The sequence below is a fragment of the Miniopterus natalensis genome, chromosome 3 (genome assembly GCF_054644295.1).
Source record: "Miniopterus natalensis isolate mMinNat1 chromosome 3, mMinNat1.hap1, whole genome shotgun sequence".
In the NCBI taxonomy this organism is placed as follows: Eukaryota; Metazoa; Chordata; class Mammalia; order Chiroptera; family Miniopteridae; genus Miniopterus; species Miniopterus natalensis.
This window is the reverse complement of record NC_142083.1, coordinates 100,606,459-100,750,237: the sequence shown is the minus strand read 5'-3', so window position 1 is coordinate 100,750,237 and position 143,779 is coordinate 100,606,459. Positions and strand designations below refer to the sequence as shown.

The 143,779-nt window shown below is 50.1% G+C and overlaps 1 protein-coding gene across 1 annotated transcript; it reads right to left on the bottom strand.

Moving 5' to 3' along the window:
* Nucleotides 1-36,966: 36,966 nt before the first annotated feature.
* On the bottom strand, nucleotides 36,967-118,651 carry HS3ST2 (heparan sulfate-glucosamine 3-sulfotransferase 2). The gene is made up of 2 exons (XM_016222735.2): nucleotides 118,140-118,651; nucleotides 36,967-38,321 (listed from the first exon to the last, which is right to left on the bottom strand). Exons 1-2 carry the CDS (start codon nucleotides 118,604-118,606, stop codon nucleotides 37,703-37,705), a joined length of 1,086 nt encoding a protein of 361 aa, XP_016078221.2. The 5' UTR covers nucleotides 118,607-118,651; the 3' UTR covers nucleotides 36,967-37,702.
* Between the last annotated feature and the right edge of the window lie 25,128 nt (nucleotides 118,652-143,779).

Genomic DNA, 143,779 nt, shown 5'->3' with positions numbered 1-143,779 from the left:
GTGTGACTTCTAAGTAGAACTCCTTAATGCTACTACATGTTTCACCAAGTCTCAGTAGCATTCCCAGTAGAGGCTATCCTATCAGCCTGTGTCCTGGTTTGAACGTAACATGGAGAGAACCTCACCCAGCCTGTGCTGGAACTGTGGAGAGAGTAAGAAACAACCTTCAATTCTCTGGCCTGAGAATTGAAGGTCGTTACTGCGGCAGCACCTAACCCATTCTGGCTGATAACAGCTAAGCTATCTAACGCTAATTCACCTAGTGGCCTGTGCACATAACTACAAGGATATTTTCTTCAAGTTGCCTAAGGGAATTTTTTACTTAATTTAATTTCTTTGAAACATTTTCTAAATGTGTACTATTTTTATTCTTGTGGGTGTCTTTTTTCTCTTCTGTCTGCTGAATAACCTTTCTTTAATGTGTATGTTTCTCCCAATAAATATTTTCAGACCTACAGCATTTTGTACAGGATTTACCAAATTCATCCCTTTTGATTACTTTAGCTTCTTGATTTTGTTTTGTCCTGTACTGTGAATGCCTGAGTGTACTTCATGAGCTCAACCTAATTAATATGTAGCCAGCATTCCCTCCTGTTTAAGGAGGCGCTAGCATTTTGACAGGAAGGAGGGGGTTCAGAATTGTATTGAATTCCACTCTATTTTATTTTTCAAGATACTTAATTCATAAAGGTGTCCTGGGATTGTGAGACACAATGACACACATAACATTACTACCAGATATATTTATTACTAAATTATGAACGTTTGCAGAAAAGATCTCTAGAGAAGCTGGCAAAAAGTCATTACAGTGTTTGAACATTCATTCATTCACTCAACGCATGTCTATCGAGTGCCTCCATCTACCAGGGCGACAGCAGGGAATGGCAGGTGGCTGCCCTAGTGGAGGGCTCAATAAGACTGGATGGTTCGAGACAGGGTCAGGGCCAGTGGCATGACTGAGCAAGTTACTTCACTGCCCTCCAGGAGCCTCAGTTTCCCCATCTGTAAGATGCAGATGGCCATAACTCACATGGTTATATGAGAAATGAATGAGCTCGTGTAGGTAAAGGGACGCAAAGCTGGGCAGCAGCAAGTGGTAGCCTTGCTGACCTGAGACAAATACCCTCGAGTGAGGACTCAAGATTGTGAGCGAGGACTCAAGATTGTGAGCAGAGGAGGAAAGTGTAACAGTGGAGAAAGTAAGACAGCGGCAGAGCCGAGGGGAAAGGTGGTTTGTTAACTTGGGGCACTTATGCTTATTGGCAGAGGGAGAGTGCAAACACTGACACCTCCAGAGGGGTGGGACATAGGCGGAACCAAGCCTTGGACAGCCCAGGCCGGCTGGAATCTGGGGCAGAGAAGTTAGCTCAACCCAGAGAGGCCTGCCCACTCTCCGAGGCAGCGACGCCCCTAAGAGGAGAGCAAGGAGGTGCCCAGACTCCTGGGGGACAGGCGGGTTGAGGGACTTCAGCTGGAGGGCTTGGGCGGGGGGCGACACTGATGTAGCAGCTTGAAGCCCCTGGGAAAGGTTGGCAGAGAAGGGGCGGCTCTGGCCTGGACCCTTCCTCGGGGCCTGCGGGGGCTCAGCAGGTGCGGGGACCGACGGGATGACCCTGGGAGGCAGCACCCCTTCCCCGTTCCTCTGCAGACGTGAGGAGCTCGCAAGGTTTGCGGTCTGAGGAGCACCACTGCTTTGCCCCGGGCTCCCTAGGAACCTGAGGGCAGTCAGGCTGTCCCTCTGTCCTCCGGGACGGTGTGAGGAGAAGCTGGCCAGGTCCCCGTCACCGAGTCCTCTGTGAACTTGCCCTTTGCCCTTTTCCTGAGAAGGGCGAGGGAGTTCACCCCGCTCACCAGGCCCCGTGACCTGCCCGCTTCTCTCACCCGCCACCCTGCCCCCTCCCTGTCCCCGGGGGTGCCACGCGTGTCCCGTGTAGAAGGCCACACGAGCTTATAGTGGCATAAAACCTTGTAACAGCTTCCTAAGGCGGCGACCGCCTCCACTGTCCGTCTCAGAGAGGGAGCGGTGGGGGGAAAGCTGACGGCGGAGGTCCCACGCTGGGCCCGCGCCCCCTCTTCCCGCACCCGCACCGCTGTGCCTCTGCCCGCAACGCAGCTGCAGGGTCGACTCCTCCTCCAGATGGCGCTTCGCTGGCCCCTCGGGCGGCCTCCCGCACTTCTCTCCCTGTCCGTCTGTCCTGGGGAAGGGCCTGTCTCCTCCGTGGGACTGCAGGTGCCGTGTGTCAGCCCAGCTCCTGCCCCTGCTCCTGGCACAGACCAGGAATCACTCAGTGTCTGCGCGGTGGGCACCGAGTGAATGAACTCAGCGGGGCCCCAGAGGAGCAGCGGCCAAGGCTCCTGCGGGTGGCGGGAGCTGAACAGGCAGCCAGGAGGTGGCACTGAGGGGCCGGCAGACAAGTCGGGGAAAGAAGAGCCTGGAATGTGGTGGCTGAGGGCTGTTAGCGGCTCCCTGCTTAGGGCCAAGTCCTTTGCCCTGTGTGGCTGCAAAACCACGTCACAGGTACGCAGCCCGGCCTGCGGCTGAAGGGAGGGCCTCGCCTCTTCCCGAATGTGGGCGCCGTGGCGTTGGAGTGTCCTCAGTTTCAGTCCTGGCTTTGCTACTTACCAGCTTGAAATTCATTGGAACAAGTCGCTTAACTTCCCCTGAGCCTCCGAGAAATGGGCAGGATGATAATCGTAGCCACCCCCGGAGAGGCGCCGCGAAGGTGGGAGGGAAGTGGGGCACAGGGGTGCCTGGCACAGGGAGGGCACAGGCTGTCAGTGGTGATCAGTATGAGAGTTGGGAGTGGGCTTTATGAACAGACTTAAACAGATTATGGGGGCGTCTTAACCCCCCAAACACAAGCCTGGATGCACCGGGCAAGGCTCCTGCAAGGAGAGGAGGGTCAGTAGAGGTTCAGGGGTTTCCAGCCTCACTGGGGGCTGGAAAGGAGGCTCCAGGGCTCCCGGCCCCTAGGCTGCAGCCATTTCCCTCCCCCTCTGGTGAAAGCAGGGCTGTGACTCACAAAGTGGCCCTTTTAAAAATGGTTTCAGCCCGGCCGGGCGTGGCTCAGCGGCTGAGCATCGGCCTGGGACCGAGGCGTTCGGGGTTCGATTTCCGGTCAGGGCACATGCCCCGGTTGCGGGCTGCAGCAGATCAATGACTCTCTCATCATTGATGTTTCTATCTCTCTCTCCCTCTCTCTGAAATCAATAAAGATATATTTAAAAAAATAAATAAATAAATAAAATAAAAATGGTTTCAGCAGCGTCATAAAAGCGTTGGTGGGGGGGGGGGGCTCCTGCGACCTCTGACCTGGTGGTAAATTGTAGCTCTGGGCAAAGGCCACTGCAGGGAGCGCCCCCCCCCAATCGATAGCGGAGCCCTCCCTGGTGCTGCTTGCTGCTCCAGCCCTGCGGTGGGGTGGGCGGTCAGGGGGTGGGCCCCGGGAGTGGGTCAAAGCCAAGGTGGGTTCAGCACTGCTGGACGGGGCAGGCAGGGCCAAGCCAGGCCACCACCGGGCATCGTCCTACAGGAGGCTGCAGTCCTTGAGTCCTAGGAATCCGGAGGTTGGCAGGAGTGTATAGCGGGTGGGGTTGGCAGGGATGGAATCGGACCCAGGATCTGAAGCGAGGCTGTAGCCCAAGCAGCCTCCACTAGGCCCTTTCTGCCTGGTGTCCCACTGGGTGGCTGTCATAACAAGATAGTGACTGCCAGCTTCAGCCCTGAACTCAAGAAGCTTAGGTGTGTGATTCTAGCTTTGCCTCATACTAACTGTGACTTTGGGGGAATGACTTCTTTGGGCCTCAGTTTCCTCACCTGCAAAATGGAATTGTTAAAGTGGCTTCTGCAAGTTGATGTGCTGTTATGGGTTTGGTATATTCAGTTCACCCTCAGCTTGCTGTGGTTTGAATTTTTGTGCCCCCTCCCCATCTACCCCCCCATATGTTGATACCTAATGCCCAGTGTGATGACATTAGGACGTGAGGCCTTTGGGTAATGCTTAGGTCATGAGAGTGGGGCCCTGATGAATGGGATCGCTGACCTTTTAAGGACCACAGAGAGTTCACCCTCTGCCCTGTGAGAGATCACTTCCTCTGCCCTGTGAGGACACAGCTAGAAGAGGGCTGTCTATGAACCATGCAGCAGACCCTCACCAGACATCCTTACCGGACACCAAATTTGCTGGTGCCTGGATCCTGGACTTCCCAGCTTCTAGAACTATGAGAAATAATTGTTTATAAGTCACCCCTTTTATGATTATTTTATTGCAGCTGAAGAACTATAACACAGTCCTACAGCCCCACAGACATGACTAAAGGATGACAGTGTCTTTCCTGCTGAGCCCAGAGAGCCCCACTATTGCCCCAAGTGCCCGCTAATCAATGAGGGCTGGCGTTCAGGACCAAGTCTACAGGCATCACTGGCCGGGGCCTTGCCAGACCTAGGGCTTCAGGCTACATCACAGTGACACCCTTTCACCTCGCTTAAGACTGAAAAAACTGCCTTTATTGCAGGTAAGCACATTCTAGCTTTCATTGCAGAGGGAAGTTTACATCAGCCAATATATTCACAGGTCAATGTGCACATCTTCCTGTCATTATTTAGAGGAAGATAATATATCTGAAGATAAATTTTGGCATATCATTTGCGTGATATGACCTATTATGATGATGTGATAGCTCACCAGGTTTTGACAATTAGATGAAATAATGTACATAAATCACTTGGCACAGTAGCGAGAACATGGCACTGCTCAGGAAAAGTTAGCCCCACTATAATAAGATACCAGTAGCTGCAGCCCAGGGGTGTGGGCGGCGATCATTGTTTAGTTAGGATTAGGTTTTGCTGCATAAACTCTGCTTGATGTTACACCCATGCTTGCCCCTTCCTGTCCCAGTCCTACCTTATTGGGAGAACATCTAATAAATGACTCTCATGTGAATGCTTGTTTTGAGGCTGGCAGACCAGCCAGATTCCAAGCCAGTTCAACCAAGCAGAACTCAGCAGCACCTTTTTCGCAGCTGGCCTCCTCATATCACCAGCAGCTAACACTTGCTCTGGGCATAGATTAATTGGTTCAGTCCTCACAGTAACTCTATGAAGTAGATACTCCTTCATCTGCATTCTAGATGAAGAAACTGAGAGCCAGAGAGGCCAGTGACTTGCCCAAGGGCTCACAGCTAGTAAGTGGCAGAGGCTGAATGAAAACCTAGGCAATTTGGATCGTCGTGTCTGGGTCTTAATAGTTCTCTCTGTAGCCGGTCACTAAAAGGCACCCAGGAGGACTCCGTAACTGAGTGGCAGGAGTTGTTGATGTAAGCAGCAGATCAGTTGGGAAGTCAGTTATCCATGGCTAATAAAATAATTTGGTTGGAAAAGCAACCAAAATGTCCATGAGAAGAAATTTTGAATAAAACTAAGCAAAATAAATTTTAAATAGTGAGTGATTTTGGAAAAAAATACGAGTTTGTGTATAATGTTTCCCTGGGGCCTTGCTGGTGCTTGATTGGGGTCACTCTGTCTCTGGACATGCTGAGTTTGGGTCCTGTAATAGTTCCTGTAGGCCTCCTGCCTGAAGAGCTAGGTGGCAGGTGAGCACATGTAACTCCCCCCCCCCCCCCCACACACACACACACCTGGAGGCTGGAGGTGTCATCTTTTCATTAATTAAATAATTAATTATTTTTTATTGAATTTATTGGGGTGACAATGGTTCACAAACCCTACAGATTTTAAGTGTACAACTCAATGAAACGTCATCTTCACACTGCATCCTGTGCCCATCACCCCAAGCAGTCTCTTTCTGTCCCCATTTATCCCCCCTTTGCCCACTTCCACCTACCCCTCACCCCTTTTCCCTCCTGCTATCACCACACTGTTTGTGCCTATGTGTCATACATATACATATACATATACATATATATTTAATCCCTTCACTTTCTTTGATCCAGTGCCCAACTCCCTCCCCTCTGACAGCTGACTGTTCCATGCATCCATGCCTCTGTTTCTATTTTGTTCATCAATTTATTTTGTTCATTAGATTCCACATGTAAATGAGATCATATGGTATTTGTTTTTCTCTGACTGGCTTATTTCACTTGGCATCATACTCTCCAGGTTCATCCATGCTGTCCCAAAGGGTAAGACTTCCTTCTTTTTTATGGCTGCGTAGTATTCCACAGTGTGAATGTTCCACAGCTTTTTTATCCACTCATCTACTGATGGGCACTTGGGCTGTTTCTAGATCTTAGCTATTGTAAACTGTGCTGCTATGAAAACACAGGGGTGCACATATTCTTTCAAATGAGTGTTTCAGATTTCTTAAGATATATTCCCAGAAGTGGAATAGGTAGGTCAAAAGGCAGTTCCAGTTTTAATTTTTGAGGACACTCCGTACTGATTTCCACTGCCCCAATCTGCATTCCCACCAGCAGTGCACTACGGCTCCCCTTTCTCCACACCCTCGCCAGCGCTTGTCCTTTGTTGATTTGCTAATGGAGCCATCCTGACAGGTGTGAGGGGACACCTCATTGTCGTTTTAATTTGTGTCCCTCTGATGATTAGTGACATTGAGCATCTTTTCATATGTCTATTGGCCCTCTGTATGGCCTCTTTGGAGAAGTGTCTATTCAGGTCCTTTGCCCATTTTTTACTTGTCTTCTTTTTTTATTATTAATTTTCTTAGAGAGAGAGGAAGGGAGAGGGCGACAGAGGAAGAAACAATCAATGTGCAAAACAACAACAACAACAACAACAAAAACAATCAATGTGCAAGTGAACACTGATCTGCTCCCTACTGCATGCCCCCAACCAGGGATAGAGTCCACAACCCAGGCATGTGCCCTGACAGGGAATTGAACTGGCAAACTTCTGGTGCACAGGATGACGCCCAACCAACTGAGCCACACCGGCCAGGGTGGGTTGTTTGTCTTCTTGGTGTTGAGTTGTATAAATTCTTTATATATGTTTGAAATTAACCCTTTAACCAGCTGTATCATTGGCCAATATGTTCTCGCATATAGTGGGGTCCCTTTTCATTTTATTGATGGTTTCTTTTGCTGTGCAATATCTTTTTAGTTAGATGTAGTCTCATTTGTTTATTTTTTTCCTTTGTTTCCCTTGCCTGAGGATATATATCAGAAAAAAAATATTGCTAAGGGAAATGTCTGAGATTTTACTGCTTATGTTTTCTTCTAGGATTTCTATGGTCTCACGACTTGCATTTAAGTCTGCAATCCATATTGAATTTATTCTTGTGTCTAGTGTAAGTTGGTGGTCTAGTTTCATATTTTTGGTCATATCTGTCCCAACACCTTTTATTGAAGGGACTGTCTTTACCCCATTGTATATTCTTCCTCCTTTGTCAGATATTAATCAACCATAAAGGCATGGGCATATTTTTGTGCTCTTTATTCTGTTCCATTGATATATATGCCTGTTCTTGTGCCAATTCCATACTGGGGGAGTTTTGTTAATCCTCCCAGAGAGGATATTTTTTTCATTGATTTTTTAGAGGGAGTGAAAGGGAGGAGGGTGGGAGAGAGAGAAACATTGATGTGAGAGAGACACATTGATTGGTTGCCTACTGCATGTGCCCTGACTGGGCTGGGGATGAAACTTGCAACCCAGATATGTGCCCTTGACCAGGAATTGAACCCATAACCCTTCAGTGTGCCAGTCAAAGCTCTAACCACTGAGCAACACAGGCCATGGCACCATGCTGTTTTGTTTACTATGGCCTTGTAGTATAGTTTGATATCAGGTAGTGTGACACGTCCAACTTTGTTTTTCTGTCTCAAAATTGCTGAGGTTATTCGCATCTTTTTTGGTTCCATACAAACTTTTGGAGTATTTGTTCTATATCTGTGAGATACGCCATTAGTATTATAATAGAAATTATGTTGAATCTGTAGATTGCTTTGGGTAGTATAGACACTTTAATGATGCTTCCACTTACTTGTATTTTCCTCAATTTTTTCTTTAGTATCTTATAATTTTCCAAGTACAGGTCTTTTGCCTCCTTTGTTAAATTTATTCCTAGGTACCTTATATTTTTGTTGCAATAGTAAATGGGATTGTTTTCTTAAGTTCTCTTTCTGATAGTTCATTATTGATGTATAAAAATGCAATCAATTTCTGAATATTTATTTTGTATCCTGTTACTTTGCCAAATTCATTTATTAGATCTAGTAGTTTTTTGTGGAGTTTTTAGGGTTTTCTGTGTACACTATCATCTCATCTGTGAATAATGACAGTTTTACCTCCTCCTTTCCAACTTGCATGCCTTTTATTTCTTCTTCTTGTCTGATTGCTGTGGCTAGGACTTCCAGTACTATGTTGAATAAGAGTGGTGAAAGCAGATATCCCTGTCTTGTTCCTGTTCTTAATGGAAATGCTTTTAGTTTTTGCCCATTGAGTATAATGCTGACTGTGAGTTTGTCATACATGGCCTTTATTATTTTGAGATATGTTCCCTCTATTCCCACTTTGCTGAGAGTTTTTATCATAAATGGGTGCTGGATTTTATCAAGTGCTTTTTCTGCATCTATTAATATAATCATGTGGTTTGTATCCTTCATTTTGTTTATGTGATGTATCACATTAATTGATTTGCAATTATTGTACCAACTTTGCCTCTTCAGAATAAACCCCTTTTGATCATGACATATGATTTTTTTTAATGTATTGCTGGATCTGGTTGGAGGTGTTATCATAAAAAAACTGAAAAGGCCCAAGCAGCTCCCATGAGGTCCCTGTTGTCCAGATTCCTCCTCACAGAAGCTGGGGTCATCTCATCAAGGTGATGGCCAAGAGGGATGGTGCTGGGGCTGTCACTGAAAGCCAAGGTGAAGGAGGCACGAAGTGTAAGGCAGGGGGCTGGAATGTTCAAGATGGGGTCTTCATTCACATGTTGGCTGTATGGTTGACAGAGCTGGATGCTGGCCAGCACCTCTCTCTGTCTGTCTTTCTGTCTGTCTCTCTTTTCATGTGACCTTTTCTCATGGTTAGCTTGGACTTCCTCACAGCATGGAAGTTTCAAAGTAGTCTGACTTCTGAAATGGTGGCAGGCTTCCACCCAAGAGTGCAAGCTAAGGCTATGCCTCTTAAAGGCCAAGCCTGGACCTGGCACATTGTTACTTCTCCCAAACTCCACTGACCAAGCCAGTCATAGGGACCAACCCAGCTTTGAGGGGAGGGGAAAAAGACCCTGCCTTTCAGATGGAGGATTGGCCAAGATTTACTCTGCCACAGAATATATGACATAAGCAAAATATGAAGTTTTATTGTTGAGCTACTAGGATGTTGGGGTTGCTTGTTATAGCAACTGGCCCATGCTGACTAGTATACCCTGTCATAACTCATGTGGAGGGCTCATTGCACCTTCCCTCCAAAGGAGTCCCTTCCACAAGGAGTATCTAGTAAGTGAAGCAAAAGCTAGAGAGAATGGAAGGCACTGTACAGAGAACTACCTCTGGCTCTTATAAAGATTTCAGTTTTCTGATTTTCCAACTCTTTTTGCATTAAAGGAAATTAAGTTCCAGCAGGAGATATATGGACTCATATTTTGTTCAAAGAACAGCTGTTATTAGGGAAATCAAGCTGATAATAAAAATGATCTATAGTCAAAATGGGCCATCTTGGAAGTAATGAGCTTCCCATCACCGGGAGCATAGGCTGGTGTCACTGGGATGAGGGTTGAGGATTCCAGATCATCACTTCCATCCCCAAGACTAGTTCTACTCAAACCCAGTGAGATCCCAGTTTGGTGGGAAACTTTCCCATCCCAGGAGACCACCTGGTTAGAAACCTAAGCTCTGTATCATACCAAGCAGGCAACTAGGGAGCATGAATATTTATCTTTCTAGAATCATCCATTCTGCACACTTGAGCCTGAGAAATGGTTTTGACATGAATCGCATGCTTGCCTGATTAGGCTCTCCAATGGTTCCTCATAGTACTTGGAACAAAGTTAAAATTCCTGCTATGACGAGTGGCTCCATGGGTCTGGCCCTTTCATGTCTTACTGACTTCATCTCCAACCCTCTTGTCCTCACCACTCATGCTCGGCCACACTGGAAGACCCAGCACAACCCCACTGCTTCTCCTTCTGCACGCACACTGTTGTCCCCATCATTTCGCCATTCTTATCTTTGCTCAAGGTGGCCTCATTAGGGGACCTTCCCTGATCAGCCTATGTACAATAGAGATCCCCATCATTCGCCATCCCCCTGCTATAGTTCACTTTCTGTGAAAATTTATTTGCTTACTTGTTTATCTTTATGTCTTCCCCCATAAAGTGTGATTTCCAGGAGATATCTTAGCTATCTCACATTTGCTTTTGTGTCCCTAAGGTCCTGAAAACTGCCTGGCACAGAGCAAGCATTGGAGAAGATCAGTGAAACACATGGGGAAATGAATGGATATTTGGAGCTCTCCTGGCTTCTGGCACAGAGCAGGCAACCACTGACTTTGTGGAGTACTGAATGGACGCCAAGATTGACTGTGGCTTCACTGACATCGTGGGTACATGAAGCCTGGTGATTTTATTCTTCAGAGGGGTCGCTGAAATTCAAGAGAGAATGATGTGGAAAACTGCAGAATGGGGTCGGCCCAGGAGGGATCTTGACAGCTCTATCCTCAGCTTCCAAAAACTCTTCTGCCTCCCTCCTCCTTCACACACTCTAGCATGGATGGCTGATCCAGCAAAGAGTGCGTAGGCAAGTGAGGTTCTTCAAGGCTTGGTTCAACAGACCATCAACTCTCTGGGTGTACAGGTGCGCTCCTGAAAGGACAGGCCATCTGGATGGGTATAACATGTAGTCAGGCTTTTTTAAAGGCTAATGTTTGATAGTATTGTGAAATGTTAATTTATACTTTCTCCTTTTTCCTTCCTTCCATGCAGGCAGGTGGCAGGCTTGGCGTTGGATTGCCTCGGGGGAGGAATGTGTCAGGGCTGAAGACAGAACTATTCCCCGAGATTTCTGTTGTTGCTAAAAACCTAAAGATATTGAGGGTAGGTTTGTGGGAGGAGCAGAGTGACTTGGAAGACTCAGGAAGGAGGGAGAGGCGCTTCTCTCAGATGCAGGAAAAGAGGTGTCCCCCTGGGCTAGGGAAGAGGCCAGAGGCCAGTGGGTCCCCAGAACAGTGGGAAAGCAGAAAAACCCCAGGGAAAAATGGACAAAGACTGTAAGGACCTGTGTTCCAAACCTTGCCGCATTCTACAGGGGTGGAAGCATCAGAGAGAACTCAGAGCTGAAGACAGCACACAGATGGAATGAAAGAACTCTTGAAAAGCTAATGATTGAAGATCCTGTGCCCCAGGCTTTGGCTGTGTAAGACCCCTTGACACTATAGCCTGGGTTGAGTGGAAGGAGCCCCTAAGAAACTGAAGTAGAGGTTCCTGCTAACACCATGATGCTCTAATGGGAAATTTGGCTGCTTATGGAAAATAGAGAGATGTGACCTTTTATTTTTAATTTAAATCATTTTTTATTTTTAAATTACACCAAAGATCAATTTGTACTTCTTAATCCCTTCATCTTTTTGATCTATCTCCCCAACCCCCCTCCCATCTGGCAACCATCATAATGTTCTCTGTATCTATTAGTCTGTTTCTGTTCTGCTTCTTCATTTGTTTTTTTAGATTCAATTGTTAATAGATATGTATTTATTGCCATTTTATTGTTCATATTTTTTATCTTTTGCTTTCTTCTTTGTAAAGAAGACCCTTCAACATTTCATGTAATACTGGTTTGGTGGTGATGAACTCCTTTAGCTTTTTCTTGTCTGGGAAGTTCTTTATCTGACCTTCAGTTCTAAATGATAGTCTTACTGGGTAGAATAATCTTGGTTTCAGGTCCTTGCTTTTCATCACTTTAATATTTCCTGCTACTCCCTCTGACCTGCAAAGTTTCTGTTGAGAAATCAGCTGACAATCTTATGGGATCTCCCTTGTAGGTAACTGACTGCTTTTCTCTTGCTGCTTTTAAGATTCTCTCTTTGTCTTTAAAATTTTTGAGTTTTAATTATGATGTGTCTTGCTGTGGGCCTCTTTGGGTTCATCTTGTTTGGAACTCTCTGTGTTTCCTGGATGTGTATTTCCTTCACCAGGTAGAAGTTTTCATTATTTTTTCAAAAGGTTTTCAATACCCTGTTCTCTCTCTTCTTTTTTCGGCACCTCCATAATGCAAATGTTGGGATGCTTTAAGTTGTCCCAGAGGCTCCTGACACTATCCTCATTTTTTGAATTATTTTTTCTTTTTATTGTTCTGATTGGGTGGTTTTTGCTTCCTTATCTTCCCAATCACTGATTTGATTCTCAGCTTCATCTGCTCTACTGTTGATTCCATGTAACTTCTTGAGCATTATAGTTAGTGTAGCCTTCATTTCTGACAGGTTCTTTTTATGGTTTCCATGTCCTTTTTTATGCTGTTTAAGTTCTCACTAAGTTCAACTACTCTTTCCCTAAGTTCATTGAGCATCTTTATAACCAGTCTTTTTAACTCTGCATCGAGTAGTTTGCTTGTCTCCATTTTTAGTTGTTTGTTGTTTTTGTGGGTTTTTTTTCCCTGGAGTTTTATTCTGTTCTTTCGTCTGGGACATATTTCTTTGTCTTCTCATTTTGGCAGCCTCCCTGTGTATTAGGTAGAGTTGCTATGTCTCCTGGACTTGATAGAGTCTCCTAATGTAGTGGGTGTCCTGTAGGGTCCAGTGGCACAGCCTCCCTGATAACCCAAACAGGGCACTCCAGTTGTGTCCCACCCATCTTGTGGGCTGTGTACACCCTCCTCTTATAGTTGAGCCTTGATTGCGTTGGCACTTCAATAGGAGGGATTTACCCCCAGGCCAATTGACTGCAAGGACTGCCTGAGACCACTGATAACTGTGAAGGATCAACTGTGCAGGGGCCCACCCCACAGAGCAGGACTTACTTTAGAGGGCTCTGGTGCCCACTGAGTCTGCCCCTCGAGTGTGCCCCTCGAGGTGGTTGAGTGTTGTTTCGACGTAGTCTAAAGCTGTCCACTGGATGCTCTGGCTCTGGGGCCTCCCAGGAGGTGCAAGCTAAGGTCAGCCACTGATTGTGTTCTGCCCAGGGCCACTTGGCTTGAGCTACAGAGTATTCTGCAGCTGCCTGGTACTTGTGCTGGGTTTAGAGGTGCCCAGGAGAGGCCTACCTGTGAACCAAGGCTGCTTGGGGCTACTTAGCAAGAGGTACAGGGCACACGGAGGCCAGATTCTGCTTATTTGAGAGATTTTAGGAAAGTCTAAAGTGTGAACTGAGATGTGACCATTCTTGACTTTTGAGACAAGGATTCATATCCACTCTATCTTTATTTTTGGTGGGCTAAGAACTGAGTGAGAGAGATAATTGATGGGTGAGATGGCAGCTTTTCTGGTTGACTAAGGGGTAGCAGAGTCTGCGCTTGGTTTCCAGGATGTCCTTGAGGAGTTCCAGAGAGTTTGCACCCTCTGAGTGTCTGTATTTACAGTTAAGGAGGTAATCCATGCTTAATGGTGCCGTAAGCACCATCACACCTTCCTTTGTGTAAACAATGTCTGATAAAAACGAGCTGTGAGCCGGATATTGCAAAGAACACTTCGCTGTTAAAATGCTTTCTTCTCCATACCATTGACTTTCCCTATTTATAGCTATTCCAGCAAAGCATTTGTATCATATTTGTCTCCTGCCAGCTGCTGGTTTCCTTATCTTAATTCTGAAGGGAGACCCATAGGTGCCCCTCCAGGACCACTCACTCCCCATGGCACCTGCTTCTGCTTGGGTCAGAAGCCAACACAGAAAATGCTTCTCTCTTCTTCCCTGAAGCTGACCCAGAAGCTTCTTTGCCAACTGACACAGTAACAGTTCCCTGACCTGGGTTTACTTGCTGGTGTAGAAACCTGCAGAGGTGAGGGGCAAATCCTGAGATGAGAGGACTAGAGAACCTGGGATGGGAGGATGCTTCTTGCCTTGAAAAGAAGTAGGATGTGGAAATAACTAACGTAAGGACTGTGGTGGCTTCTAAGGTGGCTGGTGACAGACTTGTACTGACACTAACATTAATACTAATAGCAGGACTGGTTGTTAATCTTTACTGAGTTGTTTGCAATGCACTGAGCACTGTACTAAGAACTGAAATGCATCATCCATTTAACCTCATCGCAGCCCCACGAGGTAGGTCTTGAGTAGGCGGTATTGATCGGGGAGCAATTCGCTTAGAGGAGGAGATAGATACTGTGGCTGCTGAGTAGAGGTAAAATGAATTATGGGAGTACACTCCCGGGGGAGACATGGAGCTCAGCTAAGTCTTGTCTGGAGAAAGACAAAGTGAGGAATTAAGGCATGTGGAACTGTGGGATGATTTTTGTCCTGTGACCCTAGAGCGGATTTTCACCATGTGAATTTAGCTGTCAGTAAGCACTGATCCTACATAGGCACTGTTTCTGGTCGCCTGAGTAAGAGGACTCACACTTTAGGATAATAACACTATAATGGGAAAATGCAAATGAAATAAACAGTAATGAGAGGAAGAGCTGTGTGGCTCATTAGCACTGCTTTGGGGGAAGGGAGACAGCAGGTGAGGGCGGGAGGGAAAACACTTGTGTCACGCACAAGTTACCTTGAGTGAACTTGGCATGGCACGAATGTACCTGGGGTTTGTCCCACGGACCTTGGTAGGAAATGGAATGGTGACTGAATCGTGCAGTTGCTTATCCACATTGACTTCCTTTTCTACCACTGGCAGAGCTGCCTGGAGAAACGTTTTCCTGGGAGATGGTGGAAGACCAGCCTCCTGGTGACCCGTGGCTTTGTACTTGGCTTTGAACCCTGGGGTGTCCCAGGTCATGGGTGACGTGGGATCTGAGATGGACAGCACAGAGTCAGCCCTTGCCTCTGGAGGGCGGGGAGGCTCGGGGCCAACCCCAGGGATTTCGACAATCTGCTTATGTTCTCTTCTTGTACTTACTACCAGAGGGTTGGGCATGTCCCAACAGAGTCATGGGAACAGATGAAGGCGTCAGAGGTCCTTTCTATTGACATCAGTGTATAGATGAGGACACTGAGGTCCACAGAGGCTAAGTCACACTGGAGCTGATGCTAGGACCCCAGTGTTTCTGACTCCAGTTCCTTCCAGCTCCTTAAGATGCCTTCTCAAAACCAGGAGACTGAGGAGGACAGAGAGGGAATAATGAATTGATCACAGAAAGTGGCCACAGTCCTTCTCTTCTCTGAACCCCTTTCTCTTGCAAGGTGACGCTGAAGCTCTTCCTCTCAAGTGGCCCTTCGCCCTGGAACCTGAGCTGCCCTTGTCACTCTCTCGCTGTGTCAAGTCTGAGCCCACACCTCACAGGCTCGTGTCAGCTTCCACTCATCCCTTGGGACCCTGCCACTGCCCCGGGAAGTAGCCCAGGTTGCCCGTCGGGGGCTGAAAGCCCCGCGGAGCAGAGCTGAGGACCCCCGCTGACTGCAGACACGAGCTCAGGATCCAAACAGCCCAGCCAACCCAGGGCCCGGGAGCAGCAGTCACTGTCTGTCGCACACCCCTGGAGCTCCGAGACTGGTCGTTACAGCTCTCTTGTGGCAACCGATAACCATACGAAACAGAATATAGACTCGGCAGCGGGCTGCTCACAAGGACTCTAGGAATCGGAAACCCTCTGAGGACTCTGCACCCAGAGATGGATTAAAAAAAAAAAGATATTATTTAATACCATCCTCAGATATGTTGCCGTTGGAGAAAGAAAAAGGGAACGGGAGCTCTCTGCCAGCAGCCGAGCAGCCCCGTTCTCTCCTCGCGGGGCCCCTGGACGCCGCTCCACGGCTGACGGGGGGGATGCTCCAGGTCGCACAGCTAAGCAGTGGCCGAGTGGCGCTTCTGCTCCCGGGCCCACGGACTCGCATGACCACCTTCTCAGTCGACTCTGCGTTTCCACCTAGTCATGGAGCGAGCATTTATTATCCTGGGCCTTGTGCCAGCCTCGGGGTCTCCTAGTTGAATGGAAGACAATCTCTTTCCCCAGAGAACGGGAAGTCCACGTAAAATAGGTGTTTGGGGTGCTATGAGACACGTCTATCAGAGTTCATTTCCTTCCAGTAAGAAATACTGGGCCAGAGGTCCTGGATTTAGATAATGAATGATTTTGGATGATGGTTCCCAATAGCCTGACGCTTTTGACTCCCCCCTTATGCTGTATCCTGCCATGGGCTGGGGGTTTGAGCCTTGGCTATGGGTTTTAGGCAAGGCTGAATTCAGGGCTTCTGAGTTCTGGATTTGGCTGTGTTCTAGGATGGGTTATGGAGGGGGCTCTAGGGTTATACTTAGATTAGACTTTGGCTTGTGTCTGAATTTCCTGGGAATTGCTGGGTCCATGCCTAGCTAAGTTTTGTGCTCCTTTAGGTTCCCTACTTGGCTTTGGGCACTAGGGTCTTGGCTGAGCTGGGATTTGAGATGGATAAGGCAGGTGGGCTCAGGGCCACCACCTTTCTTTCTCTCGCTCAGCCAGCCCCTAACATCTCATCTTCTAGGTCTTCCTCACTTCCATTAGAAGGCCATGCTTTCTCTTTCACCCAGGGGTGGACATATAAAAGCATGCTTAGTACGCTGCCTCAATCTATTTGCCATTTCCCCAAACAACTATCCCACTTCCCTGACACTTACTATTGGTGAACCTTGCATTAATTTATGTCCTAGAATTTAGAGCAGGAGAACTCTAAGGACAGATTCTGAGTGCAAAGTGCTAAGGTAGACCTTCCCAGGACCCTGTAGCCACTGGGTTGAAGGAGCCAGGTACTCCCTGTGGTCACCATCTCAATGGACTGTGCTTGTCAGGCCAAATGCTCTGGGGTTCAGTTTGTGCAAAGTGAGCTGAGCAAGCCTAGGGACCTGAGATGCTTTCTTGGCCGGGTTTTGGGGCAGGGTTGCCAGTCATCAAAATTGGCAATTGCTCTATTTCTGCAGGGTCCAGGCCAGTGGGTGGCTAGACCCATGCTCAATAAAAAGCTATAGGACCAGAAACTGGTTTGGAGAGGCTAATGCCTAGATTCTGGGCTGGAGAAGACAGTACTGAGATGGGGCCACAGCTGGAAGCCACACTAAGGGAAGATAGGGGAGAAAGGAGATGGGAAATTTAATAATCACATTAAAAAACTGCACACCAGGCCCCGGTGGTTGTTGCTTTCCATCCGCTGAGATGCACTCCACTTGACATGCAATTATAATTGTGGGTCCCTATAAAACAGCCCATTAACTGCAACTCTAAATGATCATTGCTCGTGTGCAGTAGCCTGCTGGCTTAGTAGCTGATCCGAGGACTACAGAGATTATCAACAAGCAGCAGTGCCTCTCCGAGTCCTCTCTGCTCTGGGGAAGATGTATGGGCCCTGGAGGAATGGGGACAGCTGCCAGAGAGTCTGGGACTACATGTTCCGCCCACAGACAGCTGCCTCTGTATTTGATGGAGGGAAGGCTCCTCTCCCCAGTGCTCCTCAAGTGTCCATCTGGTCACCCTCCGTAGACAGGAGCTACATGCTGTGCCTGAGGACCTGGAACACACGCACGCACATTGTGTAACTCCTGCCAACTGCTCCTACCTTCTGAAGGAAAAACCAACACACACCATTGGACTCAAGGAAACATTTAAAAAATTCTTGAAGAGCTTACTCCATCCTTTATCCGGCCCCAATCGGCTTCCTCTCTCAGCCCCCAGCTTCCTGGAGGGGGGCCGGTTGCACCCCTCACCCACAGAGCCAGAGCCGAGTGCTCGGCTTCCTGGAGTTTTCTGTCCGTCTGTCTGCGTCCATTTCATGTCTCCCAGGAAGTGCCCAGAGTTTCGCATCTATTGGTATTAGCGTTTTCTCTCTTTTAGAGTCACAAAGATTTTTGTTTTTATCATGTCAGTGGTATTTGGAGAGAATAGAGGTAAACATGGGAGGTAAATTCCCCCTCAGGAAACCAGAAGCTGGGCGTTGCATTTTAAATTTTGGTGTTTTTTTTTTTTCTCTTTTAAACAAGCCAAAAGTATAAGTAAGGTCAGTGGCTGCTTTGCCAACCATTTGATATATATCATCACGGTCACATCTTGAGAATGAGTGACACAGGGACCATCATGATCAGCTCTCTTTACAGTGGAAGAAACCAAGGGACAGAGCTCCCACCGCTCACAAAGGGCGAGTCTGGTTTGAACTGGGCTGTCTAAATGCAAGGCCGGTCCCTTTAACCCACCCTGTAGCCTGCTTTAGGCTAAAGACAGTATTTCTTAATTCCTGCCTTTTTATAAAATGTGATGCGTTTTCACATCTCAAGAAAGCAGGAAATAGGATTTATTATCAAATGCGGTCTCGCTTTCCTTGGCCAAGTCTAAGAAGAGCCCCCTTGCACACTCTTAAGTTTCTGAATCTGCGCTTAGCTCCCACCCTCTCCTCCGGGCATTTCTCTCCCCTTGGGCATCTTTACAGAGGGCATCTCCCTGTCCGTTCCTGGGTTTAACAAAATAGGCCAGAGATCCTGCGCGTCCTGGTTCAAGCTTTTTGCCTGGGACAAAGGGAACATGGAAAAATTGTATTTTTGTAGTTTTCTTTGCTGGATTGGGCGTTGGTTAGAGGGGGTGGGGAGCAAGTGAGTTTCTGGAGAGTCAGCACCCCCGGAGAGGAGCTCCTGCTGGGCAAAGTGGGGGGGGGCGGGGGGGGGCTGTGGTCCCCAGGGTACTTTGGCAGCCAGAGCTCGCAGGGCACTGCCCTCTCCTCTAAGTGCCCTGTCATTGGGCGCTGGCTCGGAAGCTGAAGCGCCTCTGTGTGGCTTGGTGCTGCCTGGGGGATGCACCAGGGCCGGCAGCTCCCTGTGTCCTGCCCTGTCCCCACTACAGGGAGTCAGGGTTCTTTGCGGAAATCCTGCGTCAGGCTTATTGCTTGGCAAGCTTCCCTGCTTCTCAATGCGGACAAAGGTCTCTCCCCACCTACCCATTTTCATTTCTTTTCCTGTGAGCATTTCAATTGGCATTTATGAAAGAGAAAAATTAAAAGTATATACTTCAATAATTGTAATACAAATGCAAAATTTAAATTTCCTTTATAGCAAGAAAAGGCTGAAAGGATAAATACCCAAAGGTATATCTGCCAGGTAGGAAAATTATGGATCATTTGCATCCTTTCCTTAGTAATTTTTCTCATCTCAGTTGGGCAACTATTATTTATCCTTTAATTTCAAAATTTGCACCATATAGGAAGTAATATGACAGTGTTAAACTTTTTTTAAGCATCTATTCCTTTTATGATCAAAGGCTGCAATGCTCAAAGAAACTTAACTCAGGGACTCTCTAAAGTTCCCTGGGAAGAACTCATTTCCTGACAGTGGAGCAGGAAGCTGGCGCTGACAATGGGAGGCCAGACTTTGGGACCCTGATGCTATTGCCACCACCCTCGAGAGGGAGGGTGCATGCCCAGCGTCCATGCCTGAAGCTGTCTCTCAGTCCCAGAGTCTAGTGACATCCATGCCTTTGCTACTCAAAGTGGGTGGGGCCTGTAGTATCCACTGGTAGGCTTTTTTGGGGAGGAATCTTTGAATACTGTCTTTTTTTATGATTTCATTGAGGTATAATTGCACATGTTCACTGTATACACCTCGATGTGTTTAGAATATGTGCACAGCCATGACACTATCACCACAATCAGAGTAATAAATACACCCATCACCTCCAAAAGTTCCAGTCCCTTTGTGATTTTAAAGGAAGTTATTATTGTAGGGTATTTCAAAGATGGTAGAGCAGGTGGAAGTTGCACTCACCTCCTCCCATGGCCATATCAAAAGGACAACTAAATTACAGAGCAATCACCTTGGGAACCATCTGAAAACTCCCTGGAGAGAAGTTTTACAACCTATAAGGATATACAGAGGAAGCTACATGGAGACTGGAGAAGGGGCAGAGATGTGAAAAGGGCTGGCCTTGCACCCCCCCACCCCGACCCCCACCCCGGTTTGGTCGTGTGGTCATGTGGTCGTGTGGTGGTGGGGAATGTGGAAGGGTATCTCAGTGCAAAGGTGCCCCCTGAGGAGCAAGGAGTCTCAGCCCCACACTGGGCTCCCCAGCCCAGAGCACCAGTGCTGGGAAGAGGAGCCCACATAACACCTGGCTGTGAAACTCAGCAGGGATTCCACCTGCCAGGTGAGATGAAAGGCAGCTGGAAACTCAGGTGTCTTCTTAAAGGGACAGCACACAAAATCTTGCTCAAGGGCACTTACCCTGGGCTCCAGCTGAGGGACAGTGGCTTAGAGTGGACTATAGTCATACAGGAAGAAGTCTCTTTGTGGCTTTGGGGAGAAGGCTGGAGGGACAGTTGCTAATGTCTCTGTGCTTGGTCCCTCTCCCATACCACCCATGGATGCCATCTCTCCTGGGTAGAGCACTCCCCTCATACAGCATTAGCTTAGGAAGCTATACTAGTGCCACTAACCCTGATGACTCCCAAGGCCCCGCCCTACCCAACTCATACTCGGTTGTAAGCTCTGTCTGGGTTAACCAGCCTGGGCCCATGTTGCAGTCTTTCTTAAAAAGCTGTTGAGGAATTCTGGGAAAGTTCGGTGATGCCAGAGACACACAGGGAGTGACTGAGTTGTGTGGCTGTAGGGCGAAGGCCATCTTCCCTGACCGGTGCCACTATTCCTGTGTTGCCCTTTCCACATCACAGCATTAAACTGGGGATCGAGACTGCCTCTACCTTGGTGACTCCCTGAGGCCAAACCCTACCCAACTTGCATACAGCTCTGAGATCTGCTGGTGGCAGCCAGCCTGGGCCCACATTACAATCTTTCTCAAAAAGTCTGGAGGAATTCTGGGAAAGCTCGTGAAGGGCAGGTCCCAAAGACACAGAGGGAAAGACAGAGTTGTATTGTTTTAGAGTGAGGGCCATTTTACCACATGCCCAAACAGCACCATTGTTCCTGCTCTGGGCCCTCCTGCCACACAACAAAATCTTAATTGACTTTAATCTAATGACCTCTACTGGCTCCATCTTGGTGACTCTCTGAGATCCTGCCCCAACACAAAGGTCCATGGGCCCCAGAAAGGTGGCGGCTGGCCTTAGTATACCCTGGGACTTTCCCTGATTGGCCTCAAACCCTGCACTGGCACCAAGTTTTAATCTGTATTAACCTGGTGAGCATCACTCACCCTTACCTGGTGACTCCCTATGAACCTGCCTTATCCAACTTGTGTACCACCTGAGGCTCTTTCAGTGGTTGAATCTAATGGGCAGTGGTGGTTCTCAGGGTGCCTTGGGCCTTGTGTTGACTTGCTCCAGGCCCAGTATTGGTAGCAGCCGGTATTGGTATACAGCTAGGCCCCTTCCATGTGCAACCAGGCCCAGCATAGTCAGCTACCAAATAGACTGCTTTGTAGTTCCTAACATGTAGCCCAGGGCCAGTCACAGGCAGGGTCTGACATTGATCAGCACTAGAGTCCCTCCCAAGAGGCCCAAGGCCCAACACACCTAGTTGTTGGCTTTAAACCACAACAAACCATGACCTAATTAGCTTCATAAGTGGCACACCCAGATGGAAGTCTCAGCAGGCACCCAAACCTGCTGGGGCAAATTCTACTTCATGGGGTCAGCTCACAAACAACAGCTCAAACACTGTGGTCATAGCCATTCCTCACAGAGAGCCAGCCTAAGAGTCAATCCCACCCATAGTCAGGCCAACAACAATCAAGGCTCAACTGTAACAAGAAGGCACACATAATCCACACAACGTACACTCCTGGAGCACCCAACTCAGGTGATCCAGAAGACTATGCCACTGGGCCCCACATGACACCTGCTACATAAGGCCACACTACCAAGACAGGAAGTCAGAGCAGATCTACCTAATGCACAGATAGAAACACAGAGAGGCAGCCCAAATGGGAGACAAGGAAACATGCCTCAAATGCAAGAACCAGAGAAATCTGCAGAAACTGAGCTAAATGAAATGGAGGAATGCAATCTATTCGATACAGAGTTCAAAACAATGTTTTTGATGCTCGAGAACTTCAACAGCATAAAAAAGAACACATAGACCATAAAACAGATCCAGTCAGAAATGAAGAAAACAATAATTGAAATGAAGACTACTCTGGAAGGAATCACCAGCAGAGTAGATGAAGCAGAGGGTCACATCAGCATGTGAAAGACAAGGTAGCAGAAAAAAGAAAAAAGAACTTTTAAAAAGGAGAATAGTTTAAGGGGCCTCTGGGACAACATCAAGCATAACAGTATCTGCCTCATAGGTGTACCAGAAGGAGAAGATAGAGAGCAAGGGATTGTGAGTCTATTTGAAGAAATAATGACTGAAAACTTCCCTAGCCTGATGAAGAAAAAAGATGTACAAGTCCAGGAAATGGAGAGAGTCCCAAACAAGAGGAACCCAAAGAGGCCCACGCAAATACACATCATAATTAAAATGCAAAAGTTAGAGACAGAGAGAGAATCTTAAGAGCAGCGAGCAAAAAGCAGTTAGTTATCTATAAGGGAGCTCCCATAAGACTGTCAGCCAATTTCTCAACAGAAACTTTTCAGGCCAGAAGGGATTGCCACAAAATATTCAAAGTGATGAAAAGCAAGGACCTATGCCCACGACTACTACTCAACAAAGCTGTCATTTAAAATTAAAGGAGAAATCAAGAGCTTCCCAGACAAGAAAAAGCTAAAGGAGTTCATCACAATCAAACCAGTAACATAAGAAATGTTAAAGGGACTTCTTTAAGAAGAAGAAAAAAAAGAGGGATACAAATATGAATAATCAAGTGACAGTAATGATATGCCTATCAATAATCACTTTACATGTAAATGAATTAAACGTTCCATTTAATCAGATGACAAAAACAATAAATCAAAAGACACAGGGGGGCTGAGTGGATAAGAAAATAAGACCCATATATAAGATATCAACAAGAGACTCACTGCTGATAAAAAGTCACACATAGACTAAAGTAAAGGGACGGAAAAGACATTACATGCAAATGGAAATGCAAAAAAGCTGAGGTAATAATACTTATATCAGACATAAAAAACTTTAAAACAAAGGCTATAATAAGAAGCAAAGAAGGACACTACAAAATGATTAAAGGATCAATCCAACAGGAGGATATAACCCTTGTAAACATTTATGCACCTAACATAGTTTGGCTCAGTGGTTAGAAAAAATATAGAGAACCCTGAAGAGCCCTTGGACTGAAGGGTCTCAGGTTCGATTCCAGCCAAGGGCACACACATCAGTTGTAGGTTCCATTCCTGGCTCCGGTCAGGGTGTTTGCAGGAGACAACCAATCAATGTGTCTCTCTCACATCGATGTTTCTCTCTCTCTCCCTCTCTCTCTCTTTCTCTCTCTCTCCCCCCCTCCACTCTCTCTGAAAAGCAAGGGAAAAATATCCTCGGGGGAGGATTAAAAATAATAAAATAAAATAAAATAAAATAAAATAAAATAAAATAAAATAAAATAAAATAAAATAAAATAAAATAAAATAAAATAAAATAAAATAAAATAAAAAAATAAAGAAGATCATATACCACGACCAAGTAGACTTTATTTCTGAGATGCAAGGTTGGTACAGCATCTGCAAATCAATTAATATGATACACCACATAAGCAAAATGAAAGATAAAAATCATATGATCGCATCAATAGATGCAGAAAAAGCATTTGATAAAATCCAACACCCATTTATGATAAAAACTCTGAGCAAAGTGAGACTAGAGGGAACATACCTCAACATAATAAAGGCCATATTTGACAAACCTACAGCCAACATCATACTCAACTGGGGAAAAATAAAAGTGTTTCCCTCAAGATCAGACACAAGAGAGGAATGTCCCCTTTCACCACTCTTATTCCACATAGTACTGGAAGTCTTAGCCAAAGCAATCAGACAAGAAGATATAAAAGGCACCCAAATTGGAAAGGAGGAAGTAAAACTGTCATTCTTTGAAGATGATGTGATACTGTACATAGAGAACCCTAAAGATTCCACCTAAAAACTTCTAGAATTGATAAAGAAATTCAGTAAAATAGCAGGATACAAAATAAATATTCAGAAATCAGTTGCATTTTTATACACCAATAATAAACTATCAGAAAGAGAAACTAAGAAAACAATCCCATTTACAACTGCATTAAAAAATCCTAAAAAGAAATTTAACCAAGGAGGTAAAAAAAACTTGACTTGGAAAATGATAAGAAGCCATCCGGGCGTGGCTCAGCGTTTAAGCGTCGGCCTAGGATCCAGGCGATCAGGGTTCGATTCCCAGTCAGGGCACATGCCCAGTTGCGGGCTTGATCAATGACTCTTTCCTCATTGATGTTTCTGTCTCTGTCTCCCTCTCCTTTCCTCTCTCTGAAATCAATAAAGATATATTTTGAAAAAAAGAAAGAAAGAAAGAAAGAAAGAAAGAAAGAAAGAAAGAAAGAAAGAAAGAAAGAAAGAAAGAAAGAAAGAAAGAAAGAAAGAAAGAAAGAAAGAAAGAAAGAAAGAAAGAAAGAAAGAAAGAGAAAGAAAGAAAGAAAGAAAGGAAATGATAAGATACTGAAGGAAGAAATGGAAGGAGATACAAATAAGTGGAAGCATACACTGTGTTCACAGATAGTAAGAATAACATTATTAAAAGCCCATACTGTCCAATGCAATCTATGAAGTCAATGCAATTTCTATCAAAATACCAATGCTGTGTTTCACAGAACTAGAAAAAAAAAATCCAAAACTTTATATGGAACCAAAAAAGACCCCGAACAGCAACAGCAACCTTGAGAAAGAACAAAGTTGGAGGCATCAGACTACCTGACATCAAATCGAACTACAAGGTCATAGTAATCAAAACAGCATGATATTGGCATAAAAAGAGACATCTAGATCAACAGGACAGTAGAGAGCCCAGAAATAAATCTACACCTATATGGTCAATTAATATGAAAAAGGAGGCAAGAACATACAATGGGGTAATGACAGTCTATTCAATAAATGGTGCTGGGAAAATTGGACAAATACATGCAAAAAATGAAACTAGACCACCCTCATACAGCATATACAATAATAAACTAAATAGATTAAAGACCTAAATGTAAAAGTAAAATCCGTAAAACTCCTAGAAGAAAACAGGTGGTACAATCTCAGATATTTCTGTAGTAATTTTTTTTTTCTAATATTATGTCCTTGGGCAAGGGAAACAAAAGGAAAAATAAACAAATGAGACCACATCACACTAAGATGTTTTTGCACAGCAAAGGAAACCATCAACAAAATCATAAGACAACCTACTGGACGGGAGAAGAGATTCACCAATGATACATCTGATAAGTGGTTAATATACAAAATGTATAAAGATCTCAACAGCAGAAAAACATAGAATCCAATTAAAAGTGGGCAGAGGATCTGAATAGACACCTCTCCACAGAGGGCAAACAGATGGGCAATAGACGTATGTAAAGATGCTCAACGTCACTAATTGTCAGAAGAATGCAAATTAAAACCACAACGAGATATCACCTCACAGCTGTCAGAATGGCTATGACCAATAAATCAACAAACTAATGGTTGAGAGATGGGAGGGGCATTAGGGGGCTGGGTGAAAAAGTTTAAGGGATTAAGAAGTACAAATTGGCAGTTACAAAATAGTCACGCGGATGTAAAGTTTAGCATGGAGAATATAATCAGTAATACTGTAACAACCATGTATAGTGCCAGGGCAGGGTCACTGGCAGTCGGGAGGGTAGGGCTAGTGGATCTCCCATTGTGGGGGGTAGCACCAATGAATGGCACCCTTCTGGTGTGCAGTGCCCACTCTGGCCTGCATGGGGCTGATGGGGGAGAAATGGCCCTCAGTCCAGAACCACACAACTCAATCCCTGACACCCCCTGAGTTTGCCCTCAAGAGCCCTCCAAGAAAATCTACACCATGGCCCAGGCAGCTGACTTGTCCGTAGGGCTTGAGATCAACAGGGTGAGGTGATGGGGAGTCAGGAGGGTGAGGCTACTGCATTTCCCTAGGCTTGATGCATTTTGGAGGGGAGTGCTCCACTCAGGAAAGATGGCATCTGTGGGCTGTGCAGGAGAGGGACTCAGCACAGGGACCCTGCCAGCTGTCCTTTCAGCCCTTGCAGTCGAGCTACACAACCCAGTGTGTCCTCACATGACTCCAGTTGATCTGATCTGCCCGCCCTCTGCTGGAGCCCAGGGTGAGTGAGTGGGAACAAGACTTTGCGTTCTGGACCTTTAGGAGAGTGCCTGGTTTCTAGCAGATCCCGTCTCTCCCCGAGGGACAGAATTCTCACTGGTTTTCACAGCCAGATATCATGTGGGTGTCTCTTCTCACTCTGGTGCTCCAGGCTGGGGAGCCCAGCATGGGGGTGAGAGTCCCTGCTCCTCAGGGAGGACCTTTGCCACTGAGATGTCCCTGTGGATTCTCAGCCACCTCCTGTGGGGGTGGGGCCAGCCTTTTCGAGTCTCTGCTCTTCCTACCAGTCTCCATGCAGCTTCTTCTGTGAATCCTTGGTTATAAGACTTCTCTTCAGCTGGCCTTCAGTTGGTTATTCAGGCTGACTGTTCTGTAATTCAGTTGTAATTCCAGTTTGGACCTGGGAGGAGGTGCAGGTAACTGCCACCTGCTCCACTGCCATCTCGGATGCCCTGTTTACTGGTTTTGAAATCTGAATATTACCCTGCTCCTGGAGGAAACATTTGGGCCCCAGAAAGCTTTAGATTTTGGTCTCAGTTTTGATCGCCCCAATATTACAAATTGTTAGCATGAACTCTTTGGATAGACTCCATCAGGGTAAACTCAAAATGTAATCTATTCTAGCGAGGAAAAAAAAGTTCTACAAGTTCCCAAATCATTATCCAATATTTCAAAGTGGGAGGAATGTCTCATTGCTGCTACATGAGAGGATTTTAAGTAGCATACTGATGATTAATTTTTTTTTCATATTTGATATTTTTTTTTCATATTTGCTAGTACCAGTAAAGTAGTAGTATTCTTTTCGTCTGAATTCTGAACTCACTGAGAAAAAGACAAAGCGCAGATGGGAGACTGCAGTGGTCTTCTTATGATAAAGGCTAGGATGGGTCCTGGCTTTGTGAGCGTCAAGGGGCCCTGCCGATGTGCTCCCTACCTCGATCCGCCCTGCCCCTTGGGCAGCCCACCTGAAGGGCCTGACTCTGAGGAGCAGACCCTTTACCCAGAGCACTGCCTGACTCCAGTCTGGGTGGAGGGAGGAGAAAGAGACTGAAACTAAGATTTCTGATAAATTGGCTCCAGCCAATCAGGAAATGTGGACCAATGACTGCACCCACCAACCAGGTAAATTCTTGCCACCTCTGGGAAGAGGAGAGAAGGTAGACAAGAATCTCAGACCGTTTTATAAAACCCCCTTCTCTTGGAAACCAAAGGAATGGGGCAAAGACACCCCATAGTTAGGCTTTTATATTTTAATTAATCAGGGTTAGTGAGGCTGATTTTCCAGGAAGGATAGAAACACGAGGTTTCCTTTTTAAATTAAGGTAAGTAAATAAGAAGGAGGTGATGAAAAGGAAAAGATTAAGGTAGTAATAGCACAGGTGATGAAAATTGTAAAGATGACGCTCAACTGTCTAAAGTTTGGGTAACACCGGTCCAGTTAATAGTCCCTGAAATCTCGGTGCCTCATTTAATCTTCGCAGACATTAGGGGCTCTCGTTCTACTGTGCTCCATGAGGACAGCAACTGCAGTTCATTTATCTGACCACTGCTCATGGCTTGACTCTGTTTTGCTCAATAGAGAGTGTTTAGAGCAAATACCCTAAGATCCTTGGTATATTATTGGCTTTGATTTCATATGTATAAATCATTTATGGGTCCAGTCATATGATCTTAACAGTATTGATCCAAAGCTTTTAATACCCTCTCTCTCCCTCTCTCTCCTCATTTTTCTAAATTCACTGCAAGAATCTGAGTGGGTAGGAAAGCAATTTTTTTTTAATAGCATAAAATGAGACTGTGCCTTTTAATAATTTGGTGCCGTTTCCAGATGAATTGGAAATGTGTTCTTTCGCCACATCGAACGGGTAGACCAGGGCTCTTTTAGCCACTGGATGTCAAGGTTGTAGTCACAGGTTCCAGGGGACAGTGTGAAGCAGCCAAACCCACTGGCTACATGGAATTAGCTGAATGGGAATTGTGCCAAAAAGAAAACCTGCATTTGGGAAAGAAAAAAAAATCTTGGCCTCCAAATGGGAAGCATTAAGTTATCCTACTCAAAAGGCTCATTCACTCGGTTACCTGGGGGACATTTTGTTGCCAAATTTTTCCAAAAGGTTAATGGCCGTGCACTTGGGTTCAAAACTGAAAAGTCGTCTACAAATATGCATTTATAAGAGGTGACAGCTCCCCTCAGGAAAAAGTCCCTGAGAAAAGATAGTCTAATGTTGGAGTCCTTACAGTCTCTGCATTGAAGAGCAGGCTCTACAGTACTTTCCTTTGAGCCACGGAGGGTGGCTGGGAGCAGACTCGGTGCTCGTGCCGGTTGGATTTGGTGACAACGAAGGTGAAGAGAGTGAACTCGAACCCAGTCCTTATCTTTGTCACGTGAGCTCACAGTGCACATGCCGGGTGGGGACAGGCCACTGCAAGGTCGTCCTAGCAGCTGAGATGCTGCTGAACCGTGACCCCACCCCTTCCCAACCAGCGGCCAAAAAGGTCAACTGTCCTCACGTCCTGGGACCAGGGCCAGGGAACTGGAAGAGCAGCTGGGGGGAGAACTGTCAGACTCATTCAAAACAAGACCCCAGGGTGTCCTGTGAAAATAACCACCAAGGACGCCTGCTGACCAGCAGCTGGGTGGAAGGAGCCTCCCCAGAGACCGGCCCTCGCTCCTCCGCGCTCACAGCCTCGGGCTGCGCGAGGCACGCTGCTCACGCCTCTCGCCTCCGCCTGGCCTCTCAGGAAGCCCAGAGCAGGGTTTGACCTCGGTGGCCTTGCCACAGTCGCCATCTACATTTCTTGGCACGGTTCTATCTCTGTCTTGAGGATTTAAGTTCGGTCTGGGATTTCATGTTGATCTGTGCGGACACTCTGCTCTCCAAAGTCAGTTTAATTTCTGAGACGTGCTTGGGTCAAACCCCCACTGCCCTCTGCCTCCTTTTTTGCCACAAACAAAACACCAGGATTTATGCCCAATTTCCTCTTATTCCATCCATTTCTCAGATATTAACATGTGGGCCTAAAAGACAACACACATCTGCTCTTCATTCCCAGGCCGAACAGCCTTCATTGATGTCAAATTCTTCCCAAAAGGCAGCTTGAGTTTTAGTCTCTTCCTAGTGAATATACAGAATTTGAAGTTAGAGTTACAGATTTGAGTCCTGGCATTGCTAAGTGGGTTTTAAAAAAATCTCTGGGTTTCAATTTCTTCCCTCTGCAAAATGGGACTGAAAATCCTAGTTATTACCAAGAGAAAATGATGTAAGTGTGTGAAAAGCCCCTGTCCCCTTAAGCCAGTTTAAAAGCCATGTAATCATTACTGAAATCAGAAGAAAGACCGGAGTCCTGTATAAACACCCTTGTCTCCTGAACACTTGGTCTCTGCCAGTTTATCACTGTGTCTCTGTGTCACCCAGAGTCCCCTCGCTCAGCCTCTGCCCACAGGCCCTGCACAGCTGCAGCCTCTGGAGAGAGGGTCCTGGACTCTGAAGATGGCATGAGATGCCTTTAAAGCCTCTAGGAACCGGGAACTGAGCCCATGAAACCAGGCTCACCTGGGTAGACGGAACTGCAGGGCCCGTGCTGGGCTCCAGTTCAGCCAAATGCCCGGCAGGGAAGGAAGGCCCGGGCTGGTGGGCAGCTGCGGCCACACTGCAAATGCACCCTTTGCTCCAGGCCTAGAAAGGATCAGAGCCCCTTCCCAGAGGGGCAAGACTGCAGACCCGTGGCAGGGCCAAGATGCCAGCCCCACTGCAAGACTGGGCATGTGTCACTCAGACTGATGCTCCTCAGAGGAGCTCCAGGCCCAGGTGCTGGGTCTGCCATTCCCACGAGGCAGGAGGCAGGCGGCAGGGGGCAGGGGGCAGGAGGCAGGAGGCAGGAGGAGGAGGCAGGGGGCAGGGGGCAGGAGGCAGGGGGCAGGGGGCAAGAGGCAGGGGGCAGGGGGCAGGAGGCAGGAGGCAGGAGGCAGGAGGCAGGAGGCAGGAGGCAGGAGGCAGGGGGCAGGGGGCAGGGGGCAGGAGGCAGGGGGCAGGGGGCAGGAGGCAGGAGGCAGGAGGCAGGAGGCAAGAGGCAGGAGGGGGAGGCAGGAGGCAGGAGGCAGGAGGCAGGGGGCAGGGGGCAGGGGGCAGGGGGCAGGAGGCAGGGGGCAGGGGGCAGGAGGCAGGAGGCAGGAGGCAGGAGGCAGGGGGCAGGGGGCAGGGGGCAGGGGGAGGAGGCAAGAGGAGGAGGCAGGAGGCAGGAGGCAGGAGGCAGGGGGCAGGGGGCAGGGGGCAGGAGTCAGGAGGAGGAGTCAGGAGGAGGAGGCAGGAGGCAGGAGGCAGGGGGCAGGGGGCAGGGGGCAGGGGGCAGGGGGCAGGAGGCAGGAGGCAGGAGGCAGGAGGCAGGGGGCAGGAGGCAGGGGGCAGGGGGAGGAGGCAAGAGGAGGAGGCAGGAGGCAGGAGGCAAGAGGCAGGAGGCAGGAGGCAGGGGGCAGGGGGCAGGGGGCAGGAGGAGGAGTCAGGAGGAGGAGGCAGGAGGAGGAGGCAGGAGGCAGGAGGCAGGGGGCAGGGGGCAGGGGGCAGGGGGCAGGGGGCAGGGGGCAGGAGGCAGGAGGAGGAGTCAGGAGGAGGAGGCAGGAGGCAGGAGGCAGGGGGCAGGGGGCAGGGGGCAGGGGGCAGGGGGCAGGGGGCAGGAGGCAGGAGGCAGGAGGAGGAGGCAGGAGGCAGGAGGCAAGAGGCAGGAGGCAGGAGGCAGGGGGCAGGGGGCAGGGGGCAGGAGGAGGAGTCAGGAGGAGGAGGCAGGAGGAGGAGGCAGGAGGCAGGAGGCAGGGGGCAGGGGGCAGGGGGCAGGGGGCAGGGGGCAGGGGGCAGGGGGCAGGGGGCAGGAGGCAGGAGGAGGAGTCAGGAGGAGGAGGCAGGAGGCAGGAGGCAGGGGGCAGGGGGCAGGGGGCAGGGGGCAGGGGGCAGGGGGCAGGAGGCAGGAGGCAGGAGGAGGAGGCAGGAGGCAGGAGGCAGGAGGCAGGCATCGGCGATCCAATTAGTCACATGCGGTCAATTATCTCTGACCGGAGGTGGACCAGCCAGACACACGTCAGTCACAGGCCCCCCTCCAGTCCTGGGTGGCACAGGGGAGCATGTGAATGCCAGTGGCACACGAGCATTTCAATGAGGCCCGGCTGAGGGAGGAGGCACAGGCCGTGTGCCACGGGAGCAGGCGGGCACACGGGGAAGGCAGGAACTAAGGAGCCGCCGGAAAGTCTGCCATCCGCCCCTGCTTTTCTCTCGCCACTTTGCATAGTGTCTGTCCCTTCTGCTGCGTTCTAAGTGTGTGTGTACGCAGGATGCAGAGGCCACGTGAAGGGACAAATAAAGTGGCCATGCCTCTCACTCAGGCACGGGGCTATAGAGTCCACAGGCCCCATGCCAAAGGCAGAATGGCCTTGAGAAATCCCCGGGATCCAGCACTACCCTTTTCACCAGCCATGGCTACGGATTCGTTTATTTACCCAGTTGGGCATCTGAGGAAGGAGCTGGCTTTTGCTTAGGGGCCGTGGAGTGTGTAAAATAAGTGATACTCAACATTGGAATCACAACTGAAGCAAAATGCTCACACTGTGACAAGCAGCCGGGGTGGAGGGGACAAACGGTCCGTGGGGCCTTGTCTTGGTCACTGGGGTATACGTTCACAGGGCAAGATGTCAGATAAAACTACTCACATGATTTAAATCACCTCCCTCCTCCCTCTAACATATAATTGACTTTAGGTGAATTAAATGCAGTGACACAACCCCTTCACACTGTCATGCGAGGTGCGTCTGACTCGCTGTAGAGGTGTGCAAAGCCCTCTGTCCCGAGCCCAGACCGCAGGTGCAATCCCAGCACCAGGGGCAAGTGCACCCCAAGGCCCAGGTCTCTGACTCACGCCCTGGGAGGAGTGCAAGCTCTGGGATGTGTGTGGGCTCGGGGGCAGGGAGGTGGGAGATGGCGTAGGGTGTGCCTAGCAGCTCCAGCCGACTCCTGAGAGCTGGCGGTGCAGCTGCTGGGGAGAGCGTTCAGGACTCTGCAGGCGTCCTGACTGCACTCGGGGACACAGCATTGGGGTAGCCTGACATGGTCCCCATTCAGATGCGCAGGAAGAACCTCCTGCTGGGGCATCTGTCTTGAGGAGTCAGGTGGAAGGGGCAGGGAGAGGAGTTGGAGGTCTCACGTTATGGGAGGTACTGGAGACGTTTTGAAGATCGATTGGGAGATATTGGTCATCTAAGACAGCTTTTTCAAACTGCTGGAGCTCCATTGTAACAGAGACTGTTAATTGCCTTCTCAATATCCACTCTCTCCTTCTTCCTGAGCATTGAAATCCTGGGTTGTCAGGGAGACAATGTGCTCAGCTAAGAGACTGGATTTTTCTGGCCTCCCTTTCAGGCAGGAGTGGTGAGTGAGATGGAAGTATAAATTACTGGGCAGAATTTCTGGAAAATCTCCTCAAATGCGTTGACTTGTTCAAGAGGGATATTTTCCTGACTTCTTTCTTTCCCTCCTGTTTCTGACTGAAGCACAGGTGTGGTGGCTGGAGCACCAGCATCTGTCTTGAACCATGAGGATGAAAGCCAGGGACTAGGGTTGATGTGTCAGGAAGACAAAGGGAGCCCGAGTCCCTGCTGGCGTAACAGAATGGAGCTGCCACTGTACCGGCCCGGGCTGTCCAGCTCAAGGCTTCTTTAACTGACCTCTTCCATTTGAGACAATAAATCCCTAATTTTTTTAAGACACGACTGTCAGTAAAAAGCAGTCAGAAATACAGTTCCTAAGCGGCACACTCGTATTTCACTTCTCACTAGAAAAACGGAATAAAACTTTTCCTAAGTTTGTTTTGGGGGTTGAGCTATATATGCTTTCTTTTTTTAAGTGATAAAAGCAGTATGTTCTCCTTATTTCCAGGAAGCTAAGTTTACCAAGAGGCAGGCTCACTGTCACGGTGTGAGGAGCCCACTGGGGCGCCTGCTTAACCACCTGAATTGTTTCCTCACTCAGCTCTTGGGTGCTGGGTGCTAGGAGCTGGGTGCTGCGAGGCGGGTGGGAGGGTGAGGAAATTACATCCGTCCCAGGAGTCTAAGTGGGCTGGTGGCTCATCTTTCCTTGAAGAAGAGCGAGTCTGCATTTCTGCCCTTAGCACCAGGTAGGCAGGTGTGAGGTACACTCGGAAGCTGGGGAAAAGCTGGGTGTGGTGTAGGTGGGCTCAGGGCCCAATCCAGTGACCAGAATTTAGCCCAGTGCCCTAACCCTTGGTCCCAATTGACCCCACCTAGAAAAACTGTGCCCCAGGGGCATCTCAGACTGCCATATACCACCCTTCTCTAAAAGGGGGTCTCCTCACCCTCTGAGACACGGGGCCCCTGTCGCTTCCTCCAGGACAGCCCCTGCTGTCCTCCCTGTGCCCCGTACCACGTGACTGCAGTTTGTCACCTTGTAGAGTAAGTATTCGTAAGTAAGGAGGCGTGGCTCTTACGCTCATTAGTCCGGGAGCAGGAACCAAGACTAACACCATCGTGCATCCCGGCTTCCCTTGCAACTGAGGCAGCCAAGCACCTGAGTTCTACCCAAGGGCAATGTGAGCAAAAGGAACCCCACAGCCTTGCCCGAACCTAGGAGGCACCATTCAGCATACAAAGGTGCGAGCTCAAGGGAGAGGCCGGTGCTGCCCCAGGCCCCACTTGCTCTCCAGAGACGGAGGGTTTGAATGGACAGCAGCGAGGCCGAACACGACAGCAGAACCCCGGCCCGCAACCTCCGCAGCAGCTGCCCCAGAGCGGGCAGGACTGGTCAACGATGCCAGCGCTCCTATTTTTATGTCTCTGCGTCCAACTCGGGACCAACCGCAGGAGGTCAAATGTGCCCGCACACCAAGCACATAGGGTGTCCTGCTTCCAGTTAGCCCGCCTCGAGCTTGCCCTGCCCACAGCCTCCCATCAGGCCGCCCCAGAAGCCCCTCAGCGCAGGGTCCTCGCTACAGCAAGCTCGGAGCCCATGGGCTCCGCTTGTTCTTTTTGGGTGGCGCTCGCCCATCCCTGCGCTCCCTTCCTGCTGAGCGCAAGGCAGAGTGGGATCGGCACCAGGACGGAGGGGGCCAGAACCTCTGGTGTTAACGGGGCTGTCAAGCAGTCCTTGCCCGAGCTTTTCAGGTTAGTATTGGGTCCCTTTTCATTCATAGATTTCCCTTTTGGTCATAAATTCAATCTGTTGAGGTTTTGCTCCCTGGTACATGTCGACAATTTGGCTCAAATAATCTCACAAAAATTCTTCACAGGTTTGAATGTTTTCGTACGTTCAGTCTCAATAGAATAAAGATCCTTCTAATAACAGGGCTGTCTATGCCCGGAGTGTGCTGGGCACAGGAGGAGAGGCACCGGTGGGTGTAGGCTCGCACCCGAGGCAGCTCCCATACAGGCTTGGTGCCATCTGTCAGGGTGGGCCGGGCAGGGGCCTCTTTGCCTTCTACTAGTTGGATTAGATGCCTCTGACTCTGCCTCCAACCCCTCTGGACTTTAGGGAGGCCCGTATTTTTTGCCTGCCTCTTGGGCTACTGGCCAGCTCTCGCGAGCCCGGGAGCCTCTCGCGATAGCGCGAGCCCACCTCTGGAAACTGGCGCCTCGGGACGGTGAAGGCCTCTCAGCGGTGCTGCCTCTCACGGTGCACTGCCTCTCCAGGCTGCGCCCGGCTACGAAGCTGCCTGCGGATAGAGCTGCCATTCCCATAGCAGCTGCCTCTTGTGACAGTGCCTATGACCTCTGACCTTGGGCCCTTGACCTCTGACCTATGCACTTTGACCTATGACCCTGGATCGGTAGTGAGAAAGAACACACTTCACACTTCACACACACACACACGCAGGCACGCAGGAATATTTGGAACTTGTGCACGTTTGCCCTGGGGAGGCCTGCACTGGATGAAGAATCAGTTTGCTGAGCAGATTCACGTACACCAGGCGTCACTCGTTTAAACTGGGATTTTCAGGGTACCTGAGCATCTTTCATTTGAATGCAATTATCTCTATGCTAAATACAAGGGCCTGACCTAGTCATTAATATTAAGACGCTGCTTGGTCTGGGTGGTCTGAGAGTGCTTGTAATGCAAAGGAGTGAAGCTGCCTCCTTGCACACGGAATTCAGAATTTTTACCCATTCTGACTGGATTCTTTCCTGTCAGGATAAACAAGCAAATCTCACCAACTCGTTTTGGGGGTTTCCTTTGTGTCCCAATGTCATTCTGTCTTCCTTTGTATACGGCTTTGGCCAGCATGTGGCCTGGGATCACAGGACACCAAGAACTTCTGGATGAAGAGTATAGGTGCAGTTCATTAACGTTCACTGCAACCCACCCTTCTTCTGGTCACCAGGTTCAGGGCCCCAGCTTCTGGGAGGCAGTGGCTCCCACTGGCCTGGGTGTCCTTTTGCCATGCCTTCGGGGGATGCATAGAGGGGGCAAACGCCCAGAGCTGGCTTCTGGGTACCCTGGTCTCAGTTATTTATCTTCTGTAAAATGCGTGGGGCAGGAAGATGGGCCAAGACACAGAGCTAATGCCTTAGGCCTCTCTCCTCCAGCCTCTCATTTTCAGGAAATTTCCATGATGCCTGATGGAGCAACAAAGACAAAGTGGCCCTGGAGGTCCGGCAATCTTTCCTGGCCACCTGTGGGGCCTATGGAGCTATCTGGGAAGTGCCCCGAAGTGCAGTTCCCTGGGATATCCCTGTCCATGCCTCCACATCCATCCACCTGTTCACACATCCATCCATCAAACATTTGTGTGCGCCTGCTCTGTGTTAGCCAGGGGCCAGCTGGACCCTTGAGAAGTTCACGGTGTGTGGTCAAGACAAGCATCTGAACAATGATTATCCAGTGTGATAAAAGCTGTAACTGCAATGTGTGCAAACTTCCAAGTGAACACAAAACAGCGAGCAGAGAACTCAGCTTGGTTAGGAAGGCTCCACAAATACCCAGCAAGGGTCATGAGACTTCACGGGAGCATGGGGTTTCCATTGTCTGGAGATGTGGGGTGAGGGGGAACATTCCAGGCAAAGGCATGAAAGAGCCAAGAAAAGGCCCATAGTTCTGTGAGGTTGGAGCAGAGGGGGAGGGAGAGAAGCAGGAGATGATCTGGAAACTGTCAGCAGGGGATGTCTTGGCACCATCTGAACTTTATTCTGGGGTCACAGTGCATGCCCAAAACAGAGCTGTGAACTCAGCTGCCTACAGGGCCAGGCAGAGGGTTAAATCAGTGAGGAGGGCTTCGTGGGACTGGAAAACGGGGCCTGCAGGCCCACCCAGAGGTGCCAGCCCTTCGCTGCCATGCTGGAGCGCAGGCTCTGTGTAGCCAAGGTTCCATTAACAAGAAAATCTGGATACCTATATTTTCATATGAACCCTCCCAAGTTTTAAATGTTGGAAATTATTTCAAAATATCCTGCTGGACTAGCAAATGCACATCTGATGTCCTCTCAGCACCTGGGCCTCTCGTTTGGCCCTTGAGAAGCAAGGCTTAAGCAGAACAATACGTTCAGACTCATGATTCAGATAGAAGATGTCCCTACAGGTCTCCCTGTGATCTGCCCCATCACCCGCCAGCAAGAACTTCTTTTCCCCATCTCCACACTTGCCGATACCCACGCAGGCCTGGCACCTCTCACAGCCCTCCTACCACGTCCCAGCCCCAGCCCCTCCTTGCATGGAGGACCTGAACGAACGAGTCGGGTTCCAGCCCAGCTTACAGAGAAGAGCCCAGTGTCCAGGACACGAGAGAGCCGTATTTATTTCACATGGACAAGCATGATTCTGTCGCATGCTGAACACGAAAGCTTGGTGAGGCAAGTACCCGTAACAGCGGAACTATGTGCTTTTGTCCACAGGGAGCAGGGAGAGTCACCAGGGGGACTTTGAAGACAGTCACCCTTCAAGTAGAGCCAAGACCACAGCCTTAGGAAGCTCCGGTTTATCCCATCATCAAAGGGTCTGTCTCCGAGGGGTGGCCCGGGGGCGCTTCGGCTCTGCACGTCTGGATGAGCAGCTGAGGCCAGGGAGAGGAGGATGGTCCCCACGCCACCCCAGGGCCATTCAGGAGGTTTCAGCTCAGAGGGAAGCACAGGACACTCGGAATTAACAAGCTCACTCTGGGGTGGACGGTGACAGGGACAGACAGCTGTGTTCACTGCAACAGAACCATCACCACTTGCACTGGCTACCAAAACGGGGAGGCCGCTCCTTAAAGCAGTTTCCCGGGCAGCTTATGGGCTGAGGGGAAACGATTTGGAATTGACTGGACGCGCCACAAGCAGATGGCTTTGCCTGGGCAGACTGGGGGGCGCTAGCGGCAGCACCCCCGTCTCTCGGCCTTGGCCGGGCTCCCGGGTTCCAGGACGAGGGAGCCCAAGGTGGGGGTGGGGCTGGAGCATGGCTCTGCTGGGGCGAGGGGATCATAGGCCCTAAGAACACAGCTTGTGGCAGAGTCCAAGAGCAGAGCCTCGCACGTCGGAGGCTTATTCCCACCTGAAGTCCTGCCCGACGGTTTCATAGAACTTAATGTTGTAAGGTCTGTAAAACTCCCGGAGCTGGTCTATGACCTCGGGGTCGATCTGCACGTGAGTTCTGCCCTTGGATTTGCCCAGACAGCGGGGCAGGAGGCTCGACTCCGCCCGTTTGAGGCAGGGGAAGCCCTTGGTCTTGTTGAAGTAGAAGTGCTTGTCGGTGAGGAACCTCCTGATGCCCAGGAAGTCCTGCACGCGCCCCATCTCGCCCGCGGGGTCGGTGATGAGCCGCTCGCCGCTCACGAAGTGGATCTGCGCCAGGGGGAAGTAGCGCAGCCAGCTCTGCAGGTGCAGCGCGTACAGGCCGATGCGGATCGCGTTCCACGACGCGTCCACCAGGCCCAGCGTGCGGTTCCGGAAGGACAGGCCCTCGAACGTGGGGATGTCCGGCTTCTTGGACAGCGTCTGCGTGTAGTCGGAGATGGCGCGGGTCACGGGGTTCCGCACCACCACGATCAGCTTGGTGTCTCGGGACATGTTGAAGATCCGACGGGGCGCCTCCTGAGTGACGAAGTAGCTGGGCGTCTTCTCCAGCGTGATCTGGCTCTCCAGGGTCCTGGGCATGAGGCTCCTGCGGGCAGAAGCAGCACAGGTCAGGAGGGCTGCCCAGCTCCCGGGGCCCTCCCCTCCTCTGCGACACCCGGGGCTCCCCTGCTCTCGCCTGGAGAGGAACCCGCTTTCTCTCTTGTTGACTTTATGGTTTAGTCTTGAACGAGTTTGCTTTAAGACAGGAAGCGTCCATCAGCACGGGCTCAATAAATGATGGACTAGCCAACAGAGTGAGGTAGGCACGTGTGTGCCAACAGAGAACGATGGCCGGGGTAAAGCATTAAATGAAATGAGGGGAGACAGCATCTTCACCCGGGAAGGGCCCGAGGAACAGGCAGGCAGGGGGTCCTGGGGCGGGGCCGGGGCAGAGCGGGGGTGAGGAGTGAACGAGAGTGACTTTTTAGTGTATAACCTTTTACACTACTGGAAATTGTTCATGCGGTTGTTACTTATTCAAAAGATGCAAAGGAAGGCGCCGAATACTGTTCTGGCAAAAAGAGACTTCTCCAATATACTAGAAAACCTGCTTTGGGGAAAAGATTCGTTTTGTAGGAACAGCAAGTGTTTTAGAAATGAGTTCTAACCACTACACTGTACACCTGAGACTAAGATAATATTGAATGTCAACTGTAATTGAAAAATAAATAAATAAAATAAAAGTATCCCTCATCACTAAATTAAAAGAACAAAACAGAAATTCTTAGCACTTTCTGTTTTGAAAAAAAAGGAAGGAAAATAAAAGGAAAGAAAAAAAGAAAGAAAGGAGTTCTGATGTCTTTCCCTGCAGAACTACCTCCTTGGGATGAGCTTGAAGAAGCACAGAAGTGCCAGCCAGCGGGGCCTCATGCAGAAGCCAGGAACTGCAACTTCTCGCTCCCCTACTTCTAATTTCTTGGCTCTGCTTGAGCTTCTCGGAGATGATGGTGGGAGCTCCTTCCCAGATGTGTCTCTTTCAGACCTTGATGGAGGGTCACCCTTGACTCCGAGTCATTGCTTCTTTCTGAATGTCATGTTTTACCCTAAACTAGTTTTTCTAATGCTGGCTACACATTAGACCACCTGAGGAATTTTTTTAAAATACAGATATCTGAGCCCCATCCTGCACCAACTGATTAAAACTCTCTGGGGTCGGATACTTTTTTAAAGCTCCTCAGATGATTCCAATGGAAGGCAGAGTCGAGGATGACCAATAGAGGGTTCTCACTCCTAACACTATGATTGACCAACGCCCAGAGCCCTGGGCTTCACATTCCTCTGGACTATGGACTCCTGGTTCCTGGTCTTCTTCATCCCAGACCCTACCATCATGCCTAGTCAATAACCTGGCCTCACAGTCCTTTGACCAAGTATCTCTATTTTCTCTTTTTTAGCAACTCTTACTCCTGGCCACCCCTTGGGTCTTGTCATTGGAATTGCCCCAATTCTGAAATGGTTCACTCTGAAATCCCATTCTAGGACCACGTAGAGGGTTGAATGGTGACCCTTCAAGAGATGTATCCACCCAGAACCTATGAACAGGACCTTATTTGGAAAAAGAGTCTTTGTGGATGCAAGTTAAGGATCTTGAGATGAAATCATCCTGGATTAGGTTGGGCCTAAGGAGTATGCTTATGAGACAACAGAAGGGGAGAAGAGACACAGAGAAGAAGGCGATGTGAGGACAAAGGCAGAGCCTGGAGCGATGTATCCACCAGCCAACAAAGGCCACGGCAACGAAGGCAGGCTGCACCTTACTTCTCTGTACATTCACCACAGCCGCAAATCATTACCCCTGACCTTCAGATCCGCCTGTGATCCTCCTGATTTCATGTTCTCGCACAGCCTCTCTGGACCAGTGAGCAGTCATTTCCATTCCTTCCTCCTCTTCTTCTTCATCATCATCATCAGTTTCCTTGTCTCGTTGCTCTTCTAGCCCCTAATAGTACATCCTCTCAACCTTCCATCATTTCTAATTCTGTCTCTGGGTTGCCAAATAGCAGGAGAGAAAATTGCTGAACCTGGCAACTGGATCCTTCCTCTATTTATTTATAATTATTTATTATTTCTATCTTCAACTGAGCCTCAACACTGCTTAGTAATCTGTTATTTTTGATTTTACAGGCCCCTTATGATTTTTCACAGTCCAAATTCTCACCATAAGCTCCCAACTGTACTCCTATCACCCACCCTTAACACACTAGTCTCCCGCTGCATGAGGAAGACGGCTGTCACACCTTCAACTTTTCTCTCCTCCATCCTGAAATGGACTATTACCTGCTCCCCTCCTGCACCCCTCCTGCCGGCCTCAGAGGAAAAGGTAGGCAGGGCTCACCTGTCCACCTGTACTCTCAGATCTCTTCCCCTATTGCCTTTCCTGGGAACCCGCCCTCAGCCCCTCGAGCTTTCAAAGCCACTGTGCAGCTGATAGGCTGGTACAACTGGTGTTTTCTTCCAGGCCCAACGTTTATAATGAACCCATGTGAGTTGGAAGTCTTAATATATTTATTAATACTGAATAGCCACTTTTAAATATATATATATATATACACACACATATATATATATATATATATATATATATATATATATATCTTTATTGATTTCAGAGAGAGGAAGGGAGAGGGGGAGAGAGATGGAAACATCAATGATGAGAGAGTCATTGATCGGCTGCCTCCTGCACGCCCCTGGCTGGGCATTGAGCCTGCAACCCAGGCATGTGCCCTGACCGGGAATTGAACCTCAGTCTCCTGGATCCTAGGTCGATGCTCAACAGTTGAGCCATGCCCAGCAGGGCAGTAGGCCACTTTTTAAATGGATATTATTATTAGAAAACATTCACAAAACACTTGAACAGAGTTCTTTGGTCAGCTTTACTTTGAAATCTGGCTATATTAGACTATAGCCCTGGCATACATTGTAATTAGATGTTGGCCTTTACGATGAAAGTAGAATTACATAAATGTGACAGTGCATTTAAACTTAAGGACTTCTCAAACTCTATGGGATTATTGATATAAAGGTCTCCCCCCCACACAAAGAAGTTGACTTGACAAGCCCTGAAACAGATTTCTCTGCAATACCCTTTAATACACTAAAGAGTAGCCAAGAGAGGAAGTGATGACCAGCATTTCCCAAGCTTATTTGACTAAAGAGCTTTGAACTTTGCCAGGAGCACCAATGAAAATCTCTCTGTTACCAGTTTGGAAAATTCTGACCAGTCCCAGTGGTCTTCAGAGTATCACACCATCCCCTGGCTATGACCTGGAGTGAAGCTCCATCTTCGAATTCCTAATTGGCATGTCAGCTGTGAAACCAAATTACAAATACTGAGGAAGGTACAGACACCAGACTGTAAACAACACGTGCCACGGGTTAAATGGCTCCTGCGTGCTTCAGATTTTCCCTCTCCCCGCAAAGAATACCCTACATATGCATGTCTCTGGAGGTCACTGGAATAGAGCGCTGAGGCCTGCGAGAGGAAAATGTGCTCGGAGACTGGACATGCACCTCCCTGCTCTGTGCACACGTGGGGGCGGGATTAGACTTTCCTTAAGGCTCGCTTTTCCTCTTCATGCCTTTGTTTAAATTTTGCCTACTTGTTTCCAGCTGCTAACACACAGCTGAATTTTTCTGTCACCCCGTAACCCTCTTAAGCTTCAGCCTCCTTTATTTTCCATGTAGCTTTGCAAAAATTACTAAAATAGTCTGACAATCACTGTTTGGACTTACCTGCCATCTGTTATTTTAACCTGCTCAGCAACCATTGCCCTAGATCTGATAAGAGCCCCCCCCCCCCCCCCGATTTTCCTTTGAGGAACTACCAGTCCTGCTTTGGATAAAATCTTGATGGGCCATGGGGTGGGTACATGACCCAAGTTAGACCAATCAGTGCCAATTGTGTCATAAAGGCTAATAATGTATCACCAAGACTGAAATGGTTGGACTGAACCTTCCCACCAGATATAGGAGCTGGGAAAACCTCCCCATCATCTTCTCTTACCAAGTCCCTTTGGCTATCTTGGTTCTTGCCCTGAGACCTGGCTCTTCTGCTTTTATCTGTATTCTGTGAGTTACTACACATCCTTCCAATAAATTATCACTCCTTTAAGTTAGTCATAGGTTGCTGTTGCTTGCAACCCAAGAACCCTAACTTAGCTCCTACAACCTGGCCCCCTCCACGTGGGAGCTACACTCACCCCACTCGAACATACACTGCATGCGGGCAGGGTGCACTTTACCTATATCTCTATCTCCAGGGTCGTCCATAGTCCATGGCATCGATATTGTTGAGTTACAATGGAACCAACAACCTGTCTAACCCAGTTATGCCTTGAAGCCCTCACCCCTTTTCGAATTCTCCACGCTCTGCAGGCCATTCTGGATCTGCCCACCGGTGTGTCTCTCACTTGTCTCCTTGTATGTGATCTTTCTGGAGGGCCTCATTCCTTCTTCTGGGAGCTGCCGACTCGCGTGTCTGTAACTGCAGCCCCAACTTCCCATGCTCCAGGCTGGAATGCCCAGCTGAGTGGGCTGGGCACCGTGCCTCAGCAAGTGAACTTGCCACTTTCCTCCCTCACTTACTTCTCTCCTTTGCCTGTTTTTAGAGATATCATCAGAATCCACTCACAGAGCAGAAAAACCTAGGTCATTCGTGACCCTTCTCACACCTGTCTTTCATTCTCATAGGCTTTCCCCCCCAAACTTTTCAAGTCTCCCCCTCAGGCTCTTGTCATCTACTCCTCGGACGATAGATTTCTCTCTAACCTCCATGCTTCCGTTCTCTCCTCCCTTTCAATCCATTTGAATTCTGTGTCCACCAGAGAAATCTTTCTAAAGCAAATCTAATCTTGTCAACCATCAATTATCCTTTCTGGTAAAGTCCATACTCCTTGACTCGGTACCAGGACCACTGCCTACCTTTCCAGAATGAATCTCTTGCTGTTTCCTGGGAACCCAGTGCCCAGGCCATGCTGAACAGAAAGTCATGCTCTTTCATGCAGTTGGTCCTTTTTTGTTTTTATCTTTCAAGACTTGGGATCATCTTTCTTGTCTCCCTCACTGTGGTGAACCTTAACTAACCTTTCCAAGTCTAAACCAGAAGTCACATCTCCGTGAAACTTCCTTGTAGTTTCATGGCCCTCTGTGCCTCCAACTCCTAGGGCCCTCATCCCGTTATGGGGAACTTATTAGCTACGCATCCATTTATATCAATGGATCCTCAGCAACTTGGGCGTGTTGCTTCTCATTTTTGCCTTCCTAACACAATGCCTGGCACACCATAGATACTCAATAAAGTGATCAGAGATTCAGCGTCTAAGGTATTGAGAGGTCACCCTGAGCCTTCAGAAATTGCCAGTGTCAGTTTATGCAGCCCAGCCTTTCCTTGGCATTCTGACCATGGGCAGAGGAAAGATTCAGCAGAGTCCTGGGGAGGTGGAATCATTGTGCCATTGTTAAGATTTCATCATGGCCACAGGTGCTCAGGCTCACAGACTGAGGGGAGCCCAAACTCCAAATATAAGAAGGTCAAATGAGACTTAAAAGAACACTCTCTGGCCATTTCTGCAGTTTATCTGCACACTGTCCTTTGCCCAAGGTGTCCCCGGGTGTTCAGGACAGGGCTGTGGTCGCTCTGCAGTGTGGCTGGGAGGGAGGAGGTGGGCAAGTCCGCTGCACCTGGAGGGCTTCTGAAGATATGTAAGTACCTAGGGCCCACCTGACTCATTAACTCAGAAGCTCCAGCACAGCGTGAGTGCTGAGCACCTGCAGTTTTAAAGCTCCCCGGATGATCCGAGTGGGCCACCGGAGCTAAGGACCTGGGCTGCAGACTGTTCCTTTAGCCACTCAGCCTTTAAAACAGTTGTTTGAGTATCAACCCGGAGCCTTAGAGAAAAAGTCACAGACCCCTTCCCTGTACCTTCTGATTCGATGGCTTTGGGTGCAGTCCAGGACCTTCCATTTTTAACACTCCCCCCCTCACCCCCCGCCCTGCCCATGATCCTTAAGATCTGAGCTTGGGAAGCGCAGCCTTGGTCAAATGCACTCTCATGGGTGACGCGATGGCGCTCACTACTATCTACCGTATGATAAACTATTTCTATGTTTCTTTCTCTGCCCAGCCCCGGACTGCAAGCTCCAAGAGAACAGGGTTGGTCTGCCGTGGACACGGCTGTGTTCTCAGCACCCAGGGGATGATGGGCACTTAGTAGGGCTGCAGTTGAAGGGAACACACAAAGGCAAGGCTTCCTTTCACCTGGCGCAGTGAAGCAGCTGCGGTCAGCGTGTGCCAGTGGGGCCGCGCGCCCCATCCCCCCGCCACAGAGCCCGCAGCCCATCTGCTCCCTGAGGGAAAACCACGGGCTTCTTGCGGCCCCACCAAAAAAAGCACACACCCTAAATACTTTCTTGTCAGCTTGGAAATGCTAGTTTTGCCCCACTGTGTGGGGCAGAGACGGCCCCGGTGGCCACCCCTCCACACAGGGCCATCCTGTGCGCGGGAGCCCGCGGGGGCCTGGAGCAGGGCCGCCCGGGAGCTGGCAGGCCTGGCACACCCCTGACGGCCGCCGAGGGTTCTCGGGAAGATTTCCTGCTAGATCTGCACACCCGTGGATGTGTCTGGAAGACCTGGCTGCCTGGGGGCTCTTTAGTGCCTTATTAGCGCTAACTGGGCAAACAGCCTCCTTGAAAACCAGGCAGTCTCCAGAGGGGTAATTAGGAGCAGGAGAGGAGGGAGAAGCTTATTGCAAGAAGCTGGTGCTGCAACGAACCCGGCTGACCCCCAGGCGCTCAGCCCGTGCAGGCAGAGCTCCGAGGCCTCCACCCTCCTTAGCCCCAAATCCTTTCACTTACGTGACCCGGGAGCAAAACGCTGGGGCCCGGCTTGCACTACAGCTGTACTTCTTCACTGCTCACTGGTAAAGGCCTTCACAGGACTTAGGTGGCTGTTCTTAACCTGGCCCATGGCTGCCCGGGCTCTGGCCATACTCAACTACTCCAAGTTCCCCCAATTCTGCACATTTCATGCTAAGAGACCTTGGACCTGTTGTGTTTTGGGGGGCGAAGACCTCTGTAGCCTGTCAGGCAAAACTTCTCTCGGCTCTTATCTCATTACCACCTCCTCCAGGGAGCCTTTCCTGACTGCATCTTAATTATCCACCCCCTTCCCTGAAGAGTTAGTATTTGTCAGCCCTGGGATTCCATGGCACCCACTGCAGACATCTCCCTTTTTGGCACATTACCTGCATCTATTATCATCCAGAACCCACCACTCCTCCATGTTGACAATGCCTGTCTGTGCCTGGTGTACATTCACTGAACAGCATTTATTGAGGATAGAAAGCTAAGCCAGGTATAGTTTCTGCTCTCGAGGAATTAATGGCATGCAAACCACAGGGCGGAGTGGGTCCCCTTTCCCAGTGTGAGCGGCCACACCTGCACTCAGCTCCCATAGGGCTGGTGGTGTCCCTCCTCTGGCAACAGGGGCTATGCCTGAACCCAGTTCCTGACAGGTCCCCATGGTCCCCGGTGCTGGAAAGCTGGCTTTTCCAGAGAACGCCTGGAACAGCTGGCCCCATGCCCAGCCTGCCTGGCATCCCACCTGACAAGGCTGCCCCAGCCCTGTCCTGTAAGAGGGGAGCTGCTGGAGGTGTGCGGGCAGAGTCCCTTTCCTGGAGTGTCAACCCAGTTTGTCCAGGCACCGGCATGTCCCTCAGGGTGACAGTGAGAAGACAATAACCCCATGCCTGCCTCCACAACGAGACCCTGGGCTTGCATGTTCCCTCCGGGCAGGCCTATTATTTCTCTCTCCCACACCTGAGTCGGTCCTGTGACAGATGGAGACTAGAAAGGGATCCTCTTTGCATGGCAGAGACACAGAAACAGTCAGGGGGTAGTGGGCTACTTCAGTGGCCGGAGGCGAGGAAGGGATTTAGAATCAGAGAGACCTGTGTTCGAGTTCTGTCGCTCAGTAACCATAAGAAATGGGCACACGGTTACTTCACTGAGCACGGTGTCCTCCACGCTGTCACAAAGGGCAGGAGCTCCCTCTCATGTGGCCGAGTGAAACAAGCCAGGCACAGAAAGACACCTGCTGCACGATCTCATTTATGGGTGGAATCTATATGTTGAACTCAAAACTAGAAAGCAGAATGGCAGCCACCAAGGGCTGGGGCGTGGGGGAAAGGGGCAGACACTGGTCAAAGGACCCAAACTTTCAGTTATAAGAGGAGCAATCTTATAACTGGGTCTAGTGTCTAGCATGGGTGACTGTCGTTAGGAAGACTGTCTTACACACTGGGAGGCTGCTGAGACACTGGGTTTGACATGGTAACTATGGGAGGCGATGCTGACCTTGACTACCTGTGAGACGTGCGGTGTATCACATCACACGGCGTGTGTCTCTAAGGGGCGGCGCACGGCCCGTCAGCCATCCGCACAGTCCGCCGCGACTGAACCCTTGTGTCCTCCGATCACGTCAGTGCCCAGCCCCCAGGTGCTGGCATCCGGAGGGGTCCTGAGAGCGGAGCCTCAGGAATGGGCTGGGTGCCCTTCTAGGGAGAGACGGGAGGAGACGACCCCTCCCTGCCGCCCTGCGAGGGCCAGGACTCAGCTCTCCCAGGAACCAAATCGGCCGGCATTTGGATCCTGGACTTCCAGCCTCCAGACTGTGAGAAATAAATTTCTCTTGTTCAAGCCACTCAGTCGGTGGCATTTTTGTTACAGCAGCCCAGGCTGACCGAGACATGGCCTTGGAGCCCCGGACATAAACAAGCGACCAGCTACATCTGTGCAGTGGCTGGGCCAGATGTGCGGCTCAGCTCTGCCACGAGCCACCTCCTCAGTCTCCACCCTGACCCAGCACAGCCGCCACTGTCCCCAGGCCCGTCTGCAGGCTCCGGAAACTGGGGAGTGCAGAATGAAAGCCAGTCCCCAAAGCAACACAGCAAGTCACACAATCTGGATTTGAGTGTGACTCTCACTAGAAGGAAACATGAGAATGTGAAATCAGTCTTGGCACCAGGACAGCCTTTCTAAGCATGAGGCAAAATCCTGGGGAAAAAGACTGAAAAGAAGGTTGCATAACAAACGTTGAGTCTCTGGGATGGAAAAATATGGTAAATAAAATAAACAGAAAATGACTCCCTGGAAAAGTATTTGAGAGACAAAAGATAATTTAACATATATGTGTATATTAAATATGTTTTTCAAAGTTCTTGCAAATCAATAAAAAACAAGAACCAGCTGGTAGAATTGTAACACAAGCCACGAGAAGAGTTAATAGAAAAGGAACTCTGAGTGGAAAATAAATATATGAAACCTACTCCATCTCTCTTAAAACTGAAGAAATGCAAATTCAAACCTATCATGAATAATATTATTCACCTGTAATAATGGAAAATATATTTTGAAATATAAGGTGTCCCCAAAAATGTATACACACACTTTGAATAATTATAACGGTGGTGTTTATTAACATACATTTCATTTTCAAAATTGAGCTATCGCTGTTGAAGTGTATACATTTCTTGGGACGCCCTGTATTATGACAGTTATTGCTGGCAGGAGTGTGTAGAACCTGCCCTTCCGTATCAGTAGCCGCATACAGCCAGGCGGCCTCTAGGAGGGAAATTCGATATTATCTACCCAAATGTAAAATGCAGGTGCCCTTTAAGCCAGCGGTCCCGCTTCTGGAAGTGGATTTGTACAGGCACATACAGGCTGTGCGAGGACGTTTGTTGCAGCCTTTGCGGCAGAGGTGGGGAGACGTCCACCAAAGATTCCTGCTCCTCCCTGCCAGGTGTAGCTCTGTTTCTAGAAGGGCAGCTGCCCAGCCAAGGCCTACATTTCCCAGCAACCCCTGAATCGCGGGGGCGTCATCTGGGGGGCTGGTGCCATGGACAGTGGATAGCACAGGGTGTTACCTCCAGGCCTAGTTGCTCGCAAAGTAGCTGTGCCCTCTTCACCATCTTTTCTGTCCACTGGCTCAGCGATTTTCAACCATTTTCATCTCCTGGCACGCATAAACCAATTACTCAAATTCTGCAGCACACACACAAAAATATTTTTGCCGATCTGACAAAAAAATAGGTATGATTTTGATTCATTCATACCTGACGGCTATTGTTGTGTTGGCTGTTGTCATATTTTTATTTGACAACCTAAGGGAAAGGGGTCATCCCTGAGTAAACAGTCAGGCACTTTAGGCTTTAAAGATTCTGTGGCTCACGGCTGAAAATCGCTGCACTAGCTGAGTGCTCAGAGCCCTGTGGGCCTAGAAGGGGCCTAAAGGCCACTTACCACCGGGAAACGCCCCTGGGACTATGGTGAGCAAGAGACACACTTTTAGCTGGAATTTGTTTGTTACAGCAGCGGGCAGTAACCTAACTCTGAAACGACGTTTGTATCAGAAAGAGGCCAGAAACAACCCACGTGTCTGTTCGTAGGAGGCCGGCTAAGTAAACGACAGTGCGGCCAGGCGGCAGGTCATTCCCTAAGGAGGTGGATCTACAGATACTGACCCAGAAAGGACCCTAGAGGGGGTATTCGGTGAAAAAGGCAAGTTGCATAACTGCCAGCGCCACATGTGCAACATACGTTCAAAACACACCCCCACGTGCCAGTCTAGATACGCAGGAACCACCGCTAACAGGATGCACAGTAAACTGCGACTGTGATTTCCTCTGCAGAGTGACCTCGGGGGACCGGAACGGATGGCGGGGTAGAGTGGAATTTAATTTCTACCTTTTTCTTCCTGCATTCATTATACATATATTTTTGTTATGAGCATGTATTCTTTGTAGTTAAAAAAATGAGCTAATGAGAAACGATGTTTAACAGTCTGTTGACGCTGTTTGGGAGGATAGCCTCGGCGGAAGCAGCTTTGTGGAGCGAGGGGGAGGCACGCGTCTGGGGGGCCGCGGAGCGGGTGGGAGGGGGAGGGGGCGCCCAGAGCACAGCTCCTTCCTCAGCTCGCTGGGCTGGGGGGGGGGGGAGGCGGCCGTGGGTGTTGAGTGAATGGTTTTCGCTGCCGCACTTACAGCTCTGATAAACGTCCAGGCAACTGGAGCTCAGTTTCTCGGGCGCCATCTGCAGCTAGCCTGGCTGACATGGGGACACCATCAGGGCATCTTCTGGGGGTAACTATCACCCGCCTTCCCTCCCAGCCTGGGCTGAGCTCCTTCCCCACACCTAAGCTACCTCCCTCTGGAGTGGGTCCCTGCAGTCCCGGCTCACACCTGGACGTGCATTCGGTGCCCGGGGTCTTCCTGAAATACAGATGCCGCACTTGTAGGCAGGAGGCCGAGGCTCTGCCTTCCCAACAGGCTCGCGGCGAGGCTCACCTGCTGGTCCCTCACCACACTCGGAGCAGCAAGGGCTCCGGGCAGTCCTGGCCACACTGGCACAAGTTGCCTCCTCAGCGGAGGTTTGTTGCATTAAATGGAATTGGTTAATTGATGTCGGGTGAGGAACTGTGGATGGTTTGAATTCAGAAAACCCAGATCTGAGTCCAGTTTCTTCCATTTCCTGGCCTTGTAGCTTTCAGAGTTGTTTCCTCGTTGCAACGTGTGGGTGATGATTAGGCGACGTTACCGGGCTGCTGGGGGTCTGAGCTGGACAAACACAAGTCCCATGTGAGCCAGTAAGCACCGCACGCAGCCATTCATGGGCTCCTCTTCCCCAACTCAATTTAGTTTTTCTTTTTCTTATTAGTTTAGATATTTACTAAGATATAATGGACACATAACATATTAATTTCAGGTGTATAATGTGATTTGATGTTTGAATATATTGCAAAATAATCACTCAATAAGTTTAGGTAACATCTATCACTACACAGTTAAAATTTTTCCTTGTGATCAGACCTTTGAAGGTCTCCTAGCAACTTTCAAATATATACTATAGAATTATTGATTACAGTCTGGCTGAACAGTTGAAGTCTTTTTGATTTTCAAAAAGCCACTCATCCTTCCCTTCGCCCTCTCCTGCTATAGCCCTATATACCTCCTTTTCTTCCCAAAGTTCTTGAGATAAAGCTCAAAGGCTCCACTTCCTCTCCTTACATTCATCCTCAGCTTGTCACACCTGCCTGCCACCCCAGCGCCCTCTGGGCAGCTCTCTGAGTGTACCCCCAAATACCTCACCCTGCTGTTGCCTCTGAGCATTAGCTCACTTTCAACTTATCTCCTCATGTGCCAACTAATAGCCCTACCCGCCATCCACCAGCAACACCCACATCTAGTCTATAACCAAATCCAACTGGTAGCCTCCTCCCCAGCCTCATCTGACATCTGTCCCAGCCAGCTCAGGACCCATCGGGTCCCTCACCCATGCTCAGCTGCAGGGAGCAACTCCGTGCTTTTCTCTAGCTAAGCTCGGCTTTCTGCATCCATCCTAAGCCCCTCTGGCTCTTGGGTCCATTCCCCAGAGACATTCATCCAAGAAGCAAGATGGTACCTGGGGACTACCACGTGGTACCAAGGCTACAGTGACGTACCAAGTGGCGCCTCAGGGGCTCCAGTGCAGCTGGAGAACATGTGAGATTGCCAACACCGGGGGGCCTTGCACAGCCAGCACCCCGCCATGCTCCCCCCGCCAGCTCCCTCTTCCACTCCGCTCACTATTTCAGACCTTCTCCCCTCTGCAAACGAGCAAAGCCTGCCGTCTCCCGCCCCTCTGGGCAGAGGCGCTCACGTCACACCTCGTAGAGAAAATAACACCGTTAGAACGGACCGTCTTCACTATGGTACTATCAACACACACAGCTTTCCACGCAGACCAGCCCCAGGCGGGGGCGGAACTGGGGAGCCAGCGGCCTTCTGAGGCCAGTCTCCCAGCCTTGCACGGCCCCCACGGCCCAGTGTCCCCTGCCGGCTGTGCCCCCTGCACCAGAATCTATAAGGACCTGTTGGCCCCCGCCAGTTCCGAATGCTTTCCAGGCACCTGCAAACGCCCCAGCCAATGATTGGATGAGTTCAGTCTGAACCCCAAGCTTTACCGTCTTACACTCCAGAGTCCCCAGTGCTGACAGGTTGTGCAGGGGGTGGTCTGCAGCCTGCCCACTTCCTGCAGCACAACAGTGCCCCCTAGTGGGGGTGATCCAGCTGCAGCCGTAGGCAATTCCCCACGGCCTCCTGGGAGAAAGTAGCCACTGACAGGAGTCCTTTCCTTTTTTTTTTTTTCTTTTAAAAAAAATATATCTTTATTGATTTCAGAGAGAAGAAAGGAGAGGGGGAGAGAGAGAGATAAACATCAATGATGAGAGAGTCATTGATCGAGCCCGCACCCCCGGCATGTGCCCTGACTGGGACTCGAACCCCGATCGCCTGGATCCTAGATCGACACTCAACCGCTGAGCCACGCCCGGCCGGGCTGGAGTCCTTTCCTCAGTGTGTCCCCTGGATGCAGGGTAGCAGAATATATTCAGCTCCGTGGGGGCAAAGGGCCGGCAGGGGGTGGCCTGCTGGTCGTGCCAGGAGCAAGAAGAGCAGTGGGCTGTGCCGCCGGCCAAAGCCCCGGGAAGTCAGCTGCTCACACACCATCCAGGCCTCCGCTGTGCCAAAGCCGCATGTATGCTGTTGAGTGTACGATGCTTGTTCAGGGTCCGAGGCCCGCTTAAACCATACAAACCTGGACTCCTGTCCAGGCTGTGCTGCGGCCCAGGCACGGTCCTGCCTTTCAGCTCGGGAGGGCATTCAGGACGCCCGCAAGATGAGCAGACACTCACGGTCTCCCAGCCCTGCCCTCTGTCTTCAGGCTTTTGCTATTCCCTCTGCCTGAAAACTCTCCCCTGGCCCTTCCCACAGCCCAGCCCTTCTCATCCTCAGGTCTGTTCCATGTCACCACTCTCACATGTCACCCTCTCAACCCCATGGTTTATTTCCTCACGGCTCTAAGCACAGTCTGGGATTATCTTGCGTATCTGCTTATTAATCTCCTGGCTTTCTCCCTGTGCGTGTGCAAACCCCATCAGGAAGGGGCGGTGTCTTCCTCGCCGACTGCGGTGCCTCAGTCCGCGTCACTGAGCCGTCCCATCACAGGCACCGGTGACCAACATGGGAGGCGCCAGAGCCTCACACTGGAGGACCTGGGCTCCTCGAACCGCGGCGGCCGGCGAGCTTCGGAAAGGGTTTCTCCAAGTGCGGCCACACGTCACCTGCAGCGTCCAGTGCTTCGTGGGTGAAATTTACACTTTTTACAGTTATGTGTTTATTTCAATGCATTTTAGAAAAAGGAACTAAGACCTCATCTTTATTTGTAGATTTTGTTGCTTAGGGCGTGAACCGATCTAAAGACAAATATCAAGTAAATAACAGTGCAAACAGTACCTGAAAGTGGTACGAAGGTGATCCTTCAATGAGGGAAGTTTGGGAACCGCCGGCTCGAAACAGTGAGAGTACAGCCAACGGGAACCCCAGCCAGAGCGAGGTGAACATGTACCCATCCAACACAGAATTATTAAGCACCTACTGTCTGTCAGCCGTTGTGCGAGGGCTGAAGGTGTGTCTCTGAATAAAATAGATGAAGTCCTTGCTCTCATGGAGACTCTCACCTGGTAACGGACAAATCAAGAAATTACAAGTACAACGTGGGCTGAAGGAAGAAGAGAGCAGGTAAAACAAGGGAGCTGAGTGGTTAGAGAAACCCCAGGGGGGACATTCAAGCAGCAGGTCACGGGGTGGGCACAGGCTGGCATGAAAAGACAACAGGCTGAGACATAACCAGGTATGGATGGGGTAAGATGCCACTGCAGAGAATCTAAAAATGCATTAGCAAACTACCCCGAGAGCAGCAAAGGCAAGAACCAGTGATGTAGAAAATAGAAATCAGAAAAACGTGAGCTTGATCTTGGACTTCTCACGTAAAAGTCTCCAGGACTGAACTGATGGCAGTGAAGGTGACTTGGAAGACAGAGGGTCACAAGCGATGTGCAGTTTGAAGTGTTATTGAAGAAAAAAACCTTAAACAAATTGAACAGAGCTATAGGCAAAGATTTCATTAAAAAGACATCTCCAGAGACAGAAAGTGGCTATTGGGCAGACCGAAAAACCAGCTTAGTCTGAACAAAATAAAACCCACATCCATGAATCCATCCATCCATCCATCCATCCATCCATCCATCCACCCATCATCTATCTCTACAAACACACACCGGGCATTTTATATTATATGTAAAATACAAAAGTTCTGTAAGTATTATAGGTACCAGGATGGGTAAAGAAAACAAAATAGTTTTTCTACAAATACAAGACGAGAACTTTGTAGCATAATTAAGTGCTAGAAAAACACAAATTATCCATAGGGTTTTGGAGACAAACATTTGTGATTCCCAAAAATTAGTGCTTAGCTGATTTGCTTGTGAAGGCAAAAGCAAAGCATTACAACACATATGACAGCTTGAAAAGCCCCCCACATTCCCCTCCACAAAGTCCTTTGAAAATAAAAGCAGCGACACAGGAGATGATGTTGAAGAACCCGAGAATGAGCTAGTCGTGCATAACAGGGTAATGACTGGGACGGAAGAACGCCCTGGGTCTAGATGACTCATAAATTTAGTTTCTAACATCAAGATTTTCCTTTAAAAAGAAGATACAAAAGTTGACAATTTACACCTCAACAGAGCTGAAAAGATCAATAATTTGATCAAATCCAAAATCGCACTGACTTCACAAAGACGGACAGATTGGCGGCAGAGACACCGGGGTGGGAAGGGGCAGAGTGAAGGACAGGAGATTCTTTACCAAAGGAGGCGTGTTTTTGCCACCAGAAAAATGTAGAATTAAGAATTAAAAGCAGGTCTGGCCAGGTGTGGCTCAGCGGTTGAGCGTCGACCTAGGATCCAGGTGATCTGGGTTCGATTCCTGGTCAGGGCACATGCCCGGGTTGCAGGCTCGATCCCCAGCAGGGGGCGCACAGAAGGCAGCCGATCAATGACTCTCTCATCACTGATGTTTCTATCTCTCTCTCCCTCTCTTTTCCTCTCTCTGAAATCAATAAAGATATATTTTTAAAAAAGAATTAGAAGCAGGACATGTACCTTACAAGACTGGAAAAGCAAAAAGCAAAAAAAAAAAAAAAATGCAGCTCATGTCACAGAAGAGACAGGGAAAGGAAAGCAAGAAAAAATAGCAGACACTGTAGATAAAGCATAGTAGTGGGGCCGATTGTGTTAATATTAAAAATGATTGGAAATGGGCCCAACACCATTATTTTTAAATAACAAGAAAGGTTTCTCCTTCTAACATAAAACCTGGCCATATTTGTGTTTACAAGGCCATCCCGGAATGTTAGTAAAATGCAAGAATCAACCCTGCTGCGTGTTCTCAGCACTGGAAACGCCCCCTTGCCCGCGCTGCTGTGCGTGGTGTGATTTCCTGAAAGGTGTGGGGCAGAACATTGTACACGAGAAGGGAGAAGCTCAGATATGTCGGGAAAACACGTCTAAAGAGAGCTGAAGTCACACTATTAGCAGCAGAAGAAGCCAAGTGCAAGCAAAAGACATTAAATGTGACAAAGAGAACCGTTTACGGCTGATGGAGGGCCCGGTTCGCAGCAGTGCCTCCTACCACACGCTGGATCGGTGCTCACGGCGACTCAACAGGGCCAGCAAAATACCGAGAGGAAGCGCAGAGTGGGTGGCAGACCACACGTGGAGGCCTGTTTTGGGGAGAAGGCAGGTGACACACGAAGGGTATTGGACTTGGAATGCGGAGCCGTAAGTGGCTGGGGGGGAAGGGGGGTCACTCAGGAGGAGGAGGTGGATTCTGGCCACAGAACCTTCCAGTAGCTCTGGAATTGAGGCCCCAGGGACCCTGGCGGAGAGGGGTGCGGGCGGAGCTCGGTCAGTGTCGGAGGCCTCGGGAAAGAGCGCTGGGTCTGCAGAGCTGCCCCCCGCAGCCAGCTGGAGGGGCGGAGGGGCCTTGCGGCTGGGGGGCGGCGAGGCACCTGCCAGCTGCTGCCCGGCAGGCCTGCCCGCCTCCAGCTGGCAAGCGGACGACCCCTCACCAGAGAAACTGCCCCGTCAAGATTTCGAGTAGTACCTACCAAAGCGCAGTTTATTGAAAGAAACGCTGCCAGGTCCCACTGCAACTCACATCATTTCATCTAACACAGAATCATAATTCAGCACAGACACGGGGCTAAGGAAAGCGGCCATCCTCGGCAGATTCTGAAAAGGCTCCTGGTAGATTCGACAGTCCTCGCTAATCAAAAAATAACCCGAAGCCCTCCTTTAACCTCGCGACAGTGGCTGGCACCAGGTAGGTATTTGTATTAGCCTTATTAGTCACAGAGGGCATCTTGGCACAGCGGAGTAGCTGCCCAAAGACCACAGAACTGACTGGGAAGTCAGGACGAAAGCCCGTTGTTTTGACTCCAGCACCTGAGCCGGTAGCCTCCAGGCTGAGCCTCATTAAAGTTCGGCAAGACAAAGATGCCTGCTAACACGATGAATATTTAACATTGTTCTATAATTTATAGACAGTTCAATTAAAACTTTAATAAGTGGGGGATGGATGGAAGTGTCGTACTATTAGAAAGAAATCTATTCTTCTTGAATTAATCTATAAATCAAATGTAATTCCAACCCAATCCCAAGAGGATTTAAAAAATCGAATTTGACGTTACAATGATAAAGTTTCTTTTGGGCGAATAAATTAAAGATAAGATTGTGCTAGAAGGAAGAGTCATGGGCAGCAAACGGCGATGCAGTGGTTTAAACGGTGTGGCTCAGGAACAGGCGGAGGGATTAACGGAGAATACGAGGCCCGAAATAAGCACAACTACCGACAAAACGCATGATAAGGCGGCACTGCGATCATCTGGGAAACTGTGGATTATTGGGACACTATTGGGACAATAGGTAAATCAGCTGGGAGGAAATGGAGCCCGGTGTCCTCGGTCACACCCATGCCAGGATCAAGTCAAGGTGAGAGAGCGTCCTTCGGCGTTAACACCGGGGGCACAGAGCCCAGTGTGAGTGAACGGCGCCCGCTGCTGAGCCCGGGGTACAAGCTCAGTGCCCAGGGAGGACAGCAGGGCCTTCACCGGCCACCACACGGACGTTTACAAGTGTGCGAAGATACGAAACCACCGCGGGGGAGACAAAGTGCAAAGCCCCACAACTCTGCTCATGTGTAACTCTGTGCGTATTTAATACCTTTAATAAGTAGAGTTTTTATAATCAATAAGAAAAACAGCCCCCTAGAAAACTGAAGAAAAGACAAACCGTTCCTGAATGGAGATACAAAATTGGCCACATACCCACGCTCACCACGTTTCAAAGAAGCACAAGTTAAATCCAAGTGAGACAGCACTTTGGCCTGTCACGGAGTCGAGTCGTTCAAATTCTCCACGGCTCAGAACACGCGCTCCTACAACGCCAGCACTGCAGAGAAGTTTAAGTTTTGTGGAAGGTGCTCTTTAGAATTTATCCTGTCGAAATGTTAAGATATTTGCAGATATATATATAATAAAAGGTTGATCAGCACAGTATTTGTTATTGAAAGTATTCTTTATTGAACTAACAGAAACCACCTGAATGTACACAATACCACATCGATCACACGATGGCTGGTGCAGTTAGTGGAATGCCAATGCTGTGATAATAAACACATTTTAGAGGATGTTTAAGGCCTGGGGAGACGCTGGTATTGAACTGCAGGCAGAAATGCCATGCACACGTGATGGCCGGTCTCCGTGTGACAAGTGCGCCTGTCGCTGGCTCTCAAAGGGAAGGACGTGGTTACCCCAGCGTACTCTAGAATCTTCTCACGCTCCTTTTACACAGGGTGGCCAAAAGGAGGTTTCCCGCTGTTCATACGGAAAACAGTGCAGTAGTTAACAGCAATACAAGAAGAAACTGTGCTGCGGGCACTCACGGCTGCAAACCTTCCCTTGCCCCGGCGTGCGGTGACTTGTCCTGAAGGTGGAGAGCAGCCTGGGCTGTTTCGCAGCCCCGCAACCCTCCCGCATTGCTCCTCAGGCACCCACACGCTGCAAACCGGCAGCTTCAGCACAGGGCACGGCCTTCAGCCAACCGCTCAGCACGGCAGCTTCAGAGCGGAAGCGGGCCACCGCGGCACCCAGCGAAGGCGCGGGAGGCGAGGCGGCGGGGAGGCCCGGAGGGCTGGGAGGCAGCGCCCTTCATGGCAGAGCCTTTCTCACCCCCGGGCTTTTGTCAGGTGTGGTTTTTCCTTTTGGCTAATCCTCACCTGAGGATATTTTTTCCATTGATTTTCAGAGTGGAAGGGGGTGAGGGAGGGGGAGAGAGAGAAACATCGATGTGAGAGAGACACGTCGACTGGTGGCCTTCTGCAGGCACCCGACTGGGGCCGGGGATCAAACCTGCAACCCAGGCTCGAACCCGAGACCCTCCGGTGGGTGGGCCGACGCTCTAACCACTGAACCACACCAGCCAGAGCATTTTTTGTTTGTTTTTTTAATGAGAGTGCAGAAGAGGGAAAATAAACAGGCTTTGGAGCCAGACGCGTCTAAGGCTGAACCCCTGTTTTGTCACCAGCGTAGCTTTGGGAAAGTCACTACCTCTCTGAGCCTCAGTTTCCGTGGTCAGGAAGGTAAAACTTACTTGCAGGATTGCGGGGAGCACTGGAGATGAAGCATGGTAATTCCCGTGCGGTGGCTGGCGCAGTGGGCACTCACGAGCCGGGTGCCTGCCGAGCTGCACCTGCCCGCCCGGGGGGCCCGGGGCGGAGGCAGCGTCCCTGCTGGAGCAGCGCAGCGCACCTGAGTCTTGCAAAACGCGCCGGGAATGTTCCCTCAAGATCTGTAAGTGCCCACGGCCGACGCTCAGAGCTTCCCCCAGGGCGTGGGAAGTAAAATGCATTTACCGAGGCACATCTGCTTGTTTGTAAAAATTCCACAACTAATTAACCAGAATCCTCATCAGCAGTCTCCATGCGGGTTAACTAACCTGTCAGAAGACCCCGCCTTCTTCTGTCCAACTCAGGCGGTTTCTTCCACCCACCGAGCCGCCGGCAAGATGCTGGATGCTGGGGAGTTGACCAGCAAAGTCTCCCTTTACTCGCTGGAAGGCTTTTCTCATGCAATCAGCCAATTTCATAGTTCTTTAAAATTAGCAAAGCACGATAACTTAGGGATTAAACCGATAAACTCCAGAGTTGGCCTGACCTGGCTTCTAATTCTAATTGATCCCGTTAACTGAGAAGTCGCGGATAAGTTATTCAGCCTCCTGAAACCTCAGTTTTCTCATCTGTTAAATGGGACCATTTATGGTGCCTACTTCACAGGATTATTGTAATAATGAGGGGTGAGGGTGAGAATTAAATGTACTTTGCACAGTGTCCTGTGCTCCACAAGGCCTCAAAAATTTGTTAACAAAACAAAGACATTGCTTTTTCATTAGAAGATGCAACGGGAGGATGGTATCTTCATGAAGGTAGCGAACAGGTCGCTCATTACACAGCCATGTAAGTGGCTGAGCCCTGTGACAACCAGAACAAAGAGCCACAGAGAGCATTCCCATTGTCCTCTGTGTTAGGCTTACAATTTGCTTATTAAATATCCTCAAAAGGAGACTGTGTGGAATATGGTTTAAAAGTATGACTGCACTATGGTAAGAAACATTTCAATGGTTTAAAAAAATCAGCAATGCTCTGTTAATAAAACGCCTCGAGAAAACCCCAAGTCCATCTGTTACTGTGATTATGTAATGGGATCTCTCATGTCAACATGTTTCGAAGATGCGGGGCTGGCCTATAAGTGCAATTAATTATTATTTAACTCTCTGCACTTATTAGAAAGGTAATCTTCTGATTGCCAAGGAGGCCAAAGGCGAGATGTCAGGGCCTTCTTTTTCTGATTGCACAAGATAATGGAGGAGACGCGGTGTTTCCTTGTTATGCCAAGAACGGTGACGTGGAAGGAGGTGGGCACCATTTAACTGCTCTCTCTTGAAACCAAACCTAGGAACAGCCACTGCTCCAAAGACATCTCTGTAGTCTGTTTTATTGATGTTTTTAAAGAAATATTCTTGTACCGCATCTTCTTTACCCAATCATCTACCGAAGGACACTTTGGTTGTTTCCATGTCTTGGCCACTATGAATAATGCCGCAGTGAACACAGGGGTGCACATATCTTTACAAACGAATGTTTTCAAATGTTCCTGGTAGATAGATATGAACTACTCCTCAGCCATAAGATGAAATACTGCCACTTGTGACAAAATGGATGGATCTTGAGAATATCATGTTAAGAAAAATAAGGCAGACAGAAAAAGCTAAGGACCATGTGATTCCACTCAGATATGGGATATGAAACTGAAACTCATAGACACAGACAACAGAGGCAAGGGGGTGGGGGCACTAACTGGGTATGTGGTGAAAGAAGATTTGACTTTGGGTGGTGGGCACAGTGCAATATACAGGGAATATATCATAGAAATGTTCACTTGAAAACTATAATCTCATTAACCAATGTCACCCCAATAAATTTAATAAAAATGTTTTAAAAGAGAAATATTTTGGGGAAGAATCTCAGGTCTTATCCTGCCTCTCCGTTGTGGTAAAAGCCTGTTGCATGTGTGAAGCACAACCCACGACGGGCAGTGAGCACTCAGGCCTGAGTGGTGACCGCGGGGGGGCAGAGGGAGGGCGCCCTGAGTGGTCACTGGCTGAGTCAGTTTCCGCACGTATGCCATGGAGAAAGTGATACACTTCTGCAACGGATAACTTTTTATATCCTCGCTCGAGGGCATGCTTAGAGAGAGGGAGGGAGAGAGACAGAGAAACACTGGTCAGTTGCTTTCTGTACGCGCCCGACTGGGGATGGAACCAGCAACCGGGGCATGTGTCCTGACCGGGAATCAAACCCGAGACCTTTCAGTGCATAAGAGGACACCCAACCAAGCCACACAGGCCGGGTGCAGTGGGTAATTCCATGTGTTAACTTGACCAGGCGAAGGGATGCCAAGGTAGCTGATAAAACATCGTTTCTGGGTGTGTCTGTGAAGGTGCTTTTGGAAGAGATGAGTGTTTGAGTCCGTGGACTGAGTAAGGAAGACCCCTCACCACCTCGGGGGCACCATCCCATCCACTGAGGACCCCAATGGAATAAAAGGCGAAGGAAGGGTGAATTCGCTCTCTCTTCCTGAGCTGGGATGTCCATCTTTTCCTGCCACCGGGCATCAGGTATCCTGGAACTTACACCATCCGCTCCCTTGGTTCTCAGGCCTCAGACTTGGACTGAATTCAGCCTCCCCTCTCCCGGCCTCCAGCTCTCCTGGCCTCCAGCTCTCCTGGCCTCCAGCTCTCCTGGCCTCCCACTCTCCCGGCCTCCCGCTCTCCTGGCCTCCAGCTCTCCTGGGTGTCATCCAGCTCTCCTGGGTGTCATCCAGCTCTCCTGGCCTCCAGCTCTCCTGGGTGTCATCCAGCTCTCCTGGCCTCCAGCTGTCCTGGGTGTCATCCAGCTCTCCTGGTGTCGTCCAGCTCTCCTGGGTGTCATCCAGCTCTCCCGGCCTCCCACTCTCCTGGGTGTCGTCCAGCTTGCAGACAGTGGGCTGTGAGACCTCTCGACCTTCGTGACCACACAAGCCACTTCCTGCCTCCTGCCGTTTCTCTCTGACATGCGTCTCTCGCTGTAGCCTTGGTTCTGTTTCTCCGGTGAACGCTCGAATGCAACTTCTCACAGGGCTTCTGCGAGGATTAAATAAATGTATACAAGGTGTAAGCTCAGCGGCGGCACGCGAGCAATGGAAGGAGCGCAGGGAGCGAGCTCCGCGCAGAAGGGCTGGCGAGGGCCGGCCAAGACCCAGAGCGGGCTGGAAGGTTTGAAATGGCCACCAAGCGGGGGAGAGGTCTCAAGGCAGGCACAGGAACTCGCTCAGAGATGCTGGGGACTTGGATGAAGCTTGTGCCTCACAATTCAAAGTGGAATCACCTTTAAAATGTGAGGCATAAATCAGAAAGGAAGCAGATGTCTCCTCAGGTCTAGGAATTTGTCTCGGGTTTTGAAACCTGTGTGACAGGGGGTACTGTGCAGGCGGTGAACACACACCTACTTCAGGCCACCACTGAAAGTTCGTGTTTCCTGCCAGGGGTGCCCAGCCAGGGGAGAAATGGGGGGCGACCCTGTGTCCACCTGGTTTACCAGGCCATCTTCCAAGCAGCTGGGTTTACTAGCAGTAGCACCTTTGTCTCTTTTGCACAGGGTTGGAGGAGGTCCTGGGCCTCGAACAAGGAATCCCTTCAGCAGAGTTTGGGCCGAATATGGATTTCCAACCATGGGCCATCTAAGCTCTGTGTCCAGGGAGCAATGCAAACATACCCTCACCTTCCAGCACCCTTCCCTTGTACCTCCCAAGAAAGGTTTTCTGCCTATTGGTATCAGAGAGAAAAGAAAAGCTATATTTCAGTTTGTTTATTGCTCTAAACCATCTGTTACTTGGCTGTGTTTTGCTGGGAGACTTGGCATCTCTATTCAGAGATGGGCTGTTTTGGGTGTAATTGTGCAGCTAACTCAAGCTACAAAGTGGGGTCCATAGCAGCCTGGATAGGTTTTTGAGAGAGAAGCAAGTGAGCCTCCAGGGCTCCTTTGCTTAGACGATGATCGTGTAGTAACTGCTCCCTATAAGCGATGCACACTTAGCTCCGAGCCTTGGGTGTGAGGGAGCCGGGGCCCCACACGAGCCAGAGCTGTAAGGGTGCGTCCTGATGGCCTGACCCTTGAAGACAGCTGGGCTAGGCCAGGGACGGGCCATCGAAACCTCCGACTCCCAGCCTTTGGCCACCGAGTACTGGAGGGGGCAACCTGGGCACCGTGTGCCAGGCCTCCCTTGTGGTGTTGTGCCCAGCCCTCCTTTCTCTCTGGGACACCGAGGTGAGCACGTGCTGCTCCTCCAGGAAGTGTCCCCCTTTATCCCCAGTGGAGGGGCGTCTCTGGACTGAGCTGGCACCTGGGAGACTGTCCTGAATTGGAGGCTTTGCAGAACAGGGTGGGACGGGGGCTTTCCTCTTCCCAGCCACCTCTCAGGGAACCCATGGTGAGACGGGAACAGGGGTGGTGCCGCAGAACAGGGAAAGCACATGGCTTAGGGCTGATAATGTACCTGGCAGAAGGAATCAAGGGGGATGTCTCGATGCGATCAGACTTTGCCTGACTTTTCACAGGAGAGAAAGCTGACTGTGGATGCTTTGCCTCCATTTTACTGATGGAAAAACTGAGCTCAGGGCAGTGATCGAACATCACCAGGCGTCAGCCTGACCAGAGCCTGGGGGTGGGGTTAATCTGTGGACTCCGCCCCTCGGGTCCAGGGGACCGGACGCAGGACGTGAAGCTCCTATTATGAGTCCTGTGCCAGGGCTGTGGGGACTCCTCCGAAACGTGTGCCCTCTCGTTGAAGCCCCGTGAGCGAAGCTCTGCTGTCCTGTCAGCAGGAGCTCCCATTAGGAGGCAGATGGACCTGGGTTTGAAGCTCAGCTCAACCTCTTACCGGTGTATTTTTAGGCAGTTGCTTAATGTCTTTGTTCCTGGAATTTCTTATCTGTTAAATGGAGACAGTACTAGTAACACTCCATAGAGTTGGACAAGGATTAAATAAGATAACACAGTGACATAAATCAGATCAGGCGAAGCCTTCAGAATGGTCCCCAAGACTTAATACGTGCCTTGTTAGACGTCAGAATTGACATTCAGATGGTGACATTTGGATCAAGTATGGCTCGGCCTCTTTGTCCCTCCTCCGGCCCTCGCTGCCTAGAAAGGGAGCCTTATGCCACACGGGCAGGCTCCGCCAGGCCTGGTTTCGGGAGCCAGGTCCGGGAGCCACCCCGGCTCTTCCTGCGGGCTGGCCCCAAGGTCAGGTGTAAGGGATGCGGCCAGTTGCAGAATGCCTGCTCTTGGTCTGGACCAGGACTACAAGTAGAAACCATGTTTTCATCTCCACCTACACCCACTCTTCATGTTTTGGAACCAGGGAGTGTGTGTGTGGGGGTGACTGATTGCTGACTTCAAATCACAACAGAAGGAAGGATCCAGCTCAGCCAGAATCTAATATTTTATCGTCAAGCCCAAAAGCAAAACAGAAATACCCCCGAGAACCAGTTAAGTGGTTATTCCAGCCACGCTAATGACTTCCCAAGACAGCTCACTTCATTTTTTTTTTTTTTGATAGTGGCAACTGTCTCCTTGAACTCCCCCCCCCCCCCCCCCAGCATGGGCAGGCCTTCCATGAACAGGCCTCCGTGGAACAGCTTTTCAAATACTTCCGTTGTAGAACTCCGCTGTCCTGGCAAAACTGCTCCTAGTCCTTCCATTCTTGCCCGTTGGACCAGCTTTTTGCCTGTCTGTTTTCTCTGGCCTCTCCAATTTTCTGGCTCACTCTTGAAGGGCGTGGAACCCGGAGCGGCTGGGCTGCTGCTCCCACCAGCACCTGCCTTACACAGCTTGGCTGGAAACCTGCCCGAGCGCCCGAGCTCTCCCTTTCACCCCTCGGCTCTCAGAGCGGGAAGCACGAGTGGTCGAGGTGCCCCGGGACTGGCAGCTGTCTGCAGATTAGGGTTTGCTGCAGGCGCTGGAAGCGATCCGGATCTGCCCCGCGCAGCACCTGCGGCAGGAACGCTGCTGCGGGCGAGAGTCTGCACGGTTCCCCCGGGCGCTCATCCCCAAGGCGCTCTTTGGAAATCTCACATGCTACTTAAAAAGTGAAGTCAGAAATAAAAATTTTCATGGAAATTTCCCAATTATAAAAGTTTGGCCAGTGGCTTTACACAATCAACGGCTACAGAAAACACCGTAAGAACCAACTCAAAGGTGTCCCGACGCTACAACCTACTGGCTGCGGGTTCGCAAGCTGCGCGCCACGGCCACTGGGCGTTCTCCCTCCTCCTACCAGACGGTTATTAAGCACCAATCAAACGCTGAGAACTCGAGGGTCTTGCAAACAATTAAGCAAAGAACCTCTGGCACCAGTTTCTGAGGTGCCATGAAGTTCCTCTCCAGCTTCCCAAGGTCCCTGAAAACCTTCCTGTCGTCCTCTTGGTGAGAGGTCAGAATTCTGCCGTGGGTCACCTTGTCCCTAAGTAAACCTTTGTCCCCCTGCCCGTCAGCTTCCTACCTGCTCTGCTTCCTCTCCACATGGTTGCCTTGATTCTTGCTGTTGGACATGGCTGGACGTGCCCTGCTGCCGTTAGAGCGTGGAAGGGCTGGGGACTGAGGGGAGGTGGGGAAACAGAGGACGCGAGAGAGACCGTGCAAGAGGCAGGCCCCGGAGCAGCTCTGAGGGCTTCACTTTGCAGACCACCCTCTGAATGCACCTGGTAAAGATGTCCATTGGCACAGCTTGAGATCCCATAGGAACAGAGACATTTCTATCAGAGTCCACAGAGCACCTCAGGAAAACTCTGATCGGCTCATTTCGAGGCACATGCCACCCCTGAACAAATCACAGTGGCCAAGGGGTGGGGTTCCCTGATTGGCCAGCTTAGGTCCTGTGTCCATCTCAGTGGATGGGGTGCTGTCTTATAACCTCAGCCAGCACCATATGGCACCAAGGAGGTTCCCCAAAGGAAAATCAAGGGCCGGTACCAGCCAGAGAGGGGAATGGATGCTGGGTGGCAAAACTGACAGATGGTCTACCCTTTCTGACACTAAAGCTTTTCCCATACCTTTATTGGACAGAAGATAAATTGAGATGGAGACTCAGCCAATCTGAGCCTTTGCTCCTTCACTTGGTTACTTCCTAATACCTAGGCGGGCAGAATGTCCCTAGACAGTCCCTGAGGCCGGGCTCTGGGCTGCATTGAGCTTTGTGGGGCAGGGAAGTTCCCCATTTCTCTCACCAGACTCGCCCAGTACATGGCTGGCATCATGGTCTCCCTCCCAGGCCAGTGGCCCCTGAGCCCAGTATGAGGCTCTTGGCCATGGAAAAATCCCTGCTCTGGTGTCAGAAGATGAAGGTGACTGCTCACCCGCTGTGGGAGCCAAGGAAAAGATTTCAGACTCGTGCGTAGTTGGAGAATTCGGCAGTGGAGTTGCTACCTCCAGATTAATTTACACTCCAGCTGACAGACTGATGGATGCAATGCCCGCTGGGCGTGCAGCCGCACTAATGCTGCCAGGAGCTCAGCTCATTAGCTCCGAGTGCCTCTCCTTCCCTTGCCGCACCTTAGACACCGTTAATCTCATGTGAAATGGGGCCAGCTCACTAGAGCCATGTGCACTCATGGTTCATCCCTGGGGCGGAATCCCAACTGGGCTACCAACACAGCGAAGGGCTCTCACCCCCCTTACCCCCCACGTGGCACATGGCGCAGGACACACAGACGCTGGGCAAGAACACACTCCACAGAGGACCTCAGTTCCCTTCCCTCAGGGAGGTCAGTAACAGTTCAGAGGACAGGAGCGCGCCTGACACCACAGTCCCATTCTGCAGGGCTTGACGCATTGAGGCTCCTGAGCTGGTCTATAAGATGCTAAACTTTTGGCGGCTTCTGTTGGAATCCCCAAAATAATCAGTCAGTCTGCTTACTTGCTCAGAAAGCAGAGACTGAGCTGAGTTTGGGGCTGTCTAGACACAGACGCCAGGTTGGTGATGACATTGTACTAATGAGTCTGTAGCCAGAGCCCAGACCATCTGCATAGATGATCCTGGCATGGGCTGGTGAAGGCTGGGCCTCATCTTGTGAAATGAAGTACAAAATGGTTGACTGAATTTTTCACCCCCTTCCCCGCCAAACTGTTGCAACAATATGTAGATAGGGCTTTGGGCAAATGCCAGCAGACCAGCTGTACCCTCCCCCTTGGTTCTCTGACTTCATCTCCAATCATGTCCCACCTCCCTCACTCCTCTGCAGCCTCATTGGCTATTTTGCAGTTGAACACACCAGGCACATTCCTACCGCAGGGCCTTTGCGCTTGCTGTTCTCTCTGGGTGGAAAGCTCTTCCCTCAGATCTCCATGCCTCCCTCCCCTTCTTTAAGTCTGAACTCAAATGCACCTTCTCAGGGAAGACATCCCTGACCAACATATTTAAGACTGCAATGCCCCATCCCACCTCTCCTTGCCCTTTTTTTTCTGCATCACTTATCAACTTTTAGAATACTCTAGAATTTCTGTTGTTTGGACCATGTCATGCTTAATATCCCTCAGTGATTCACCATGGCTTATGGGTCTCCCAAGGGTGGGGTGATTTGGGTGGTCCTTGGGCTCAGCATTGACCAACACTGATTCACAGACCAGAAAGTCCTCTCCTGTTGCTCCTGCTTAGTCAAGGACAAAGTCTCAGTTTCATGTTACTGTGTCTCTAACGTATTCTCCATTTTTAACAAGAGCGCGCAGGTTCAGGCTCTGAGCCATCGGCAGGCAGCGGCGTCCAATCAGAACTGGATAGCTTCATTTTGCTTTCGTTGTATTTATTTCTTTGACAAAAGATACCAGTTTTCCATTTACCATGGTGATAAAATTTTACTTTTCTAATTTAAGTAAAAAAAAAAAAAAATCATGAAGGGGCTACAAGAATGACAGAAGTTTAAGAAATTGTAATGTTTAAACAAATTCTAGAACACCTGCAGCGACGCGTGGGCCTTTCACAGTCTCTCAGTTCTGTTCCTGCGCCGTGACTGTGGACACCAAGAGGATGAGGGTCCCAGCCCTTCGTGCGGTCTCCCAGGGCCCTGCCCAGGGGGGTGTCAGAAGCCAGCGTCAGCGTCACGCCACCTCCTCTGGGAAGCCCCTCGAAGCGCAGTCTTTGCTCCTCTCTGCCACCGGACCGCCTTGTCTCCGGCTCCGTCGGTGCACTAATCCCACGGCACTGCCCCGTTTGGACAGCAGCTCCTGAGGGCAGCCTGCCCCTCCCTCTCAGGTCCACCATGCGAGCGCCAGGCCTGCACATATCAGGCGCTGAATCATGTGGAGACACTAGCTCATGGGCCCACTCCAGGACAATCTAATTGCCTGTGGTTTGGGGTGTGGGACAGGACTGGGGTGAAATCCTAGCTGACGCTGGCCTGAACCCTCCTCGGGGTATGTCAGGACCCTAGGCCTCCCTGGGATTTTCAGGCCCTCTCCTCTGTCCATGTGAGGAATCCCAGCCCTTCCCAAAGGGACATGTCTTCCCCTGTAACTGAGTCACCTGGCCAACTGGGCATGTTAGAAAGGATCCCATTTTCCTGCCTGCTTATAACCATGTGGAAAGGCTTCAGCTCCATAATACTCCTGTTCTCTCTCCCCACCCTCGGTCACTCCTCGCGTGCACCTTAACTGGCTGACAAGTTTGGGAAAAGTAATCAACCACGCTGCGGTCGGACACCCTCCCCGAGCCCTGCTGCACCAGCTGTCCTCAAAGGTCTCCTCCGTTCCTCTGGGCCATCTACACAGAGGGGCAGCCTGTGGGGGAGGCCCGCAGCCCCCCAGCTCTGCGGTGAGCAGAGATGATTAGCGGACTCTGACTAGTCTGCAGCCACCTCCATCAGTGGCAGAGCTGACATTTGATCCCCATCTGTCTGATTCAGCTCAATCTGTTCTGAACTTGGGAAGAAAAGAATGCATTGCCCTCCTCCCCGCCCCACTTTCAACAGGGTGCAAAATCCTGCAGGTCTGCAGAGGCCAGAGTCGGCTCAGACTGAGGACTCGGGTTGCTCCCTGGGCAGTCTGTACTCAGGACCCAGCTGGGGTGCCCTCGAAGACTGTCCCTGGCCAAGCTCCAGAGTGCCAGGCCCTTTAAAGAGATTGGATCTGTGTGACAACCCCACCATTTCTGGGTTCACTTGCCCCCCCTTCTCTGCTTTTGCTCTTCCTAGCCCCCACTCCAGCCTCCCATGACCACCTCACTCTCCCAACTATGGCACCAGGTGTAGATTAAGGGCCCTGGAGTCAGACGGACGGACTAGGCATGACGGTCATTCCCTCCACTCACCCCTGCTGGGCCAGCACAGTGACGGCATCTCCAGGGGTCTCAGTTTCCCCTTTTTAAAACAGCAATGCCAACAGTACCAGCCTTGTAGGGCGCACGCTCAGTATGGTGCCTGGCACATGGTAAGTGCTCTCAGTGCTGGCTGCTGCTGTGAGATTCCACTGGGCACGCTTCTGCAGCCCTGGCCGCTGACACCCTTTCCTGTTCTTGGCATTGACCTTCACACCAGCTGCAGGTGAGTCCTGCCCACTACATCAGCCCAGCCTTGGGGGAAATGTGCCCACGTTGCCTCCCCACAGGGTTTCTAGAAGGATCAGGCCAGCCTCAGATTGTCCAAGTACTGGCAACGTTCCTGGGGGTGTGAGCCCTGGTGAATCTCTTGAGAGGATCTTGGGGACTCAGAACACTAGCTCCCTTTGGTGCTAGTGGTCGAGAGATATAGGATCCAGAGACCTGAGAACCAGGAGCTCTGTTGTGGGTCCCACTGGTTCAGCCTCCTGAGCCTGCAGATACACGGGGCCCAGTACTTGTCCCGACTGTGACAGGTTCCGGCCCCAGCAGCTGCCTCTGTCAGTTCTCAGCCGTGATGTTCCCGGTGAATAATGCCATTTCCCAGACAACATATGGCTGTGGCAGAGTTTGGCATTTAAGAGGCACAGACACATGGGCCCACTGCCTAAGCGCCTCCGGCCACATCAGGCCACTCAGGGAAGCATGGGCTGGAATGGGTATCGCTGTGGCCCAGCTTGAGAGTAGAGCTCTGAACTTGGGGAGAGAATGTACTGCCTTCCTTCCCACCCCTCCAGAACCCCCTGGAAAGCTGGTTGGTGCAGTTGCCAAGGAACAAATTCAAGGCTAGTCCGAGAACTTGGAGATGGGACATGGGGGCTGAACACTCACCTTCTGGATTTTCCACTCAATACAAGTTGAGGGAGCAGTTTCCCAGCTTGGTTGTCGGTCATGGTGGGGTCAATTAGTGCAAAACTGGCTACAGTAACTCCCCTTCCTATATTCAGCTCCGTTGGTAGAACCCTCCCACACTGACTCTGGACTTGGCCACATGACTTGCTTTGGCCAATAGGATGGTAGCAAATGTGACACATGCAGACACTTGGAAAGTTCTCGTGTATCAAGGCCCACCCTCTGGCTGCTCCTGGATCCCAGGGCTACACTGAGCACGTCCAGGCTAAGCTGCTGGAAGATGGGAAACCACGTAGAGATGGGACCCCATCACCTTGGACATTTTAGACCAAGCCACCAAAGCCACCAAACAGCAGCCAGCCCCAGTTGACCCACTAGTTGGACACAGATGCATGAGTAAGTCCAGCCAAGTTCAGGTGAGCCTGGCCCAGAGCAGAACTGCCCAGGTGAGCTCAGGCCAAACCACCAACCTGCAGAGTAGCTGAGTTTAATAAATGCTGTTGTTTTAAGCCACAGAGGTTTGGAGTGGTTGGGTACACAACAAAAGCAAGTGGAAGCACGTGGGTTTTGTGTTGCCAGAGACTGCCAGAGCAGGTGGACAGGGCGTAATCCAGCTAGACCGACACACCCGTCCACAGTACCCTGAATGGTCATTTACAAAAGTGAAAGACCAGAGGGCGTGGGTATTATTCAAAGTTACCTGTGCCAGGAACAAAAGCCACCTCCCTTTGCTCCCTCTCTTCGGTCCAGGTTATCTGTCACCCAAATGTTTGAGTTAGACGTTAAGTAGAAGTCAAGGGAAAAAGAGTCCAAGAAACTTGCCATTAAAGTGAGATGAGATTTGTGGAGGTTTAAACGTCTACTACGTGCCAGGCTTTGAACTCGGTGGCTTGACTATGCTCAGTTTCATTGCCTCCACCAGCCCGTTTTGTAACCTACGCAATGGATTCTGCGTCCAAGGTTCCAGAGCTCAAGCTCAGAGGCCTGGTGCCGTCCCTCCTCCCTGAAAGTGGAGGAGCCAGGCTTTGAAATCTGCTCTGAAGAACTCCAAGTTCAAGCGTTTTCACGACGGGATCTGTTCCAGCAAACACTGTCAACACCACTCACGTGCCCGGAGTGCTTTCCATGAATACCGTAATCCTCAACTCCAACCCAACGGGGTAGGAGCCCTGGCTATCACCACTTTACAGATGAGGCAACTGAGGCATGGGAGGTTAAGAAACATGAGCATGCTCACCTGTGTGATAGAGGTGGAGCCAGGATTTGACACCGGGCCTTCCTCGAGAGCCCTCGGTAGCCAGATTGTTCAGTGTGAGTGGCTAACCATCTGGAAATCATATAAATAGCCGACTCTCATTTTTCCTCTTATAAACCAACTCAAGGGCTCTGAGCGGGATGCAGATTGCCTAATAAGTCCATAATTTGGATTCTTTTGGATGAATTTTGGGAGAATCTTGTACTCTGGGGCCCAGAACTGCCCCCTCCTCCATGCTCAGCAGAGCAGCCCAGCATCCAGTGGTGGACGCTGGAGTTGCCGGTTCAGACACTCGCACGCGCCCAGCAGGAAACAGTGGGAAGAGTGGGGTGGGGCCGGTGGGGGCCCGAGGCTGCACCTCACCTGAAGAGGAAATCAGTTCTCCCCAGCTGATCGTTAGCTAGCAGGAATATGCGTCCACTGCTGCCTGATCTCCCCGTTTTTTAAGACAAGCCAGAAATTAAATTTTGTGGAGTGTTTTTAAGTTGGCATCCAATACTTTTTTTTTTTTTTTTCCTCTCCAACACCATGTGAGCCAAACAAAATTTCTCTGGGTCAAATACTGGCCAAGAGCAGCATTTGCTATATTTGGTGCATGAGACAAAACAAGGGGTAAATGACAATAAAAATCAGAGTGAGTTTAAGGGGGAACTTATCTCCTGGAAATAAGTCTGGAGCAATCATCTCTGAGGTCGATAGGAGAAGTGAAGCGAGGATTAAATAGCCTTTCCCTGCTTTATCTCCAGGGCTGCACTTGACATCCTAATGCTCAGGAGACAAATCAGATGACTGTCCCACTTCTGTGCAGGGAGCAGGTTTACAAGCCAAGCTCTGAAGTTTTCATCTGCGTGTCTGCTGTGCTCCCGGCTCTTTGGGCATCTACAGCACACAGGCCTCATCTCCATCAGCAATAAACAGGCTGTCGGGGCAGCCCAGCCACCATCTGGAGTCATTCAACCGCACCCAGCAAAGCGTCTGCTCGCTGGCCAGCTCCCCACAGGGCTGCTCCGGTCTGGGTGCCCCCCCCCCCGCCCCAGGTAGGCCACCAGGACCCTGGAAACGAATCCTCGCCCCTGCCAGCATCAGAGTGAGTCACACAGATTTCCAGCCCAGCAAACGTTACCAGCAGTGGCTGCTCCCAATGTAGGAACCTTGTTAGCTTTCCTGGGCCTTTGCCTCCGAACGCCAGGGCCCTGCTGGCAGGATATTGGACCAGGTTCATTCATTCATCAAATATTTACTGAGCATTTACTATGTGCTGGGCACTGTTCCAGAGTCCAGAGGTGGGCTGGACAACAGGGAAAGTCCCTGCCTTCGTGGAAACCGTGCTGCTGGGGGGAGAGGTACAATAAACGAGACGAATGAACAAACGCTACAGCGTGTTAGACACATGCTAAGGAGGCCAACGAAGCAGGGGGGGGGGGGGGTGAGCCTTTACCAAGGCTGTCCAGGGGAGCTTTACCCAGAAGGCGCGTTTGAGCAGAGACTTAAAGGAAGCGAGGGGGCGGGCACGAGTTTCTCAGAGGAGCAGGCATTCCAGGGGGCACGCGCAGGTGCCCAGCACCCACAGGGCTCTGCCAGGAAGCCGAGGCTGCTGGAGTGGGCCGTGGGGGGGAGCCCGAGAGGCGACCAGAGGCAGAGGAAGAGGCAGGGTGCGGGTGGGGGGTCATGGAGGGACGTCTGGGTTTCCTCGGGGCCGCAGTGCTGGGACAGACGGGAGACAGGGGAGCAAGGAGGCAGGGATCAGTCGGAGACGATGGTGGCTTGGCCGCCAGTGGGTAGGAGTGGCCAGACTGTGGATACACCCCAACCCCCAACCTCAATATTCCTGTCCCCACAGCGTACTGGGCATTCCTGGTGGGTTTCAGCGGTGGTCGGTCCATGAATTGTCTGAAAAATGCTGTTTTGTGTGTGGTAAATATCCGGAGGGTCTGCATAGGACAGTACATCCCAGGAGCTGTAAATTGTCAAGTGGCTTGAATTCAAATTCCACGTGAGCCACTTCCCCCTCTACAATCCTCGGCAAGCTTTTAACCCTCTGTACGTCTCAGTATCCTCACCTGTAAACTCAAGGATGTTAATAGCTGTACCTACCTTGTAACTTTAATGTGAGAATTTGTAAACACTTCATAGTAAGTGTTCAATATGTTAGCTATTTTTATTCAATTTTCTCAAGGGGTCAGTGGCTCAAGTAAGTCTGGGACTCAAGGCTTTGCTTCCACCGGGCTGGACCACAGATGACACGAAAGGGCTCCCTTGCTCCCCTGGCCTAAATGAAAAGGAGGCTGAGGATCTGGGGTTCTACCTCAGACCCTACTCTATAATCTTGAGCCAGGAAACTGAGTCTTGGGTGGGCCAAATAATTTGCAATAACCTGCGCATGGTGAGAGCTAGAAAGTGGCAGAGCTGGGTTTGAATCCACAGCTGGCTGACGCTAAAGCCACACTTTTATATCCCGAATGTGATGGGAGACCTCTTGTCCCGCGGGGCCGAGGAGGCGGCCTCCATCTGACGGCAGAGTCCCCAGGCCTCGGGGGCTGGTTTCACAGACCCCTAGTCTGGCTTCACTGGGGTTCCTCCTGTGCTTCAGACAACGTCAGTCCCAGCGGCAGGTTTCGCTGTTTCACACCTGCCAGGAAAAAGCTGTCCCACTGTTGTTGCGACGATATAACAGGTCCATCAAAATCCTCAAGGGGCAGCATTTGTGAGTGAGTCCCCCTACGGACTCCACCCGAGGAGCCTCCTAAAACTGCTGTTTCATTAACAAGCCCTCTTCACACATGCAAATGTCTAATTACTGACACTAATGAGCCCGCGTATTCTAAAAATGAAGTTACAGGTTTTGTTCAATTAGGAAAAGCACTAAACTGCTGCATAAATCTGGCAAGGGACACACAGGCCTGCTATCTAGACGGGCGTCCCCGCTCAGAGGACCCCAGGCTGCTGCAACAGCAAAGCGCACTCAGGAGGAAACAGGTCAGCGCCGGAACCGTCGGGGGGGCCCGGCGGTGGAGCAACTCACCCGGGACTATCGACAGCCCGGGCAGGGCCCAGGCTCGAAATGGCCCTGACCTGGACTGTGCAGACTTGGCGGCGCTTCCCGACGCGGCACCTCCGCCCCGCTCACGAGGAGTAACATGGGCCAGGTGCAGAGGGAGTCACCGAGGTCCTGCCGAGGTCCTGCCTGCCCACCGCACAGACGGAAGCCCGGTTACCAGCGACTTGTATATTCTCTCAGATGTTTTGTGGTTCTGTTTGCAGGATTTTGTGCACATACAGTATTTTCAAAAAGTAAACAGAATCCCACTAAAAGAACATGGTGTTCTGTAACATTTAAAATGTGTCACTGCCCCGGGCGGTTTGGCTCAGTGGTTAGAGCGTCAGCCCGTGGACTGAAGGGTCCTGGGTTCGATTCCGGCCAAGGGCACGTACCTCGGTTGCAGGCTCGATCCCCGGGCCTGGTCAGGCTGCGTGCAGGAGGCAACTAATGTGTCTCTCTCACACTGATCTCTCTCTCTCTCTCTCTCTTCCACTCTCTCTGAAAAGCAATGGAAAAAATATCCTCAGGTAAGGATTAAAAATAATAAATAAAACATGTGGCTATACAATGGATAATATCCCGTGTTAATAGTTCACATCCCTGTACTCTCTGTAAACAGTTGTATAGCATTCCATATCAATCTCCCACACTGGAGATTTGTTTGCCTTTTAAAATACTCAAACAAAAATGATTAAACATCACGCATCTACTTGTTATTTCCTTGAAACTGTTTTCTAAAAGCAGAATTTCTGGGTGTGACCGAGTCCAAGGCTTTTTCCTTCCAGAACAGTTCTACCAACTGACATTCTCAACAGCCCACGAGAGGGTATTTTCACACTTCTCACCTCACAGGTGAAAAAATGCTGTCACTATTTTATGCTTTTTTCTTGACTACAAAATTGAGCATTTTTCTTTCATCTGCAGACTGAAATACACATTGCTTATTTGTGCTCATTGCCCAACTTGCTGTCAGGATGTCTCTTTCTTGTTTACATGCTATCAGCCTGTGCAAGTGAAGGATAATTGATTCTTGACTATGGGTTGCACAAGCCACTCCCCATTCTAAAGTTTTTAGAGTAAAAACTTTTTACATATTTATGGAGCCCAGTTTCTTAGTCTTTTCCTTCATGTTTTCTGTCATGAGTGTTAATTCTTAGAAAACTTTTCCCAGCTTTCCCAGTCTTACCTACGGTTTTGCCTTCCATGGTTTCAGTTACCTGTGCTCAACTACAGTCTGAAAATACTGAATGGAAAATTCCAGAAGTAAACAATTCGTAAGTTTTAAACTGCACATCATTCTGAGTAATGATGAAATCTCACGCAGTCCTGCTCGGTCCTGGCCGGGGCGTGACTCCTCCTTCGTCCAGTGTGTCCGAGCTCCCTGCCCGTGAGTCACTCAGGACCATCTCTGTACCGGGTCCACTGTCCAGGTATCGCAATGCTTGTTTCAAGTCACCCTAATTATACTTAATAACTATCCCCATAACTTTTATTATAGTTAATTGTTATAATTGTTCTATTTTATTAGTAGTTGTTAATCTCTTACTGAGCCTAATTTATAAATTGAACTCTGTCATAGGGACATATATACAGGAAAAACCATAGTGCATATAGGGTTCAGTACTATCTGTGGTCGCAGGCACCCACTCAGAGGGTCTTGGAATGTGAGAGGGGCACTGTATTTTTTTCCCCAGCAAAAAGGATTTATTTTGGGGGGGGGGGGGATACAGGATTGCAATCTGGTATGTGTAACTGTGGTTAGCCATGCGCAGTTCCCCAGGGAAACAAAGGGGAGGAGGCCCAATACGGAGGGAACAGGAAGGGGGGGCTGTTATAACCCTAGAGTTCTTCCTAAGGGGCTTTTGCAACCAGCACAGGGCAGGAGAGCTCCTCCTACAGGCCCTCCTGATTCCTGTCTTGGTCACTGATATTCACGTGTCCCCCTTTTGATGGAGATTCCTCTCTGAAAGCATCACTGGGTCCCTCAGGGCCAGGAAGGACCTCTTCTGGGTGTCTGTCTCACATCGAGGGGGGAGTGCATGGCCCCAAACCACTCCCCTCGGGCCGGCCAGCAACAGGTGCAGCGCCAAGGGGCCCTGCAACCAGGGTGGAGGGAGTCTTTTCAGAGGTGTCTATTCTAGGTTGCAGACTGTGGTGTTTGGGGTTTTCATCTCCTCGGAGCACACACTTTCACACTTTAAATATGAACCATCTGTAAACCATGAGGAGTCAGCATTACCCTCAGGAATTTCCTGCAGACCATCACGAGGGGCCAGGGGATGATCCGTCAGTATTAAGCAGCTCTGAGGAGCTAGGTTTTGGAAAACTGCAACTTTTCCTTAGAGAATTTATGTCCCTTTAAGGCCGAAAGTTTTAACAGGTGCACGCTGTCTTTCTGTGAGGACACCCTCAAGCTCCTGAGCTGGGAGAAAACCAGCCAGCTCCAACGGCTCTGTGGGCACCACACCTGTTTGCTCATGAGCCCCAAAGATACTGGGGGTGAGGGCAGGTCTTCTCCGGGGCCTTCACATGTGTTGCTCGTGAACCAAAAAGTCACCCAGGTATTCCTCAGCCAAAAAGGTTCATTCATGAAAGAAAGCATTGCAATCTGGTACCTGCAACCATGGCAAGCCACGCGCAAGTCCCAGACTACTGTACTTTTAACATTTAAACATGTAACCATGTTGAGACATTTTGATATATGTGAGAATTATTTTCCAAATGGCTAGCCAGCTGTTCCAACACCACTTGTTGAGTCTTTCGCACTGATTCAAATGCTACCTTATCACATATTAAATTATTCTATTCCGCCGATGCTTCTTATAGTACTATAATTTTAATTATTATAAACTTACCTTTGAATAGAATAATCTTATGCTCCATGTTCAATTTTTTTTCCCAGTATTCTCACTGATCTCCAGGAATATTTCATGAAACTTTGAAAGTTAACATTTTTCTTTGTTTGAATAAAAGGGATAAATTAGCCCTGTGGCTCAGTTGGTTGGAGCATCATCTGTGCACCAAAGGGTCTCAGGTTCGATTCCCAGTCAGGGCACATACCCAGGTTGTGGGTTCACATACCCTGGTCAGGGTTCGTACAGGAGGCGACCAGTCGATGTTTCTCTCTCTCTCTCTCTCTCAGATCAATGGAAACATATCCTCGGGTGAAGATTAAATAAATAAATAAAGGAATGTTAATTTGAGAAGAATGTACATCCAGGTATATGCATGCCCTCCACTTTTGTTCACATTATCTAGGAAAGTTTTGTAGTTTTCTTCATATAGATATTTTCTGTGCATTTATTTTTTCCATTTCCATTGTAAACAACTTTGCTGCTCCCCCCACACACAATTGTCAAACTGGTGTGTGTGTGTGTGTGTGTGCGTGTGTGTGTGTGTGTGTATTTTCCCCTCTGCCAAACTCTCATTAGTTCTGATAGACTGTCGACTGATTCTCTGGTTTTGCAGGCAGACGATACCGTCATCTGCTAATCATGAAAAAGAAAGAGGTGACTTTTTTTCAGGACTTGTAACTATTTTCTCTTTCTTCTTGTCTTATTACATTGGCTATACCTTCCAGAATAATACTAAATAACTGCAGTCATGGTGTTGTACTGGGTTTAAATTTAAACGCTGCTTAAATATCATGCAGGATGCCAGCTGGATAAATAAAGCAGACAACTTCTAGTCCTAATTTAGTTCTGTTTTCATAAATGACCACTGACTTCCATCAATACCCAAAAAGTGATGCAATTGATTGTGCATTTTTTCCTCCTTTGAGCCACTATAGTGCTTCAAATGCATCATTAGGCATCCTAATAACAAGCCATTCTTAGCATTCTTGGAAGACATCCTACTTGGATACAATACACCCCCTCCAAATTCTCTAGATACATATTTCTTTTTGCTAATTTAGCTGAACACTATTTGCTCCTACATCATTCAGGTTTTATGCATCTGTATTCAAAGTCTGGTATCAGGGCAATCTAGTTACTTGCTAGTAAAATAAACAAGGAAGCGCACTTTTTATATATATGAAAAGCATAACCTAGTTCCTTGAATATTTGATTGAACTTGTACATAAAGTCTTTTTGGCCTTGCAGCTTTTTTTGGACATTATTTTCAAATACATGCAAGGTTTTTGGCATATTTTCAGTTTTTCTACACCTTCGTGAGTCAATCCCCCCCCACCCCAAATAACTATTTACTTAAATGAGGTTTTACCTTTTAATAAATGCTATATATATATATATGTGTGTGTGTGTGTGTGTGTGTGTATACACACACATATAGTAAAAACTCTGCTATTTTGTTTTTCTAATATTGTACATTCAAGTTTTCTTTTTTCCTTGACTTACCTATCAGGACATCTATTTTGCCTTTTTTTAAGAGCAGCACTTGGATTTATTTATTAATCACAGTGTCTTGAGGGCAATGCTCCCAGAAGTAGTAAACATGTGATTTGTATGTGTTCAACCCCTAGAACAGAATCTTGGGGACTGTCTGCATCTCCCTTCTGCGAGCAGCCCCTTCACCTGCAGGAGTGGCCCTGTAGCCACGTCTGTACTGGACTGAACTGGACGAGCTGTGGACTGGATTCTATGGCAAACAACCTCTCCTGGAACCTGGAACCAAGAATCAGAAATACTGTTAAAATTTGTCATTTGTTCAAACAAGTAATGACTGCCTTGGTTCCTGGCTACAGTTCTTCATGAGGTCCTACCACGGTTCCCATACTGGGTTCCAGGAATATTCCCACAACTGTGTAATAAATCCCCTCCTTACCTAATTTGAGTAAGTTCCTGCTGTGTGTCACCAGATGATGCTTGATTAAGAGAGTCACTGAGGGTCAGAAGCCCATCATCACAGCACCACTTCCACAGCAGAGATTCCGTCCCAACACGATGGCACCCTCAGCTGAAGGACAGTGTGATCAGTGATCTGTAAACCTCGCTATATTTTTAGTTTTTAAGTTGATATATTACCAAAGACTTCAATTTTCACCCTGCTTACTAGGAGAATGTGTGTCCTGTACATCTGAGGCTACCCTGGTGCGGGCGTTTAGTGAAGCTGCTTACTCCGTGGTGTTGCTGCCTTGGCTCCATTTGTTGGGCCAGGGGGCCTGAAGGGGCCTTAAACTGACACTGGTCCCTCATGCAAGCACACACCTAGATAACAGGCGGCAGAGTCAGAAGCAAATGTAAGTTTCTGACACGGTTTCCCCAATAGGACTTCTGAGCAACAGTTCCCCTGCCTCTCAGGCCTTCCCTGTGATAAGAACCCCATGGAGCTTACCAAAATCCTGCTCTTTTTGGTGTGAATTGACCATTCCAGCTTTAGCCTAGAACCCCAAAGCACCCCACACACGGACCCTAATAAAGGCATGTGCCCGGGTCCTGCCTCTCTCTGCCTCCACCCTGCCTTGACTCCCTGTGTGGCCCACTGAGATGGGCCGTGTACTTCCTCCAGGACCTGTGAGAAATCAACTCCTCTATTTTAATTTCCCTTGTGCTGTTCTGCGGAACCCCCTCACCATCTGGCTCCCTGTGCTGCGCTTAACAAATATTAATTAACAAAGTCTTAACACCGGGTCACATGAGCTCCAGGCGAGGGGCTTTCGGGCGGAGTGAGGAAGCAGCCCACCACAGGAAGGAACGGGGGAGCCCGTGACAAGCGTGGGGAGCTAAAGAGGGTGAGGGGAGAGGCGGTGGGTATTTGCCATTGAGCTTCTTGCCCGGAGAACTATGGATTGTACTGAAAGGGCCAGAATGGCAGAACTTCTAGGCACTTCCTCGTGGGGGGCTTGCTGCTTGCTGGAGGAGAGGAGCTGTGGCAGGAGATGATGATTTTGAGGGTGTCCCACAGACAGGTCCTTCAGATGGGTCCGAAGCCTGGGAGGTCAGACACTCTGGAAGGCTTCTCAGAGGAAAAGGGGCATCGAGTCAGGGGACACAAGTGAGGAATAACAACAGCGAGTGACATGGCCATTTTCATGAGCGCATCTGTGAGAAGACTATTACGGCCTGAGGTGGGCACACGTCAGCAATCGCATGTCCTATGTGATACTGCAGTAGGCAGGATCCAGGAGGCACCTCATCCTCCAATGTGCCATGAGTCCTGCTCTTTTGGGGATACTTGAGGGACTACTGGGAATCCCAGAAGATCTCACAGAAGGCCGTTGGAAATTTCTAGTGTCTAATACCTGGGAAGAGTGCATGTTGTTGGTGGAGTAATGACCCCAAAGATATCAGGGCCTAACCCCAGGAGCCAGTAAACGTGACTGCATTTAGAAAAGCCGTCTTTGCCTATGTGATGAGGTCAAGGACCTTGGGCTGGGGAGACGTTCCTGGACTCTCAGGGTGGGCTCTACATGCAATCCCGTGTATCTTTGTAAGGAGGAAGCAGAGAGATCTGACACACACAGAGGAGAAGGCCATGAGAAGACAGAGCAGTGAAGGGCTTGCAGAAGCTGGCCTTGAAGACTAGAGTGACGTGGCCAGAAGCCAAGATACGCTAGCAGCCAACAAACTAGAAGAGGCAAGGCACAGATTCTCCCCAACAGCCTCAAGAAGGAGGGTGACCCTCCAACACCCCAATTTCAGCCCAGTGCTGCTGATTTTGAACTGCTGGCCTCCAGATATGTGAGATAATAAACTCTTACTGTTTAAGCCACTGAGTTTGAGGTAATTTGTTACAGGAGCTTAACAACATTCATACACTGTACTTGTGGCTTTCCCAAGAGCGCCTGGGCCACTGACACATATTGTCACTTTTGCCCCAATGCATCTTAAAGGCACCACAGGACAACGAAATCATTATCTGCTTTCTCCATTCTTTTCAGTAGGTTGATGGGGAAAGTGATAAACCCTAACTAAGTGGGGATGCTGTAAATTCAGAAGCAAAAAGCCATTTTAGCTATGGCCATTTAAAAAGTTAACCCCCGTGTTTCCTTAGCATCCAGTACTTTTCAAGCTGTGCTGGTACCGAGGCTTCCAGCACTGGACAGAACAGTCCTGGCTGCTGCTCTCATGGGCTGCCTCCCACATCCTACAGGAGGTGTCCCGAATCTTTACTCTTGACCCATTTGCCTTTCCTCTTGGTTGCCAACCTGCTCAGCCTCTCTATAAAGACGAAAAACACCAGCCATACCTGGCTAACCCTGAGCCTGGGACCATCACAGATATGTGAGAAGACTGATTCCCCACAGGCTTCCTCAGGACACACTCTAATCCACGGGGACACCAGCAGAAGCCATGGAAGGTGTCTGACTGCTGAGTCCAAATGATCCAACAGTCCAGGGGAGGAAGCCTAATGCTGCAGAAGCCAGGCAGGCAACAGAAACGCCTGACGTGGGCAGAATTTAAGACGACTGATGCTAACTGGCTGAGGTTGCAAGAATAGCGGGGGCCTGGTTAGTCCGCCTTTAAAACACTCTGGGAGGCCAATCAAACCATTTCAGCAAACCCATAGGTTCCATCGCGCTCCACAGTCTACCAGTTAGCAACCTCTGCTCCTGATTCTGCCTCGTGCATGAGATGCACACCACACCAGTGCCTTTAGATCCCCACACGAGAATGCTTAATTTAATTGGCCTGCTGGTGCGTCCATTCATTCATTCATTCATTCATTCTATGAATGTTTACTGAGTACATAATTATGGCGTGCAGGGTGCTCACTAGGCGTTAAGGCCACAGTGGTAAATGGACCCCCACTCTCACAGAGCTCACATTCCTAAGAAGGGGGGCAGGAAGACAAGCAGTAAAAATTAAACAAGTAAGCAAAATATGAAGAAATTAAACAGGATGGGAGAGTCTATTTTAAGCAGGAAAAGTCTCTCCAACGGGATATTCTGGGATCGGGTTTGAATGATGAGAGCGAGCCAGAACTGGGAAGGAGAGCACCCTAGGAACAAAGTGCAAAGGCCCTGAGGCAGGAAGAGAGCTCACAGGTTCAAGAAAGAGAGAGGGCCCCATGGTTGGAGTGTGGTGAGCAAGGGGCGTAGGAGGCTAGACTGCAGGGGTTGGCAGTAGTCCAGGTCTTAGAAGCCATGGTAAGAGGTTTGTATTTTATTATTTTAAGTTCCATTGACCCATGGCTCCTGGAAGGAGGCTCCCTCCCAACTCTGGATCAAAAATTAATTAGTATTCACATGATGGCAGAGGCCTGTCTACAAGAGACAACAAAGGCTGGCCCTGGGGACCGCAGCTCCTCAGCTCCTGTCACCTTGCCTCCCCACAGGCCTGCCAGGGCACAGCCCTGCCTCCGGGCCTGTCTCAGACAGGAGCCTCCTCCCCAACAAGCACAGGGCACCAACACCTGTTTGCACCAGCAGCCAGCTGGGCCCAGCTCTGCTCAAGCGCGTAGCTGGGGCAGCCACCTGCAGGCCACAAGCAGACACAAGGGTGAGAGACTGGTGCCCACAAGCTGAGAGTCCTTGAGGGACCCGGAGGGCGCTGGGGTTCTGGGGGCCAGAAAAGCTGCACACAGACCCAAAGCCAGTAACCAGACTGGATGCTCCTCCCACAGATCCACCACCTGTCTGAATGGTCCCAGGTGCCGCGGATGTGGAGAATCCCACCGAGACGGGGAGAGGCCCTCCCCAAAGTACCTTATACAGGAGAGGGTGAGAACTGCTCTGAAGGAAAATGAAGCACAAAGGTGGGATGGGAAGTTCTGGTGTGGGCTTGGGGGGGGTGGTGTCTCACTCACATCCAGGCAGGGATTTGAGTGGAACAGGGACCAGCCAGGTGGCTGCCCGAGGGAAGAAAAGTCCAGGGAGACGTGCAGGTGCAGAGGCTTCAGGCAGCGTGTGCTGGGCATCTGTGAGGACAGATGCCCAGCGAGGTGCTGGGTGCCAGGTAGGGGTCAGGTGGAGCTGGGAGCACACAGAACTCTCCTTCCACTCACTCACCACCTGCCCAAATCCTGCCTCTCCGACGAGACCTTCCTCAGAACTACAGCTGACTGCTGCCACCCCCACCCTGTGGTGCTCAGCTCCTGCCAAAGATGAAAGTCTGAGGTTAAGTCAGCTGCAGGTCACAGATTACAGGCCGCTGGGCTTCTGCATCAGGCCTGGCAGTGGGAACTCGGAAGGCGGTGGTGGAGACTCCCTCTGAGGGGGGCTCAGAAGGCAGCTCTGGCAGGAGAGGGCCGCTCTGGCCCAAGCGGGGCGCTTTAAGGCAGAGGGATGAGCTGTGGATTCCTGAAGCTGCCCAGGGAGGATGGAGGGAGGCCTGGCAGCCGGAACACTGACGGTGAGCATGAGCGGTAAATTGTGGACTCAATTACATCTCCAGCAAATGACAACAGAACTGTACTGAATTCCGTTATCTCGGCTGCTGCAACTGTGAGAGTCCCGGGCAGCTCTCCCCAAATACCCTCTTTGTGCTAAGAATTATCAGAGGCAGTCACATCATCTGTGAATTCGGGCAACGACTTGTACTCCAAGTGTTCCAAACCACTTCAGACGCGTCTCCGGTGTGAAGGCGTGGGTCTTTCCAGAGCACGGTCCCATCGGACCGGGAGAAGTGAGTGGGGGACAGGATCAGAAAACAAGGAGACTGGTTTTCTCCTATTTCTGGTCAGCAGGGCTGATTTTTCTTTATTATACTCATGGAGCACTTTGCAATCCACACAACAAATTGGTGCCCATTATCACCGAGAAGCCCAGCGACGGAGGCTTGTCCCTCCTGTTAAATACAGAAACAGGCTCAGAGAGGTGAAGGGACCTGTCTAAGGTCACACAGTCCTGGGTTTCTGCATCAGGCCTGGCAGTGGGAACTCTGAAGGCAGGGACTTGAAGCCAGGCTGTCTGGCTGTGAGTTTAATGCTGCAGCTGTCTGAGTCTCCTCACTAAACTGACTGCTCACTCCCTCTCGGACAAAGAAATTGGTTCCAAAAAGCCTTCCTAGAATGATCTTGGTAATAATATAGCATGTAATCATCCTATACTTTATAATTCGAGAACAGCTGAATTTCCTGGTTTGATATATGTGTCTGTGCCCCTTCCCGCACGGCCCAGAGCTGCCGAGAGGGCCACGGCGAGGCTCTCCTCCTGCCCCTGGTGTCCAGCACGGTGCCCAGCCCGCTGCAGACATCGGGAAGGGTTTGTAGAGTGAATGAATGAACAGCAGCAGAAGACGCTAGCCTGCCCGAGTCCCTCCCATCTCTCCTTCATCTCCCCTCCAGCCTGAGCGGCTTGTTAATTATGGATGGAAATGGGAGCCCTAACACAGCCGACGTGGGTATAGTCACCCCTCCCTGCGCTTGCGTGTCGTAAGTAGATTATTAAAAATGGATAAGGCAGGCGTAATTGGGCTCTGGCCTACCAGAAATCTTAGAGGAAGCAGATGGAGCATTTGGGCATTTTCTGTGCTTTAATCTAAACCGACAAAAAAAATTGATTAGAAGCTCGTCTCTCGCATTCCATTATTGACACTGGGCTATCATTAGCAGGCGGGCCACCGAGGAGCTGTCCCCACGCAGAACCAGAGATGCGCGATTTTATTCCGAGTTAAACCTTGCTCTGTTTGTTGTTTTGAGAGTTTGGGCATTTGGCTAAAGCTGTAAATGAATTTTTCCTCAAGCAAATTTCCCTTTCATTTTGACAGGGGGCTGGAAAGGAAATGATATTAACATGCTTTCCACTGTTTATGCTTTAAAATCACCTCAAATCCTCCTCAAGAGGCCGAAATGGAAACAATAAGGAGGGGCTTTCTTAGAGGAAATCAGCAAGCTTGGTGCCGAAAGATATAAGTGTCTTGAGTCCATATTTTCTCATGTAAAAAAAAAAAATACTGACTGTGGAAAGCCAAGGTTAACAAGTAAATAAACGTAACAAACAGAGGAGGCCATTTGCTGAGCGCTCACACCATTGCCAAGTGGTCACCACTCATTTAATCTCCTGACCATCTCAGGAGGCAAGTATTGTCCACTTTACAGAAGAGCTAATAAAGGCACAAGGTCAAAAAGGTATTAAGCATCTAAGGCCAAACCTGAGCCCAGTCCTGTCTGAATCCGTATCACACTCTCCTCTACATTTGGTACACAAACGTGAGTCACTGAAATTAGTATTATTTTTGTCACCATACTTGGCATCAGGAAATCTCACATAAAGGTACAGGCTTGAGACCTAACTGAACATACATTTTTTAAACAGGCAGGTGTCATTTAGCCTCGCCAAGTCTTGCTTTCCTTACTTAAGAGGTGATGGTTACATCTATCTGCGAGGTTCTTGTAAAGATGAAATGACAGTGTGTGTAACAAACCTGGGGCATTATTGGGTATTAGCCTTACTGGGTATTAGCATGGAGATTATGTAACATCTGTGGAAATGTTTTTACTCTTCCAGAGCCTGACCCACGTATCTGAGATGACTTCCCACCTCTCCTCACCGCCACGGTGCTCAATACCCTGGAGGCCAGCGGGGGGCAGGGGGGGAGCTTTCTCAGTGAAGGTCTATGTTTGGGGACCAGGCATGGGGGAAGGGGAGAAGAGTAATCCTATATTAGCAGCGAGATTTCTATTTCTGGCAAATGACACAAGACTGAGGATTCACATACTCAAACATGCGAAAGTAAGCTGAAGACACTGCCACAGGATTGGCAGCTCAGGGAAAGAAGTGCAGCCCGTGGAAAGGACCACTGAGTGACAACCCCCCAGGCCTGCCATTCACCCAGCCCGTGAGGCACCTTTATGCAATCAGCAAAAGATGTCTCACGTGACACTCCCATCTGTTGGAAAACTGTGACAGTTATACACATGTGGGGTCCGTGGTGTGACCTGGGCCCCTTAGCTGTGGCGTGGTTGTGTAGGGCACAACCTCCCAAATGTCCGTCGTGGCCCTAGGGGGCCAGCCCACAGCCACCACTCTGAGGGGGTGCAGAGGTTTTACAGAACTAAGTGCGAGAGGGTCCGTAAGGGACGTCTATTGTGCGAGCTACTGCCATCCATTCATCCTCCAAGCAACGGTGCCCCAATAGTTCTTTTTAGGATTTGCATGGGGCGGATTCCAATCCCTGCTTGAGGAGTGGGCGTATGAGCATGCCTAGCACAGGCAGGCCACCCCAACTCCAGGACGTGATGAGGGGCTCCAGGGTGAGCACGCGATCTCATCGGAGCAACGAGTCTAAGGCTCAGCTCTGCGGGCATGCTGGAGGGAAGGAAACCTCCTTTCTGTTGAACCTGGAATCGTGAGGCTGTGAGGACTGAAGCCGTAACAGGCATCACACCACCGGAGAGCACAGGGCGAGGTCAGCACAGGAGCTGGGCGTGGGGAGAAAGAGTGAAAAGTGCATCATGCCCTAGAGCCCAGCCATTCTTAAAACCGGAATGACCCTGAACTTTTTCGGTTAGGTGAGATAATAACTTCTCTTTTGCTTAAGACAGTTGCTTTTTTAATGTCACCTGTACACAAGAGTCCTGAGCCTCACAAAAACCCCTGGTTTTGAGGGGTCTGGACAGCTGCGTGTTTGAAACTGGCCTTGTCAAATGTGGAGAAGTCAGTCCAGTGCTGGGACTGCCTGTGGCCTCACCTTCCTTCTCTGTCCCCAGCTCAGTCCCCGAACATGCAAAATCTTCCAGCTCAGGAGCCAAACGGAGGAAAATTACTAGAAGAGCCCAACGCCCTCTACTTGGAAGGAAATGCCAGGCCTGGATATAGCTCTCATCAATTAAAAATAATTAAAGAATGTGAAGCCTCAGAAAGCTGTCTATGTCCTAACACGGGCAGAGGACAAATGAGTGCTTTTGAAAATGATTTTCTGCAGGAAACAGGAGTGAATCCCATTGGCATTTACTCTGTACTTTCAATAAAATTAAAGAAAATGCAGACTCCATGAAACAAAAACATAGATGGGATAAAGGGAAAAGATAATTACAGTTTAGAACAGGAAATAAACTAAGCCATTTAAAAGCACACTTGCCCGGCTGAACGTGGCTCAGCGGTTGAGCGTCGACCTAGGATCCAGGAGATCGAGGTTCGATTCCCGGTCAGGGCACATGCCCGGGTTGCGGGCTTGATCTCCAGGTGGGGGCGTGCAGGAGGCAGCCGATCAATGACTCTCTCATCATTGATGTTTCTATCTCTCTCCCTCTCCCTTCCTCTCTCTGAAATCAATAAAGATGTATTTTAAAAAAATAAAATAAAAATAAATAAAAATAAAAGCGCACCTGATGTAGGCTGGCTAAACGAACGACATGGAAAAGCAGCTGAGTGACCATGAGGACAAGCTCAAGGAGGTTCCCCAGGATTCAGAGGGAAGGGGAGGGGAAGACGGTGAGAGGCGGCAGGTATTAAAGGTGGGAAGTGGGATGTAGCTCACAGAGAATGTATATCCGTGAACAGAATCCAAAAGCAATGTTCAATATGAGATGAAAAGTTTCCTGAATTAATGACAAACCAAATCTGTGTTTCAAAAGGGTGAAAATCATAATCAGAAAAGTAATTGATAAAAAGACACGATAGCCTAGACATTCTCCTGGTGAAGTTCTAACTTCAAAGAACTCTACAAATATTCAGGGAGAAGGTTTAGCTACAAAGGGAAAAATTCAGCCCGCCCTCGCCTTCACCTCTGGGCACCAAACAGGAGATGAGGCCCAGTGGTGAGGCCACCAGAAGCCGGCCACTCGGGCTCCACCACCCGCCCAGCTGCTGCCCCGTGCCCAGCAACGGAAGGTGCTCTCCGCGGCTCAAGGCCCAGCAAGTTCAAGGCCCGCTTTCCACGCTACTGAACCAATACTCCAGCCAACCATCAGCTGATCCAAAATACAACCGTGAGGTCACGTGTGTCCCTGCCCATGCGCTGGGAAGAACAGACCATCAAAATCGACTCCAGGGGAGTCAACCTGCTTAGGCTGATAAGCTCTGCCAGCCAGCCAGCCTCTGAGGATGCCCTGTCTCCCTAGACTTCTATTTGCTTTGCTGCCAGCGCTGGAGGTGCCTTCCCCGGAGCTTTTCTGCTCACGCAGCCTTCCAGTGTTGGAGGAGGCCCAGCCACCATGCTGGCTTTGGGTTGGGGATCTCTGCCTGCCCACAGCCTCTACCCTGGGCAAAGTGAGATGCCCTCCACGGCACCTGCAGACCAGCCTCGCCTGTGCCGGTCTAGCGGAATTCCTTGAGGTTTCTACCAAACAGGTGAAGCTGCTCTTAGTATTTAAAACCAGCGCGTGTTTCCCTCCTCTTGTGATGGTCACTGTCATGCGAGTGTGGGGAAGGGAAAGGCTGAGATGCCCATCCTCTCCAGAAGTCCTTGGTTCTTTCTCCCTCGATCCTGGACCCTGAAAGAGCAGTGGTGGAAATTCTACCAAATCCTTCCTCTTCCCTATGGAAAAGCCATTTAGAATCCTCCAAATGATACAACAGCCAAGACATGGAAGCACCTCCGTGTCCACCGATAGACAAGTGGGTAAAAAAGATGAGGTGCATGTATACAATGGAATATTACTCGGCCATGAAAATAATGAAATCTTAGCATTCGCAACAGCATGGATACACACTGAGGGCCTTACAGAGTGCAGTAAGTCAGAGAAAGACAAACACCATATGATCTCACTTATATGTGGAATCCAGGAAACAAAATAAACGAACAAACAAAACAGAAGCAAACTCATAGACACCAAGAACAAACCGATGGCTGCCAGAGGGGAATGGGGTTGGGGGATGGGTGAAAAAGATGAAGGGGACCTGGTCGGAGTGGCTCAGTCGGTTCAGCATCATCCTGTGCACCAAAGGGTCGCCAGTTCTATTCCCGGTAGGACGCATACCTGGGTTGAGGATTCAGTCCCTGGCTGGGGCACGTACAGAAGGCAACTAGTCAGTGTTTCTCTCTCCCCCTTCCTCTCTCAAGCATGTCCTCAGGTGAGGATTCAAAAAACATATAGACTTACTGGGGGCATCACCACGTAAGTTATATAAAATGTCTAACCGCTACGCTGTACACCTGAAACTAATATAATGTTGTATGTCAACAGTAATTGAAAAAAATTTTTAAATATGTTTTTGTTGATTTTAGAGAGAGGGCAAGGGAGAGGGAGAGAGAGAAACATCGATCAGCTGCCTCCTGCACATCCCCTACTGGATGTCTTCCAACCGAGAACTGAGCTGGTGACCTCTGGAAGTGTGAGACGATGCTCATTTAACTGAGCCACATCAGCTAGATTGGAAATTATTTTTTTAAAATAAAAGAAAGAATCCTGCAAATGATACACACCCAACAATATAGATGAGTTTGAAAACATTATGCAGACGGAAATGAGTAAATACTGTGTAATTCCCACCTCTGCGAAGTTCTAGAACAGACGAAATTAATCTTTGGTGATACAAGACAGAAGGAAGATGACGTCTGTGGGGTAGTAACCGCCTGGGAAGGGGCACAAGGGGACTTGCTGAGGTGACGCAAGGTTCTTGATCTGGGCGGTGGTTACCCAGGTGTATACAGACGTAAAACCGGATCAAGCCGTACGCTTCAGACTGGTCTATTTCACCATATGCAAATTACACCTCAGTCTTTAAAGTCATTCAAAGGGAGTGAAAGAGCTAAGTGTGTATAAAATGGGGTCACGTGGTCAGTAGGTGGAAACCACTTCTGTAACTTCTTTTGTGCAGAGTAGTCAGAACCTGATCCTTCTCTCAGTTTGGAAACCAAGGCTATGTAAGAAGATCTTAAGGGATTTTATAAAGGACCAACAGGAACACTTTCTGTCTTCTCTTAATGAGCACAGAATGAATTGGGTTTCCTTGGGGACATGAGTCACCGTCAAGGACATGCAGGCATCAGGGCTGGGGGGGGCGGCCGGGGAGGCCAAGGGGAAAGGCTGAGCTCTTCTGCAGGAGGAAACAAGCCTTAGTAATGGGCTGGAGAAGTCCCTTAGACAACCTGAATGTGACAGAGGGCAGAGGGGAGGCCTGGGAGGCACAGTCATAAAGGGCTTCAGGAGGCAAGAAACAGGATGACACAAGGTTCGAAGAAAGAATCTGTGGGCAGAAGGTGGTGGCCTCCTCCCCGGGGGTCTAAGAGCTAGTCATCCAAGCTGATCTGCTGGGCCACACTTTGCCAGAGAACATGACTATGGTCCAGAGACAGCAAAGAGATGACAGAGTTCACCTGGGAGAAACCATTTTTGAGCTTAGCTCCCAAAACATAGTTCTCACATTTGCGATTATAGCTGCCACTACCAATAACACTGCGTTGAAAACCTACCCCAAGCTCAGAGGTTTCAAAGCACAGTCACTTACTGCTGCTCACGTGTCGACAGGCGGCTGGAAGTTTGTTAGTCTCGCTCAGGGTTTCTCAGCACTGCTGACACCTGGGGCCAGATAATTCTTTGTCATGGGGGCTGTTCTGTGCATGAAGGATGCTGAACAGCACCCTGACCTTTACGCCCACTAGGTGCCTGTAGCACCCTCCTTCTAGTTGTGACAACCAAAAGTGTCTCTAGACATGGTCAAATGTTCCCTGGTGGGCAGGTCACTTTTAGCTGAGAACTCCTGGTCCAGACTGAGCTTGGGCTGGGCTCTCCTGGGCTTGGGTCTAAGCTGCAGGTTGGGTCCAGGGCTGCTCCATGGTGTCCATTCTTCTCAGGCCATCTGGTCCCTGGGGCAGATTCTTATGGTGATTGCAGAGCAAGCTCAAGGACGCAGCAGGTTTCCACCCTTTGATCACATGACACCAGCGAGCCTCCCTTTTGGACAAGCCCAGCACTGGCAGGGTAAGGAGGCATACCACACCACGACGGGGGACAGGGGAGGGGATATTCATGCAGTAAGGATTCAAGCTATCCAACCACCGACACCATAATGGGCGTTAAATTACCTTAGTCTGAGAAGTTCTTTATTTATTATAAAAAATAATGCTAGAGGAGACCCAGGATACAGCAGCAGGGTGGGCACTCCCACGTGACGGGAGAATACGGATCACGTTGGAGAGCTCCTCCCGCAGGAGCGTGAGTTTCCTCGCCATCCTTGCATCCACATGCTATGGGTCTCCACTGCAGAGAGAGAAGCCAGATGCAATGCAGAGAAAAACAACACCCACTTGGAAGCAGACGACCTGAGTTCTAGTCCTTGCTCTGCCACTGCCTAGCTGTGTGATTTCGGGCAATCCCCTGACTTCACTAAGACTTTGGTTTCGTATCTATAAAATGGGGCTACACCGGTTTCCATCAGGTAGTGGATGTGAGGGTAAATTACAGAATGCACATAAAATACACGTGGTCGGTCATCTTCAGGAGGACTCCACCCTCCTGTACACACAGGCTGCTCCTGTCATGAGAGACAGGGCTGTCTAATTCCCCTGCCCCTGAATCTAGACGGCCTCAGGGACACGCTTAACTAACAGAACACGGCAAAAGTGCCCTCCCGGGACTTCTGAGACTAGATCGTCCAAGTCCTGATGCTTCTGCTCGGGCCTCCTGAACACTGGCTCTTGAGACGTTTCTTCTCAGAACCCAGTGCCAAGAAGCCCAAGCCACGTAGAGAGGCCACATGTCATCACTCCGGCTGACACCCCGCTGAGCTCCCAGCTGCCAGCCAGCCTCGGCCGCCATGGGAGGAGCCGTCTGGGACACTCGTTCCAGTAGCCTGCTCAGATGATCCCAGCCCCGGCCGACATCTGACGGCCGCCGCACGAGCCATGCTGTGTAAGAACACCCAGCACGGCCGTCGCCCCGTGGAGCCAGAAGTAATACATTACTGGCTTAATGACTACGTTTGGAGGCTGTTACAAAGCAGGAAAAGGGCACCGTTTCGTGTCACTGGAAGGTGCTCCTTGAGGACCAGATCTCATGTAAGCACCTCGGGGAGATCACACCCATTCCACCCAGCGTAGTTACTACTGTGAACACTGTGGTTGATGCCACTCAGGAGACACTGTCTCTTGTTCTGATGACGCAGCATCCGATTTGCTTTGGAAGAACCACCTGTCCTTGCATGTGGTTTGGGAAGAGGCGCCCATACCAGGTCCCAGTTTTAGCAAATACAAATACAAGATATCTAGTCAAATTTGAATTTCGGGTAAACAATGAATATTTTTTAGTATAAGTATGTCCCTTGCAATATTTGGGACTTACTTATACTAAAAACCTGTTGTGTATCTGAAATTTAAATTTAACTGGGCATCCTGCATTTTACTTCACGGGAGCAATCCGACTCCCGCACCGGGCCCCAGGAGCGGGGACAAGCTCCGTTGCGGACAATAACGCGCTGTGTAACAGGATTCCTATGGAAACTACTCAGGGGGGCTCTGCTTTGCCAAATTGGGTGCTGTGCTGATGTGAAGCCTGGAACTGCCAGAACCTGAAGGTCGAGATAACCCAGAGGGAGCAGATCCAAAAGGCGGAGCATAATGGCTTATTCGTGCCTGAATCAAGATTTCTTGAAGCTGCTTCCAGGCAGAAACATGAGAGCAGGTGCATACATCTACCAGGCCCCCTTTCCACTCCTGGGGGACCCTGGAAGCCCACATCGAGGTGGAGCTCCCCTGAGCTGGGTCCCTGCATGACCACAGTGAGCAGAGGTCCCATACCCGAAAGCATGAGCAAGAAACAAACCTCTGCTGGGCGAGCCATTGATGCCAGGGCTGTTTGTTACCGCAGCACAGCCCAGCCTGCTCAGCCTGCCCGAAGGAGCCAGGGTGGGAACTCCCCAATCAACGGGTGAGCTGTCACTCTGCCATAAGGCGAATGTTTTCGTAAAAGCCACCCCCCTTAATTTATACTCTTACTCTCTGGGTGGCTAGATTATTTTAAAGAGGTGGAGGGCAGATTCTTTGAGAGAGGTAACTGTGGGGGTGGGCTCCTGCGTGCTGGCCAGCAGTGCTGAAATGACACGGGTCGGGAGCATCACTGCCACAAAGTGGGACTGTCCTGTTATACCTGCGACGTGGGGCATGTGGCACGCTTCCCGTCCCCTCGGCGTTTAAACGCGCCATCGGTCCCCTTTTCTAGGTAAGGAAAACAAGGCACTGCAGGTGAAAACACCCGCCCAAATCGCAGAGAGTCGGGGCATTTTCCAAACCTGCTGGCCTGAAAGTGTTCAAAATGCGACTCCTTTCAAAGGCGTCTCAGGTTGAATGCAAGACTTTGGAAAGCAGCTGGGTAATTGTACAGCGCGTGTAGCCTGCTGTGAAGATGAATGCCGCCAGCCTCGAGGCCTGGGGAAGTCGTTCCAGCCCACGGCCAGTGTCAGGGCCTGTCCTGCAGCGGCCGGGCAGTCACCCGGCCCCGCGGTGAGTTACGGCCTCAGCGCGCACAGGAGAGAGAAGCCGGCCCAAGACACAGGGGTCTCTCCCACACCAGCGGGAGGAAGGAGGGGGCGAAGCCACAGGGTCCTCAAGGCTGAACACAGACAAACAGGGCTGGGACGGGGATGGTGGAGGGCCGTGAACACAGAGAACGCCTCTCTAGAGGTGCTCAAAGGAGAGTATTTCACAGCTACACTCAGAAGCAATCCTGATGCTTAAAAAAGGCTGTTCGGAAATCCTGTTTTAGCCAGACCTAAAGCAACCATCTTTTGGCCTAGTCTTGGTGAACATCACTTCATTTCTGTTTTAAAAAAACATCTGGCTAGAAGACCTATCATCCAAGGAGAGGATGCCAGCCTTTATTGAGCAGCTAGTATAGGCACGTAATGGGGGCAACAGTTCATAGTCAGTCAGCCCTTGTAACAGCCCTCAGAGGTCTTTCACCCTTGTTTTCCGAACAAGGAAACTTAGGTTCAGAAAGGTGACACAACCTTGCCCCAGGTCAGAGGGTCAGTGTGAGAGGCTCAGCCCACCCCCGAACCCCTCGTCTTTCAACTACCTCTTGCTGCAGCCACCTAACAACAAAGACACAGCTCCTGCAATTAACGAGCTTATCAGCGAGCTGGAAGGAAAGGACGATATTAAAATAAAAATTACAGGATTCTACATACCACAAGATCAGGCAAGAATTCAAAGAGAAAATGAGACTCTCAACTGAACAAATGTTTCTTTCCGATTATTTTTTAAACATCATGCTCTGAGAGTTAATCATACTCCGTGCTCTGCGGTTTATCATCGTTGTTGGTCTGGGCCTGGTCCCTTTTTTGTGTACTTATTAATTACTGCATTCACTTTTCCCCTCACACCCCTCTCCCCCACAGCAATCCATTCTCATCTATTTGATGTGCATCTTTTTTCTTGAGCCTGTTCTTCCAAAGTGTACATTGTTTTGCGTGTGGGTTCTAAAAATTTACATGAATGGTATTGTGCTGAATGTCTCCTTCCCTTTCTTGCATTTTTACTCGCACTGTATGTTTAAGGCCTATCCGTGCCGCTCGGTGTTCATCTATGCGTTGACTCTAAGTGCACACAGCACCCCGTGCTGGGTCCCCACCTTTGCCGGCCCACTTTCCCGGGGACCGAACACCCAGGCTGAGCTAACGCCCCCCCCCCCCCCAGCGCTACGCCGCAGGCGCTCTGTGCGTATGCCTTTCCGAGCAGCTCTGTGAGAACGTCTCTGGGTATCTGCCCAGGAGCGCAACTCTGGAGTGTGATGTGTATAATTTGACAGTAATGTCAGACTGCTCTTCAGAATCCTGCCAGTCTGCCTTCCCATCAGCAGCGCCCAAGCGTTCTTACGTCCTCTCATCCACGGCAGCACGTGGCACTTCTCTAAATTTTTGCTAGTCTAATAGATGTGGATAGTATCTCAAATTGTTTTAATTTTAATATCTACAAATGAGTTTATACAAAGCATACAGGGGTTTTTTAACCGCTTACTATGTACTTGGCACGACAGGAAACCGCCTACCATGAGCTTGGTGATAGGAAACGAGAATGGGACATGGTCCAGGATCCCACTACGCTTATATGAGGGAACAAAAGAAGGCCACGCATGTAACGGGGGAGGCACCAAAGGGGAGAGAGAGGGGTCTGAAATGAGATACTGGGGACATGACTATCCAAAGCCAATAATATGTGTTTGCAAGTGTTGACTGGGCCTCTGGGCCCAAGGCAGCAACCAGTCTGAAGGGCCAGCTCAAGTCCATCCAGGCTGAAATGACATCAGACAATAAGCGTCTTTTGTTAAAGAGAAGAAAACTCAATTTGAAAAGAACAGAGCTTTAGCAAAAGTTGAATTTGCTTTAACACAAAGTTTTTTATTGTATTGCTAAGCAAATGGAGCTGCGGCAAAAGAGCCAACATGAGGCCCTAAGCAAGGTAGCCTGAGTCAACATAAATTTTCCTGTCAACAGAAATGCCAGCTAAAATATTATAATACGAAACACATAGGTGAGTTCACAAAAAAGTGAAATCCTCGATTGCCAGAAATGAAGGGAGCACTGATAGACTAAGCCACATGGCCCACAGACAACAGCTCACCTGCAAGCTTTAGGTGACAAAGCTGTCATGTCCCAGAAGGATGGGAGATGTGTCCCTGAGCCCAAGTGGGTGGTTACCGGGAATCCCTGCACAGAGCTGGGAATCTTACAAGGGTTCCCATCTTTGGGACGGCAGAGAAAAGAAAGTCTTCCCACTGGCCCAGGAGAAGTCTAAGGGCCACTGTCTTTACTCAAGGCTCTGGGAAGAAAAGCTAAGTCTTGAGAATTGGAGCCCCTGAGCGTGTGTGTAGCATGGTGCAGGAACCTCGAAGCAAGAACTTACGCAAAAGCCTGTCGCAGGGCAGCGAGAGCGCACACAAAGTCATTCAGTAAAAACACTTCCACACGGCACTTAGGTGCAAAAGCCACTCCGGCTGCGATGAGCTGGCCATGCAAGAAACCACAAAACCTGAGGTAATAACGCAATGTAAAAGAAGGCCTAAAATAAATGCTTGACATAACTGAAGAGATTAAAAGAAAAAGTAGAAATATTAATGAAAGGAAAACACATTATATGGGGAGAAAATGGGTATATCCGAGTTTTGGCAAAAGTTCCAGTCTTTCCAAATTGACCCCTTTTCTCGTTAAAAATAAATTCTCACGCAAATAAAAAATACAAAGGAAACCGTCTATAGCTTCATACAGAGAAACTGAAGGAAGGGAACGGGAGAATGGGAGAAATACATTAGAAGGTGCAACCTACATCCAACAGGAACTCCTAGAAAGAAAAAATACTCAAAGAAATGATGGCTGAGAATCTTCCAGAACGGATAAAAAAGCATTAATTCTCAGATTTGGGAAGAAAAATGTTCTGATCAAAATAAAAATAAAACAAATCCATACTTTAGATCCACGGTGGTGAAATTACAGAACACCACAGACACAGCCAAAAGCAGCCAGAGATAAAAGACATATTTGCCTGTAAAAGAACGAGAGCTACCTTCAGATGTCTCAGTAACCGTACAGAGGTTCGGAAGACACTGGAATTACACTTTCCAGGATCTGAGGGAAAGCAACTGCAATGATGTAAGTGCCCACAACCTAGAATTCCGTACTGAGATAACTAACCAAGAATGAAGGCAAAACAGAGACATTTTCAGGAAAAAGATACAGGATGTACCAGTGGAGGAAGTACTGAAGGGCATACTCTGGTCTGTTGGATGGCAATGGGACTCACAGAAGTCATGCTGAAAAAAGGAACTCAGAAACCTCCCGATAAATCTACATAGATGTTGACTATTTTCTAAAAAGGAAATAATAATGATAATAGGACTGTAGGATTGGGGTCATAAAAACATGTTGTAAGTAAAATCCTAGATAAAAACCTGGGAGATGGGGGTTGCTGTTAGGTTCTTGTATTTTGCGGGAAGAAGATAAAATATTGCTAATTCTAGACTGTTAAAGTTGTAAGGACACCCTTAAGAGACTATAAGTAGAACATATAAATGGAAGGAGAGGAGGGGTGGCTTTCGAGCGGCCCAGGCTGGGAGCAGGAGGAGTGTGGGCGGTGCCCCTGGGGATCGAGGTCCTCCACCCAGAACCGAGGACCTTCCTCCTAAAGGATGAGGCAGGGTGTGAGGAAGTGGTGGGTGCGCACCCTACGCAGCTGGGTGACACCTGCTGCCACCTCCCGGTGCAGCCAGCAGCTCGTCCCACCTCTTACACGCACCCTGACGCCACTGGAGAATTCCTGCTTTGTGAGCTCCTTTGGGTGCCTGCAACAGCAAGTGCCACCTCTGAAATCTACGCAGACTGGGCTGGAAGTGACCTCCCTGACAGGAGAGCGAAGGAAACGACGTGGCGTGAATTCAACGTAAGGAGGAAATCCTGGGCCCTCACTGGGCGAAGCTACCCACCTACCTCTGATGTCAAAGGCCACACGTGCACGGCCACTTCAGCTTCCTGTGCGCCAGCCTTATCCCACAAAGTGACTCAGATTGATTTCAGAGAGAGAAACATGGATCTGTCATCCCACTTATTTATGCGCTCAGTGGCTGATTCTTGTATGTGTCCTCACCTGGGACTGAAACCAACAACCTTGGGGCATCTAGACGACACTCCGACCAACTGAACTACCCGGCCAGGGTGGAAACTGACTTTTGAGCAAAGTTAAAGGCTACCTGGTGTCTTATTTTTGCACAACTTTGAGGGGTTTTTTCTTCTCTCTAGAAAGGGACCATTTCCTTTACATTACAAAGCTGAGGTAAAAAGACATAGCTCTTTGAGAAGACCACGTTTATACCGTGTGGATCTAAAGGCAGTCAATTTCCATCACAATAAGATGAATTCTCTGAAAAATGTTGCATGTACGTATGTGTCGATTTGAGGGGCACAGGAACACAGCTTTCATCACATTCTCGGAAATTCATGAGCAAAGTGAAGTTAGGAGCATCTAACAACATTAGTTCTAACCCACTGGAGGGGACATTATCAGTATCTTTGGGTGAGAGGGAGAAAACCGTGTCATCTTCAAGAAAAGCACAGAATATGCTGCCTTGAGTCAGAGAAAAAAATGAGTGGAAAGGAAATGTCACCTCACTCACAGAGGTTCCCTATCCTGCAGCTTTTGTGCCAAGAAAAATACAACATTCAGAAATGCAGCTGGAAGGTATTATTTAAGTTATCAAATGTGATTGGCAGACCATTCAGAATGGCAACTATTGTAAAGCTATAGGCAGCAGAGAATATCCTTACACCTCCTTCACGGCTCAGACTTCTGTTCTTTCCAGAGCTCCTGCCGACTGCCTGAGGTTTCCACTCCCTCCCGCCTTTGCAGCTGCCAGGGGGCCGCGCACGTGCTCAGCGGGTGCCTGGGTCCACGCTGAGTCCCGCCCGGTCCACGTCCTACAAACACTCACTTGTTCCCTCAACAAACAGTTCTCCGTGTCGCTGGGTGCCAGGCACTTTCCTAGGCACAGAGGAGGCAGCCACACAGGCCGGCGTCGTTGCACAGCATGGGCAGGTACTTGAGGTCGCTCAGTGTCGCGAGGAGTGTCTGCAGGGCGGCCGCAGGAGGCCCGGTGGTCATCACAGAGTGCCGCCCACAGGTGGTGACAGTGCTGGCTGGTGTGCACTGAAGTGTGGGACAGGTGTCTGGGGGGGGCAGTGCCAGGACCACGTGGTGCCAGAGTCCCAGGGTGATGAGACCGAGGCAGGATTTCCTAGAAGAAACAGCATTCCCCGAGCTCTTTCCCAGGTTGCAAATGGTACCGGGGCGCCTTGCAGACACCTGTCCCATCCACCCTACTGGCTGACACGAGGAAGAACTGATGTTTCGGGGCCCACCTGCCTTCTTGCCGCAGTCCTCTGAACAAATGGTCTTCTCTCTCAATCACATTTTTGCCCTTTTCTGCACCCCCTGCCCTTTCACAAATGCGGCTCTGGAGCTTCAGCTGCTGGGTGTCAGCAGCTGTGGACACCTAATCGATAGCTTTTCCTAATGATTTTCTCCCCGGCAAGGACTCTGGCCCTCACAGTTCAGCTACAATCTACCTGGACTGAACAAAACAAGGACCTCCAAGCAGCCAAAGAGGCAATGGGTGCCTTATCATTTTTAAGGACTCATTTTGTCGCTCCTGGAGGAGAGAGAAGTCTCCACCAACTGTCAAAAAAGCCTCTCTGACCCCGGGCTGCAGCCCTTGTGTCTACTGCTCAGTGGGTCTGCTGGGAACACACTGCAAAGGAGTGCAGGAAGCGCCGGAGCCCCAGCACCAGGCAGTGCACCCCGAGCTCGGCTGCGCACCCTGAGCCCAGTAGTGCACCCTGATCCTGGCAGAGTACCCTGAGCCCTGCAGCGCACCCTGAGCCTTGCGGAGCACCCCGAGTCCTGCGAAGCACCCTGAGCCCGGCAATGCACCCTGAGCCCGGCAATGCACCCTGAGCCCGCAGCACAGTGGAGGTTGCTCAGAGATTCTAGAGGCAGGTCAGAGACCTCAAAGTCTGCTTCCTCCAGGTTCAGTCACTCACACACTGCCCCGCAATTCTGGCCATGCTCCTGCACTATCACTTTATATTTTTCGTTCAGATCCACTCAGAATACACAAATCCAGCCTAACTCTCTATTTCTACAGATGGACACAGTAAGAGCACACGCATCATTCACCCTGGTCAGAGGCAAGCTGATGAACTTCCTAGAAGCAGAACACAGGTTCCCTGACCAAGAGCAAGGGCTTTGGACTAAGGGTTCCTTCCCTCCTTGTGGGCAGGGCCGCTCAGCATCGCCCCGCCTTAGGAGGGGAGCCAGGCTGCTGTCACTAGTCTAGGAAGGCTTGGCCCTCTCCCACCCATCTGCCGGCACCACTGTCTGGACACAGCGGGGTGGCAGAGCCCAGGAAGTGGCCAGCTGCTCGGGACTGTGCCGCAGGGCACCCATCTGGAGGAGGAAGGCTGGCCTGGAGCAGTGAGAGCAGACAAAGAGAGCCTGACAGGCACCTTTTAGCAAGAGACCAAGATGGGACTGAGAGTCTGATCTTCTGTCCAGACCAAGCTCAGCCTGAAAAAGTGGGTACTTAAAGGTCAACGCTGTTATCAGTACTGAGCAGCAAATTGAATCCCGGGGGGAGGGGAGGCTGAGTTCCTAGTCCTTGGGAGTCCAAGTCTGGGAGCCTGGCTTCCTTTCGAGCCCGTGAGCAGAGTGCGCTGGCACATTATGTACCGGATACACCTGTGCCCCACCGCCCGTGTCCCTCCGCTCGCCCCGACTCCAGCAGCGCAGTGCTGGGCAGGCCTGTGCACCTGACCACGCCCTGCCTCAGGACCTGTTCAGGCTTCTGACACTGTCCAGGGCTTCACCTAAAGCGGTGGCACCTGCTTTCCTCTCGCCCAGGGCAGGCCGGGGGCAGGAGACGGAAAACACCAAACTCAGTCAGCGAGTTGTTTGGAGGGACAATTCTAAGACACTTTCTAGAGGATTCCCTAGAACTCCTTAGACTCCCAGCAGGACTGGGTCCCAGTCGCCACAATGCCAAGCAGCTTCCAGAACGGACCTCTCCCCCTGCCCCGTCTCCCCCGCCTCTCCAACATTCCTGCCTTCAGAAACCGCCCCTAAATAGACTCCTTGCTCTTACATTCCTGTCTCCAGCTCTGGGTTCAGAGACATCCAAACCCAGACCTATGGTAAGGTCACGAGTGCCAATGCCCCGTGCTGTCCTGACAAGGAGCCGGCGGTGTGTGTCACGCTGGGGAGAGGTGATGACCTGCAGACCTCTGGGCGGGTGAGACCGCTCCTGTCCCGCTCAACCAGGGCAGGGAGGGACGGAAAGCTCAGTGCTGTGACGGAGGAAAGAGGAGCGAGCGAGGCTGTCCATACACGTGAGACTGAGTTTAAACCCAGACCCCCCGTCCTTCTGTTAATAACAAAAATAGAAGAAATCGGCGCTGGCACTGGGACTTGGGGATGTGTTGAAGTCACACCAGGAATTCCAAGAGTTTTCACAGGATGTAATAACCACGAGACCACAGTAGCCGAGACACGGACACAGCCCACGTGCCCCCTGCCGGAGGGATGGGTGCACACGACGGAGCATCGCTCACCACGAGCGCGGGAACGAGGAGGGACCCTGCCATCCGACAACGTGGACGGACCCTGGGGTAACACACGTCAGGCAGAGGACAAACACTGTATGATTTCACTTACATGTGGAATATTTTAAAAAATGAACAAAATCACTCACGGAGGCTGACAACAGATTGGTGGTGAGCAGAGGGGAAGGGGGTGCAGGGAGGGCAAACAGGGAAAGGGGTCAACTGAACAGTGAGGCGGGGGCGAGGCTTCTGGAGGTGAGCGCGACGTGGTGGCTACAGAGGGCGACCCGGGCTGCACCCCGGAAACTCAGATGCTGTTATAAACCACATTCCCTCAATACAGAAAAGGAAGAACGAATCCACCCGATTCACAGCAGGGAGTCGGGAGAGGAGGGAGTGAACAATGAAAGGAACGAAATAAAGGACAGAAAATGCCCCAATATCGCGATAATCAGAACACCTAAAAAATATAAACTCTTACGGAGAGGGGATCATCAGCCTGGAGGAAAATATGAAAGCCGGCCAGGCTCTGTTCGCCGCCAGCAACGTCGGAAATGGCGGGACAGCAAGAGGCAGCCCGGCCAGGCCCCCCGCCACTCAGCATCCCCTTTCTAAAAGGGAGAGAGGCCTCCCGCAGGAAAAGCAAGTTCCCCAAATTCCAGAAAACAGACACACGGCAGTAAGCACTTCTGAGTAGCTATCAAAACTTTTCCGACGGAAAGGAGGTGGTTTTCGGGGTCAGACCGCAAAGGGGAACAGCTGGTCCCTAGCGTTGAAGGCGGGCGGTGCAGGTACCAGGGCCCGGGGGTGACGGCTGGCGACCTGTGTCGGAACCCGCGTGCCCGGCTGGAAGTGCTTATTCTCAAACCCCAAATTCTTCTGCAGTAGATTATCCTGAGCCGGGGACACAGACAAAATGCCTGCTGCTGTCATTTTTATTTTTAAATAATAAAATGTGGGGACAACCCTAACACCCACCAGTAGGAGCTGTGGGTAAACAGGTAATGTACAGCTGCGGAGCTAAAGCGTTTACCATGATCTTCCAGATCCACACTTGCGTCACGGAAAGATACCCACGTCATATCGCTGAATGTACTGCAAGTTATAAAATGATATATAAACATATGATAATATACACGTACATATCTATGCATAAAATGGTATAGAAAGTATACACGGGATTTGTCTGCAATGGTAAAAAGCAAAATTCTAACAGCAATTACAACAAGAAGTACAATTTGGGACAACTTCCTACTTCTTTTTTCCATTTCCTAATTTTCCCACAATGTACAACCCCTACTTTAATCTTCAAAGACTATACTGACATGGCTCAAAATCGTGTAAAAGGCACGTGGTGAGGAGTGTCCCCCACCCACCCCTGTGCGCCCAATTTCACCCCAGGAAGCTGCTGTCACTAGCTTCTTATGTATCCTTTCAGAATTAATTTATGCATAAATAACAAAATTCCAATATATTTTTTTCCTTCCCACCCTTCTCCACAAAAGGCAGTACACATGCTTTACCTGTTTTTAACCGGACACTGCTTCAGAACTTCCCACATCCGCGTGCCCGCGTTTCTTTACCCGCCAGGCTGCCCCGCACCGCGGGGAAACGCCTTCGTTTGCCTGTTTGTCTGCTCACTTACTTACACATAAATTATACCCAGGAAAAGTGCAAGTACTCATAGCTGGGGACAGTGGTGACCGTAACAGGATCATCGTTTTTGAAGTCGGTTACTGTGAGTAACCAGGCAGACCAGTAACTAAGGGAGCTTCGGGCAGCACCCCGGCCTCCTGGGGAGCTGGCCCCTCGGGGGCATCTGCGCGCCCCCAGCTCTACTTCGCTCTGCCACACGAGCCGCCCCACCCCCATCCCTTCCCATCGCCCTGTCCCCAGCACTGTGTTGAGTTACCTCCTGGTCACACCCCTCCTCTCGACCCCCCTCTGAGCTCCACAGGCTCCTGAGTTGCTGCAGCCACTCCCAGGAGTTCGATTATCGCCGCAGGTTGGTGACACTCATATTTTTGCCTCCAGCCCAGGTGGCTTTCGCACAACCACCCAAGTAGCGTGTTAGTCACCTAAGGAAAATAAACCCATGCAGCCTAACCCAGTAAAATCCGGGGTTTGTGAAAGGTCACTGGGGTGCCTTGTGGCCTCAGGTGCCAGCACTAGAGTCAGGCTTCAATGCCTACTGTGTGTCCAATTTCAGATGCCAGGGGAGGAGAGGACAGGATGGTGGCCCGTCTTTAGCAGTGGCTGGAGTGGAGTCTGTGGCATGGGGGCTGTGGGAAGCATGGGGTCTTTACCAAGTACTGGGAAGAGGAAACGGGGGGCCTCTCCAATCCACGGTGGGTTCTTCCCCAGCTCTGGAGGGAGAGGGCGTGATTTGGGAGCTTTTTGTCCCTGCTGAGTTGGGACAAGGTGGAGGGGGGTGGGCAGGGTGATGCGTCTAGCTCAGTCCTCAGGCTGGCTACTACCAGAGGACAGACGTGCTGTCAGGAGATTGTGAAGTGCCTGGCCAGACGTCTGTGTCGGCCACCATGGCCCCAGACCACAGGGCATCTTCTCAGCCTTTGCCTCAGGTCGCAGTGTCAGGAATGTGGGTGTGGGAGAGGGAAGATTTAAGGCCACCCATATCCTTGATTCTAACTCATAACAAGGACAGGAGTTAGGGAGGCTTGTGGACTCAAAAAATTTGGGAGCTGGGTCTCTCTGACAATTAGGGATCCCTCTCTATTGAGAGGTGTATGATGCCCTTCAGCAGCTGAGTTGTTTAATCTTTATTATTACTTTTTTAATCCTCACACAAGAACATGTTCATTGATTTTTAGAGCGAGAGGAAGGGAGAGTGAGAGAGAGAAACATTGATGTGAGAGAGAAACATGGATCCTTTGCCTCCCTTATGCCTTCCCTGACAGGGGATGGAACCTGCAACTTGGGTATGTACCTTGGCAGGGAGTCGAACCCGTGACCTTTCAGTGTGCAGGAGACGCTCCAACCAACTGAGCCACACTGGCCAGGGCACGTGGATATTTTTTAAACGAAGTTTTACTTTTTATTTTATATTTATATTTACAGTAAGACAGACTTTTTATTGGTGTTCAGCTCTATGAATTTTAACACGTATAATTCATGTGACACCACATAATCAGGGTACAGAATATTTCATGGCCCCAAAACTCCCTCATCTGCCTCTTACTGGTCATGGCCCTGCCCCAGTCCCAGAACCTGGGGTCGTTCTCTATCCTCTTAGCCTTGTCTGTTTGCGTGTGTCATGCAAATGGCATCCTGCAGCTCGAAACCTTTCTTTCACTCAGCACAATGCTTCTGAGATTCATCCAAGTCACAGTTTTTTAAAGAAACAATAAATAAAGGTTTACCTCGGTCATTTAAGTTGGAATTATAAGGAAACTTTGGGTTAGGCCTCAGGTAATATTATAAAGAGCACATACTGCAACTTATCAAACCCGGAGTCCAGATAAAATTATATAAAACTGATCCTGGAAAAGATCTAAAAATAATGCATGGCTGGATCTGTTCCTCCAGCTCTTCCCCAGGCACTTGCTTTCCCCATGATGCCCCAGTGATTTGCAATTTAAATTGCAATCACAGCTTTGCATACCACCCAGACTTTGTAATGTCAGCCAGTCCCCCCCAAGCTGTTGATGGAGGTGACACCCAAGTATGATAAAATAATACAGTGACATCAGAGTGAGAGGGATCTAGGTAGGCAGTCGACATTTCCCGAAGTGTGGGGTATGAACCACCAGTGGTTAAAAAAACATTTAGGTGGAACATGGACATGACTTTAAATGCCACTTAATCACATCATTAGAAAATAATTATCTTTCCCTTTTCATTCTATTCAAATCTTTTGATTACATTATGGAGACAGTCTTAGGTGCTAAAGTTTGTTAACACCTACCTCTCTAACAGTTTTATCTTCCTTTAACAGAAAAAAAGAGGCTGCCTCAGGCGGCACATGGCACAGGCAAGGGTACTGAGCTGGGACTTAATTGCATTGCTTGGTTTTCATGACTACTTTACTGCCAAGTGATGATTCTCATTTAGGACAGTGACATAAAGTTTCACATTTAAGTAAATAAGTCAAAAGTTATGAGTGGGCTTCAATACCATGTAAAGTAATTAAAGTATTTGTAATACATCCAAAAATCAATCGTGAAGATGGCACCCAAATGACTGAAGGATGGGGAACAATGTGTCAGGTTTTAGACAGGGCTTTGATGACACTGATTCGGGTGGCTTGGACCGACTGCCCCGAGGCAAGACCAAGCTCGCAAGATCACCCAGCTCTCCCACCAACAGATGCTGTGTCCAGGCTCTCAGTACTGACCCTGCACCAACCCCAGTGCTCAGCACTGACCGTGCACCAACCCCAGGGCTCACTACTGACCATGCACCAACCCCAGTGCTCACTCCTGGCCGTGCACCAACCCCAGTGCTCACTCCTGGCCGTGCACCAACCCCAGTGCTCACTACTGACCGTGCACCAACCCCAGTGCTCAGTACTGACCCTGCACCAACCCCAGTGCTCAGCACCGACCGTGCACCAACCCCAGGGCTCATTACTGACCGTGCACCAACCCCAGGGCTCAGTACTGACCGTGCACCAACCCCAGTGCTCACTACTGACCGTGCACCAACCCCAGGGCTCAGTACTGACCATGCACCAACCCCAGGGCTCAGTACTGACCGTGCACCAATCCCAGTACTCAGCACTGACTGTGCTCCAACCCCAGTGCTCAGTACCAACTGTGCACCAATCCCAGTGGGCCTCTGTTCACATTCACGCTTGGCTAGCTTTAAAGGGAACTGTGTCATCTCTGACACAATTCCTTCTCCTGAGGGGTGGCTGCCTTCTTTTCTCCATCACATGCGTCTCCCTCTGGCCTCCTCTGCTCCACCGTCCCAAGGTTCTGTCATTCTGCAGCTGCCAGCTCCTGAACAAGGCCGAACAGAAATCCTCCCAGGCTGATCTGCATGGTCCAGCCCTTAGCCTCTCCTTGCTATTAGCAGGACCTCGCTCCCCAGGCAGGACTTCCCTCTACACCACACCACCAAATCCAAGGTGCTCACCTTCTGAGCAAGCAAGTTCCTCTCTAAAACCCACAGCCCTGGGCACCTCTGCCCCGCCCAGTGACTGAGGCCAGTGAGGCGTGCAGGACGGACAGCGCGGAGCTGCTCTGAACAGGGCACTGCGAGCTGGGCACAGGGACCCTGCTCAGAGCCGTCCCGTGGAAAAGCAGGGATGGCCTCGCAAACTCGACATCCTCAGGGGCTCTGCGGGCATGAACAGGAATGACAAGCAGGCGCAGCAGGGATTGTGGGCTTCTGCCCTGGGGGCCAGCTCTGCAACCAAATGGGTTTCTCCAGCCATGGGTCATCCTGGCTCCAGGTTCTTCACCTCCCCATGGGCCTGAGGAGACCCGGCCTTCCTCACCTTGACCAAGGTCCACGTGATGCCTCGTCTTCCAGGCACGCCCATCAGCCTAGTGACAGTCATACCTCCTGCACGCACAATCCAGGAAGGGGGCCCTCAACTGTAATGAGATCTAACACGTCCTTATGACATGGAATCATCACAGCGTAGGAGGTAGGATGCTGTACCCTCGTCTTATACGGAAGAAACGCTGGCTTAGAAAGGTGCAGGGCTCAGGATGCGAAGGCGGGAAAGCCCGTTTGCAGGGCCCACCCTCTCAGAGTCAGCAAAGGGCCTCTGACAGGTAACACCAGCCCACAAACGTGTCCTGCTGGGTCCACGAGTGTTCTAGAAAAGTCATGGATCAGCAAGACACAATTATAAATTCACAGATCACATTTTTTAAAATGCTGTATTTCAGGCTTTTTTTCTTAAATAAAAAACCCACAGCTCTGGCCACTGTGGGTCAGGGGTTAGAGTGTGAGCCCATAGATCGAAGGGTTGCAGGTACAATTCCCAGTCAAGGACACATACCTGGGTTGCAGGTTCAATCCCCGGCCCTGGTCGGGGGGGCATGCGGGAGGGAACCAATCAATGTGTCTCTCTCACATCAATATTTCTCTCTATTTCTCTCTCTCTCTCTGTTCCTCCCTCCCTTCCACTCTCTCTGAAAATCAATGGAAAAAATATCCTTGGGTGAGTGTTAACAACAATAAAAACCCACAATAAAACCCAGAAGATCTGGCATAGGGATGGCAAAAAGTCTGTTGGGATTGACCAGTGGTTGTCCCCTCTAAATGGGACAAGTACCCTCCAATGGGACCAGCACTCTCTCTAAATGGGACCTGTCTGAATGGGACAATCCCCCTCCCCCAGTGTCCCACAGCCAACTTCATTCATTCACGTTTGTGCACACAGAGTCCCTGAGGATGTCGAGTTTGCGATGCCATCACTGCTCTAAATTGCTCCTCCAGGGGACAGCTCTGCAGCTGGGTCCCTGCACCCAGCTCACAGTGCCGTCCGTCCTGCACGCTTCCCGGGCCTCAGCCACCTGAACGGGCTAGAGGTGCTCAGGGTCCCTGTTGTAGACACAACATTGTTTGCATAGCTGTCATCTGAATCATGTCCAGCTTTGAGGAGCTGTACAAATGGCTCTGACAGAAGCACCTCCTGCAGTGACTTATGCCCACCGCCTCCCCTCCATCCTTGGCAGGAAAGAACAAATTGAGTCAGGTTCTCTCCCTCCTGGAGAAATGACTGACAGGTCGAGACTGGCCATGCTGCCCAGGAATGTCTGGCTCGCAGAGACGCTTGTGCTAGAGAAAACACAAGAAAGGGGCTTCAAGTAGAAGTTCCCACCACAGAGCTTTGCAGTGACTTAACTCATTTTTCACAGAATTAATAATTCAAGCCCCACAGTATTTCAGCCAGGAGCGGCCGTAAACTGCAGGGGTCTGACCGAGCACTTCTGAACACGGGGATTGATCTTGGGAAATGCTGCCTCCACTTTCGGCCATCTCGCTCGAGCAAAATGAAAGCTGTTAGATGATTTCGTATCTTCATCAAACCATCACAGCAGAAGCACAGTGCAGAGGCTGCCAGCGCGAGAGCACCCCGTGCCCTGGCCGCTCGGGGAAGTCAGGAGTCGGGTCCCAATTAGCTTGCAGAGAGCCACTGTGGTGCTCGATTCTGCTTGAGGGAGGCCACACACATCAGTCCCCTAAATCTAGCAATGCCATCCAGGCAGCCACCTTGCCACGCATTTTGATGAGCCCGGGTGACACTCGCCGAGTGTCCTGCACCTTTCTCTGGTTTGGAGCAAAGCTAACCCAACCTTCCAGGGGACCCACAAGGTTACCTAAGAGCACTGCCTCATAGAAGGCCTCAACGACCCCTAGAAAGAGGGACTGCCATCTGCCACCTATTTGGGGGTGGCCCTGAGCCTCTAAGTTACGGCAAAACACGGCTCCTTCTTCTGGTTTGCTCAAGGACGCCACAGACAGATGCCTGGCCAGCGACGCCAGGGGCTGTACTGGGAGGTAGGTTAGATTCAAACCCCAGCCTGTCACCTGTACAGGCCTGAAAGGCGTCAAGCCCCTGATGGGTGTCATCCCCACCACTACCTTTGTGCCCATGCAACCCACCGCAAACCCTGCAGCTGCCCAGCTCTTGCCTCCACCACCCCCACTGCAAAAGCCTCCTGACCAGTTGCCCTGCTTCCACCCCCACAGAGCAGCCCGGAGAGCCTTTGAAAATTAAGGTCTTGGCTCCCTATCACCTTCTCAGGGAGTCTTTCCCTGCGCTCCCTATCCAAGATTGCACCCTCACCACCCATCTCTTTCCCTCTGTCTCCTCCGCCACAGATGTGACATATTATCCGTTTACTGATCATCCGCTCCCTGCCCCACAGTAAGTGAGCACCGTGGGACAAGGATTTTGTCAGTTTTTCACTGCCCTCTCCCCAATGACTACAACAGTACCCAGCACAGAGTAGGTGCTCAGTAAACATCTGTGGCTGTGAAGGCCGAGTCACGCACCCGCACCCCGCAGTGTCTCACCCAGCCTCTCGAGACCCACGTGGGAAAAGCCGAATAAAGGGCTGGGGTCAGCCTGTGCCTTGGAACAGGCTCAGTGACTCCTAGCATCCCTCAAACCTAACTGTACACATTCAACAGCTACTGGTTGAGCACCCACTGTTTGCCAGGCACCATCTGGCTCTGGGGACACAAGCATGAACCAGACAAGATCCCTGCTCTCTATGACTTTCCAGTCTAGTGGGAGACACAGTCAGAAAAAAAAGAAGGTAATTTTAGACTGCAAGCAGAAGCATGGAGAAAATAAAGCAAGGTGAGGTTGGGAGGGTCGCCAGCTCAGCCGGGGGGCCCAGGAAAGTCTCTTCAAGGGGGTAGTATTTGAGCTGGGGCCGGCACGATGAGGAAGCAGCAGCCAGGTCCAGGCGACACAAACGCAAGCACCCTAAAGTGTAGGCATCAGCTCCCCCACAGCCTCTCTGACCCACCCTGGGTGGGGGACCCTCTTCTGTGACCCCATGATGCCAGAAGCATCCTCCCTCTCAGCAAGTTTTGCTTCTGGACTTGTCGGCCCCTTCAGCTCACTGAAGAAGAGATCTTCTCATCTTTTTTCCAGGGCTTGTCACAGTGCCTGGCACACAGTAGGTGCTCAATAAAAGCATGCAAAACTAAAGTAATCCGAACCAACTTTACTTTACTTTTGACCATAAGCAAAGGTGAAACCATGATATGAATATATTTAGAAACAACATCCTTACAAGACCCCTGTCCCCTGCAAAGGTCCTATATGCCCACTGAGACCCAAATCACATGCCGCCTCCTCCAGGAAGTGTTCCCATATTTCCCCAATGGGATTTGGTCTACTCTTCATGCTACTATAGCTCTGCTTGTATCTCTTTTATGACACCTGTCACCATCTGACTTATGTAAAAACTTCCATGAACATCGAATGACCCCATCAAACAATGAAGAGCCCAGTGGCAGGACCTGTGTCCTACTCATCCCTAGGTCCTCAGCACTTAGCTCAGTAAAAGTAGGATGGGGAAAAAAATTCAATGGCCAACAATGACAGCTAATGCTCCCTAGACACCTTCCACATGCCAGAAATGTTCTGAGCGCTCTAACGTGCTCAGTCATTCCCTCCTCAGGCAGCCCGACGTGGGGGCAACAGGATCCCTCTTGTGTGCAGGTGGAACTGGGGCCCAGGGGAGCCAGTGGCTGGTGGACACACCTGGCAGGAGGTGGAACTGAGACCTCAGCTCTGATTCAAGGGCCTGAGCTTCGAGTCACTGTGCTGACATGGCCTCCGGGGTGGCCTCCCTGTCCTTCCCTCCATCTGAGCCCATCTCATCCATGCCTTTGACTCTGGGCTGCTCTCCTGCCCTCCGTCGCTGCTCCCTGAGGAGCGCTACACCCCCAAGGCCTGCACGTCGCCTGCCAGCCTCGGGGTGGATCTGGGACTCCTGCACCCAGCAGCGAGCTGAGGACAGGGGACCCTGGGCTAGCACGACCTGTCTCATCAGCACTGATGAGTCTGCGCAACGGAAGGCAAGCGTGGGGAGCCCGCTCTCGCGGACACACTCTGAGCTGCTTCTGTGGACCACATATGGGACGTCCTGGGGACAATTTTCTCGAGTGGAACTCCTTTCATGCAACCGAAAAGGTATGTCCGGAGAAACGCACTGTGTTCCCCTCTTTCTTCACTGTGATGAGACTCTCGAGGGAGTGAAGCGGCCAGCCCTGCCACCGCCTCAGGGCAGGCCGCAGGCGGGGGGGGGGGGGGGGGGGGGGGGGGAGGGGGGCAGAGCGTGGGAGCCCGACTTTTAAAGACACCCCGTCCGGCGTGAGCCTCACACTTTCGTTATGCTTAGTAACTTTAAATCCTGATTCAACAATTTATTTTATTTTTCAATTACAGCTGACATTCAATATTATTTTATATTAGCTTCAGGTATATAGCATAGTGGTTAGGCATTTATATACTTTACAAAGTGATCCCCTCAATGTTTCCAGTGCCCACCGGCACCGTACACAGTTATTACAGTATTATTAACTATATTCCCGATGCTGTGCTTTACATCCCATGACTACTTTGCAACTGCCAATTTGTACTTCTTAATCCCTTCCATTTTTTCAGCCAGTCCCTGGAGCCTCCTCCCTTCTGGCAACCATCAGTCTGTTCCACGTATCTATGCCTCTGTTTCTATTTTGTCCGTTTATTTTGTCCATTAGAGTCCACATATAAGTGAAATCATATTGCACTTGACTTTCTCTGTCTGACTTATTTCACTCAGCATAACACCCTCTAGGTCACCCATGTTGTTGCAAACAGTAATATTACACTCTTTTTTATGAGCCTCATAATGTTTTTAAAAGGCATGAGCTCCTTTCTCCTAAGTTGCTATCTGACCTTTGCAACCCTGAAGCCTGCAGGTACCTGACGACCTAGGTAGGTACAGTCATGGGACACATTTTCCACAAGTGAGAGTGGTGAAGAAACCGGGGGGCGGGGGCTTTAAACGCCTGCTATACCGTTTATTCAGGGACCTTGCTCTTCTGAAGGTGGACTATCTTATATATACTGCAAGTCAAAATAACTTGTAAAAAATGTCTTTATTTGTTTTTCAGAGAGAGAGAAACATTAACGTTAGAGAGAAACATCAACTGGCTGCCTCCTGGCACCCTGACTGGGGACTGAACCTTCAACCTGGGCATGTTCCCGGACTGGGAGATGAACCGGCAGCCTTTCGGTGCACAGGACAGTGCTCAACCAACTGCGCCACACCGGCCAGGGCCAAAGCACTTTTCTTAATGCTCTTCTTTGTCTGGAGTTTTCCTCTGGCTTGTCTCTTCCTATCATTAACACATCAAAGGAACAGAGAGCTAGAAACAGGGCGGGATTTATTGAGCCCGGCTTTCTGCAAACTCCAGCAATGTTTCCCATGGTGTTGGCTGTAGCTCGTCCCGGTAACTTTAGGTGCGACAAAGACCCACTATACATCACCGAATCTCACAGGGAGAAAATGCCTTGTCTTTCCCACTCCACTTTTAAAGCTTTCCGATTACATCAGGGGAAAGTCTCACGTTATTAATATTTCTTTAACTGTTCTTACTGGCAGTGTTCCCTAATAGCCTCTTTTAAACAAAGACAGGGCTGGCTTGAGACATTCTAGCCACCTTAGAGAGCAAAACCCAACAGCACTGGGTTTTTTTCAATCTATTTAGTTTTACAATTACTTTCTAATTATGGCAAGTAACACTGGTTTTCCATTTAGGGTGGTTTTCAAATGAAGTTGTTTTTAAAAATATGTGTTTTAATTATCCCTGCATAATGCGTGTTGGGTTTACAAATGCTCGGCGCATCTCTGGAAGGGCACACAAAACGGACACCCACGACTGCTTCTGGGCGAAGGAAATGCGTGGGGGACACGGGCTGGGAGAGAGATGGTTTCATTAAACATCCTTTGTCACTTTTGAAGTTTGCATTATGTGAACACAGTATTGATTCTAAAATATATACACTGGAGGACAAATAATCCCAGTTCTTTATGGGAAAATTATAATTTTTAAATGTGTTAACTTAACCAACAATAGTAAGAGAGTAACAGCCGAGGACGCGCCAGGTTTGGGCACGTGTCAGGAAGGCGGCAGGAGCACGTCTGGAGCCTGGAAACTGTCGGAGAACCGGGAGCGCTGCCACGTCCCCAAGACGACGGAGAGGTCCTCAGCCTCCACCGAGAGGACACCCCTAGTTCCCTTACTCCCGGGAGCTGGTGGCCGTGGGCACTGACACGGAACCAGTCAGTGCCTCTGACTTCAAAGCTGGGGAGGAAACTCCGAGGGGACTGCGCTGGGAGCTCAGCCCAGTTAACCCAACCAGCACCTCCGGCCCTTGCTCCTCGGAAGCACCTGCCCAGTCACCGCCCTCGCCCCTCAGCCTATGCCACCACCCTGCGGAGAAAGGCCTGGGACGGCCGCCTTCGACCAGCAGCCCGCTGTGTCGTGTGCCAGGCAGCAATTACCGCTGAAATGCTAAGTTACTTCCACCGGCTGGTGACTCTTACCCACCTTGTCACACTGCCCGTGGCCTACAAAGCACTTCAGCGCATCAGTCCGCCCATGAGAACCAAGTGGCAGCAAGCCAGCCTACAGCAGCCTGGCGCTGAGCTGGCCACGGTGGGCTTTTGACAAATAAGTGGGTTAACCCTCCTGGGCTTAGCTCTGGGGGACAGTGAGTCCCACAGTGGAGGGCTGGTGTGTGGCCTTTAGACCTTCCAGCGCTCACCTTCCCACCCCCCATGGCTGAGCCTTCGTCTAGATGACCCCTCCAGGCCCTCCCCGGGACGCTGACCAAGAGAGAGCCACGTGCTTCCCTGCCCTCCCCACCCACTCTGCCACTCAGCCACTCAGGGATGACTTGTGGGGCCTAACCCCAGGGAAGGACGTTATTCTACAGCCCCGCACACTTGTGCCGGGAGCACCAGCCAGCATGCAGGTAACAGCACCCACTGGGCTCCGGCTCTGCCCAGAGCCTGTTAGGGCCTGGGATGCTCCTCCAGACAGCGGGCGGTACAGCAGCCATGAAGAACATTTGACCACCATGTCCCACCTCTTGGCGGGGGCCAGTCCACATGTTCCCTCATTCAGGACAGAGGCCTTCAGGATATGTCATGGGCGACACTCCAACATCGAAAACGTTAAGGCTCCCTGACCAGAAGAGATCCTGCTGGTGACAGAGACGAGCAGGGTATGGGGGCTTCCTGCTGAGCCAGGCATCACCACTGGTCCAGTGGGTCTCCAGACAGAAGCCCTCTGGGAAGAGGGTTCCCATCCAGCAGGCAAGCCTGGCATCTCCCTGAAGCTGAGGTCCATCCATCGTCAGATGCATCCTAATTTCAGAGATGTTAAATGTGAGGGAAATATGCTTTTCAGAATCTATGGTAAGTGATATTTTCACATTTTAACCTAACAGCCTTAACCAAGGACTTAGGGAAAGCCTGTTCTATTTTTCATTGCAAGTTCTTCTATACTGTCCCTCCAAGCTCCAGGGGGAGCAAAGCCAGCTCTCCAAAAAGACAGTCTGCTTGCCCACTCTGAGCGTGCCTCAGCGCCTGACAAGACCTGCACACATGGGGGAACTATTATGTCTCCGCTGTGCTCCAGGCTGACAGAGCTGCAAGGCAAGTGGGGATTTACGGACTCGATGGTTTCATTTAATCAGCATGTGTGATGTCCTCCTGGACCGAGGCTGGGGAACTCCTTATGAAGACGAGTCTACACGGACAGTGTAATCATGTATGTGAGTGTACACACAGGCATCTGTGCATACTCAACAAGTGTGAATCAGTGTGTGCTGTGTAATCGTGTGTGCGAGTGTGCACACGCAGGCATCTGTGCACACTTGACAAGCATGGATTGGCATGTGTTATGTGTGCACATGCAGGCATCTACAAACACTCGACAAGTGTGCATCAGTGTGTGTTGTTTTTTGATCACTTTGGTAAAGACGCTTCAAGCCTTCTGTATTAACTATTTCCCTCGCCTCTGCCTTTGGTTTTATTTCTTCCTAAAGTTTGTCCTCAAAGATTAATCTCTTCACTGCAATGAGCTAAAGCGATGGGCCTTATTCCGTGTTTTTACTCTCTTTCTTATTTAGACAGTTGCCTCCGGGACAAATACTGTGTCTTGTTTGTCTTACACCATCCCCAGAATACCCTCCACGCTGAACAAATAAATAAGCAGTGGACTGGAGTCTAAAATTTACAGAAAGGGTTCATCTATCAAAACACTGACTCCAGAGCAGAGTCAATTATCACGTATTAACCTGCTCCTGCTGGTGTTTCAGTGCCTTAAAGAAGGTTCCCTTCCTCTTTCCCATGCTCCTTACCCATCGCCGAAAACTTTACATGAAACTCAGCTTCTCCAAGACTCCAAAAACTGCTGGACGAGACACAGCTTGCATCTCTTTATAAAAGATGAAGACCCTGAATTCTGCTTCCCTTCCAGCCCTTGGAGGACGGCAGGTCGGGGAAGCATTCTCGCATCCCTGTCTGACTGCCACAAGGCTGTAAAGCAGCTCAGGTGTTATTCCCATTTTAAAGGAGAGCAAACTGACAACCAGGAATGTGAAGTGACTTTTTATCAATAGGAAGGAAGCAAAAAAGAAAAAAAAAACTGAAGTAGCACTGAAAGGAGAATCTAAGGCCAGGACTCTCCCTTGTCTCTGGGAACTACTTTTCCAGCAATTAATTAACTCCTCAGCCCCATTTGCTGACAGCATCAGATCAGAAACCAACCGTTGTGGTTTTTTTTGGTTGGTTCTGGGGGTTTTTTGTGGGGGTTTTTTTTTGGTTAATCCTCACCTGAAGATATTTCTCCATTGATTTTTAGAGAGGTAGGGATGGAGAGAGAGATCGATGTGAGAGAGACACATCTATTGGTTGCCCCCTGCAAGTACCCCGACCGGGACAGGGATCGAACCTGCAAGCCAGGTACGTGCCCTTGACTGGGAATTGAACCTGTGACCCTTAGAGTGCAGGGGCTGACACTCTAACCACTGAGCCATGCCAGCCAGGGCAAACCAACGGTTCTGATACTAATAGCACTGAGGTGACAAGAGGAGTGTGGGTAGTGAGGAGGTGGGTAACACTGGCAACGGGAGTAACACTTGGGTTTATCTTTAAGTACCACAGAAGTTCCAGGCACTTTCATATACGATGTTCCATGCGCTCCTCAAAACCACCTTCTATAACAGTCACTGCAGGTGCCCTTCTACACCGAGCGCACTGAGATTCAGAAAGATCACTCTCCTTCCAATCACACAGCATCCAGGTGACCATCTCTAGCCTCCAGCAGGTCCTATCTCAGGTCCCTCGTCAGCATGGTCTCACTTGGTCTAGTCAACCCCACCCTGCAGGCCCAGCTGCTACTGTGGGGAAGAAATTGAAAAAAGGGGGTTGGGCAAGATGGATAGATGAGGTGAGCTTCCGTGAGGGGATCTCAGAAAAGTACCTAAGAGGAGGGTCCCACCTCAGAGGGCTGGGCTCTCCTTGGGTGGCCTGGCCTGGGCTGGTTCCCAAGAAGGGACTCAGGCAGGGAGCAAGGAAGGTGCACAATCTTTTTCCTGGTCTCTCTGGCCGGTGGTGTCCCCCTAGCTCTATCACCCTGCCTTCAGGCACTGTTTGTCACACCTACTGGTTTATTTCTGTCTGCCCCCAGAAAGAAGTCTCTCCTTTGGGTTGAGGGTAAAGCTATTAATTTTTCCATTGTCCATGCAATCTGGGCCTCTGGACCCAGGAGGTTATCCCCAGGGGCTTAGCAGGGGCAAGTCACCTGAGATACACTGCAGTAACTCTGCAACTCGTCCACTATAGTGGGTACAAAGGCACTTTGGCCAAATCTACCCAGTGGACATTGGCTTTCTGGTGGCAAGCTGTGTGAAGCTGTGGTTTGAGCACCTGGTGGAAATGCACACATGCATACACACATGTGTGCCAGTGACTTCTGGTCCTAACTTTCATCAACTCGCTTGTGACCCCGTTTCACATGCTCTCTCCTTCTGGGGTTTCAGTTTTCACATCTGTAGACTAGTAGGGGCAGCAGGCAGGGAGGAGCATCATATCACCAGCTGTTCAACTTGCAAAATTCAGGAATAAAGTGAGGACATGGGTTTCAAAGGACCTCAGAAATCCCCATCATTTCTGTAATTAATGCATATTATTTGATAATCAAGGATAAAAAAAAAGAGAGAGAAATGTTCTGGAAATTATGGAAACAGCACCCAAATGGGGCAGTATTACCCTAGCATAGATGGCAATTCACAACAAGACCCCGGGCTAATTGTTCATTTAGAAATATGAAGGGGGAAAGGGAGGGTAAGTCAGAACCTGGGAAGTGGAGCTGTCAGTGTGCTCGTTGTTAAATAAAACCTACCAAGACTTAGCTGAGAATTTTAGCAGAACCCAAATGTGCTATATCAAAAAAAAAAAGGCAAGGCTCCCATCTCGAAAGTTCACAGCTAAGCTGGCTTAGAATCACACATGCCAAGGTTAAAAATAAAAAGCAGTCATCCCTGAATGACACGGGCTCTGGGAAGGAAGCCCGAGGAATGGGGTTGGTGGTGGAGCGGGAGAAGGGCATGCAGAGATGGTGCAGGGTACAGGTGTTTATTGGAGGGCACCATATCTGACAACCAGATGCCCAGAATTTTGTGATTTTGCACTTAAAAAGCACTTTACTTTGGCAAAGGGTTTCATAATGATCTCCAGCCTTTCCCTGGAGGAAACCCTGCTGTGCAATAGAGTATGACCAGGCTGGCCCTCACAGGGCCCTGCTGTTCCATACACTGGCCTGGCTCCGACTCTGTCCTTGCTAACCTCAGATGCCCAGATGGGATATCTGTGGATCACGGCTTGGAAAGCACCAGGCCTGACATTCCGGGCCACCCTATTCCACTGAACCAACCTAATGGTGCTGGGGCCACCCACTGGCCAGCTATGCCAGCTGGGCTCCACTGGAGACAGACGATATGCCTGTCTGCCTCCTGAGGGTGGCGCATGTCCCACCCTTGCCCCCACAACCATGACCATTGATGGCTAACTGGCAAAGGTGACAAGTCAGCTCTGTTGCCCCCCTTCTTGCAAATCCAGGGCCCCCTATTATGAGCCCAGTAGGGTCCTTCTAGTAAAGTTGTCCTTTGCCCAATATACTTAGGACTTTCTGCTTCCTAAAGGGTTTACTTTTATAAAAATTTTAAAAATTAGCCTCAGCTACTGTGCAGCCACCATGCTACCCGCTCCAGTCCCATTCCTATGCAGACGTTTCTAGAAGGTCTTCATGGGGTCAGGGGAACTGCAAGAAGTCTGTGAGCCATGTGTTACAGGGAACCAATACATTGCACCACCCCCAGGATACCAGGACCAGCCGACACATGGGCCAGGCCTGCACCACAGCACCATACAGGGCTTGAGAGGTAAACGGATGTTGAACAGTGCGGCCTCCACCTTCCAGCTGCTTTAGGATATCCCCAGACACCACCAGCCCGGCTGACTCCCACCTTCAGCAGTGCAGGGGAGGAGTGGACAGTCTAGTATGACTGGCTGCCCCTACAACCCGGGGCCATCGTCATCTAAGTGCTCACCCGCATCCCCAACTCCCTGTCCTGGCGGCTGGGCTAGAAGCATCACCCAGATGCACTCACAAAGCACTTTAGAAAGGCCTAGGGAGGCAGGCAGGGCAGGGCTGCTTCTGCACCCAGTGTGATGGCTGAGAAAACCGAGGCTCCACGAGTTTCAGGCATTTGCTGAAGCTAAGTGACAGAGCCAAGCCTCAAACCCAGGCTTCCTTTCGCTGTTCTAAGACCACTAACTCAGGGCCAGAGGGACAGGGGTCCCAGCCCGGCTACAGCAGCAAAACCCCGGAACTGCAAATGAGCCTGCAGAAGGGAACTCTCATCCCGGCACCTCCCGGGTGCCCCCTCATTGGGCCTGCACTATGGGGACCTCGCCCAAGCACACAGCCCTGTGGCAAGGGGGTCGTCCTGTTCTAACTTTCCATCCTTCAGATGCCAGGAAAGACCTGCGGAGGGTCGCGGGGAGGGCTGTGAAAGGCAGCACGTGTCCTTCCTGCCGCTTTTCTGGGCATCTTGCTCCATCCCAAAGGCTGGACACGGAGTCAGTCCTCCGGCTCACCCTGAGTTTGGCTACGACCCTCCCTTCCCTCCAGGCGACTCCAGTGACAACGACCCTTTGCCTTTCAAGAAACCACGTGCCAGGGAAGAACGGGAAGTTCCAAGTAAATCCACCCTCTGTGTCCCCCCACACGTCAGCCTGAACCCACACAACGGGCAGGGCTAAGGGAGAGAGAAAGCGCGCGGGTGGCTCTGAGGATGGAGCCGCTGGGGACGGGCGCGGCGCGGGGCCCCCCTTACCTGTACCAGTCCAGCCCGCGCCCGTAGTTCCTGTCGAAGAAGTGGGGCTCCGTGCCCAAGGCCCGCACGTCCGGGTGCACGCGGATGAACTCCAGCACGGCGCGCGTGCCGCCCTTCTTCACGCCCACGATGAGGGCCTGGGGCAGCCGCTTGGTGCCCGGCCTGGGCGCGCCCGGGAGGCTGGCGGCCGGCAGGCGCGGCGCGGGCGCGGGCGCGGCGGGCGCGCTGGGCGGCGGCCCCGGGGGATCGCAGGGGCGGGACTTGCGGAGAAGTTTCTGGCCGTCGGCGCCGGCGCCGCGGAGGCAGCGGGGCGCGCGGAGCAGGCGGCTGCGGCCCAGGTCGTCGCAGCAGCACAGGAGGCTGTAGCACAGGTAGGAGCAGGAGAGCGAGAGCGTGAAGGCGAAGAGCAGCCGGCGCGCCCTCCGCGGCTGAGGTGGCCCCGCGCGGCCCAGGACCCTATAGGCCATGGCTCCATGGGCCCGCGCCGGGGGGCATGGTTTCCGAGGGGGCGCCGGCGGCGGAGCTCCTGGGGCCCTGCGGCCGCCTAGAGGGCTCGAGCGGTGCCGCCGGGGCCACGCGGTGCAGCCGCGGGGGGCGCCGTCCTTTCCGGGCGCTGCCGGCCGGGGCGCGCACCATGCCCGGGGGCCCAGCGGGGGGCGGTTCCTCGAGGGCCCGGCAGCGGCGCCTCCAGCATCGCCCCGTCCTAGGCGGCCGGGCTCCGGACGGCGGGGCGGCGGCTCCCCGCGCTGCTCGGCCCTTCGACGCGAAGGGTGCGGAGCGCACGCAGCGCCCGGAGCCCCATCCCGAGCCCCGGGCGCGCTGGCGCGGGCCGCACGGTGGCGCTGGCGCGGGCCGCGCTCCGGCTCCTCGGGAAATGCCGCGCCGAGCGCGCTGCCGGCTCTATTTAAGGAGCCGCCTGACGTCAGCCGCGCGGTTCCCCGGAGCCCGCGCCCCTCCCGGGGGCCTGGCCCGCCCCCACCCCTACACCTCCCGGGACACAGACCCCAGGCCCTCCCCACGCAGGCCGCGCCCTAGGGAGCCCCGCCGGCGTGGGGCGGGGAAGCGAGGGTGTGTGCAGGCACTTACTCCTCCCGGAGGCCGGGCACCCCCACATGCTGGCCTCCGCGCCGAGGGGGAGCAGCCCGGCCGAGGCCGCGCCAGCCCCGGACCCAGACAGGCCGGGGCAGCGGCGAGCGCTCAGCGCTGGGGAGCGGGGCCACCGCGCCACGCGCGCACGCACAGGCACAGGCACACGCGCGCCCTGGCCGGGGCGCCCGCCACGCACCCACGTGGAGCGGGGAGGGAGAAAGCTCCTGACCTGGGGCGGGAAACGCCGGCGGGGACACTGCCTCGCGCCCCTCAACCGGCCGCCTCGCCAAACAGACCCGAGCCTGGACTCGGACATCGGGCGGTTCGCGCGGACGGGCGCGGACGGGCCAGCGCGAGCCGGCGGCCACACGCTGCGCACGCGAGGCGCGGAGGGGCGAGCGTGAGTGCGGCCCCGGGCTGCCCAGGGCCCGGCCCCTCCCCGCGCCCCCCCCAGTCACTCCGCCTCCCGCTGCGCCTCGGGGAGCGAGCCCCGGGAGCGGCGCCGGGTCCGCGGGCTCCCTCTGGGCGGCCCCCCGCGGCGGACTGCGCCCCGGGAGCCGGTCGGAGTCCCGCAGGGTCCGCAGGGCCCAGGACAGGCGCCTTTTCACGCGTCGCAGGGCGAGGAGGAGAGGGGGCAGCACCCGGAGCGCCTCCACTTCGAATGGTCCCCAAGCGGCTGCCCGCAGGACAGTTCTCAGGGACCGTGGCCAGAGCAAGCCTGAGTGACCAGCCCAGGAGTGCCCTGAGTGATCACACTGCTTAGTGGTCATCGGAACAGGTGTGAATGACCGTGGCCCAGAAAGCAGCTAAGTTGTGAATCCATGGCTAAGGCCAAGTCACCGTTCCCAGGTGGTCAGCGAGTGAGTGCCCCCTAGAATGCCCGAGTGACCACCATCACTCCCTCCCCCTCTACCCCCCCCCCAGCATCCTTCAAGGGATAACTGATCAGGATGGGGGGACCTTAGCCTGTCAGGGTGTATTTTGTCCCTAACCAGGCCGTGGAGCCTTAGGCCTCTAATGCAGACAGCAGTGACCATCAAGTTTGTTCCAGGCACTCAGCATGTCAACACGTGCTGAGCTCCTTTAATATCCACCACAGCCCTTAGGTTGCTACCGCTATCCCCGCATCACTTTGCTTCCTTAATCCTAACAGCAGCTCACGCCCATGGAGCGCTTGCTTTGTGCCAGTGATGTGCAAACCACGGGACTTGTGCCACCTCCCTTATCTCCAAAGGGGCAGAGGTCCTGTTATAATTCATTTACAGACAGTGCGATTCAGGCCTAATGAACATATCCTCAGTAATTGGCAGAGCTGGGATTAAACCCAGGCGGTCTGACGCCAAGATCCAAGTTCTTCATTACAGGGCTTTGTAGTTCCCTAACTTCCTCGGACCATTCTTCATGGAAGCCCATCCTAGCGCTGAGCCAGTTTGTCTAGATCGTTTCTCAAATCTGACACCTGGGACTGAAGGCAGAGTCACAGGTACAGACGGAAAGGTTCAACAGGACCCAGACCTGTCTTCTGTAAACTGTTTCCAGCGATGCCACCTATGGCCGCGTTGCCTTTTTCTCATAGCTACACCACACTGCTGACACCACAAGCCTGCAGCCAAGTCACATCTCTAAGTGTTTCTCACAAGCGCTGCTGATTAGGGCGCACAGGCTCCACACTGTGCTTGTACAGTGGGCTCTTGTGGACCGAACATGTAGGTCCTTACACATTTGACCTGATTGAATTGTATCTGGTCTCATCAGCTCACTGCTTCCATTTTTTTAAAAAAATGTCTACTTGAATCTTGAATCGTGATACAGCTTTCATATATTCTAAAAGAGAAAGTAGGAAGATTAAAACCCAACCGCTTCACCCTTCATTCCAGGAGTAGTTGGCGGGAGTTGGTTGACCTCTCTGAGCCTCAGTTTTCTCACCTGTAAAATGGGAAGTTATGATTAACTTCAGACACTTCTTTGGGTCCTGCTGTTGTGTAATTCTGTGGTTCTGTCATTCAACGCAACCCCTCTATTGGCATAATGTAACCTCTGTGTTTGATTACAATTTAACTCCTCCCTCAAATTGTTAATAAAAATGTCAAAACAGATACGCGGAAAGGAGTTCTAATATGTACTTTCACATTGGGAACCTGCCATTGCTGCCTTTCACTGTTAAAGTCACAAGGTTAAATGTGGATTAACCCACTCTGACAAGCACTTTCTACTCAGTGGGGAAAACTAGGGTATAGTTCTTTCTCGTAATTCTGTGCCTGGCTCCATTTTAAACTTATTTTTACCCTTGACTTTTTAAGTTCTGAATTTTGGGGTATTCAGACACGTCAGAGCCAGGCAGATGCACCTCTTCAAGTTCCCGCCCAGTGTAGTGACCAGGACTGAGGTGGAACTTTTCAGGGAGTGAGATGGGGGATGCACCTGCTCATTACTTCTCACCCCTCTTTTTACAGTAGCACCATGATTTTCCTTTGGGGGGTCAGGGAGGATTATGTTGGGGTGTATGGTTTGTCAAAGACACTCACGTAAACAAGACATGTTCCTTTTTCTGTCACCCGGAAGAAGGTAAAGATGACTCAGGGCTGGCGACTCCAGTGTTAGGGACCCAGGCTCCACCCTGTGTCTCCTCCTTGGCTGTGTCGTCCAAGATGACTTACTCACCTCCAGCCATCATGTCCACCTTCTGGACAAAGGCAGGGAAGAAAGGCCAGAGAAAGACATGACATATCCTTCTGAGGACATTTCCTGGAAGTTGCATCCATTATTGCCACTTAAATTCAGTCGGTGAGAAGGCTGTCACAAGGCTTTTTAGAGATCCTTTGAAATGTAGTCTTCACTCTGGGTGGCTGGATGGCTGGCTAATATTTGGATGTTTGGTTACCCAGAAAGAACTGAAGAAAAGTTAGGGAGGGCAACTAGTAATCATGTCCTTGGAGAAGGAGTTTTCTCTCCTCCTTTTCCTGTGTGGTTTGTGTGGGCTGATCCTAGTTTCAAGGGCAGGCATGCAACCAAGCCCGAACAATTATAATTTTCTAATCATACTTCATTGAAAGCAATTCAGATCTTTCCAGTGAGCATCAACCACAGGACTTTTGTTGAAAGTATTGGAAGAGAGAAACTATTTTTCTCCTGAGATGGTGAGCTAGTACAAAGCAAGCCTGAAGCTTCCCGTGGCCACCTCCGCCATCGGGAGGGGAGGCTGGGGACCGAAGCAGACAGAGGGAAGCGAGACTGAGAGACGGAGGCGCAGACGGCATCCTTTGAGTCTGGGAATCTAGCCGTTCCAGACGCGTGGTCCCTGGACTTTTTTGCTCCAACTGATTGGTTATCTTTCTGTTATTTGCAATTGAAAGAGTCCTGACCAATAAAAAATAAAAAATAAATAAAAACAGTTGCCACGTCAATTACAAGGAACAAGGACCATTTTCATCGAAAACGGTGGAGGTGGGGTGGAGACTCGCTTGAAAGGAGATGCACAGACTGGGCCTGGACTCCTTCAACATTGTTAGCAGCTGTAGGATCCAGCTGCTTTCTCCGTTTCCTCTGCTGCTCTTTGTTCCTTGTTAAATAACTGCCCCCCCCATCTCCCCCTTATTGAGGAATCAGTAAGGGCTACTGAGTTGCAAGCCCCAGAAACGGACTTCAGCTAAGATAAGTGAAAGGGGGGTTCGGAATAGCTCGGGCAGAGAAGGAAGGCGGAGGGAGCCCTCAGAGGAGCGGGCAGTGGGCGCCGGGAGCCTCACCGACGGGCGCAGGGCGAGCGAGCGCAGGGCGAGCGCAGGGCGCACGGCCTCCCGGCGCCAGTCGCCTCTGTCTCCCTTGCGTCAGCACTGTCGTGAGCCTCCCTTCTCACGCTGACACCCGGCCTTTAAGACCTTGAACTTGAAATTTCTGAAACAAGGACGTTTTCTTCCCCTGAAGTCTTTGGACCAATCAAACCTCATTATTCAGTTTTAGTTCAGTGTGAGTTTGGAATTGTTTCCCCTGGAGCCGAGTTGCGTAAAATGTGAGAAAATGTTCCTGAGAGGGTGGTTCCTGTGAGGCCAGGGACTGAAGTGGAGCCACGTGGTCTGCAGGTTGTGTGAGGTGCCAAGTTCCCGTCCGCGCCAAGAGGATGCGAGCGAATGTTCTACATTTAGAAAGGAGGTCGGCAGCGAGGAGAGGCTTTACATACACCCTGTACCCCGGGCGAAAGCCCAGGGCAGGGCTTCAGGGAACCAGATCTGCAAGACCAGGAGCCGTGGGTGACCTGAAGTGCTTTGTCAGATTGCAAACCACTTGTCACCTCCAGGTTGCCTTGCTTCTGCTATCGGTGAACACAGTCATAGCAATGGCAGGCACCACTTGCTGAGCATTTGCTCAGCCCCAGGTACTCGGCTAAGCATTACCTAGTGTAATCCTCTCAAAAAACCAGTAAGATGGGGATTATTCCGATCTGTGCTTTATAAATTAGGAAACCGTCTGAAGCAGGCTGGATTTTCGTCTTCTCACAGGTGCTGCAGGCTGGGGAATGGGAAGCCCGTGCCCAGAGCAGGAGGGGGGAGGCTGACCACCAGCTTTCCAGTCTCCCCTCGGCTCAGCACTGTTTAGAGCCCCCCTTCCGCCTGCATTTTAACCCACTGTCTTACGCTCGCCCTGTCTTACATCTTGCTTTCCTAATGAGACGTAAACTCCTTGAAGGCAGGGACTAAACAGCTCCTTCCCGGTCAGCCTGGTACTTGGAATTTGGGCTGCGTATCCGTGTTGGGACCCCCTGGGTTTCTTTATGTCTTCTCCCCCTCTTGATGGACTGCTAAAAGTCACCTCGTGAGGGCTTCCCTGGTAGAACTAGTACTCCATTTCAAAACTGATCCAAAATGGATTATTTGTAAAGTCAAGAAGACGCTAAGCCTGTTCCCTTGTTCAGTCATATGGTAGAGCCGGCCTAGGATACCCCCTCTCCTCTTCTTGTCTTTAACCAAAGGGAAGCAGATAAGAATGTCACTGCTGGTGATGTCACCCCCAACTTATCAGTTCCCTGAGACACAGATCTTAGGGGTATAGGATGGGATGAGTGGAAAAGTGCCTAGCTACGGAGAGCAATAGAGAGATTTGTTTGCATCTACTGAGTTTTTGTTTACCTTCAACAGTTTTGTTATACAGATAATATATTCTTAATGTAAAAACCAATGAAAATACTAAGGAACAAAAATAAAAAATAGTCTCCCAAATCATAACACTCAGAAATATCTATAGTGTTTTATTCATATCCTTCCAGCTATAAATGTATTTGTCTGTTTATGGGTCAGCCCATATCTACTGTTTTGTAAAGTGTGAGGGCTTTTTTTTACTTAACAATATTGTGAATCTATTTTATATCATTATAAACAGACTGCTGTAGATCTAGTACTTTCCAAGGAGAAAATAACTTCCTACTGGAAATGCTAGATATAAGGATCGTGTCAGCCTGAGCTACCGTGAGTGGAGGGAACCTGACATGCGTGGAAATTAATTCAACACAGAAGTAGGCAGAGTGAGAGTGGAAGACTGCGTCCTGGGAATAATGTTTCGTCCCTGGATTCAGCTTTGCCTGAAGCTATCCCTTCCAGAGCGTAGTGGTTAGAGGTGCACTGTCTGGAAGCAGACTGCCCGGGTTCCCGTTCGGGCTCTGCTACTGGGATTAAACAAGGTAGTAAACGCAGTGCACTTAGAACAGTCTGGCCACCAAGAAGCCCTCAATAAGCATTAGCCATGATCAGGCTGCACACTTTTCAGTTATGTCCATCAATAAATTATCGTTTGGATTTAAGCCATTTTGATGGATACAGATGAGTACTTTTCAGCTAGACTTGCATCTTTCGACCTACTTGAAACTTTTATTGACAATAAAATAAAATCCATCTCTGTTCTCCGGCATCACCTAAGACCCCTCCTGCTTTGGATCCAGCGTATCTCCCTGATATTTTAAACGTTTCTAAGGAAGTAACCGAATGTCCCTTCTGGACATAGCGCATGACAAGTGTCCAACAATTGCTTATTGGACAGATACACAGGGAAGACCCTCGAACACCTCACTTACCTAGAGGACAGTTTTCGTCATGAGAACCTCGTGCACCTTGCCTTACAGGGGTGACTCCTCTGTTTGTTGGTCGCCGCCTTCAGGTCCTCCCTTCCCTCTGTACGCAGTGTAAACTCCACGGAGAAACATGGTCTTCATGTTTTGTTCACACCATCACCTCCCTTAATGCTCTCTCACTGTGCTGTGTTTCTTGCTTAACGTCAATTTTCTGCCCATTCGGTGCCCAGTGCCTGCACCCCCTCTGCTGGACGCAGCACACACGCAAGCACGATGCCTAGGACCCCTCAAAATCCTCCATTCCCAGTCTCAAGTGCACCCTTCAGACCAGCCCGTGGTCACCCCCCGGTCCCAGCCCATTCATCCTCCTGCTCTGCTGTGTAAGTACTTAGTTCCTCTGTCCTCAGACCCCCTCCCCTGTTCTCATCAGCTGATGGCCCTGCTTCCTCCTTCTCTGGTAAAGCAGCGAAGGAAACAGAACCCCAGCGGCCCCCCCCCGCCCACCTGCCCGCAGCCACCTTCACAGGCTTCATTTTCTCTCCTACTGACATGACTGCCTCGTCTGTGCTTTTGGGTAAGGCCAGCCCCTCCACTTGTGCACTGGACCCGGTCCGCTCTTGTCTACGCAGACATGACTCCAGCAGCCCTTCCTTTCCCCCCTGCAGGCAGCTTTGCCTCTCCACTGGGTCCTTCCCATCGGCACACAGGGTTCAATTCCTCAAGAGGGAGCCCTACTCACCGACTCCAAATTCTCTTCTCCACTCACCTTGGAGCCCATTCTAGTCAGGCTTGTGCTCCCACCTCTCCTCTAAAACTGTTCTTCTCAAGGTCACCGATGACTTCCATAGTGCTAAACTCAAGTCAATTCGTAGGCCTCATTGAGCATGACCTATAAGCAGCATTTCACACGATTGACACTCTTCTTAAAAGGTTTTGCTCACTGGGGTTTCAAGATGCTACGTTCTTCTAGTGTTCTCACCCCTCTGCTGCTTCTTCTGAACCTTCGATGGGTTCTTTTTGCCTCCATGACCTCTAACTTGGAGTATCATGGAAATTAGTCCTTGGACACCACCTCTTATTTATCTGTCTTAGTGATCTCATAAGCCCCATGGCTCTATATACTGCTTACATACGACTACATCTCAAATTTGTATCTCTTTTCCCCTCAAATGTCCACTCAGCATCTCCACCTGATGCCTGAGGCATCTCAAACTAAACATGTCCCCAAATGAACTTCCTACTTCCTGAGGACCTGTTTGTCATAGCCTTAGTCATCTCAGTACATAGGAACTCTGCTCTTTCATTTGCTCAGGGCAAGAACAATCCAGAGTTAGCCTTGACTCCTCTCTCTGTCTTATACTCCATGTCTGACCTGTGAGCAAATCCTGTTGATTCTCACCTCAAAATATATTCAGAATCTGACTGCTATCATTCTAGTCAAGCTGCCCACCCTTCTCACCTAAATCCCTCCAGTAGCCACTCCAGTCTTTTTCCCCCTCTCATTTCTGTTCTCTCTCTTCCATATTCCTCTTTGGATTGCAAGATGCTGGGAACCTGAAAATGACATTCTCCAGCATCCCTGGCCAGCTGTTTGTTTTGGGGGTTTTTGCCAGCTGCTTTTTAATTGGGTTTGCCCAATGAGAAGCCCTGGCAGGACACTAGCAAACAGATGGAAGGGAGAGACCATGTTCTAGAAATGGCTCACATGGCATTAGCAGCAGTGTTGGTTAAGTGTAAGTTACAAATTTCTTGTTCATGGTAGCGTGGAGATTGAGCGGGCATTCCTAGAGCCTCAGCAGCACAAACCCTCCACCTCTCAGACAGGAGCCTGCAGTGTTAGTGGGAGTGTGACCTCCGGGCTTCCTGCAAGGTGGATGCGGCTGTGGTTCCTGAGGCAGCAGTAACAGCAGATGCTCCAGCGGTCACAGTGATGAAACAGTCATGGACTCTGGTCTCATCATCTTTTGGTGCCTACAGCCTAGTGGTAGTTCCTACAGTTACTAATTTCTAAGTAACTGTAACCTTCCCTTTTTGCTCTTCCCACCCTTCCATCACTCTTGGAAACAATCTCCTGTATTAAATTCTTTCTGCTCAAAATACCTAGAGTGGTTCTGTTTTCCTGAGTAGACACTGATTGATACAGTCCCAACAGGTCTGTCTTCCTAAAGTCATGTCAACCCTTAAGGGGATCCTTCTGTTTAAAGCCCCCTGTGGCTTCTGATCTCACCTAGAGAGAAGATCCACCCCTGGGGATAAAGACTTGTCAACCTGGTAAGAATTCTTTTGAGACAATAAACCCAAAATGAAACTGCCAACTGCCCCCAAACTATTCTAAGCAGCTAGCAGTCTTGGAACTGACCTCATTCAAACATGAGAAATAACAAGAAGAATCTGGAATGGGACCCGTGAATACCTACTTATTATACAGGGGTTGGCAAAAATAGGTTTACAGTTGTTTGTGGGGAAAATAATATAATAATTAATAATAATACAAGAATAAACTCTGTGTTTTGTGTACTCACAACTGTAAACCTACTTTTGCCCCACCTTCTTTAACAAGATGATTTTACCCTAATTTCCCTTGTTTCACACCAACACTCCTTCCCTTCCCACAGCTCTGTTTGGTGCCTCCCTGTCTGGAGCTCGTCTTAGTACATTTTTCTTTATTTTTTTATTCAAAATATTACAGATGTCCCCTTTTTTCCCCATTGACCCCCTCCACCCCGCACCCTCTCCCCGCCCCAGGCCTTCACCACACTGTTGTCTGTGTCCCTGGGTTATGCATACATGCATATAAGTTCTTTGGTTAATTTCTCCCCTCCCACCCCCACCTTCCCTCTGAGATTCATCAGTCTGATCCATGCTTCCATGTCACTGAATCTATTTTGCTCATCAGCTTACTTTGTTCTTTAGATTCCACATATGAGTGAGATCATGTGGCACTTGTCTTTCTCTCACTGGCTTATTTCACTCAGCATAATACTCTCCAGGTCCCTCCATGCTGTCCCAAAGGGTATGAGATCCTTCTTCTTTACAGCTGCGTAGTATTCCACGGTGTAAATGTCCCACGGCTTTTTATCCACTCACTTACTGATGGGCTTATAGAATTAGTGACTAGACTGAAGCACAATTTCCTTGTTGTGTGCATGGCAAGGAATACCTTAGGGTCCAGCTGCTCAGCCTTGTACCTCCTCCCTCCTGGTACCTCCTCCCGGCACCTGATGCCTCCAGTACTGAGCCGTTTTAAGATTCTCTGGGGAAGTATTTCCTATTCCAGGTGCTTGGGGCCACTGCCTAAGCACAGCTGGGCCACGTACTGCTTCCAGTTTTTATTGTAATCTCCTTTGCTGCTGTGTCCTCTCACTTTATTTCCCCTTATAGATTAATACCATTATTTCCTTCCTTCTGACACAGTGTAGTCATAGGAAATACGATCTCTGTGACAGAGGGACTCTGAAAGAACCTCGAACTTTTCTGACAGAAAGCAGTGGGGCGGTGGCTCACGAGCTAACCTCTGTGAGCCGGGGAGGCTGCTCCTCCAGGCAGGTCCGCGTCTTCAACTCTGACGGCTCTCCAAGGCCACCCCTGCCCCTGCGGGCAGCAAGCAGTGGGCAAGTAAACAGTTCAAGGTCAGTGGTGGATAGGTGGGAAACGTAGTTCATCTTGTATGTACCATACAAGTCGTACATGAATTGTTCCTTTTATGAAAATGTGGCCTAGTGCAGCCAAAGATAAGATGCCCTTTGGCCAACCTCCAGCAATTATTGTCCGCTCCCCCAAAGTTACCAACATTATCACAGTTTGGGTAGCATGCTTTCAGTTTTGTTTCTGTGCTTTTGTGTATAGAAATGTAGGGAAAACCAGCAAACTGTAGTAGGGATTTCGGGAGAAGTGCACATTATATAATTATGATGTTCTACAACTTTTTTCCACTCAGCATGTTAGTGCCTATAGCTTTTTCATTTTTTTCTTTTTCAATTGCAATTGGCATTCAATATTATATTAGTTTCAGGTGTACGGCATGGTGGTTAGACATTTATATAACTTATGAAATTATTCCACTGATAAATCTAGCACCCACCTGGCCCCATACATAGTCATTACAATATTATTGACTATATTCCCTGTGTTGTACTTTACATCCCCATGACTATTTGTAACTACCCATCTGTACTTCTCAGTCCCCTAACCTTTTTCACTCAGCCCCCCAACCTCCCTCTGCTCTTGTAACCATCAGTCTGTTATCTGTATCTATGAGTTTCTGTTTTGTTTGTTTATTTTGCTCTATAGAGTCAACATGTAAGTGAAATCATATGGCATTTGTCTTTCTCTGTCTAACTTATTTCACTTCGCATAATACCCTCCGAGTCCATCGATGTCACAGATGGTAAGACATCGCTCTTTTTTATGGCTGAGTAATATTCCATTGTATGTATGTACCATACTTTCTTTATCCAACCATCTATTGATGGGCACTTAGGTTGCTTCTATGTCTTGTAATGCCTATAGATTTAACTCAGTCTGCAAAGTGTTCCATATATACAACATCTCAAGTTGTTTCCAGTTCATATCATATATATTTTATATCATGGTTGAATTAACCATTTCTCTGTTGATAGGCATTTAGCTTTGCATCCATTGTGATTAGACTTGGCTGCATCTGACAGAGACACAGAGCTACAGCAGTTTGAATGGGGTATGAATTTGTTTCCCGTCTAAAGCCAGCCCAGCACAAGGCTGCCGGGCCTGTAGGAGTCCCGGCAGTTACCAGGCACCCAGGCTTCCAGCTCTCGGGAAGCATCCTGCCTGCTGAAGATGCTGCGGTTCCCTCAATCACATCCTCAGCCCAGGAGACTGCTTGGGGGACCCTCCTGAGACGATTTCCCAGGACTCCCACGCTAATCTCACTCCGCTTTCGCTGGTTCGCTCTTCCTCACACAGCCACGCCTGGCTGCGAGGGGCGCAGTGATGTCAGTAGGTTCTGTTGGGCTGAGCGAGAAAGTGGACATTTGGCAGGCAGTTAGCAGTCTCTGCCTCAAGTTGTCCCCAATCTGTTCTTATAACAATATTTTTATGAATATCTTCGAACACGGGGATCACAGTCAAATGTCCCCAACCAACTAGAACAGACCTTGGGCCCCTGGCTGGAGCAGGAAGGGGGGGGAATCCCAGAGCTCACTCTGTGCCAGTCCTTAACTCATTAACTCTGTAGTTGCTGGGCACGGGACTGTGTGGGGTTCCAAGGGAAAGGGTTACAGAGGCCTGGGCAGATGGGGTCCGAGATCATTGGCAGGATTTGGGGTTGGGCTATCTACCAACCACAAGAGGAGTATGTCAGTCTCTCAGTGATGGATGGAGCCCGGCCTCTGCTAGCCCTTACGGTTCTCTGGATCTATGAATCGGTGTGCGAGTTTCAGTGTTTCTCTAGATGGATTCACAGCCACAGAGTGTGGTGTTTTAAATTTTAATAGACCCTCCCCAATTTCCCTCCAACACAACTATGTTAATCCTTACTTCCCAGCAATTTCCCCCAACCTTGTCAACTCTACATAAATTATTAAGAATTTATATTTAAAAAATAATTTTGTCCATCATATGGCCAAAGAATGTTATCTAATTGTTTTTATTTGCTTTTCCCTAATTATCACTAAGGGTAAGAATCTTTTCATATGTTTCTTGGCCATTTAGGATCCCTTCTCTGTAAATTGACTATTCATGGACTTTGCCAATTTTCCTGGAATTTATTTTCATATACAATCTGAGGCGGCACGCTAATGTTTTTCAATTGAATAAGAAATTGTCCAAAATCAATTAATGAATAGTCCTCTCCATTCTCACAGATATAAAGTACTACTTTTCTCATCTTTGGGGTCTCTCTTTGGTTCCATAGATCTATCTGTCAGTATTTTCAAACAACATTGTCTTAACATGCATTACTTTTGTAATGACTTTTATAGGACTTTCCCAAAATAGTCAAGTATGATTCATAAAGAATAAATAAAATGCTTTTGAAAATAAAAATAAGAATGATGTACTTTTGAGACATCTTAAAATAAACAATAAAGTTATAGTAATTGAAACAGTGTGGTATTAGCTCAAAACAAAACAGACACATTGGTCAACAGGGCAAAAGAGAAGGCTCACACCCCTCGTGGTCAGTGTGTGATGGAGTTGACATTGGGTGTTAGAGCTTAGGCAGTTTGTTTGCCACAATGCATTCCATATGAATCAAAGCATGTAACATTAGAAATTAGGCATAAGATAATTATAAAAACATTTTGAGATTACAAGAGAACTTTTAAACATAAAAGCAGTGGAAGATACCATAAAGGACAAAACTGGTAAATTTGGCTAGATAAACAACTTACACTTGTATATCGAAAACATCTCAAAAAATTTAAAAACAAATGACATCAAGAAAAACATTGGCAATGTATGTGACACACAACATTTAATAGCCTTAATATATAAAGATTTTTTAAAAAACAGTAAGAAAAAATGAACTCTGTAATGGAAAAATAGTGAAAGCATGTGAACAGCTGTTTCAGAAAATAAGAAATACGAACGACTGAGATAAAAATGGGAAATTGATCATAAAGAAGTGCAGTACTGTTAAGTAGTGTCGATTGGGAAGATGGTTCTAAAAGACAATTTGGCAAAAGAAAATAAAGTGTATTAAGAACTTTAGAAAGTATTCGTACCTTTTTACTCTGGGTAGAAATTTATCCCAGAAAACAGTTTACGGATGCACACAAAGCTGTGTGCGTGTGGTGATTGGTTTGTTACAGCATTTTTAATATAAAACTGGAAGCAATCTTAAAACTGCACCAATTGGGTTTTGCTTAAATAGATTATAGCCTCTTGCCCTCTTAATGCCAATCCCCACCCCAAATCGGAGTGCGCTAAGAGGAGGTCACAGGTTAGAGGGGGGACAAGATTGGCATCCCGCGTGTCTGAACGTGGCCCCCTAGTGATCTAGCCCAGTGGTCCCCAGCCTGGCTGCAGATTAGAGCCACTGGGGGGTGTTTAAAGAACTGGTGCTCTCTGAGGCCTCACGGGTTGGGCCTGGGTGAGGTCTAGGACTGGTATTTTTCTAAAGCTCCCTAGGTGATCGTAGTGTGCAGCCAGGGTCAAGAACCATTGCTCACCAGCACCCCCTTTAAGCTGATTAACTGCATACGCTGTTGACCAAAGCTGGATCTAACAGCCTCCAGGAGCCCAAGGGAAGCCAGACCATTGCTGGAGCTGGGCTGATGGCAGTTGGCAGCGGCCAACCTCATGCCCCAGGTGACTGGCCTCCCTGGCCTTGCTGCAGCCCAGCCAGCCAAGTGTCTGTTAGATTTAATACCGAGAGGCCACGGGTGACCTTGACAATCACACGCTGGTGAGGGATTCTCGACTGTTCTGCAACAAACTGCCAGGACAAAGCTTCACTCGGGCTCTTGTTTCCTTTTTTAGCCTCTTATCACCTCCATCTGCTGATGGAGACGGCAGCAGACACACGGAGGCAGGCGCCGAGTTCCCTGCTCTCACAGATCCGGGCGGCCAGACGCCCCCACAGTCTCCCGCTTGCAGTGGGCGCTCACACTCCCCGGCGGGCCCCTCCCCTTGCCTGTGCATCCATCTGCACCCCGCAACCCCTGCTCCCTTCTCCGCCGCCGAGGTAGCACGCCCGCAGTTTACACAGCTTCCCGCACCTCGCTGCGCGGTGGTGGCTTCGCTGCGGCCGGGGAAACGCCGCTCTGAGTTGCCTCCCCCACCCCAACCCGTCTGATGCAAGGACCGCAGCTCATCTCAGGCCGGTTAACAGAGGGAAGGAGGTGATGTAATAATGCCCTACCCCCCTTCCAAGTATAAGATGAGAGACTAAAAGGGAATGAGAAAAGGTGGGAGAGCACTTTGGAGGGGTCCTTAATTTCCTGCACCCTTTCCACTATGCCCAGATTCCCACAAGAAGAATATTCTAGGACCCTTTTCCCCAAATTTCCATCATTTACACGACACCTGCATGATTTCTGCCCACCCAGGTACCAAGAAGATAATTATTCTATAAAATGTCTTTATATCATGTCACCTTTTATGCTTAAATGGATATTTTTAAATAGATATTTTAGGGTGACCCTGATCATTACTAAAAGCAAAAAACAAATATCATTTCCCAAAATTGAAGATAACCTTAAAAACATCCACGAATAAAGAAAAACCTGGCCTGGCCGGTGTGGCTCAGCAATTGTGCGTCGACCTAGGATCCAGATCTCGGTTCGATTCCCGGTCAGGGCACATGGCCGGGTTGCGGGCTTGATCCCCAGCAGGGGGCGTGCAGGAGGCAGCCGATCAATGACTCATCATTGATGTTTCTCTCTCTCCCTCTCCCTTTCCCTTCTTCTCTCTGAAATCAATAAAGATATATTTTTGAAAGGAAAAAAAAAAGAAAAACCTGTTATTACATTCCTCAGCTGTTGCCGCCTGCTGGAGGCTGTCTGGGGCCTGCTCTCGCTTTGCGTAAAAGCTGAAGAAAGAAGAGAGGCGTGCAGGACACTGAGCGCAGCCGGGAAGCCCTCTTCGGTCGGAAGGACTGGAGATGTAAAAGAGAGGCGTTCTCTGCCAGGTGATGGCTGTGACTCCTGAAATGGCCTGGCGCCCTCACTCCTAAGCGTCACACTGGGATAAACGGTGCTCTAGCCCAGGGCTCACTTTTGGTCCTAGTGTCAGCCTCTACCGGCCTCTTTTCTCTTTTGAACCAGGCCGACCATCTAATGACCAATAAATCCCCCTGAGAGACTCATTTTGGTAGAACTGGATTACGACTCGAAAGCTATAATTCCAAAAAGTGCTCCAGGTGACTGATGGCGAGACAAGTTTGGGAGACTCTTGCCCAGGAGCTGTCCTGAAACAGCAGGCTACATGTGACACCCGGGGGCACCTGGAATACAGTGCCCTCCTCCACCACTCTGTGTAATCTCGTCTGTCCAAAATACTTTCTCTTGTCTCTTACAGCCACCTGCAGAACTGAAAAGCCTTTTTTTTATGTGGAATCCCCCAAATCACACCACCCCCAGCCTTATCCCTGGGGCGGGGACAGTCAGAGGAGAGAGACAACAGTCAGGTGCCTGGTCCACCCCAGGATGACACATGCCTCCCTCCCATCTGCTCTCCGTTCCTCGTGGGCTCTGTAGTCCTGTCCCTAGAACTGTGGCCTCTGGGAACCCTTGGTCCTGAAGGCTGGCGAGAGGAAAGGTGCCAGGGCGAGCTCAGCCCGAGAGCCTGCCCAGGGGACACACCGGACAGTAAACTTACCGGAGCGGGTGTCCTCGTTCAGGATGAAACATTCGTAGAGGCCATTAGTCGGGTTTCCTATAATCGAGGCAAATGTCTGCTGACACACGTTTTGAGTTTTAGGCCGACCCTCCGGAGGACGCGAGGGTAGTGGTGAAGCCTGCAGACCCTGCCGCCAGGCAGACTTGAGCTCAACCCTGTCTCTCCTACTTGCTGCCCAGGTGGCCTTGACCAGGCTGTCCTGCCGTTTCAGTTTTCTTATCTCTGTTGGAGGTGACAGCCAGAAAAGAGGCTGCAGCCTAGAGTTGTGGTGAGGATTAAATAGGATGATGTCAGGAAGAGCTTTGCACAGTGCCTGACAAGTGAGTGCTCAATAAATAAATGCTAGCCTCCCTCATCACCATCATCATCGTCACGTCATCAATTATCATCACCTGTGCGGCTCCAAGTTGACAATGGATAGCACCCAGGAGCTCAACTATCGTGGTGGACACTTTTTCTTCTTTGAGGCTGCCCAGCTCTGAGCACCTTTCCTATGTTTGTGGAGCACCTCACACTATGAGTCTTGGTCGCAGGCAAAGCCTGTCGTCCGCTAAGAAGCTGGGAGTGTCAGATCTCACTTTCCTGCACACCCAGACTCTGGCCGTGTCCCTTCCCATGAAGTGAGGAGTCCGCAGGACCAAGGATGTGTGCCTATGTATGACCCCTGCATAACAGCACGTTCCAGGTACCCTGGATCCTGAAAAGCCTGGCCAAACAGCCTCAAACCATTCCCAAGCCCACACAGATCTCCCCTGGGCCTGTCATCAGCGAGCACACCCTGAGGCCCAAAGGGTAGCCAAGAAATGGCCTTTTGCAGGGGGTGGGGCGGGGTGGAGCTTGGATGTTTGCATGCCTGTGTGTGAGGCAGCTTGAAGTGGAGGCTGAGCCAAGGGTGGAAAGAGAAGGGGGTGAGCTACAGCCCAGGGCTGGCTGTCCCCATAATGATATCATTGCAATTAACCTAGTTATTAACCTTCAAAAGACGGCATTTAAAAGACAGCATCATACAAACTCCATATATTTTCCAGGATCAACTGTACAAATAATGGTTTCTTTCTTTTTGCTGGTAAAAAAGAATGTATATGCTTAGGTTTCTGAGTACTTAATAACAGGAAAGGAGCAAAAGGAAGAGAGACGCATGCCCAGGAAAGCTGGGGGGACTAGCGAAGGTGCTTGCTGTCAGTCACGCCTGGGAACTGGTCATCGGCCAGGATGGGCGTGGCTACTGCAAGGGCATGACATTTGGGGTGTTTAATCCCCTGAACAAAGGACTTGGCTCTCTTGGTTCCTCTCATGCTCTGGGGACTCTTACTGCTCGGGGCGCGACCCCTTGCGCTCTCCCCCGTGGCCCACGGCCATGCAGACCCCGCACACAGTGGACCGATGGACGGCTGCCGGCCTGATGCTGAACTGGACCCGGCTCCAACATGGAAAGGAAACTCTGGACTCTGGCTTTGCTTCTGGCTCTACTGAAACCCCAGCTACACTCCTATGACTGGACTAAGGGAAATGGGACTTTGGAAACCTGGGAATGTAATTTATGGAAATAAAGCTTTCTACCATATCTCACCTTCCCGTGGGGGCCTCCAGAGATGCTTATTCCAGCGGCACCCCAAGAACCCCACTCCCCTTCTCGCTGGGAAAGGCCACCCATGCTTTTCTCCAATAACAATACCACCACCTTCAAGTGCAGGGCTCCAAAGAGTCAGACTCTGAATCTGAACTTGGCCTCCCAGGGTGCTCTGAAGGTATGTCAGGATTGGATAACAGAATATATTTTGTTTAATAGTTTGTAGGTCTGGTTTATATCTTTTCAATGTTTATACATATAGTCTGTGGGCCTCCATTTGTGCCCTTGCTCCAGGTCCTTAAAATGATAGCATGTGCCTGTGAGCCTGCCCCAGGCCCTGAGTCAGGAAAAAGGGCACAGGAGGCCTCCCCCCCTCAGCCCCTCTCTGTGGTGTTGCAGCAACATTGAAGATCTGGAGGGAAGTGGTAGCTGGGGGAGTGGGGACACCCAGAGTCCCTTGCCCGTGATGCTGATGGGCCGCTACGTCACCACAGCAGCTCAGGGCAGCAGCAGGTCCCCAGCCAGAGGGACCTGGCCAGACATTGCTGCTGCTCAGCCCGCCTGGCTGTTCCCACCTTCCTCTTTCTCCAGACATCTCAGCGATTCTCTCAACTACCCAACAGCCTTGTAGCATCTTTTTTGACATGTTTACTTATTTTCGCCCCACCCACCCATGTGTTCAGTTAGAAAGAATAGAGCACATAGAAATAAGAGAAAAGTGAAATAAAGTTACCCACAGTCCCTCCCCCAGGAGAGCGCATTATCTCTGCAACGTTTATTCCAGATGTCGTATCTATTAATATAATAGATTATCCAATTAGCAAAATAAATTGTATCTGTATTCTGTTTTGCAACCTGATTTTCCTACGAAACCCTATGTTGTGGGCATCTTCACAGGCCAATGCATGTTTCTTTTTTAAAAATATTTTTTTTTATTGATTTCAGAGAAAGGAAGGGAGAGGGAGAGAGAGAGATAGAAACATCAATGACAAGAGTCATTGATCAGTTGCCTCCTGCACACCCCGGACTGGGGATCGAGCCACAACCCAGGCGCGTGCCCTGACCGGGAATCAAACCACGATCTCCTGGATGATAGGTCGATACTCAAAGGCTGAGCCAAGCTCAGCCAGGCATGTTTCTTTTCTTTAATTAAACTTTTATTTTTGAGATAATTGTGGATTCACATGCAGTTGCAAGAACTAACAAGAGATCCAAATACCCAGTTTCCCCCAATGGTAACATCTCACAAACTATAGTACAACATTGCAGCGAGGTATTGATGGTGATACTATCCACTGGTCTGGTTCCGATTTCCCCAGGGGTACTTGTACTGGGGTGTGTGTGTGTGTGTGTGCGTGTGTGTGTGTGTGCACGCGGGCACAATATTATCTCATGTTCCTGTATCCACCAGCAGCCAGCATGCAGAGCAAATCCATCACTCTAGGGGTCCTTCAGGTTGCCCTTTCCTAAGTGCACCCCCACTCCCCACCCTCAACCCCTGATCTGCTCACTTCTAAAACTGAGTCTTTTCACAAATGTTGGACAAATGGAATCTTCCAGTAGGTAACCTTTAGAGATTGACTTTTTCACTCAGCACAATTCCCTCGAGATCTACCCAAGTTGTTGCTGTATCAAACGTTCATTCCTTTTATTTCTAAGTAGTATTTTATAGTGTGTATGTACAGTTTCTTTAGTCATTTGCCCATCGAAGGGCATTTGGGTTTCCCATTTTTGCCTATTACAAACATAGCTGCTATGAAGATTCATGCATATTTTTATGCGGACATGAGTTTCCTTTCTCTGGGATAAATAGCCAAGAGCTGAATCGCTGGGTCAAATGGAATTGCATGTTTAGTTTACATGAAATTGGTTTTCCAGAGTAGCTATATCACGATACAGTGTGTGAGGAGCCAGTTTCTCTGCATCCAGCATTTGGTGCTGTCACTGTTGTTTATTTTAGCAATTCTGACAGGCATGCACCGATGCCTTATTGTGGCTGTCACGTATGGTTCCCTGCTAGCTGAGCATGTTGACCGTCTTTTTCTGTTTATTTTCTATCTACATATTCTTGGGGGGCCTGTCTCATAATGTCTTTCCCTTATTTTCTAATTTGATTTTTTTTAAATATATCTTTATTGATTTCAGAAAGATGAAGGGAGAGGGAGAGAGAGAGAGAAGCATCAATGAGGAGAGAGTCATTGATCGGCTGCCTCCTGCACACCCCCTAGTGGGGATCAAGCCTGCAACCCGGGCATGTGCCCTGACCAGGACTCGAACCCCAATCTCCTGGATCAACTGCTGATCAATGCCAGCCAGGCTCTAATTTGATTTTTTTTTTTTTTTTTACTGTTGAGTCTTGAGAGTTCTTTGGATATTCTAGATACCAGTCCTTTGCTGGGTACATGGTTTGCAAATATTTTCTCCCAGCCTGCAGCTTCCCTTTTCATTTTTTAAACAATTCTTTTGTAAAACAACATTATTAATTTGACAAAGTCAAACTCATCAGTCTTTCCTTTTACAGAGTGTGCTTTTGGCATGAAGTCCAAGGACTCTTTAGATCCTGAAGGTCTTCTCTTTTTTTTTTCTTCTAAAAGTTTTATAGTTTTACATATTATATTTAAGTTCATGATCCTTCTTAAGTTGATTTTGTATAAGATGTGAGGTTCAGGTTGAGGTTCAGACTTCCCTCCCAGATTTCGTGTTAAGTATTAATATAATATATGCCAGTATAAAATAAATTCTGTCAGACTTTTCATCCTGTTAGAAGCTAGTTTTCCCGGAGTCCTGCACTGCGGACATTCTTAGATGGCAGTACATTTTAATCCCTACGATAGTTCCTAACACTAAGTCGTCGCAGCGACGCACCCCACGTTATTAAGCAGGCGTGTTCTAAAACCCTCCTGCACGGCCCGGGCACCCATTTAATGGGCTTCTCTTAGCTTAAGGCAGCAGCAGTATCTGTTGCTTGAAGCTAAGAACTCTCGCACAAGCATATAAGCTGCTTTCTGAGAGGCTGTTTAAGTTGTATATGCCAGGTGTGTCAGAGAAAGTGCTAGAACCTAGAAAGTCGTTTCCTTGGATCTTTAGGCCTCAGCATTAGACTGAATCAGAGAATCTTGCACTTTCAATTTAACTTATCTTCATGTGTGTTAAAACACTCCCAGCCCCTGGTGGTCCTGTTACTTGTGTTTCTAGTTCAGAGTGTATTTATTTAGAGGGTGTGCGGGGCGTTTCAGGACCCGAGCCGTCGCCCAGGCTGGGGCGGGGCGTGTAGGACGGTCCTCTGCTCCGCGGCTCCTCCCAGGGACTGTCGCAGCCCTGCCTGCCGAGCTCTCCAGGCGGGCCTGGTGCGGCCGGCCCCTGACTGGCCCAGGTGACAGTCTGCAGGCCTGGGCCTGGACCTGTGTGCTGGTGGAGACGCCTCAGGTGATTCTCACCCTCCCTTCCAAGTATTCCAAAGTAGGAATTTCTTCTGGAAAAGTCTCTTGATCTGTCACCTCCGGAAACAGGGAGCTCACTTCTGAAGCAGCCCCGTCGATTGTTCAGATTCTTTGACTATTAAAAGTTCTAGCCCTGGCGGGGTAGCTCAGTTGGTTAGAGCCCTGTCCCTATACGCCAAGGTTGCAGGTTCGATTCCCAGTCAGGGCACATACAAGAATCAACCAGTGAATGCATAGATAAGTGGAACAACAAATCGATGTTCCTCTCTCTCTCTCTTTCTCTCTCAAATCAATCAATAAATTTTTTTTTAAAGTTCTATCTACTGGGTATGAATTTGTTTGCCTCAGAACTTCCTCCCACAGGCTGCCGTTTCGTTAGAAAGTGGTGGTTCTCCTTGGACCCAGCACTGCCGCCTCTGTCCCATCCCCAGGGGGCCTGATGCATTGGTCTGAGCTTTTTAAAGGCTCTCAGGTGATTTGAACCCAAAGATAGTTGAGAACCCCTGGATTAAGGGCACACACAGTCACAAATTCAAATGCCCTCGGTGGCCAAACAGACAACGAGGTGGGGACTGTGACGAGATCTAGTTTCATCCAGGACGGACATCAGCCACTGAGCCCCAGGCAATCCCTGCCGTGCAAGAAGGTGGGCCCCGTGTCGTCAGATGGAGGGATGTTTAGAAAGAAAGGCTGGAATTCCAGATCTATATGGAAATGTCAGGATTCTTAAATGTTGGCAAGTGATATAAAAAGAAAAGACACCTGCAGGCCAGAGCCAGCCAGGGGTCCCGGGCCTCTGCGCTCAACACTTTGGCGCAGCAATTCTTCCAGAGCGGGTTCCTCAAACCCAGCACGTTAGCATTTGGGGCCGGGCAATTCTTTGTTCTGGGGGCCTCCTGTGATTCACTGCAGGACGTTTAGGAGCATCCCTGCTCTCGACTCGCTAGAGGCCCCTTCAAGTGGTGACAATGAACAAGGTCTCTCTGTCCTGGGGGACATGGGGGGTCAAAACTGCCCCTAAGAACCACTTGTCTGAACCGACTCTGATTACCCCCCTGCAATGATGAGGAACTCACTCTAGAAGCCGCCCGTTCTGTTGTCTGATGGGTCCAACGATAAGGAGGTCGTTTATTTTTTAGGTAGAAGGTACCCTTCCCGTAAATTCCATCCACGACGGACCGCTCCATTTTCTAATGCCGCACAAAAGCAAGCCTTCCGAATTTCCAAGTCACCTCCCGTGTCCCCCGCAAAGCCTTCTCTCGTACCTGCTAAGCTCCCCGATTTGTTTCCTGCTCCTCACAAGACAGGGTTCCAGCCGCCCGCCCTCTGCCAGATGCCCTCCAGGCTCCCGGCTCCCTGCAGCCGGGCACCGCTGAGCTCAGCACTCGGGCGGCCTGGCGGGCGGGCCATTTCCTGCTCCGGCCGCCTGCTTCCATTAGTGCCTCTCTGCATCCCATTAGCTGCTTTTTTGGCAACCACATCCCACTGTTGACTCAGACTGAGCTTGTGGTCAATTAAAACCCACAGCTCTTGGCCATGTTGCTCTTAGACCTGTTTTATTCCATCCGCCACTGCTGCGGGTGGGGGGGTGTGGGGGGTCCGCCACACATGCACACATGCACTTTAACCTAATTTTAGCACACTACAGTTTCATCTCCTTGATGTCAATATATCAGCCTAGAGATTTTAGAGAACCCATATTTATCATTCGACAGAAGAGCTGTTATGCCCAATTTTGTGTCATTCACACAGCTCGGTGGCCCCTCCTGCGTCACTGTTAGAAATGTTGTCCATGACAGTCTGGACACCACGATCGTGGGACTTCCCTGGGCAGCTCCTCCCGCGGACGGCACGGACTGAGTAATGCCTCAGTGTCCACACATCCACCGCCCTCAGCCGGCATCCCTGCCATTTATCCACAAGATACTGGGAGAAAATTGGTGCTGTAAAAATTCAAATACACTATTATTCAGCCTTAAAAAGGAAGGAAATCTGGCACAGGTCAGGCCGGCAGGGCTCTTTCCCGCCTCCAGGCTACAACATGAATGAACCTTGAGAACATTAAGCGAAATAAGCGAGACACAAAAGGAGAAATACTGTGTGGTTCCTTCAACATGAGGTGCCTGGAGTCGTCACGTGTCCACAGACAGTAGAATGGGGGTTGCAGGGGCTGTGGGAGCTATTGGTTCCCGGGTTCAGTTTCAATTCGAGAAGATGAAAAATTCTGGAGTTGAAGGGATGGTAGTGTTGGTTGCGTAACAATACGAGTACACCTAATGCTGCCAAGATGCACACTTAAGTGGTTAAAATCGTAAATGTTCGGTTCTATATATTTTACCACAATACAAAAAACTTTTAATACATTATATAGTTTAAAAAAGATTTGAGATCCACAAATTCTGTGTCATACCCCTCGACTGATCACCGCAGAACTGGGAAATCAGGTCAACTTCACGTGAGTCTCTTGGTGACTATGGCACTGTAAGGACTCATTTCAGGCTTGCGTCTAACTCTCTTGGGCACCTTGGAATTTTTGGAGACAGACAGTAGAGTCTTTTTCTAATCTCCAGATTTTTCTCCCCATAAAACATATGGCTGCTTGTTGTCCCAGGTTACAAAGATGCTTAAGGCTCAGTTTCTGCCCCGAAGCAAGTCAAACGACTTCTTCCTGGCGGTGGTTTGGGAATCCCCTTTTCGTATAATTTTAGGACTATTAAACTTTAAAGTGAGCCAGGAAGGTCAGAATTCACAGCAGAATGGAGGAGGTGGGTCAGACAGACCACGACCTAGACTAGAGCCGCCTGTAGAAGCAGAAAGGCGGGGAGCGGAGGGGGCTGGCGCCCCAGGTTCGGTCTGCGCGGCATTCCCAGGGCTTATGACCCACTGTGGTCAGGGCTGGCTGACGGCTGCTGTGAACAGTGACAGCATGTGACCGGGAAGGCCCCAGAGGAGCAGCGTTCAGAAGCCGGGTAGGCAGAAAGGCAGTGTCTGGGAAGCGTCCTCGCGGGGGCCAGGTCCCGGCCCCCACTTGGAATGAAAGTAAGAACAAAGGATGGAAGTGGAATGGGAGCCCATTCCTATGGACTGGGAAACAGGGTACACAGTGGTGCAGAGTTGGATCCCAATGGTCAGATGACCCTGTGGAAGCTCAGTGGCCAGTCCAGAGTACAGCGGTCAAGGTCAGTCTATCGGGGAGACAATGGGTCAGGCGCCCGGAGCATGAAGAGGAAGCTGGAAGATCCAGCAGTCTGTCCGTCCTGTGCTCATTGGTGGCAGGGGAGCAATAGCCGTTGTGCTTCCCAGACTCTCCCGCGGCTGGTGGAGAAGGCGCTTGGCACCAGGAAGCCTGGTTCGCTGCCCTCAGAAGATGCCAGCCTCGACCCCCGGCGAGGAAGGGCCCTCGGGCACATTCGCACTCGCTGCCCGCAGGGCTGGTCGATAAGGACACTCTTCCAGCCACCTGAGATGGCTCCTTGTTCACCTCTGTCATCAGACCGAGCTGTGAACTAGGTGGGAACACGCCCAGAACCAGATGGGTCACCTGGGTGCCAAACTTGGGGGGAGCAGAAAAAGACCCTTGAAGTGGGGGACAAGGTTGACAATTACTTTCGTTCTGGGGGCTCAACCTCATTTAATGAAACAATACTCTGCTCTTTCCCTGCCTCTGTGGCTCTTCAAATTTCATTTTTAAGGATTTCTTGTCTCATATCTGAAGACCAGTTTCTGGGCTGCAAGCAAACTATGTTCTGAGTTCTGCTTTTAATCTGTCATCTGTTGGCACAATCCTGTCATTTATCTTCCTGCTTCAGATGTGTCCCCAAATCAATTTTTCTCATCCTTACCTTTTTTTTGCAAACCTTAGCTCTTTTTTTGGTCACAGCCTCCCTACAACCACTCTTGGCCCTGCTTGCCACCCTTTTGTATTCATCTTTGGTTTTGTGCTTGTTTTTCCATCTTTTACGGATCATTTTACGATCAGAACCCGTCAGAGAATTCCCTGGGAGAGCACGCTCGTTTCTGTAGGGTCCTCACTCTATTTTCTTCCCCATGGGGGTCCCATGGGAAATTATCAACCTTCCCTTTACTGAGTTCTATACATGTGACTATGCATTTTTTGGCCATGGGACTATGGCCTATGGCCTGTGAAAATGTCTAAATCTTTCTGTCT

Excerpts from the sequence above, each read along its gene's own strand:
- HS3ST2 (XM_016222735.2), bottom strand. The coding sequence starts at position 118,606 with ATGGCCTATAGGGTCCTGGGCCGCGCGGGGCCACCTCAGCCGCGGAGG. Across the intron at positions 38,322-118,139 it reads CGCGGGCTGGACTGGTACAG|GAGCCTCATGCCCAGGACCC; the intron begins GTAAGGGGGGCC and ends TTCTGCCCGCAG.